General features: G+C 35.2%; 1 protein-coding gene and 1 long non-coding RNA gene across 5 annotated transcripts; both read right to left on the bottom strand.

Annotated features, from left to right (window-relative positions):
• Positions 1 to 10,611: 10,611 nt before the first annotated feature.
• ATSRL1 (PRP38 family protein) lies at positions 10,612 to 51,655 on the bottom strand. Of its 4 annotated transcripts, none has more exons than XM_089791502.1 (6): positions 51,570 to 51,655; positions 51,248 to 51,299; positions 50,792 to 51,101; positions 25,328 to 25,408; positions 16,288 to 16,359; positions 10,612 to 11,883 (listed from the first exon to the last, which is right to left on the bottom strand). In XM_089791502.1, the coding sequence occupies exons 3-6, from the start codon at positions 51,077 to 51,079 to the stop codon at positions 10,879 to 10,881; spliced, it is 1,446 nt and encodes a 481-aa protein (XP_089647628.1). In that variant the 5' UTR covers positions 51,080 to 51,101; positions 51,248 to 51,299; positions 51,570 to 51,655; the 3' UTR covers positions 10,612 to 10,878. The 4 variants fall into 4 exon arrangements, with proteins under 4 accessions (XP_089647628.1, XP_089647627.1, XP_089647629.1 ...); XM_089791501.1 differs by having other exon boundaries at positions 51,215 to 51,299; positions 51,570 to 51,621; XM_089791503.1 differs by lacking the exon at positions 51,570 to 51,655 and having other exon boundaries at positions 51,260 to 51,299.
• On the bottom strand, positions 51,592 to 70,190 carry LOC149547089 (uncharacterized). The gene is made up of 2 exons (XR_016353832.1): positions 69,973 to 70,190; positions 51,592 to 51,673 (listed from the first exon to the last, which is right to left on the bottom strand). It is a non-coding gene; the product is annotated as an uncharacterized LOC149547089 (long non-coding RNA).
• Between the last annotated feature and the right edge of the window lie 73,989 nt (positions 70,191 to 144,179).

Below are 144,179 nucleotides of genomic sequence, written 5' to 3' on the forward strand. Positions count from 1 at the left end.
ATCTCATAATACAAGTTATTGTAAGATCGTCACCTTACAATAACTTCTACAAATACAAGTGACATCATTTGGAAGTCATCACTTCCTCATGATGTACACAAGGTTAGGCCCATTAAGATCACATAGTAACGAGGTATATTCACGAATCATAGTCCTCTTGACTACTACAATTTATTGATCATGGAGAATTCATCTCAACATGGTTTACTCGCTTTGAATCAATATGGTTGAGATCATTAAAAATTTGATGAAACAATATCCTTTACCTGCTCCCTTTATTTTAAGGGTTGCCCATAATGAAATGCAAGACTCCCTCTAAATATTGATCTCCCTACGCTTGCAATAACATTCTTAGATAAGATAAGATAAATTTATTAATGTCCAACAAGAGACCACAAGGCTCTATGGGACTGAAAAAACATACAAGATAAAAGACTACTAGTTGCAAGAGCACCAAATGGTGCCGAGGAAAGAAGCAAACAGGAAAAGCAAGAGAAACAAAAAGAAGCAAAGAGCACAAGAATGAGGCAAGGACTAGGGGTCCTTCCTTGGTAAAAACAAAGCCAAGCATTGAAGGGTACTAACTAGGGCAAGCAGGTGCCCTAAACAACTGCCGAGAAAAGTTGGGAGGGTGTTGCTGATGAGTATAACAACAACAAGGTCTCACAGATCAGGAGTGGCTAGTGATATTGGCACTAGAAGGTCATTTTGTCCCACGAGAAGGAGATGCAGGAGAGAAGAAAGTAGTGATAAGTTGAACCGAGGTCACTCTTTGGGGGAATAAGAGCTACAAGGTGTGGTCACGAAGCTACATAGTATCTCTGAGGTGTAGTGCAAGGCATCTCTAGTCCATGTAGCTGAAAAACACAATGAAGGAGCTACACTCCCTAAATAAGCAATAGAATCTCCCACAAATCTCATAGTAGGTAGGATAGTGAAAAATTAAATGGATCTCCACCTTAGTCGTGCCCAAGGTACATAAGTGACAAATCTGGTTCTCTCTATCCATGTATTGATCTATTTGAATCCAAAACCAATGGGAGCCAACCCTAAAGGAGTTGTCGAGACAAATAGCTGGAGGGCATAATAATATTGTTTCAAATGACTAGAAAGTTCTCATCGTAAAAGGCCATCTTCGGGTGTACCCTGCCTGCAGGTTTACACCAAGTTGTGGTGATATACTATCTATAAGTGTCAAGTCTGACATGTTGGTTCAACTCCTGCTGAGACTAGAGGAGATAGGCAGGAGCATCGAGAGAGAACTAGAAGGGAGGGAGGTGGTCAATATCAATCTTGCTCGAGCTCAACAAAGATGAAGCCTACATGCACCAACAACGGGCCCAAGGGGACAGATCGAAATCCACCACAATAACAGAGGAGCAATAAGCCAAGTAAGAGTATCTCAACCGATCACCCCCAGAGTTAGCAAAACTACGAAGATGGTGAAGAAACCAAATTAGGTCAAAAATAGAAGCCAACCTACAAGGATAGGCCCCAAAATCGGCTACCATAATAATATTGTGGGGGGTGAACCAATGACATATGATAATACACCAAAGAAAAAGGGTCTAGACATGCGCAATGGAAGCCCAATAAGAATCAAGGAGAGAGTGCACCCAAAACACTAAACCATAAAGAATTGTCAGTCTAACCAAGGAGTCCAAGAGGGACAACTTTGATGAAGTTTCTTGGAAGTGATGTCTAAGACATTGTCTCTTGAGCATGGCAAGGGAGCCCATACCCTTGCAAACCCTAGGCTAGATGGTGGGTCTCAAACTGAAGTGAGGTCCAAAGAACTTGACCCCAAGGTATGGATATGATGTAGTAATCTCAATCTCATGACCTTGGAAGTCGAAGTGCAGATGAGAGGTCTTACAGCAATTGAAGACCATAACTCGAGTCTTTCTCAAGTTTGCAAAGAACTGACGAAGGTCACAAAAGGAGGTCAAGCTAGCAAGGAGTCTCTGAAGACTCTCAAGAGAGGAGGCTAGAAGAATTATGGCATCGACGAAAAAGAGAAAGGAGATCAAGACATGATATAGGTAGCAACCATCCACAAGGAGAGAGGAGTCTCTGAGGAAGGTCTCCAACTCATCAATATAAATACCAAACAAAGTGGGGGAAAGAGAGCAGCCCTGTTTCACCCCAATGGTGCTCTGAATAGGGGTTGAGAAACCCCTCTGACATCTTGAATCTACTTGTAACACTCTCATATAATCTCATAATGGCAATCAACAAAATTTGTGAAATACCAATGTCTCTCAATCTATAGAAGAGGGCAACCAGCGGGATGGTATCAAAGGCCTTATGGAAGTCCATGAAGCAACAGTAGACTTTTGTCGAGCGATGACAAGCCTCCTCAATGATGGCCCGTAATGTCAAAATATGGTCCATGGTCTGGTAATCAACCCAAAAACTAGCTTGATCCTTAGCTCTACACGCTCCCTTTTCAAGTTCACTAGAAAGAATAATCTTCAAAGTCATAGCATAGAGCTTAGAAAAGGTGTGTCCAATCATGATAGTTCTATAGCTACCTAGATCCGAAGCCGAGTTGATTTTGAGAATCAGATAAATGATGTGCCTTGACCATGAGTGGGGGAAGCTGGTGCAAACCACACTATTGAAGAGTAGAGGAAAAACAAGATAGGGACGTCAAGATTGAGGACCTCAAGTTGAAAACCCTCCTTGTCCACAACTCTACTAGAGCTCATGAATCTGATCACCTCATGAATAATGGACGGGGTGAAGAGGTGGCAACTAGGAGGTGGGGTAAAGAGGAGAGGAGACTGACCAGGGATATCATAGAGAGTGGAGGCATGGGCAGTGAAGGAGTGGAGGTTGAGGGTGGAGGGTGGAGGGCAAGGAGGAGTAGCGGGGAGCAAAGTATGTCAGAAGAGCTTCGGGTTGCGGGATAAAGTGTCACAAAGGGAACAACACTAGGAAGAAATGAACAAACACTTCTTATAGACAAGGAAACAACTATAGGAGCAGTGAATACTAATGAAATCATCGGAGTGTGACAAGAACGCAAAGCATAGACGGCGGTGGAAGGATTTATAGACATCATTGAACCAGCAATTCATGGGGCAAGTGCTACAATAGAAAGCATGACAACGGGGGCCATGGGGGATGGAGAGGAGAGCAAACTCCCATATCACAGTAGCCATAACGTCAAACATGGAGGAGACCTCACAAGATAAGAGGGAACCAACCGGGGGAAGGAGTCATTGGAGATGGAAGAGGAAAAGGTCACCATCACTCTCAAGGAAGCGAATGTGGATAGGGGTGCAAATAGGTACCTATTGGGCACAAGAGGGGGGGTAGATGAAGAAAGGAGGCAAATGACGGTGGGAGAAGCAAAGCGCGAGACTGAGAAGAGCATGGTTTGTCAAGGGAAGGTGGGTGACGGTGAAGCGACGAATGAAGGAAATGAAGGGGCCACAATCGAGGGCATAATCCACAACAATGACACCTCCATCGTGGGGCCTACAAGTGAACAACTCGGAACCGTGAAAGCAAGGGAGGCCATTCAGAATTACCAAGTCGGAGGACTCGCAGAGATGGAGAAGGTGACAACCGTGAATAGAGAGTGGCCCTTGACAATCCTCTAAGGTGTGGTGAAGACCCAGGAAAGCATGATCTATCTCATAAGTGCAAGTCCAATCAGAGTAGTGGTCGTGCATAGGAATCTGTAAATCTTTGGTTTGGGCATTAAAATCCCCTAGTAACATGATGTCGCCCATAACCGCAAACTTGGAGATGCACTCCTACAAGTCAAGGAATGGGTCCTTGTCCTCCACATTGTGAATGGAATATAGGGAAGTAGCAAGCTACGATAAATATGTCCCTCTGAAGCAGACTAGTAGGACTAATATGGATCCACATGAATCTAGCATGGATGTCGATATGGACTAAAGAGGTAGCACTAAAGAGATCATCTCTAACCAAACAACCCACACCACCTGATCCCTGAACACCACCAGAGGCCCGCACCTCCTTCCTACAAGTAGATAGGCACTAATACCCAACAAAACTCAAAGAGGATGAACGAGACTCGCATGCGTCTCGATGATGACCAGGATATCCACAAAACCAACATCATGGAGACCCAAGAGGGACCACAAAGAGTCATTACCATTCTAGCAGTTGACAAGAAGAGAGTCAGAGTAGGATCCACCCTTGACCAACTACTAGCGAGAATGTCATGTGGCCTTGGGGGTCTGTCTCGAAACCCACCACTAGAAGGAGAATCGCAAATAACTACCCTAAGATTATAGATAATTGCCCACTTACCATTACGCCTAGCCTCATCTACGAGGATCTTGGAATGCTTCACATAGTTCTTATAATATATATTGAAATACAAATAAGAGAGACACTAATATAATTCTCAAAATGAGATCTTTCCAATAAAATATAGATAAAATCTATACTTTGAACATATATACATATATTTCATTTATATAGATTATTAAAATCATCTTTTCAATAATAATTCTAAATTTTCCTGTTATACCAATTATCCTAGAAAGATATGTAACCATAATAAGAAATAATCTTATTAATTATTGATCATTGATCATTTTAAATTAATACATATCTCAAATATATATATAAATGTATAACTATACCGCAATATCTTCAAATTTAGTTATATATCATACTTTACCTTACTAATCTCATTGCCCAACATTCTACCTCTTTAATAAGTGGCTTCATCACCAATCTCTATTGGAGTCCATCCAAGTTGTTCATACTTACCCCTCATCAATATGTTTACCCATTACTCTTGTCCAATTTAATAATCGTGTCATCTTAGGATGAATTTTGCCATCTTAGTATAAATTTTGCAGGTTTAATCACCCCTGGCTTAAAGCACATTGAGAGATAATTTCATCTACCATTGAAGGTGGACAGTACGTAATATTTCATCTCCTCCTTATTTGGGTTTCCTACCTTTTCTTTTTATTACCCCTTTGTCACCCTTCTAATGGAGTTTGACTTTGATGTTAGTGTCACTCAAGTGGGATGTCAATCCATTTTAGGTGTTATTCGGTTTTCCAACTACCATCTTTAACATGTCTTCCACTCGTCTTCTACCATTTTTTACTGAGATTAATAATGTTTTAATTCCTTACGTATGTCATTTGGGGTCACAATGTATTGGGTCTGATCAGACCACCCACTCGGTGCTATCCAAGTAGGCCTCCTAATAAAAATTCTAACTTGTTTGCTACCTATCGATGACAACGTAAGCATGTCTTCTATTGCATGTAGCAAAGGGCCAATCCAATAGTTTGTCACTTTATTTTTCAAATGCCTTTTGTTTCTAATACTCTTCTCCATTATCATTCTCCACGTCTCTGTATCTTCCCTGTTTATTATTATTTATTAGTCCCTGCCTATATAGGTAGGGAACTAATGTTTCCACTAGCGTGCTGCAATTAATTTTTAATTTTTTCAGAGATCGATATGTAGTATTCAAAAGGTTTCAAGTGAATTATTTTTTAAATATTTTTATGTGTATTAAATACAAAATTCTTATTGGTCACAGGGCATTTTCCTCAGAGTTAAAATGATTTCCTTACTCGAAAAATAGCTAAAAAATGTCAGCGTCGTTCTAGAAGCCTCTCGTAAGTTCTACATCCATGGAAGTCTCGAGAGTGCTCGGCAGCAGCACCCCAGTTCCTCCATGCCACTGCTACTCTTGTCACAAATAAACTTTTCCAGCATTATTTTAACCCGGTTATGGTCTGAACCAGAGATTCCTCCATCTGCACAAAAAAAAAAAAAAAACTCACCAGAATTACAGTCAGCTCAAGGTACTTATATCTAATATTAACTTAATAATTATTTACAATCTCCCCAAAACATAGCTACCTCAAATTTAGACGGTAAAGCGGCCAGTATAAGCCCACTTAACATCTGCTTAACATCTGAATGGGACGATTTTATTTTAATTCTAAAAAAATAAAAAATAAAAAATTACAATAAAATTGTGAAGTATATAAATTAATAAATTAAATTATACATTGTAATAGTAAATTGTGAAAGATAACAAATTAATAGAATTATAAAATAAAAAATAGAGTATTAAAAATAATTATTTAATAAAATAATCAAATTAAAATATATAAAAATTAAATAAATTGTAAGAATATAAGTTATCAATAATAATAATTCAAAAATGATTTTATGTTTGTTTGAGTTTGTATTATTTTTAATTTTCTAATTCTTAAGTTAACTTGAATCTCAGAGTAAATTTGATAGAATAAGACTATAGCCTTATAGTTGGTAATCTATGTTTTATGGGATGTCAAGTCAATAAATAACCAGCAACACTTTTCAATAGTAGATATTAATGTTGTGATTTGAATTCAAAATATTCTAGATGTTAAACAACAATATTTTTCAAAGTTGGGAAGCTTAATGAATGTTAAACAACAATATTTTTTTAAAGTTAGGAAGCACTTGTTGAAAGTAAATTTCTTGTTAGGTTATAGTTGTCGTCCTTTTTCCTACTAAATATGTAGGACATTATACAACTAATATACAATATTATAACATATCCTACTTTTGAATTTTTGAAAATTAATAGAATATATCTATTAATATTATTTTCTAATTGTTCAATTCAATTTGAAAAAATACATTTAACCATTTTAAATTTCTTAAGTTTTTAGAATACTAAATTGAATTAAAAATTACTAAATAAAATTATGTGAGGTAAATTTTTTGAACAATGAAAATATATAATATAATTTTAACAATAGATGTTTATATACTTACAAATTGTATTACAATTTTCTTAATAGATCATTTAAAAAGTTTTTATTTATAATTTATTTTTTTTAATAGATTATTTATAAACTTCAGCAAATGGAGCCAATTTATAGTATTAGTAGTGTTATTGATATTTTTTATACATCAAGGCAAATTACAGTCCTATAGAGATTTGTCATCAAGATAAATTGGGCTCCTTTTTGCTTAACCCATAGTCACCAAGGAACATATATGTTGAATGATTTTCACTTTTGTCCATTATTTCTCTCCAAAATCATTAAAATATATCATATTATATTTAAAATTTTATATGATTTATTTTAATTTTACTTATTAATATATTTAATATGGAAATTAAACTTAAAATTTTACAAAAATATATTATTTTTAGAAATAGTATTTCTCAATTATTATTTTTATTATTATATTTACTATATAAATTAAAATTTAAAAAAAAATATACTCATCGTATAAATTAATATGCATTACAAAATTATATATTATGCAATATATGATTTTACTTATCTTCAAATTGATTTGATTCATTTTAAATTAATGAATATGACACATTCACTTCATACACTTAATTTACATGTCAATCCATATTTAAAATTTTAAATTGAAGTGTATTATTTTTTTCCATGGACTCTAGCTCTACGAGAGCTCTTGTTTCTTTTATGTCCATTTGTCAATGCATTGATGATCTGACGGGTCAATGAAGACGTGTTCCACTTTTACTTTTGGTCACTCTTAAACCTAGACGATGACTTGGATTTGGTTCATTTTTTCCTATTCGCTCGTCTTTCAACACCCGTCCTCTCCAATTAGTGTCGCCTATCCTCTTGAATGGTGATTGGACTTATTCGCCAGCCGGGTATATGTCTGCAATTCAAGATGTTGATGATCTCATATATAACTGGAATAATTGTTTTGTCATGTATTGATTATATTTTTTCTTTGTGCAATGCTCGCAAATGCTATATGTGCTCATATGGATTTAACAAAATTAAATAATCTATATATCTGTCATCGTAGCCAATTATTAGCCTCTTATTATAGTTCCTTACAAAATACTCCACGATTTACATATGCTCAGATCAAATTTTACTTTTAGATTAAATGATCTGTCCCCTATCGACAACTTCCTCCAACGTAACAGATACAAAATTGGTGCATATTCTTATTTTTCTTGTTCGATGTATGACCCATCTTTGAAAAGTTGCTTCATCTTTGATATTCATGTTCCTTTCTCATTAAAGCTTTCGCTGCTGCTCTGATATATTCTCCAATATAAAATGATAAAAGGACTTCGGTCTGACTATAGTCTTTAGAAAATAAATGATATGATATGATATAATGCCAGACATTATTAATTCTCCTGCTATAGAATTTCAAATCCCTTTTTGACATCAGCAATAACAAGAGTGTTTGCAGTAAGTATATGAACCAATCACAAACTTCCAACCTGACTCTAATACCATGTTGATTTTTTTAGACCATTACAAATGTACTAAGCACTGCCTATTTGGTATGTGTTTGCTAAGTGCAGAAAAGACATGCCATGTATATTGGTTATTCTAAGTTAATTGTCATTGGACAATGGTATATACATGTATATGTCTGTAATGCGCACACACACACATACATACATATATACACATGCATATATATACACATACATATACATATATACACATACACACACATTTATATTTGACAATTAATCAATTGCAATAATGTTTAACCAATAACCGTAGAGGCATCATCTCTAAATCAATTCAATCTGACTGAAGCTAAAACATCAACAGTTTCTTACCATGATTTCTTCTTCTAGCTCATATCATATTTCTTCTGGAGTTGTCGTCTTAAGAGTGAAGAAAATGTAATTCATAATGTGATGAGTATATGCATATTATAACGTACACAACACAATATTAGGGTTTGAACATTGAAAACTCATCAGGGTTATAACGTTGATGTTCTTATCATAGCTCACGACTATTACGTTGCATCCTCTTATTTCACTCTAACTAACTTACAATAGACATATTAGCTGTATAAAAAAACAAAGCAATGAAAAACAAATGCCAAGAATTAGTCTGAAAAACAAAACTGGGGCCAACATGTAGAAGTTTCATGATTTCAAAAACGCATAATAAATGTTTTGTGCTTGCTTCTGACATACGTAAACAGCACGATGATAATTCATTAGAACTTATTCTTTCTTATGAAACCATTCCCGCCCAAAACTTCAAAATTGAACCATTCTTGTTCTTTCTTCAAAACCGCATGGTGTAACCGTTTCTTTTCCAGCAGTTGACTATTATTCTTTTCCGACAACCCCAACCTCCTCAGTTAATGAATGTCATTTGTGTCCTTTAAGATCTCTTTGACCGAAAATTGAAGTCGTTATCATTGGACCCAACCCCAATGGATGCCCATGTGTGTCAAGGCATGTCTATTTTCCCCATGTACCATGTATTATTTTGTGTCAGGACAGTTGCCTCCCTTATATTTCCTCCCCTCCACTGAGCATGTTTAATTGGTAAACTTTGATAATAAAAAATAGATTCAATTGTCTGTCTACTTAGTTTCAACAAGCATTTACCTTTCAAATATGATCAAAACCAGGGATAGATTTAAGCTCCAACCCTTCGACCAGGGGAAAGCTAGAGAAATCATGCTTGCTATTAATAAGAACTGTCCTTACAGCCTAAAATTGCAGATAAATTTCAAGCCTACTTAAGAATATGGGTCTGAAAGCTCCTCCCCTGCCACTCTTAATAGAAACAATACTATGCTTTGACAACAAAGAGTATATGCTTCAGAGCTTAAAAATCTTTTAAGTGAATTTGTTTTGTGCTTTCATTAAGGGGTGCAATAAGAAAAAAATTGAATCTGCAGAAACTGAAGATTATAAAAACATCATTGCTCTTGGTTTCCATATGTTAACAACTATGCAAATCTTCAAAGAGAATTCTCAGCAAATCTATATTAATATACACCAAAATCCAGCTTACTGGAAAGGCTGGGACATTATGGTTATCCTTACCAAGAAAAAGCATCCCGAAAATATTGATTAATGGTTACCTACTGTCTGGGCTGCATGAACACCTTTCTGGTATTAGCATTGAAGTACTACCAAGCAGCCCTTAATGCAATTTGACATCAGTAGGACATCGATGTCTTGATGGTTTGGCACACTTTCTGCTACTTTGGCCTTTTCAGGATGAGGCCCTTTTGATTTGCAGAAGCATTACCACTCTTGGTTTTGCTGGTTTTCTTTGACTCTCCCTTCCTACTCCCAACTAAAATATATACCTTTCACTTCCTCGTAATCTTCTATTCTCATTCATAATGCACAATTTCCAATCTTCAGAGTTGGGTTAAAATTTCATTGTTCGTTAGCCAAATTTCTTATGTCATTTTGTCCTAACTAAGATTATTTATAGGAGATGCATATCACAGAGGACACATGTAAGCTTTGGTAGTAGTTATAACTAAAAAAGCAGTGATCAACAATGGATCTCTTTATTCATCTCTTGCTCAAAAATGACACAGTACTCCAAAAATGCCATAAACCCTACATTACAGTGAATGCATTTGAAATAAAGTCAGTGTGTAGACATTTTACCAAGTCCTATTATTAGACCATATTACAACATTTTACTTGCCAGTACTCGACCATTATGAGTCAATCCTTCCACAAGCCAGAATTTTACCATAAATTAATTTGTTCTTTGAAAAAAAAATGCAATAATAATTTGATGCAGATAGAGAACCTAGGCAGTTAATTTTTTAGCCTGGAATTGTCGAGTCAATTTCAAATTTTGGAATTAAAAAATTTGAGCAATTTATTCAAGTTGACCCATAATTAAATTGAATCAAATAAGGCAAGTGTACCTAAAGATTTAGATCAAATACTTCATCGAACAGTAATCTCCACAAGTGTATTACTTAGGTTCATCAAGCAATGAAAACAAATTTGCTGGCATTCAGACCCTTCAATTTTTACAAAACGAAATACAGCTACCAGAGAAACTCATTAAATTTCTTGATAAGTAGTGTCTAGAAACATCATCCAATTGCTCCTAGCTACCTCCATGTGCTACCACCAAGGCGGATCACATCTTCACTGTTGGAATCCTTTGGCGGGTACATATTGTCAGTATTGCCTTTTTTAGCACTTGAATCCCCATATAAATCACGGAGCTTGGCAAGATTATTGGGTAATGCAGTCTTCTCTTTGGTTGTTTCCTTGACAGGACTTAGCTGCCGATCAGCACTGATACTTCTGTGTCCTCTCCATGGACTTCGACTTCGGCTCCTGTGAGAATCCCTCTCACGAGATGTCCTGTCAATCCTTGGTCTATCACTATCCCTACCCTCATGGTCCCTGTCTCTAACTCTGTCTCTGCCATTTCGATCATAATCCCTACTTCTCTCTCTGCTATGACGTTCATGCTCCTTGCTCCTGTCCCTATCACGCTCTCTATCATGATCTCTGCTCTTATCCCTATCATACTCCCTATCCCTGCTTCTTCTGTTTCTTTCATCCCTGTCATGATCTCTGTTCCTTTCCCTATCGTGTTCCCTATCCCTGCTCCTTTCCCTATCATGGTCCCTTCTATCCCTGTCACGTTCCTTTTCCCTGCTCTTTTCTGCATCATGATCCCTATCATAATCCCTGCTCCTTTCCCTGTCACGCTCCCTATCTCTGATTCTTATTTGTTCATCTCTATCCCTTTCTCTTTTTCTTTCTCTTTCTCTCTCTCTATCTCTCTCCCTGTCTGCATCCCGATATCTATCACCATTTACAGATTTTGAAATATCATCACTTTCATTTCTGTCACGAGGCAATGTTCGACGGACAGGTGAGGAATCTCGAGTAGAAGCACGATGTGGTGCACGCTGGCCAAAGGATACAGATAAAGCTGCTTTCACTGAAGGTGGTCTCCGGGCAGTATCATCTGAACCATGGCGTGTTGCCTCACCAGTCACTCCTGAAAGCCGAGTGGGAAGGTTCATACTTTCCAATTTAGCAGTAATTTGTCGCATGATAGGTACTGGTATACGGGGGAAGAGTGTATCAAAATAGTACTGCACACAAAATGTTCAGAGGCTTAGAAAAGTGATTAAAATGTATTGAGTGCAACATCATTGCAAAAGTAATTTTTAACATCATATTAATACTATAAAAACAATTTCAGACAGAACAGGCAAGCAATTGATATCAAGTGAACAGCACAAGCTATCTAATGAACATAAATAATCAGTCGGTGGTTATCTAATTTTATAGGACAGTAAACTAGTGACAGATCAAGGCGTAAATGAAAGACTTTGGAAGGAGGCTACTGTACATTTTGTTTAAACGAAGCATACCTTCTTCACAAATAGACATCTACAATGTTCAGGGACATAAAAAAGTGATTAAAATATATGCAACGTCGTTGCCAAGGTAAATTTTAACATCAATTGCCTCCAGGATTTGAAGAAAAAGAGGCATTTATTGCACTTGAAATTTGACAGGGAAATATTAATCATATTATCCTTGAAATATCAGATAATTACTATAAGAACAATCTCAGACAGAACAGGCCAACAATTGATATCAAGTGAACAGCAGCGGCTATCTAAGCAACATAAGTAATCAGTTGATTATCTAATCTTATCAATAATAAGACAGTAGACTAGTGTCAGGTAAGGAGTAAATAACAGAGTTTGGAAAAGGCTAGTGTACATTTCCTTTAAATGTGGCATGTCTTCCTTACAAATAGGTATCTACAATCCTACCGCTGAGTTTGGATTCCTTTGATATAAATCTTGATAAAACTTGAAACATTTCAGTACATTTAACTCGGTTTGAATTGCAAATGCAATGGAAGTATGACATACTAGAGTAAACAGGACGGATCACCATTAAAAATCATCAAGAAGAGTGCTATGTTGAAACTTGAAACAATATTTTAAAGGAACGCTCAAGGCATCTTCATCTAATGATGCATTCAGTAATACTGTTGAAGAGTGTGTTATGTAAACAGTTATCTTATACTAACATGCATTCATAATGTATATAAATCTTAATTATATCAGAGGACTTTAGTTAGGGGGAAGAATGAAGGACTTTAAGGCTTTGAATCTTTTATTGATATATACGAACATTTTAACAAATTGTTAGTTGAAAAGCAACAAGATAGGGATTGGCTTAAGTGTCATGTTGGATGCTTTCCAATATTCCTAATCCTTTGCCTAAAAAGCTCCATTGATGACTGGATTCCCGGGAAATATGAAAATTGTGTTCAGATATTATCAAGAATTGTTATGTCCAAAAAGATTCTGAGAAAGATGAATTTTTTAATTAATGAATCGATTCTTAAGAAATTAATGAATTGATTTTCACGTAATCAAATTTGTAATTAATGAATCGATTTTTAAGTACTACTGTCATTTGTAAATTCATTTTTATATAGATTCTGAATAAGTATCTTAATGTTTTCTCTCTTCAGCATACAATCTTTTCCAAACACATTTTGCAAGCACCTGCACCAATATTTTGAAAAAATTGAACACAATAGGTCATGCAAGAAAGAAAGAAAGTTTATAACCATACAATGCTGATTTCTTATCGATTTTAAATATGTCGGAAAACATATCACAGAGCTAGAAGCAACTGTTCTGTACCAAAAGTTAGCCCCAAGTCAAGGAAACTAAGCAGCCCACTGTGATAGGTGATTCTGAAAACGTTATTGGTTCCAATTCTATCATTTTTTATTTTTAGGAAAATATATTAAAAAGCTAGAGCTAACTGTCCTAGATTAGAGAAAATAATCCCAAATCAAGAAATCGAAAATGCCCAATGCTATACCTCGGAGAAATGTAATGTATATTACACATCGTAAACTTGTAGAAACTGAAATCTTGGAAAACTAGCATTTGTAAAACATTCTTAAACTGAGACCTTTTGAATCACCTTTCCCTTGAAAAAATGACGGCCAATAACATGAATAGCTCTCACAAAAGCATATGGTGCACAGTGAATTAACTTCTCACAAGTTTTCAAAGGGATTCAGGTATAAGTCCGCAATAAATTGAAGAGATGCATTCTAGTACAAAAATTGTTACTCTCAAAGCCAATTCATGACTAGAGAAGGAAAAAGGGCAAAAAATGCATACACAACCTCAAGCAAGATTCCAAGTGCAACTCCAGGAAACTCATATTTAATGAAAGAGATGAAAACGCCAGAAGATAACAGAACATCAATTTAGGGGATTGCCATATAGGTCAACAGGTATTGTTTTAAATTAGATAATGGTCCAAAACGGATCTGGCATCCATTCATGACTCTCTGGCAAGACGATTGTTGCAAGACCAAAACAGTTCTTTGATGGTACCAAAATTGGAATAATCTCCACATATTTGGATTCCTCTCCAAAAATTATGCAATTTTAAGAAATAGAATCTTATCGCAAGTCTACGCATAAGTAATGGATTAGAAAAAATGGAGGAAAAAAATTATTCTGGAGTAGTAATTTTGTCTTTGTAACCAGAAGTAGATGTACACAACTGACCCATGCTGGAAAGCAAAAGTTTTGCTCTGCAGCAAAACATGCATCCTATGGCAATCCAGAGTCTTCTGTTCTCCAACTTTTGGGAACCTCTGGATGCCAGTGAAGCATACATATGCTCTTGTAAATGAAAAATGCATCAAATTAGAGAGAATAAAAGAATTTTATAAGAGAATTAAGTCCTTCAAGTTTTAAGTTCCTAGTGAACATTATATAATTGCATGCTGGACTTGTAAGAGATTTGCATCAGATTTTAGAAACTGAATTCTCTGACATCCAGGCATGCAATCTGCACAAGCAGCCTATGATTGCGATTGCCACTTACTTTGTGGAATTGAAGTCAGTAATAGCTCACATATATCTGGAGTTTTCTCCCACGTGGATTTTTCCAACGCAAATTGTGAGTCTTCTCAATATTGCATGGTGTTAGCTCTCATTTATAATCCTTTGGTTCAGTTTACTAATTGGAAAGTTTACAACACTTCATTCTTTCATAAATATGCATAGTGTTGGAGATAAGCTAAAAAAGATTGCAGGTATGTGACTATATATACTCAAAACATACTACCCAACACTGTGAGCCTAAATCATAAAGATGCCTTGAGAGGTATGTGCAAACAGCCTTTATCACACTAGGTTGTCAAAAACAGATTACTCAAATAAAAAAAACGTACTTGTTAAAATCAATTACGAGAAGCTACCCAGAAACAACAATACAAAGAGGATAATTTACTTTCAAGTGTATTGTATATAGTATCTGGTCTCTAGCAGGACTTGATCATCTGTATAGGCTATGAGAAACCCATTTATGTGATACAGCAAAATGCTTTTATTCAAAGCTGCATCCGCAATGTAGGTGATTAAAATGAAAAATCCTTTTATTTCACATAAAAATGATATCAGCAATAATAAGATGACAACAGTCTGTAACCCTACTGATCACAAACAATTCAGTTAAAATCTTTAAAACTTGGTGAGCAATATCATATATGTATATATTAATTATAATTGTTGTACAAAATAAATTGAATCTCTTAATCATTTACACGATATATTCATTGCCAACAAGACAAATAATCAATAAAACATATATTAGCAAACTATGAACTGATAAAATTACAAAACATCAGATGGAGCATACCAACTGCAGTAAAAAATGCATGGATCACAGTTAACCAAAACACTGCAAGCACCCATTATAAGACCACATCCACATTTAGAGCTCTTTGTGGAAATTCAAATGTTTGTGCAACTAGTTAGACTTCCAGAAACGAATTCAACAAGAATATCAAGCAACATTTTCGGAATCATCTGCATCTAACAGAACAAAAACATGTACAAAAAAAGAGTGCCATATTTGAAAGGAGTTTAACAGTCATAATGTAAATTAATTTTTTGATACAAAAGAAAGAAATGCAACTTTAGGGACACTAATAACTAGTGACAGAAACTATTAGTTTTGGTATTTATATGTATAGACAACCAACAGATCAGACTGGTTCACATAACATGCTGGGACCAGGTATCACTTCTTCAAAATCAACATTACAAACCTTTTACAGCGATGGTGATAAAGATCTGCTCCACCTCTCTTTCAATAACCTCCAGAAGGTGATCCCATGCTCAAGGCTCGCATGAACAACCATGAGTGATCAACATATATAAAGCCAAAAAATGATAAACATTCAAATATTTTTGACAGATTTTCATTTTTTAGTGATTAACTGTATCCTCCCAGGTTTTATTCTTGAAAAGGCTTCCCAAATTACAAGACCGAAAAAAGGACTTATTACAGAACCTGATAATCTACAACTGCACAGAGAAGCACAATTTGAGCTACGTTTCTACAGACTTACATCGATAAAGATAACTTTTAAGTAATAATGGTCCACACGGTGAATCAAAGATCTTCGAAACTGCAAAAGTTATGGTACTAACCTGGCCTAGAAGCAGATCACGGGTATAAACACCCATTGTGGTCATTCGTCCATTTGATCCTGGAGAAAACTCCTGATGCATATATGATAAGAAAAATGATTTACTAAAATTATTAACGTAACACATTTACTGAAGAATATTTAATAAAACTTTACAACATAACACATAAACAGGCGTGAAGAAACGCATAAGACAGTGCACAAAGTGTACTGCTGATTAACAGATAAAAACATCTACTAGTAACTTGACTTGTTACTTCTAGTCTCTAGAATATCTAAACTTGTCATTTCTAAAAGATATACAATCACCTGACAGCAATGCACAATTCTATATCTTTTCACTCAACTTTTCTACTGCCTTATTTTCACCTTCATTGCCAATCGGGTCAATCCCATTTAGCAAATCCAGTCAACAAAAAATGTACACAGTAAAGTTTTATTGCCTATTGAGAGAAATTTTTGAGCATCAGCATAGTTGTTAAACAGTTAGCTTAAAGCTAAATTGGAATGACGTGTTTTTATCATTAAAGAAGCTATCATTGATAGGGCAGAAAGCTGCACAAACCATGAAATGGGGCAGAAAGCGGCAAAAACAATTGCAATTCATTAAGTTTAGAAGTACAATACCATTTTCTCTGAAGATGTAAGTCCTCCAATTTATAGGAAGAAAAGACCATAAATTACTTTTTTAACATAATATACAGGATGGCCAATATTGTCACATACATATATAGATAATGGAAAACAACACAATTTTAATTTGTACCCCATTTTGAATGTACTATTACCGTAAATTTAATATACATATAATATAAATCTCATCTAGAAAAACTATATGTAGCTCAACAATTGGCATATGTGTTTATATCAGACACAAATATGTGATACATGAAGTCAGCAATCGTTGTGAGAATCATATGACCACCTAAGTGCTAGAGAGCCAAAGTATGGCTATGTTGCAGGGCAGGCCCGCCCATTCCAGCACATCCAGACTAGGTTTGTTCAAGATGCCCAGGCCATGCTCGGGTGAACCCCAGGTGGACCATCTTGTGTGTGTGCGCCCTCATATACCCACAACATACCAAAGGCACCTAGGGCATAAGTGGGGAGAAAACACAAGGTACCCAAAAGCACTCACTTAAAAAGGTGTCAGCAATCATTATGAGAATCATATGACCACCTAAGTGCTAGAGAGCCTAAGTATGGCTATGTTGCAGAGCAGGCCCGCCCATTCCAACACATCCAGACTAGGTCTGTTCAAACACAAGGGGAGAAAACACAAAGTAGAAACACAAGGTACCCACAAGCACTCGCTTAAAAATGTGCTCAAATACTTGACAAAAAACCCTAAAACTGCCCATATACCATCATTTTGCTCTAAAGCAAAACACTTGAACTCAACTTTGACCTCTACTCTCTCGTCTCATTTTGGCATTATGAAAGGCAGTATTTTTTCCCAAGGGGATTGAGTGAGTACTACCAAATAGCTTGCACAAAGGTGTGTAATTTCTTATAATAGCAAAATCAAATTGCAAGAATGGCCACTAGTTCAAGTTCAATGGGTGTAGGGATAAACCAGAAATATAAAATTAATAAAGTATGTCCTTTATGGAGACATGCTACAATGCTTGAACAACTTCCAAGAGGTGGGGGGGTATCAATGGATGCATTATAAGCATATTGAGCATTGAATTTGATTATTGAAATGATGTATGTTAAGGTTCTATGATGTTTTAATGGCATGGTTTTTCCATGTCTTCATATGAATGTAATGTATATATGCAAATTTCCCTATGTATTTTAAATTTTTGGATTTTCCCTATATATAACCGTCCACTACAAATCTACGTGATGCTCCTGCTTTTTAAATTGGGTCGTACATGAGAATACCACTCTTACTCCTATTGGTGCTGCCCCCATTGGACCTAATGATCCTTCTTCGACAGTGCATAGCTTTCTCAGCACTCTGACCCTTCTGTTGACATTTGTCCAAAGAGAGTTTCATTAGTTGCTCCTTGAGGTGAGATCTTAAGGACAGTATCACCTGGACGGTCGGCCAACGACACAGAAAAATAGTTCCTTAAACTCACACTTTTCTCCATGAATGTGAGTTGCCCTCCCACTCTTAAGGAGGGCTACTAGCCTTTATGCTAGTGTGTTGCTTGTGTTTTGTATTATTGTATCTGTCAGCACCTTTACTGTTAGTATGTTGATAGTGAGCTGTTGACTGCCTCTACTTGTAAAAGCCAGCACCCCTGCTAATGTGTTTTTTTCTTTGACAGCTTCAGGATGTGGTTGTGTAAGGGTCGGACCCCTTCTTAGGCTGCTGATTTTAATCAAATACAGAATCAAGCTACATCTATACAGCAACGAAAGTGGCTGCTGATTTTAATTAAATACAGAATCAAGCTACAACTATACAGCAACGAAAGAGAAAAGGAGATAAAGTCATTTTTTGAGACGAATGTGAGATGCATTACAAACAACCCTACAGTCTCATCGAAATATCAGAAATGTTTGCATGTGGAAGTTGACAATGTAGCAAACTTTTGACCAATTACTGGAAACAAAAAGCTGTGGAGCACAAGAGCATATCCAAGGAGATGGAATATATACTCTGAAAAAAATTACAATGGTCCAAGTACAACTGATGCAAGAGGATGCTTGGGAAAACAAATCAATTACCATGATTGAGCTCCTTCATGAGATTGTGCAATGCTGGCAGCATTGCCAAATGCTATTTGATTTCAATGTGGAAAACTACCAAGTTTGAGACCTTTTGTGGAGCATGTGGGAAATCATTTTTTATGTGTGGCTGCAACACCTTGAAAAAGGCTTAAATGTACACCTTCTAAGAGACTTAAATATTGCAGATATCACAAGTTTATCATGGAGACACGATAGATTGAGAACCCTTTTCTTTTGCATACTTTTCTAAAAGGATACAATGGTGCAATAAAAGTTTCAGTTGTTTGCATCTCCCATCAATTGCACTAGGAAGTCAACACTGACCGCTTGGGACTGTAAGGACAGTAACTTCGCCATACAATTTAATAACTTTGACATGGTCTGGAAACATGGTACCCAAGATAAGGCATTTCAGCAAAGGTACCATAAACCATGCAGAACATTTAAACACGGCACTTGGCAAGTCAATGGATGGAAGTTGGGTTGATCTATTCTGGGTTAATGTTTCTCAAGTTTCAAAAGGGGGAGGATGGGAGTCGAAGCAAAGGCATCAGTCATAGTTTTGGGGACAGTAAGTTATTTTGCCAGATATTGGGGGTGGTGAGAGGCAGATATTAAAATAAATTAACATACCTAAATCACCTCAATTTTTAAAAGCTATATGCATTTTTTTGAGTTTAGAAATGACAACCCTCCCTCCTTTTAGCCTTTTATGGGCTTAAATTTGGTCATGAAAAGGTGGACACTTTATCCAAGTCCCTGGAATATCCAGGACATTGGGAATGTCACCTCAAAACCCAGATAAACATCCCAAGAAACATTATGCTATACTTGACAAAAGAGTGACTATTGTAACATGCTGAAAATGGATTTGCTCCTTCACATCTTCAAGATCTGTAATCAGAGAGTTTTGAAGAGTTAGTACGCCAAGCAAGCCAAGTTTTATTATGTACTATAAATTTCTTACCTTCCCATCTTAGAGTACTGGTAATTGTTGAACGTCGAAGACAAAGTACACAAAGTGGGCCATATTTTTCTGACATAATACACTTGAATTGTATGGAACTGTGTCTCGCCATTTATTTTTGGCTTATTTACTTCAACACACACACCACACACACACACACACACAAATTGTATGGAACTGTATCCTGCCATTTATTTTTGGCTTATTGTTTACTTCAACACACACAAATTATATGGAACTGTGTCCTGCCATTTATTTTTGGCTTATTGTTTGCTTCAACACACGAATTATGTAGAACTGTGTCCTGCCATTTATTTTAGGCTTATTGTTTACTTCAACACACATGGGCAGGCACGAATTGTATGGATCTGTGTCATGTCATTTATTTTTGGCTTATTATTTACTACAACATAGACACACACAAATTGTATGGTAATGTGTCCTGCCATTTATTTTTGGCCTGTTGTTTACTTCAACACACACTACTCGAATTGTATTGAACTGCATCTTGCCATTTCTGTTTGGTTTATCGGGTCCTTCAACATGCATGCACAGGGACATGAATTGTATGGAACTGAGCAAGGATGACTTTAATGAAACCTTCCCAAAAAAAGATGCAAAATATTGGCAAATATTTCATTTTCCTATCAAAAACTTAAATTTATATTGATGAATCTCTAATTTTTTTTGAAAAAAGAAATTTATTCTCATTGACTATTATTTTTAAATCACAATTTTTTTGGAGTTTGGCAAATCTTCAAAAAGACAAGAAATTCATAAATCATGATGGAGAAAACTTCCATTAGAAAAACAATAGAATTCCTATAGGAAATTATTGTGCTAAATGTGGAAATCTTTGATAAGTTCAACAGATAGATACTATAATATTAAGTTGCTATCAATGTTTTGGAGTTTGGCGAATCTTCAAAAAAACAAGAAATTCATAAATCACCATGGAGAAAACTTCCATTAGAAAAACAATAGAAGTCCTATAGGAAACTATTGTGCTAAATGTGGAAATCTTTGATAAGTTCAACAGATAGATACTATAATATTAAGTTGCTATCATGTATCAGGTGTGATAAATGAACTGACAATTTTTTAAATTCTAATGGGACTTAAAATTTATTCAAGATCATTGATTTCCATTGAAATAAATAATCCAAAGGAAATTTTAGCCCAAGTATTACAAATCATAGAGGAACACTTTTACCCTATGTTACCGAGACCACACCCTAGACCCTCAGACTGGGCCAGGGTGCAAACCAGATTCGGGTTCCTAACATGGTTTTTGTTTGGTCCTTGCAGGATCTACTTTTGGACCTGTGGGTTGTCTGGTCTGAACCACCATGGACCCAAGGGTACCCAATGTAGACCCAAGACTGCCTAGGACCCGCAGCTATAAAGTGAAAACTTGGGCCCAAAATGTACTAAAAAACATTTATTTATTATTATTTTTCCTCCAAAACCTAAAATGACCCTATTAAGGAGCCTCCAAACACATTTAATTTCACATTTGCTCTTTCATTCGGCTCTCTCCATCTTGCAAGTTTGAAGTGAGGTGATTGTATTCAAAGGAGATCGATTGTGGAGTGCAAATATCTTCCAAAGAGCAGATTTAACTGTTTAAGGTATGCATTTCAACCATATTCTTTAATTTTTGATAGATCATTTCAAGTTTTTGAACAGTTTTAAGTTTTTTTCAAGTTCTTGTAGAAGTTTTCAAATTTATTTTTTTCCATTTTTGTTATAGATTGCAACAATGAGTAATCAAAGCTCAAACGGTGGTTCTCAAAAATTAAAAAAATGATTAAGGGTCTCCTCTATGGAAATACACTACAATAATTTCTCAATGTCGTAGAAGTGGGGGGTTTGTATGTAAATGTAATTTTTACAACTCATAATATAGATGCTCCTACTACCAAATAAAACTTCATTTTATGGGCCCTGGAAGTAAAGGGATTAATATGTCTAAAGGTCCACCATGGGGAGATAAGAAGGGGCTGCCACTTGTACAAATAGTAGAATTCATTAAAGAAAAGAAGATGCAGATAAATTAGTTGCAAAAGGAAAACAAAGTCGTTAGAGTTCTAGGAAAGAAAACCAACATCACCATGACCCACTCAACCAGCCTCTAGACATCCCTTCTTGTCCATGCCTTCTAGGGAGGATGAAGATGTAAATGAACCACAAGTCACCACCCGCAAGGGACACCCACTAGATCAAAGCATTTTAAAATGAGGCAAGAAATATTACTGATGAAAAGATTGCATGGTGTCTCTATATGGTCTTCCATTCAACTCAGTGTGGTCACCCTATTGAAGGGAGATGGTGACAACAATAAATAATGCATCTTTTAGTTAACAAGGTCCTGCATTTGAAATGGTGTGCAACACCTTATTGCATAAAAAGAGGAAAAAATATAGAGGCCCAATTAAAACCAATTAGAGATTATTGGGTTCAAGCAAGTGTATCTATTGTCTCTGATGGATGGAAAGATTGCAAAAACTGTCCCTTGATTAATGTTATTGTTGTGTCCCCCAAGGGGACAATGTTTTTGAAGGCGGTCGACTATGAGGGGGAGTAAAAGATGCAGAGTTTATTTTCCGGATTCTCATTGATTCCTTAGAAGCAGTGGGTAGTGATGATTTTGTCCAGGTTATTATGGATAATGCAAAAGTTTGTAGAGTTGTAGGTTCTTTGGTAGAAGATAGATGTGATCACATCTTTTGGACACCATGCATTGTACATTCGCTTAATTTGGTGATGCAAGCAATCGGCACCCAAGTAGACTGGGTGAAACAAATTTATGGGGAGGGCGGGAGATTCAGATGTTTTTGACAAATCACCATATGTCACAAGCAATTTGTGACATATCACCATTTATTTTTGGCTAACTGTTTACTTCAACACACACACTACTTTCCATGGAAGCATTATAACTGGATAATTGACACCTAAACTTGTCAACAAAGTGCACCCACAGTGAAGAAGACGCACCAAAAACGTGGCCTCGCTTAAGAAAGACGCAAACTAATATCTAGAAAAACAGTTTCTGAATCTGCATCTTCCCAAAGCAGGTATTATGGCGCACAAAAGACTAAAAAATCATAAAGGAGCTTGCAAGAGGTGCAGGCACCCGAACAAATTGAGTTCCAACAACCAATCTCTAATAATTTTGATCATCTCTTTCATTCTCATACAGGGATCGAATCAAATAAAAATTAATGAATTAGAGATTTGAATGGTGCAAATACAATATGTTTGCCAATGAACAAGCTTTACAGGCTATGTAGTATATAGCTAGCTATATTATAGGTTCTACAAAACATTAATGACTGCTCAGCATTAAATCCTGTTAAGGGTACTCAAGGTGATAAGATGCGGACACCCAAGCCCTAAACCACTAAGTAAGACATGACTTAAAGATCAAGGGCCAACCTACCTTATCTTTCCAGTCCTCTTGCCGCATTTACATGTAGCAGTTGGCTCTTATATGTTAACACAAAATTGACAGAAAAGGATTTTGTTCTCATTAAAAGAATCGAATCAAATAAAAATTATTGAATTAGAGATTTGAATGGTGCAAATATAATATTTTTGCCAGTGAACAAGCTTTACAGGCTATGTAGTATATAGCTATATTGTAGGTTCTACAAACCATTAATGGCTTCTCAGCATTAAATCCTGTTAAGGGTTCTCAAGGTGATAAGATGCAGATACCCAAGCCCTAAACCACTAAGTGAGACATGACTTAAAGATCAAGGACCAACCTACCTTGTCTTTCCAGTCCTCTTGCTGCATTTACATGTAGCAGTTGGCTCTTATATGTTAACAAGAAACTAACAGAAAAGGATATCTAAGAGGATATCATATAACAGTTCACATAAAAACTACAGCATGTCCTGGATTTGAAAAGGTGTGCACCACCTTATTGCATAAAGAGTGGAAAAATATAGAGGCCCGCTTAAAACCAATTAGAGATTCTTGGGTCCAAGCAAGTGTATCTCTTGTCTCTGATGGTTGGAAAGATTGCAAAAACTGTCACTTGATCAAAGTTCTTGTTGTGTCCCCCAAGGGGAGAGTGTTTTTGAAGGCAGTTGACTGTAAGGGGAAAGTAAAAGATGCAGAGATTATTTCCCGGATTGTCATTAATTCCTTAGAGGCGGTGGGTAGTGAAAATGTTGTCCAAGTAATTACGGATAATGCAAAGTTTGCAGGGCTGTAGGTGTTTTGGTAGAAGCTAGATGTGATCACATCTTTTGGGAACCATGATCGTGTATTCACTAAATTCGGTGATGCACGCAATTGGCACCCAAGTAAATTGTGTGGAACAAATTTAGGGAGAGGGTGAGGAGACTTGGATGTTTGTGACAAATCACCATTTATTTTTGGCTTATTGTTTACTTCAACACACACACTACTTTGTACAGAGGCGTTATAGCTTTATAATTGACACCTGAACTTGTCAACAAAGTGCAAGCACAGTGAGTAAGACACAGCAAAGACCTGGCCTCACTTAAGAAAGACACAAACTCATATCTAGAAAGACAGTTTCTGAATCTGCATCTTCCCAAAGCAGGTATTATGGAGCTCGGAAGACTAGAAAATCATAAAGGAGCTTGCAAGAGGTGCAAGCATTCAAACAAATTGAGTTCCAACAACAAAGCTCTAATAATTTTGACCAACTCTTTCATTCTCATAAAGGGGTTGAATCAGATAATCATAAAAATTAATGAATTGGATATTTGAGCTGTGCAAATACAATATGTTTGCCAATGAACAAGCTTTACAGGCTCATATATATAGTATATAGATATACTGTAGGTTCTACAAACAATATATGACTGCTCAGCATTAAATCCTGTTAAGGGTCCTGAAGGTGATAAGATGCAGACACCCAAGCCCTAAACCACAAAGTGAGACATGACTAAAAAGATCAAGGGCCAACCTACCTTGTCTTTCCTCTTGCTACATTTACATGTATAAGTTGGCTCCTATATGTTAACACGAAATTAACAGAAAATGATATCTAAGGGAATTTCATATAACGTTCACAGAAAAACTACTAAGGGGGAGATCAATCAAAAGTTACACAGTTTGGAATAACTATTTTAAATTCATGTGTTGGGGAAAGTAACTAGGAGAAATATGGAAAGCACATGGTGTATGCCTTTCAAAATAAATTTTTGGGAACTTTCCAGTATAGCTAACAGAGAGAAAGCATGTAAGAAATGAGATGTATCTCTTTCCTGAAGATTGATATTGAATATCTGATCAAAAGTAAATTACTTACAAAACTGTCAGGCCATAGATTATCATTATATGCATCAGCATTTTATCATCTTCATGAGAAGGAAAACAAAAATGTGAAGAACAAACATACCTCCTCATCTTTAATGTATGGCTCAAACCAACTCCACAATGTCTTGGGATCTGCAACATAGCGCAGGTACAGAAAGCCAACCTACAGAAGAGTTGCAAATCATGTATCATTTAGATAAAAAACTTGAAAAATAATTTGATTGTACATAACAATAATTTGGAAAGTTCAAAATTAGAAAAAAATTATAAATACTTTGTTTTATTATATATTTGAAAATGTTACAAATACTTTCCCCGTCATTACAAAAAGGAAGAAAAATCCCAATTAGCTAAACAAAATCTATGATAACAAGCACATAGGATCTCCAAAAACAAAAGTTATGCATTGCAATAAAACCAATGGGACTGGGGCAGCACCCCTTGTGGGGTCTGGGGCAGCCCAAACTAAGACCTCTAAAACAACACAACCCTTAATGGAACATGCAATAACAGCAGTGGGGCTGAAGGGCAGCACCCCTCATGGGGTCTGGGGGCAACACCCCCAACAGGGTCCAAGGGCAGCACCAATTAGGGCCTCTGAAGCCAGACAAGCCTTCATGGAACATGTGATTTTCACAATTTTATCAAAAGGGAGAAATTATATATCTGATAAAGTAAAAATGTTTTTTCCTGTTTTTCATTTGGGCTGCCCTAAGGTCCCCCTAGGTTCACCCAAGAGCAGCACAGGTTGCTCCAGGGTCCCCCTGCATTCACCCAAGAGTGACCCAGGTCACTACTATCACAGGAGCACTAGGCGGACAAGGTCAATACAAGACCCTGTCCCCAAGGGTCCAGGTTCATCCAGGGTCTCCCCAGGCATCTCAGGTCCCTTGTGGGTCCTTTCAATAGTTCCTGGCCAAATCCAAGTCACTACAATCACAGGACTGAATCCAAACAATTTGAAGTTGCCCACACTTGTTGAATTTGATAAGCAAGTGGCAAGTAACACATTGACTTTGGTAGACTCTAAACGGTGGGGCAGAATAAATAGATCAATGCTGAAACAGGGATAAGGCAGGTGTCTGGTATACAGCTGTTACAAACTTGGCAAGTGACGTTATGAATGAGCATTTCCCAATACAGACTGGCACTGCACCTTGCTTTGATCGTTTTAACTTTCTGAAACTAGGCTGCAGCTGTCAAGCACTGCAGCTATTAAACCTATGTAGGAATGTCTCGGTAAGCAGAGAGAGCAGAACAAAGTGCAAGGTTGGAGTAATGGTCTGTAGTGTTGAGCAAGGACAGAGGCAATAGTTTCACAGGATTTCTGATAAACAGATAGCTGTAGGAGACCACCACTGTAAAATCTAACTCTAAACTAGTGTCTGAATACAGCCCATAATCATTTGTAATTTTCTGATTTCAGAGGATTCAAATAGACTATTCTTAGCAATTAAAATCATTATATTTCAGGTGTGTTGTTTCATTTCTATTCTACAATTAGTTACTATTATGGTTGGCTGAGAAATTTTGTTTCAGAATCCTCCACTTCCAAGATCCTACTTTTACATTTTCTTTCGGCTTGTATATTTCCCCTTATATGGAGTGAGAATTACTTGATAAACACAGGATTTGATTTTTACCAAGGTAGCAGGGAGATGCATCTCCAGCCCCCTGGGATGAGCCTCCCATACCCAGGACGTGGTGAGGGACGTCCCTCCAGTAGAAGCTCTGCCAAAGTCTGCAGCCATCTTCCAGCATCTTCAACAAAAAACACAAAACATATCGCAAAAAGAAAACACACTGGCAAAAGCCCAAAAAAGTGATGGAAGAATGGAAGACAACATAAGGAGGAAGAAAATGGCACATGAAGAAGAAAAGAAAGGATTTTCGGTACCATACAGAAAGCTTTGCATTAACTATGTGCAACTGAGAGGTTGGTCTTTAGGTTTTTAACCATCAAAATATGCGTTAGAAAATTGCAAGAGCAACAACAATGCTTGTAGCATTACAGGAGTATGTAAAATTTTATAAGTCTCTATTCTGTAGAATTGTAGAAGTATGTAAAAGCTCACTATAAAATTTTAGAAGTTTGTAGAATTCTACAAGACTATAAAATTTTAGAAGTCCGTAGAATTCTACAAGACTGTACAAATGAGGGAGAGCGATGTGATGCTTTTCAAGTAAGGGCTAGTGGTTAAGTTGCTAATGGGAGCTTTCATGCTTCAACAACAAGGGAAACTACTGCAGCTAAAGGTCAAAACAGAGAATTGGTGGTGGATGTGTATTCTAGAGATATAACAGTAGAATATTCTCGCAAGAGACCATGCATTAGCAACTCAAACACCGTTGAAAGATTGTTCGATGTGCAAGGTTGAGGAGGAGTTGCTGCAGGAATTGCATGATTCCTTTATGCAACTGGAATACCACATAATGATGCTCGCCCACCCTTCTACTTGGAGATGGTCCAAGCTATTAGCAATACACCAGGAGGCTATGAACCACATAGGTATGAAAAGCTTTGCATCACTCTAAATGATAAGAAGATACTCAATTAGTGGAACAATCAACAAAGTACACCAATGAGTGTACGAGAAAGGGAAGCAGTATTGCAATTGATGGGTGGACAGATGCTAGAAATCATCCACTACTTAATATCGTAGTAACATATAGAAAAAGGTCAGGTTTGTTAAGGCAATAAATTGTTCAAAGCAAAAAAATGCAGAATTTTTTAATGATAAACTGTGTGACAGAATTAAGGTGGTCCAAGTTGTTACTAATGCTTGCCCTGTTTGTAAAGAAATAAGCATGTTGTTGCAAAAAGGGTACAGCCATATATTTTTCACACCATGTTTTGTGCATTCATTGGATAATGCACTCAAAGATATTGACAAGTTCCAATTGATTTCAAATCTTATAGAGAAAGGTAGAAATATTCAAATTTTCATATGTAACCATCACCACACACAAAGACATTTATTAGAAGTTTGCCAAGGCGGAACTTCTCAACCCTGTTGATACATGTTTTGCTTCTTACCATATTCTTATTGACTGCCTTTGTCAAGTCAAAAGAGCTGTGTTCTACTATTATTAATGGTCCATTGGCAACCTGGAGACAATCTACATTAGATATCATAGTTGAAGGATATCATAGTTGAAGGGGTATGGTCCTTGATGAACGATTTTGGGCTGATGTTAAATTTGTCGCGGACATTAATAAACCAAATTGCCTGTTCGGATTCCAGTACAAATGCTGGTTCAAGATTAGGGTTCAACACTCGCTCAAAAAAAAATTGGTCTGGGTTTGTGTTCATCTTGGACTGGTCCATACAAGATTTTTTTTTTTTTTTTAAATTATATGTAAAAATATGCTGCAGCAAATACATTCATACAACACTATTCTTATATTGAAGCAACTTACAAAACAACCCATCACATATTTTAACTATTTAGCTCAAGTGACATAACAAAATGTCAAAATACACCACCATATCAATGTGTCAGTTCAAAAATATTAATGTCAACATTACTAATCAATATTGTGATAAAAAATCATTATTATGTTGTTGCAGATTGGAAGCACAGATAGTGCCACTAGCAGCCTCCGGCCCACCCTCGGGATCAGCTCCAAAAATCGCTAAGTATCTCGTAATGACCATCGTCCATTGCAAGGGCATCAAAATAGGCTTCCAACTCCGCAAACTCTAGTTCAACACCCCAATGCTTTGTCTCCCCATTTTGTAAGTGTTCTCTATGTGTTGTGCATCTCAAGTTTGAATGCACAAAAACTAAGTTCTCTGCCTTCTCAGAGTTTATTCGGTTGCATTTTATTGAGTGGATGGAGTATGTACTCTAGATCCTCCCAAATGATGATGAACTCGCAACTTATCAAGATTTACAATTTTGAAAATAGAGAGTTGGAGTTTTGAAAATTCATTAACAAGAATTTAGAAATTAGAATCTTAAGATTTAAGAACGAACTTGTGATAAAAATTTGATGGCAATTGGTTGCAAGCGTTGGTACATTTGTCGATGGAAGTCCACCATTTATGAGCATCAGCATTATTCTTGTCTTTGAGAGCTTCTCGACCACAACAATCCTAAATCCAAACATCACTGCAAGTCATAGGTGCTCAAGAAAGAGTTTTTGAAGGGCTGCCTTGTACCCTTGAGCAACTTCAGGATCTTTGTATGGGGCAACTCTAGTGGTACTCCTCTCGAGGACCGCTTGGATATAGAACCTCAGGCTCAATGCAAAGGCAAGTAGATGCAAAGGGGTAGTAACTTTGTTCCATCTCTCTACTATGACTTAGCTCCTTGAAGGACTTTTCATCAAGAACTTCCTATTTCTCATTTATGATATTTCTAATATCCTTAATCATGGAGTCAATGCCATCATATACCTCACCCAAGCAAGGCCTATCCATATTAGTGACTCAAATCATGCTCAATATAGGCTCAATGAACTTCAAAAGGTGCACGATCCCACAAAGAGTCATCTAGTATCAATGCCTTAATAAAAGTTGCTTTAGTACTATTAAATTGTCTTGATATGCTCCAATTAGCACTAATCACCATTCTAGACAATGCCTCCTTAACCTTGACAAGGCATCTCAAAACAATAGCATTCAAGGCAAAGTAGGTCTTGGCAACCTATTTTTAGATAAAAAATAATAATAACTTAAAATTTTGAAATTAAAATTTAAATACATAGAACGTTTACTAAACTAAAGTGACTAGATTTCTAAAATAAGTTTAAATTGTAAACAATAGAACTTACCTTCAAGAGCTCCAATTTCGAGAATTGTCTAAATATGGCGCACAAGCCAAATGGCAGTTTGTGACAAACATTTGGGTCTCCTATGCCTCTTCATACATTTTTTGGAACCACTCTGTCATATCCCCATTTTGACATATAAATTAAATAATAAGTAAGTATTATACATAAAGTTCATAATATTAAAATAATCGATAATGTATAAAAATATTATAATTATACTAGATGCAAATATAAATTGTTATATATCATAATAATATAATTATAAAGATTAACTATACATATATATATATATATAATTAGATATTTAAATGCCATGCTATAGATAATTAATAATACTTGTACAATAGTATATGACAATTATATCTTTTTTATGTATTAAAATAATATGTTTGAATGATTCATATATAATATATAATCATATATAATTAATATAATAATATATAATATAATTACCTTATTAAATATAATTAATATTAATGAAAGGACATGTCTCTATGAAATACCATATATATATATACATATATATATATATATATATAAAACGTTGAGAAGGATATGATATTGATTATTATCAAAACTTATACAAATAAGAAGGTGAATAAGTAAATGCCCTAAACGAGACATTATAAGTGGTATCAAAGCATCTTTCCTACCATCTTATGGAGAGTATTCAGTGGAAAGCCGTCAAAAATGTTCCTACCAACCTAAGGAGATGAAGAAAGTAAATAATAAAAGATTTTAGATCATAATCTACAAAGCAAATTTGACGGAGAGTTGCAAGTTCATTCCCTTAAGAATCACATGATATTTGGATATTACATATTATTTTCCTGTGCAAACTATTTCAAATCAGAGCCCTTTATTTGTTTGAAATTGGTACAGTAGGAATCATGCATGAGAGATCATTGCCCTACTCACATACGCTAATTTTTCCATCCATCAGTACCTCTAATCGGACTCATGCAACTCCACCATACAACCTCCAGCTAGATCAAGCGTACCAATGATCCCCATCTTTCTCTTTTGCAAGCATGATAGAGAATTTTGAGAACCCTAAATTTCCCTGGTAGGAGATCATCACGGAATCACATTGGCCAAAGTACATTCAAATAAGGAGGTACGAATAGTAGCATCGAATATCCCATTTTGCAAATAAGACATGGAATGTGGAGAGTGTCAAGAACGGCATCGAAACGTGTATGAAGATCTTTTATGGGACCTGAATTGGCTTTAGCAAGGTATTGCAGCAGCACTCATGTAACGCGGATCCCATCAAAGTGGTGAGTATTTGTGCCGCATAAGTCATCGAGGGGTTTACAACCCTGACCTTTCAAATGCAACTAGAGCAAATTTGTTCTTCACAAAGGGCAAATATAATATTGATTTCATTGACTGATGATACTGTTTTTATTATTGATGTGAGCTTCTTCCTTATTGCCTATCGCACATATTGCTATGTGAATAATTAAATTGGGAACGACTAATAATTGGAGATCAATATTTTCCTCATTGGTATTAAGTTCCAAATAATATTTAACAGGGGAGAAAAGAATTTGCAATGTAAAAGCAATCAACGAACAATTAATGCGGAAAAAGCAATGTTGAAGGGGTTGGATTCCACACTCAACGTGGAAGAAACATTAAAGTCTAGTCAACAAGGAGGACAACAACATAAGCCAAATCTCATTCCATGAAGACTCTACGTTGTATTATAATGATGGAGACACACATTTCACATTTCAACAATATATCCATCCCCATATAAAATGTGACATTCTGTAGAGAATTAAATCCAATCACAGCGAGTAAGTAATAATATCACTTAACAACAAAGACAGGAATTTCGTTTTTACGCAAAAACATCAATAAGGTGTTGAGCATCATCGAAGACAAAGTATCTATACGGAAGGCTTGATAGTTTTAAAAGACCAATCATCCTATGTTTATTGGCAATTCTTTCTTTTGTTGGATAAGTCAACAGCTTGAGGATATTCTCAATAGAGGTTAATGCCATGGTGTTCCATATTCCAATATTTGAAGCATGAGTTCATCGATTGACTCAAGCTTCGAGGAGGAGAATAAGTAATAAAACAATAAAGTCTGCAATGACCTACATGATTTTCAAGCGCATTTCTCTAAATAAAGTAAGTTCTATTTCCTAAATTATTTTACATTGAATATATATATCTTTACTTAGTTTGAAGATATTGTAATTTCTATTTTAAGTTGAGTTACTTCAAATTTTATTTGACAACATTATATAACCTATCACTAATATAAATTTTGCAAATAATATTGTGTTATTAAGCAGATCTTGATTGGAAAGAGTCATCTTGCCCTTGAAACTAAAGGATGACAAGATCCAATCTTAAGATATTTGATTCTTTGAGATAGTTGAGAAAAATGAGAACATGTTCATTAGAACAAACGAAAAAATGAAAAAGAGGAAGAATAAAATATCGAACTAGAGAAGATATAAAATAAAAAATATAAAAAATAATAAGATTGCATATGTTTACTACATTGGATCATTTCTTAACAAGATAAGGTAAGACCCTATTGCAACACTTGATAAGGAAGAAAAGGAAAAGATGAACAAGAGATCTAAACATAATCCTGAACACATCCAAGAGAGTAATGAAGATGCAAAGGACCAACAAGAACTAGATGAGCCACAATTTTAGTGGTAATTCAATGAGAAAAGGGTAAATTTCAAAAAAGGTAAAACTTTTTATGAATTTATATATATAATTTATGTACGCATTTTGTAAAGAAAAAAAAATTACAATAATTAGTGAATCAAATTACCTCCTAAGTAGACTCCCTTGATGGATGTCAAGTGTTGCCATCAAGGCCGAGAGGGCCAAAGTTCCGCTCTTGGGCTTAGGTAGGATATTTAAGAAGAAAAAAATCTCCCTCTAAGTAGCTCACATTGATGGATGCTGAAATGTTGTGTCAAGGCCAAGAGGACCAAAGTTTCACTCTTGGGCTTAGATTGGGAAAAGAATGTTAAGATGGACATCTAAGTAGACTACCTTGATGGAATGGTAGAATATTTTCATCAAGGACAGGAGAGCCAAAGTTTCACTCTTGAGCTTAGATTGGTCAAGTTAAGAAACATTTGACATCATATCAACTTAATTCAGTTAAGAATTTGCCAAGTAGACCACCTCATTGGATGACTGATGCCTTTCATTAAAGCCAAGGGGGCCAAAGTTTCGCCCTTGGGCTTGGTAGGATATTGGTTTAAAACTAATTTATCATGACTCATCTTTTCTTTGGAGATATTATACACATGTGCATGCTAATAATTACTTGTTCTTGCAAGATCCATGATTAAAAAAAAAAAGCACACTAAAGAAGTATATTCTGTAAATTATCTCCTTGACTCTACTTCATTGTGAGAAAATTGATTGTAGAGAGTTAATCAAGAATGTATAATGTGTCTGCATTGTGTATACTTTGTGTCTTCATACATTCATGTGACTAGCTTGTGTTTGCTTCGTGTTTTCATTCGTTAAAGATGTATATCTCATAAATCTTTTAGGTCTTTTATATGCAAATGTGTTTTGTATCTATGAAGGAGTTTGTTTATGAATGATTTTGCTTGAGGACAAGCAAATTCAAGAGGGGAGGCTTGTGATATCCCCATTTTGACATATAAATTAAATAATAAATAAGTATTATACATAAAGTTTATAATATTAAAATAATCAATAATGTATAAAAATATTATAATTATACTACGATGCAAATATTAATTGTTATATATCATAATAATATAATTATAAATATTAACTATACATATATATATATATATATATATATATATATATATATATATATATATATTATTATATATCTATATATATAATTAGATATTTAAATGCCATGCTATAGATAATTAATATATACTTGTATGACAATAGTATATAACAAGTATATCTTTGTTATATATTAAAATAATATTGTTTAAATGATTCGTATATAATATATAATCATATATAATTAATATAATAATATATAATATAATTACCTTATTAAATATAATTAATATTAATGAAAGGATGTCTCTATGAAATACCATATATATATAGAATATCAAATGTTGAGAAGGATATGATATTGATTATTACCAAAACTTATACAAATAAGAAGGTGAATAAGTAAATGCCCTTATACATTATACGCTCAATCTTAGTGCCAATTTGTTGCAGCATTAGGTTGAGAGAGTGTGCAACACAAAGTGTCCAAAAAATGTGTTTGAAGCGCTCCTCAACCAAAAGGCTAGCAGCCCTAAAGTTATTGGCATTGTCAGTCACTACTTAAACAAGATTCTACGGGCCAACTTGCTCAATGGCTTTGATGAGAATGTTTGCAATGAAAGGACCATCCTTCACAATCCACAGCTTTTAGAAACATCACACCTCTTATGGAAATTGCTAATTACATTCATCAAAGTACAATTTCTCGCATCTTTCCATCCATCAAATACTACTGCCACAAATTTTTCAATCAACGAATCTTTGATGGGCTATATGGAATCCTCTACATTAGACACCTCTCCATGCAATAAAGTTGTGTGTATTGTCTCATAATAAGCGCCCTTGAACCCCTTTGGAGCCTCGTTAATAGCTCTCAATATTTTTTGCCAGTACGGTGAGCGAGCAACATTAAATGACAAGCCATTGCATAGCATACATATTTGTTATAGATGAAAATTTGGTACTCTACAAAGTTTGCACTGTGCAAATGCAACTTCCAACTGTAGATGCAACTTTGGTACTCTGTTGTTTGCATCTTTGCAACTTCCAACTGTGAATCCCTGCAACTATGCAATTTCCAACTGTGTTTTTTTGTATCCCTGCAGTTGTGTTGTTCATTTCCAATGGTGCCATTATGCAAATATGAAATCTCATATAAACTGTCATTCGTTTCGAGCAAAACATGTAAATGGTTCTAAGTCTATCATGCAAACTTTAGATATTTGTTTTCATTTATAAGCTATAACTTTATAATATTATAAGTTTTTTACTTATTCCTTGTCACTTTAGGGCTACATGGCAAAGAGAAATAATTTTAAAAAATTATAAACACTACGTTACAATCGAAATTCATTTTCAATTGGCACAATGATAGTCAAAGTCGGTCTAGGCTCAATTATCAAAAACGAATTTCATTCACAGTCATGCCAAATTCATCCAAGGTCCTGCAATGCGAATTCGTCACAAATGTCTCAAACTAGCAGATTTTACATCTATTTCAAACCACATACAACAATTCGACTATCGACTTTCACCATTAGGCAATGAATATGGTAACATAGTTATTAAGCCCATATGTGAGGTTATCAAATTAACAGATTTAGGCAAGGCATGTTTAAGAGAAGTTTCTTTAGCAATAAATTCCATGACAAAGTGTCCATAACATAACCAATGCAAAAAAATCTCTATGTCATTTGATAGAGGGAAAGCTACATGGAAGACAAAATCAACTTAACACAGCGTTGCATGTGTTGTTTATGCCCTTAATCCCACAATAGGATGAAATATGAGTGACTAATAAGAGGGGCTCCACGTTAGGATAAGGAGGTTACAAAGGGATTTTAGGCTGTAATTACAAAGATTTATGGCCAAGATGAGGATGTTTCAATATTGAGGAGTCAAAGGGAATAAGTTTTCACATGGGCAAAGTGATTTTGCTTCCTATATATGATATGAAAAAAGAGAGTGATGGTGCAACCATGGAGGTGAAACCCCTCACTTCCAACCATTTGCAATAAGATTGCTCTCACAAATATCTAGTTCTTCATCTTGAGTGAAATTGGAGCACTTATGGTTCATTCATTCACTAAAGAGGAACCAATTAGGGTTAAAGATAGTAGAGAATCCAGTGTACATTCATAGCTCACTTCCTCTTTTCTCTTGTGTAGATCCTGGATACAATGAGTGTCCCTCACAACATGGGATCAAATTTAATGGTAGATGAAGTAGTTGAAGCAAATGGGTTTACTAATTTACACACTGTTATTCTACCAACAAATAGACCTAAGTTTAGGAGTGATGACTATTTGGAGAGTGTCATAGCTGAGTAACTTGATATGGATGAAGATAGCATAGAAGTGTAAATGATAGGTCTAAGATTTCTGACATTTTTTTGTTTGTGTATCTGCTTGCTGCTTATCAAGCTAATTTCAATATGTAATCACAATCAGTTTGAAACTTTGACACAACAATTATATGACATTCGCTTTGTGTGCTTAAACTTTACAGTTAATGTTGAACAGTAAACTTTATCACTGTTCTTGTTTTGAAAGTTTATGCCATTCTATTTTGAGAATTTCCATTAAATTATTAAAAAGTAAATCTAAAAATGATGTCTCCAAGTACCCCCATCTCAAGCAATGGTACCCCTATATCCGTATATGATACAGATACAGTACGATGGATACACATCAGATACTGTACTGACAAGTGCCAAAAAATCCTTGATTTTCCAATTCTGTCAAAATATTGTGCGATATGATTTTTTTAAAATTTGACATAAATCTTGATAAACAGAATTTTAAAGAATTCAATCATGCAATTTTAAATTGCTATAAACAAAAAATCCACCAAATGAAATGTTATTATTTTTCAGCAACCCACTTTTTCGGTATCTTCCAATGCAACTACACTATTTTTTGTGCATTGTAAATTATCAGATCAGCTTATAAATGTATGTAGCAATTATAAATCTATATTGTAGGAATGAAAGTCACCTCAACTAACTTAGAGAAGTGTGCTAATTATGTAAGTGTTTTTATAAGTGTCATATCCAAGGGGTCTTCAAAAGTGGCCATATTGGTATCCAATACCCTATCTGTATTTGTATCTGTGCCCATGTCCGTGCAACTTTGATTCTTAGGTTTTGACATGTATTCATTGCCCTGATGCCAGGTTCACTCAGTAAACTGGGCTGGAATAACCAGGGTCTGGAACAAACATTTGCATATTGTTGAATCTTTAGGCTCATGCCAATACCACAGGGCAAACCAGCAGGTTCCAAAAGTGTCAGCCCACTGCAAAATTGTCAGCCTGACACTTCAATTTTAATTGTGAAGATGATGACTTAGTTAAGCAACTTTAAGTGAGGAATTAATTTTACCACAGGCCAGGGGCTATTTTGCATACAAATTAAAGCAGATAACTAATAGTTAACCATTGCTGCTGAAGTGGACTTCAACCACAACTCCAATTCAACAACAGTTAACTATCACTGCGTATAATGGATTTCAACTGCAGATTTTAATGTTTTAAAAAATGAAAGGCTATAGATTGTTATGGTAAATCAATGTTATTGTTAATGAATAGAAGAGATGAAAGCTCCTTACATAGATTTTAAAAGACAATGTTTCTAAAACAAACAATCGTGAACTAAAGATAAAAATAGAAACTACCATATTTACTTTAAAATTACCTGAACTGACTAATTAAGGAGCATTAGAATATTCTAATAACTGCCCTTAATGGGCATTGTCTAACTACTATCTTTTGGTTACAAAATCTTCAAAACATTATGTTGTTGTTAAGACCCTCCCTGAAGAGCACACGATTGTACTTGGGGGAGGGGAGGGGAGGGGAGGGTGAATCAGTATAATAACAACTTTCTCAATTTAAAGCTTTTTATCCAAAAAAACTGCTTTAATAACTTTAAATGATGAAATCAATAATTATACACATGAACACAATGGCACAAGATTTGCATGGAAACCCAATGCTGGAGAAAATCATGGCAAATAATTGCTTCATATGTAAATTGGTTCTTTTACAATGTTTTGTAGGCTCCAACCCCTATGTTTATAATGACTGACTCACTGGAAGCTCCAACTCCCACACTTTGCAGGCTCCAACATAATGGAAGCACCAAACCCCCATTGCTATCTCATGAGCACCAATCTACTGTACACAAACTTCTTTTCCACCTTAGCAATGTTGCTTACTGAACTGGTGATGGACACTTTCTTGGCACAACTTCTTTTCTTTAAATCTGTACACATTATCTTCTTAACTCTTCCTTCTTATTTTATCATATATATATATATATATATATATATATATATATATATATATATATATATATATATACTCTTCCTTCTTATTTTATCACATATATGTGTGTGTGTGTGTGTGTGTATCTTTTATTTATTTAATTTCTTAATACATATATCAGATATAAATCTGCACCTTCTTTAAAGTTTACTCATTTTAATTCTTCTTTCCTCATACTTCTCAGCACTCCTTTTTTCTCTTTTTTTTCGAAAATAGAATAACTCTTATTTATAACCCTTTCATTTGAAGGTGTGACTTTTCAAAATCAATGGTTATATCTTTGTTTTAAATTAAACTTTCTATTCAATTATGATCACACCTCTTCATTAAATAGTTTCATTTGATAATTAATTTGAGGAAGCTAATTTCATTGATAATTAGCAATTTATTTTCATTGCAGTCTTTTTGAAGACATAAGGACGTGGTCAAAAAGAATGAATGCTGATATCTTAATTTGCAACACAACTTAAGGTTTTCCATCACTATTCCATCCCGACCTGTGTAAAGGTATTTGTTGTCACATATGGCATATAAATTTAAAAAAATCTCCAAAGCCATCACGTTTGTGGTCTTTCCTGTCAAAGTCTTCTAGTGCGGCAATTTCCAATGATGATGTAGTTAGACTGCACAATACCATCTTTGATGCTCATTCTCTGTGTTAGGTTGGCATGTCTCCTCAAAGTTATCGACAACTTCATTGAGGTCTGGTGCTCTGTTGGGCGTCATTTGTGTTTGGATGAACTCGTTTCTTTAATTCTTTGCAATTTATCTGAAACCATCATGTATCTATTGCTGCCACTGCCTTAATACTTGTTCCCACAAATTATTGATGTTGTAAACTGCAGTGTATGATTTGCCAAAATAAAGAAACTGAGATTTGTTTACTTCTACTGCTCCGGTTATATTGGTCTTCAAATATGGTCAACATCAAACCATCTGTCTGTGAATCCTGTAGACGTATGCATTCGAATAGTTCAAACTCCTGACCGGACCTCTGTGAGATCGTTATTTTATATTGCTGCACACGATGACTTTTATGTTCGGCATCATATTCAGCTCTTCTTAACACCTGGGCACATCGTATTCCCTACTGCTGTGAATGCATATGACTTTATCTTTCTATCTCATTATTCAATGCTAAGTCGCTATATTGTTTCATTAATATCCAAACCTCCTCCTTTCCTCTGTCGTTGTTCATTGACCCATTGATCTGTAAGTAAATATGATGGTTGTTGCATATGCTTTTGTATTACTGCTTCAAAATGAGTCATTACTACTATATATGCTGATACATTGTGAATATGAAATCATTGTTGTTATGACCAAGCACTTTCTAAACATTATCGCTGAAATACTCAATTAAAAAATGGCATCTATTGATTAATCTCCAATGCACATCTTTGTCACTGTGTATATGGATGATTGTTGCTTTATCACTATCCCTGAAATACCGATGACCCCTTTGCTGAATATTATTTTCACAAACTTATACTTTAATCACTTCTTCTATCACTGTTCAGTAATCACTACTTTGTGATTTCTTCTTCACAAAAATCATTTATATTCAAGCACTTGTAAAGAACATCAGTGTTTATCTTAGTACAGTCATACCATATCGTTAACCAGAACAGATTGTATCACTTTCAGTTGATACTATAGTTATTATTCTTTAACTGGAATACTGTTATTATAAAGTCGTAATTCTTTATATTTTGGTGGCTGCTCTGTAAATCTGAAACTTGTTACAAATTAAAGACCCTATAGCTTTGGCTTCTTGTAATTTTGACATTGTTGATGGTTATGCTTATGGCTTTGCTCTATTCTTGTACATACGCAAACAAGTATAGATAGGTGGTGGATGACACTAATGCACTAAGTAATAGTTCTTGGCAATAATTTATTTTCTATTTGAGCGGCCACAATTCTATATTGCTCTCATCGGACTTTTAAAACTTTATTATTTTTGAATTGGCCATATAATCATTTTTACTATCACTGCATGAGTCGATGACCAAAGAATCTTGTAACTCATGCCACTTGTATCTTGTTTGTAACTGAGCTATGTTTCACGCGATGGCTCTTGATTGTTTATACCATTCTCATCTTTGCAAATCGAGACATTATTATTTCCTTGTTACCAATCTTTATTATGCTCTCGATATTCTTTATGCAATTCGTTCATCATTTTCGGTGTTGCTTCCTTTCAAAAGTTCTTATATCAGTGTGTAGCCATTCATTGCAACTCAAAGACTCTTGGAGAAGGCCTTTCATACAAGCAGTTGGAGCTACACATATTTTGCAAATCCGACCAATACCAGGTCATTTTGTTAACTTTGCATATGTATCAATAAATATTCTGTAAATAGATCGTAGTGCTTGACAGAAGCAATAAACATTTTCCTATGCTACTTTATTGATTGAAAATGAAACGATGATTTTTTTTTTTTAAATAGTAAGATTGAGCCGAAATGCGTGATTTCTCTTTGTCAAAGTAATCCTGAAATATAAGCCAGCACAAGGCAGACTTATAATACAGAAACATCATGCCATATATTTCCTGCAATGAGAATTTTGTATCTTGGAGAATTACATTTGTAAGAGCTTACTTCTATACCATCGCGTTTTTAGCAAGCCAGAATGGTTGATCATTGGATAAGTTTAACGGACCTATTATTTGTGTTATGAATGTCAAATTGGCATATACTGGCTATTATATATGTATGCTTAAACATTTCCAGATGTCTTTTATTTGTGCCAAAGCCAAAAAGGCAGAAGAATTGGTCATGCATGGTAAGATATGATTTCACATTCTCTTTAATAAGCCAAGGCCAGTTAGGCAAATTTCTTTGGCTGTGATTACCATTACTCGTACAACCACCTCATGAATCATCCAAGAAAACCAGTAAGGTCAAGATGAAGGGTGTGGAACAAAGGATACTCTTACATGACAAAAGAAGGAATCATCGGTAACTCAAACAAGAAAGCAATATTAGTAAAAGAAAATGTGCTAGCTCACGATAGTCCTTAATGAAGGCTTGTTGTCAAGTCAAGCGATGGGTGCTTAGGTACACAGTGCCCTCACAAAATCCTTGGCCAAGGTAGGTTAGTGGCATGCTTGTTGTTATGATCACTAGTGAACACAATGCTAGTCATTAGAAGATAGGTTGATGGGAGATGTCCACAACCTCATTAGCTGACCAGCCGACACTCTTAACACCAGGATGCTCAGTGGTTGGACAGTGTTGCCCCAAGCCTGATTCCTAGGGTAGGGAGAGTCTTTCTTGGTAGAGATTGTGTGGGGATACTTAAAGGCCCATGGTTGGGAGGTTAAGCCCAATGGCAATGCTTCTCCTCTCCTCCGATAGCCAAGGCTTGTGCAAAACAAGGTCAATGAAAATTATGCAATCATCTAAAAGTTGGATACTTTATTTTATATTTATGTTCCACATTTTTAGTTAAGTATTATAGTTAGATGATATGGTTAGTTTATCTTTATTTGGATTAGAGTAGTTAATCTAGTTACTTTCTTTACTTGTTTATAAATAAAAAGGGAAATGATATTCATGCATAGGTAGTTATAACTGTCTTTCATGTTACATTGAAAAGAAATGTTATTTATCTTTCTACTTCTATTTCATTAATTTACAGTATAACACCACTACTAGGGTACGTCAAGACATTGAGACCTCATTTTCGAGACGGCAGGAGGACGGCAGCAAGGGGAGGACAAAGCAAGGAGTATTGTATAATATACATATAGACCTCTAAGTGCTAGTTATAAAATGATTAAAATAATTGAACATAGCAAAATTGCAACATGAACTAGAACCACTGAACATTCAATATAGTAACATATTGCATAACCAATAATAGCATTCAAAAATCAAAATTCATATAGAAATTCAAGTACCCAGCCCAAAAGCGGAATGGTTGCAAAATAGTGGAGGTGAGGGTACTCAAGTACTCGATGCGGGAACATCTCGAGGATAGGTACTTTGAGGGTTGGGAGAGGGGTACGAGTACCTACGTTACACTGTTAATTTAGTATGGCATTTTAGCATGTTACATGGAGACAGACAAACATTGAGAACAACTAGCACAATTTTGAAGAAAAATAAACTAACCCTCCAAACTTTGAAAATGAGCATAATGCACCGAAATAGACTACCAAAAGGCACTATTTTTTTAAAGACAAATTTCAGAAAAACTAACAATTTTTGAGGTGAAAAATCAATCAAAACTTGACAATAAATCTAAGACACATATCAGGTAAAAACCAATAGATAATTTTTAAAACTTGCTAAATAATTTTTTATGAAAAAATTATAAAACCCAAAAGAAAATTTTTTAAGGGAAAATTTATAAAAATCAATCAGATCTTTTTCATGGGAAAAATTTAAAAAAACTCATCAAATAATTTTTTAGGGGAAAAATATAAACCCAACAGAGAAACCTTTATGGGGCAAAACACGAGACTTTGCATGGTAAAACAGCACATGCAAGTACATACAACCCTCAAAAATCAAAGAAATTGTGATCAATCCAAGAGATCGCGCAATCAAACCCTTGACAATCTAATGAAAACCAAAAACAAATTATAAAAATACATCTAAAGATTTTTATTTTGAAAATCGAAAACAAATTTCTAGAAAATAATCCAGATTAGAAGAGGTTCAATTTTTTAAAGAAAAATTCCCCAAATTTTATAAAATCCCATCAACTTGCTTTGATACCGTGTTATGGTAAATTGAAGTTATTAAAAAAAGAAGGAGATCAAAGCTCCTTATATAGATTTACGAACACAACATTTCTAAAAGAAACAATTGTAAAGACGAAAATAAAAACTACCTAATAAACAAAGATTAGCTAAGATGACCATTCAAGAAACATCATAATATTCTACTATAGATAACTCCACATCCACTCAAACTTTGGGTTGTTTCCATTTTCATGCAGTGGTTTCATAATTTTATGGAATTGGCTCTAACAAAGGAAAAGTTCGATTGGTGGCAAGCTAGTGCACTCCTATATTAAATTGCAGATTTTTAATGTATTTTTTATTTCTTAAGGATTCTCTTTGTTTTATATCTTACTTCATCGTTCTACTACTTTTCATAGTATGTATCCTCTCTATTTTAACCATTTTCTTATCTCCACTACCTATACACTTATATTATACTTAATTTTTAACTTTACAAAATAATTTCTATATTTTTATTTTTTATTTTACATAAATATCTATATTTTTTATTACATTACAATTTATATTGCATATGTTATTGTCAGAAATATATATCACATATAATTTTACATTATTTATATTCTAGATACTTTATTATACAAATTAAAATTATATTGTTTTTTAATACAATAAATTCTTTGATTTATGTTGGAGTTTTATATTTTTGTTTCTATATCATACCAGCATCTGTTCTGTCTGCAGTACCTGATTCTGTTACTCTTATTTAATGTTTTTTCGCAAAAGAGGTGTGGAGGATATTTGGTTTTATTGTCCATGACAATATTACTTGTGGGATATCCTAAATAGTTGCATCTTTGCTCTCAAGAAAGATATTAATGCTTTTTTGTCTGTTATTTCTTGTGAGACTCTTTGGCTATTATGGAAATATCAGAATAGTGACTTGTTTAGTGGTAGAAAAAAAAAATCTTACTGAGCTACTGAGAATGATCCTCACTCATGATATTTATTGGCAGGTAACAGTCACAATGCAAACAGCCAAGGACAAATCTGAAACGTCCTGAAAGACAAAACTGCTGGAGTGTTCAAGACAAAACTGCTCGAGTGTTCAAGTAGGAAATAGATCATGGTATACATGGAAAAGGAGGACAAAGAATAGGACACCTTTTGAGGTAGGGCTGCCAATCTAGTGGTGGAATTGGAGGCAAAAACGAAGGCAGCACTGAAAGTTCCAAACATTGAGTAGCAATACATGTACCCATCAATGTGGTTACCCCTGGAATGTGTATTGCTGACCTCTTCACAGCAGCAGCACACAAGTACATAAAACAAGTTTGAAGGCAAGGCTCCATTTAATGGACTGTGTGGTTTGAAGAAGATGCGGATTATGTACATAATGTGCAGTTACCTTTTTGTTGCAGATTATGTAATTGTATGCATTATCACACTTATTCTTGATGATTTGTAATATCTGCTTGGTACTTATTAATAATCTCTTGGTCGTCATATGGCTGTATGCAGACTCCTTTCCAATTAATAAAAAATGTTCTGAAAAAATTAACCTTTGATTTAATATTTTCTAAAACTATTGAGCTTTATACAGGAGGTACTGTAGACTTTTTATTTAAGTCTATTTTATAGTTTTGGTTTAAGAATTAAAAGTGGGCCATATATTTTCTATTTTACATTAACTTTTACATTTTATGTTTTAATTTTATTCATTTGAAATTTTTTGTCCTTTTTTCCTAAATTAATCTTTTTTCCTAAATTAATCATGAATTAAAAAACATAATTTTGTCAAAATTATATATATCCTTTGTATTTAGCCAAAAAAAAAAAAAAACTCTATGTTTTGCATCATATATTATATTTTAAATCTTTACATTTTACATTCAAATTCAGATTGAATATTTTAGATCAAATTATAAATTTAATTTTTTATCTTTTATTACTAGTTTGTGTTTCATATTTTAAATTTATAAGGAGAATATGTAAAATAATAATTTATATAAATATTTGTTTTCAACAAAATAATATATTGTAGTGTATATATATATATTATAGATTAATGAAGTCAAGATATGAGAGGTGAGTGCTTTCGAATAGTAAAGGGGGGACCCTATTCTTGTATTATTCTAGTAAAGGCAGGTACTGTTGATTAAGTCTCAGCAGCAGCAGATCAAGAATGCATAACCAGTCCCAGATGGGTGGGATGCAATACGCTAGTTCCAGATCCTGTTTAAATTCCAGTTGTTGCACCACAACCATCCCAGATGGGTGGGATGCAATACGCTAGTTCCAGATCCTGTTCAAATTCCAGTTGTTGCACCACAACCATCATCCTGTTCACATGCAGGGAGAACCAGAAGCTTGGGTGTGAAGGTCACTTGGATGCTCAAGAGAAGAAATAGTGAACATACTTGCTTAATTAGAAATTAGGGACTGGAGAGGTTTTTCTGTTTGTTGGAGGAGTTTGGCCATGATTCATTACAGTAGCCCTATATTGAAAAGCCTAAAAATGGAACAAAGAATGAAGCAAAGGCACGTGAGGCTTAGCTCATCGTCGATTTGGTGAAAAATATAGCAATCGAGAAGCTCTACTTGGAAAGAGACTCAAATAATTATCAATGCAGGATAATTTCACATAAATGCTTACTACTAATTCAACAATTTAATTTACTAATTTATTGCATAATTGCACTATATCCTTCATCTTTATTTTTATTTATTATTGTATTATTTTACTGTGATATATAGTATATAACTAATTTAGTGTAATATATTTTATATGATATTTTTACTGATACTATTTATTTTTGTATAATATGTGGTATAAACAATTATTTTTTATATATGTTCGCATTATAATGGACTTTTGTGGGTTGATAAAAGTGTGGATTGATTATGTTAAAATAAATTATGATTGGACATCTAAAGGTAATCCAGGCCCATTAGGGCAAGATGCGTGGCTTAGGATAGGAACAGTTTATTAACTTTAGGAGGTCAAAAACCTAAGCAGGGAACAAACAATGAAGTGGAGGCACAAACGGCTTTCGCTTGTCATCATTTTGGTGAGCAATATGATAGTAGAGAAGCTCCACATGGAAGGAAATTCAAATAACTATCAATGCATCAATGGTGAATTGGAAGTTTGGAAAATTAACAAGTTTATAAAATTAACAAAAGCTAAATTGTGATAAATCAAAGATGTCAAATTTTCAGATATATACAGGGTTGGCAACATGGTGGTGGATTTGATATCAAAGTGGGTATTAGAATTAATACTAGCTAATCATGAAATTGTTTGGATGTGGCAGGACAGGAAAATAAAGTCCAATTGAGCTAAGATACCTTTTTCTCCATGGTTTGAAAATGTAAATAGTACATAGTGTTCAACAATGGCTAATCATAAGCCAGTACATAATTAAAATTTTGATGTACCTAGGGGTAGGGGATATTCACGAGTTCAATTCTTTGTCAAAATAGTGATATAAGGAGTAGATCTTCGGTGTGAATGTCAATGGAAAAAGCCACTCTTAATATATTTGTAAATCTCCTCCTTGAAAATCAATATAGAAAACTATTTTACAAATATTTATAAATATAAAACAGACCACCCCACATGCATGGGATCTACTATAGAAGAAGACACCCCCTACAACTATCTCCTCTCCCCCTCCCCTAATGCATGGTGGATATAGTGATAGTGCCACCCACCCATCCTACTTCAATAATAGAAAATAGGGGCATATTTCTTTTGCACTATTCCCTCCCACCTGCCTATAATTCCCCAGCCATGTCGACACAGCCATATCTCTTTGCTCAATCAAGATGAAAGACCATGAAGAGCATTGACGATAACATTATTGGTGTAGCTTTTGATGGTTATTAAACATGGAATAAATAACAAAGTGAAAGCTATTATACTCCTTTTAAACCTACAAAGTTGTTCGCACCTTGGCACAAAGAAGATGATTCTCGTATAAATGCAACAGGAAATAAGGGATTGAGAATTAAAAAATCAACAAAACTGAAAACTAATTTTGACCCTAACTAATCAAACATGTTTATAGAAAATGGAATTATCATGCACACAGTGGAAAATTTAGTATTGATCATGGCACATGACTTTTACCTAGAGATAATTTATGACTTTGGATGCTGCAACCCCCCTCTTTAGTCATGATGATTCGTGATCACTAAGAAAGATAACAAATGTGAAAAGTAGGGCTGAAGATTATGATTTAAATTGGAAAAGTGGGGCTGCAGATTATGATTTTGGAGTCGTCATTGATTCACTTCTATATAATTGGTTTTCAAGAGTGAATTTCATTGTGATATGACTAAGTCAATTTGCTTTTGCAGTCTTTACAAATTATAAGTGCCAATGCATATTACCTAAACTATTTGCCAATTTCATCCACTAAACAAAACAAAACCAACCAGCACTCCTTTGCATGAAAAAAGTGTACAACTGCTAGTTTATATATATATATATATATATATATATATATATATATATATATATATAACAATGTTACACAAGTGTTTGCTCCCAAGGTAACACCATGGCGCAACTGGTGTGCATACGCCCCGAGTGTGGGCACGTCGCACAATTGCACTCACCATTGTCGTCGGAGCGACACCGCACCGTTTGGCACATCTGACGGGTGCGCAGGTGCATCTCGAGTGCATGGGTGAGTGTAGGATGCTTCTAGGGAACATTTAGGGTACGTCTGACACCCATGTTGAAAAGTCAATTTTTTTTCAAGTTTTTTTATATTATCTTACCCATGACGATTCTAGTAGTTCTAGTGATGAGGACTTTGATTTAGGGGATGATTGGAGAGTTCCCACCCTTACATTCTCATTATTAACATTTTGTAGATTGTACTTTGATATGGCCATGGTACATTATTTCATTTCACTGTTTCATGCCACTCTACTCATTGTAGTCATGAGCATCTTGATCTTTATGATATATTTGATTTATAATTTGGACAATGAATTTTGAATATTTCATCTTTGTCATTTGATAGTCAATGGTCGACTTACATGGTACTATGTATGATTCATATTTTTATTTATCATTATCATTATGTTTACAACTTACTATGAGTATGTCACTAAGTCTAATGGTCATTGATTATGAAAGTTTCAGTTTGAAGTTCGAACTTATAGTTTGTGAATCGCATTTTAATTTTTTATATTCATTGTTCAACAATATTTGGTATGTTATATTGAATTATAATTTCATAATTATCATTTCAAGTCATATATGTATACCATGCAAACTCCCCCCTTTGCACCCCTGCCACTGCACCCCGTCGTCCCCCACCATCCCTGAACTAAGGCCCTTTTCTTCCCGCACTCGAAACTCGTCCCAACATCCCCCCACACTAGTATATCACTGGTTCTTGGCAAATATCAAAGATAAATCAGCAACTTCTCAAGAAAATATCAGGAATTTTACAAATAAGGAGATGCATCTAATGAGTCAATAAATGAGTAAACAAACCAAACAAGCTAATCTAGCATATATAAATGCAATATGAAACAAAATTGCATCCTCATGAGGAATGTCGATGGGTAGCAACCATATTCAGAGACTTTGAACTCTGAAGCAAACGAAAAATAGCAAATTGTCTTTGTAAAAAGATAAGCAAATACAAATGCCAAGTTCAATATGAAACTAATCTACATCTTCCTCTTCCCCTTCCCACTAAAAAGAAAAATAATTTAGAAAACTTATTTGTGAATCCAAATTTGCTTGAAAAATCTCTTTGAATCTGCTTCAAATCCACTTGCAATTGATCAACAAGGCTGCCAAAGACTATTTCTCTTTACCAAAACCCTTCTCCTCTTCTCCAAACACTCAAAATTGCAAAATAATAATTAAGGGGTAAATTGTTGGACGCCTCAATTTTATTGGTGCTGCTAGGGAGAACTAGTTAAGTTATCGCAAGAAGTTCCCAATTTATTGCAGAGAAGTGGCCAGCTTATCGGCAACAATTTAAGTTCTTCTCGAGTTTGAGGCTCACCCTTTCCGGCTTAAGCACCATCTTTGATTTGATCTGGTTCATTCACCACCTCAAAGGCTTTGCAGACTCAACAGACGGCGGCGGCAGACACTCCCACCTTGCTTACTACTCCTTAGTGGATATTGCCTGCTTCACGGGGGTGACCAAGGCTCACCGCTAGTATACCCAGGCCACTACCTTACTGAGCTCAATCGGGATTGACATTGATCATCTTTCGCCTTACCAATTCTCTCTAGATTCTTTCGCCCATCTCCTCCCCTCAAAGCAAGAGTTGAATGGGCACATCAGACTTGACATTTATAGATAGTACATCTCCACAACCTGGATTAGCCCACTCAAGGGTTTGCACCCGCGGATGGCCTTCTATTCTAAGCACTTTTTGGAGACCCATGACGGGATTATTGTGCATCCCTTCTACTTATGCCGACTTTGGTGCCAAGCCATTCACAGTCAACTCTCATCAGCTTCAATGCCAGAGAAATCATCACTTGACTAGACTGGACCGGACTTGCTGCTTTTGCACTTTATCCAAGATGGAGACTAAGATCCATTTCATCTTCAAGTGCCCCATCTACTACGAGATCAGAGGCAAGTTCCACTACTTATTCAGAGACTATAGATCCCTCTCAGCCTTTTTCAGCTTTTTTGACCAGCTATGTTTAGCTCTTTATCTTCAAGAGACTTCCCAGGTCCGGACCACACTTTACAGCTCATGTTTCCTCAGAGCCAAGCCTCCAATCAGCTCATCGCTGCCCAGAAGGTCAAGTATTAATTCAAGTTGAACTTATTTTTTATTATCTATTGACTCTGTTACAGCAAAAGCAAAATATCAGTAAGCATCCAGGACCAGCAGGCTTAAGATGTATTATTTATTCAGATAACGGATTATGCCTAACTAAATGTGTCAAAGCTTTAGGAGTAATGTCTAATAACTTAACCAAATTAGAGGCCCTTATAGAAGGCTTAACTCTAAGTAGAGAAATAGGTATTAACAAAATAGTTATCAAAGGAAATTTGCAAATTATCCTAAATGCGTTAAGAAAAAGAGAAACCCCTAATTTGATCCTTAATCCTAAACTTGAATATGCCCTAGCCATCGTTGATCAATTTGATGAAAAAGTCATAAAATATATTTATAGGAAAGGTAATAGAGAAGCAAATAATCTCCCTAACAAAGGAGTAGCTGGAGAAGAGATTCTAATAAGACAAACTAATATGATAAGTATAAGTTAGACACTTGTTCTAGGAGCGAAATTGGTTTAGAACTTTTACTGTTAAAATAAACATGTAAATTTCTTTTGATAAGGTTTTGTATGTCTATGTGCAAGCTGTATGATTGACCAATTTAACCAATAACATGGAAGTTTAATGTTAATAAGAGACATATCTTAGGTTATTCAAAACTTTTCCTTCTATACTATTTGATTTTAAAATTAAAGTTAAAAGGAGATAAGCTTCAACTTTGATTATGAAACATACTTCATTATGTTCTAACAACTTGATCATAGCCAGGTTTAATTTTCAGGTTATATTCACAAGGAACTATCAAGAGCAAAGCTATTAATTTGAAAATCAAAAACAGGTACTAAATTTGGTTAAGTTACTCTGAGATATTTATGTAAGGACTACACCAAGGATACCTATCCATCTCTGATCTCTGGTGCCCAATTGAGATGGTTTTTAGTCTAAACACAATCTTGGGCCTCATGGCCTCTTACCTATCAAAAAAAAATACCAATAAACATAATCCATGTCTTCTTCCCATTAAGGTATAACACAGAGTGGCAAAAAATCAATAACAAGCACATTATCTTTAACTAAGATCAGTAATTATGGGTTTAAGAAGCAAAAGAAAACTACAGCCAATTGTGGGATGCTACAATAACAGAATAAAGCAGCACAAATTAGGAAAAAGTAATTCAATCAAGAAACCTACAGCTCTGATATATGGAGAATCTTCATGTTTCAGTAGCCCATGCATTTGCTTCACTGTCAACTTCATTGTAAAAAATTTGTAAAGAAGGCAAAAGGCCGTTGAAGGGCCCCTACAATTCCCTGTCATCCATGGTTCTACATGATCAACTTGATTATAGATCTCATCAATAACTTCATGATAGGTCTTCAACCTATATAGCTCCTTGAAGTAATCTGAAGACAGGATATTGATGCGAAGAACACTTTCAAGCAGAGAATCAATAGATTTTCCGCTTGTTTGAACTTCCATATTTCTCTTCTATCAGTCTTCCCTGAAAATAAAACCCAAGATCTTTATTTATAACGTAAGAATGCTCAAGTACAAATAAAATAGCACTAGGAATTTTCGGAATTGAGGTAAATGTTGAGGGGATGTGAAATGAACCTCTCTTTTTTAACACTACTAGTCAACATTTACCGTAATCTTAACTGATTCAATTAAGCCTGTGTCCACAATGCCCTACAATTTCCTGCCAAATTCACCAATTCAAAATTAATAAATTGGAGTATAAGCTTTACCCAGCCGATTTGCTTCATAGTCCAAACAGCAAAAAACTTAAATAACAATTAGCAGAAAAAGTAGCTGGAAAATACTATTATTTTCTCGCTGAAGATTTTCAATTGGACAAAGGACCTTTCAAAACATTCACATTTTTTTCTATTCATGTTGATTCTATTCATATCAAAGATAGTTTTTGTAAATTGTCCAATAAAATGTCTTCAGAGCCAGTACAACTTACACTAATATCTAATCTAAGAATATTTGCATAATTTGTCAGAACCAGCTTAGGACATAAAAGTGATGCCACAATAGCCACTGCAACTTTTCCTTCAACTATTAAGCCTGCAAATAAAAGCATTAAGAATAGCACTTCAGTCTATGACTTTAAGAGTATAAGTAAGAACTTGAATTATAATTGTGTCACTCATTGAAACAATTATAGACAATTTAATCATATTTCTATCAGAAAATACATAGGTTAGAAATATACAGCAATAACAAATTAAACATTACAACACAAAACAAAGAATATAACTACACAAAAAAATGCAAACACAAAACATAATTGGCCTACTAACACACACGACAACTAGCGATGACAACAATTATTCCCGCATGTAATATATATGAGCAATTCTAGACATTTTAATGATAACTCCAACAAAAAACACAAAGCTTGGAAGAACAAAACAACAAAGTAAACATTACAACACAAAACAAGGAAGAAACTTCACAAAAACATGCAAACAAAAAGCATGTTTGCCCTACAAATACATACACAACAACTAATGAAAACAACTACAGTCACCTCATCTGATACACATGAGCAATACCTGTACCCAAAACACCAATTCTTTAAAATACCTATGACGGCATAAACTGGCCTAAAAAACCTTCCAACTGTTCAAGGCTCAGGACCTAATGCAGGAGCATCTCAGACAGTTTACAGATTGCCCCTTACGATACTACATACGATGCCAATGAATATTTCAAATGCTGACGGAACTTGGTCTTTCACATACTGTTCTATCTGGTGTGTTCATAGCTACGTGTCCAGTACATAGCCAATCTAACCGTGGGCTTGGTGAAAAGATCCTTGATTGCCAATTATTCATGAGACAGATTTGTTGAAACGGTTTCAGGAACTTCCTAGCTTAAACAGAAACCATGTGGTCAGTACTGGTGCACATGACAACAGCTCATTCTTGAAAGCAATAAGTAATGCCAAAACTGAAGAAAGAAAGGTCTGGCAATTAATAGTTGTTGAATTCAATTCTCTCTCTGTAGAGAAGTTAACATGAAGAAGTAATCAATAGAGAGGATGAATAGATTATAAGAGAAGGATTGGAGAAAAGGGAGGTATAAAAAGAGATTGGCATGTGGTTAGAAGGAGGCGCAGAGAATAATGTGCAAGCCTGTGAAGAGAAACAGCGAATAGAAGTAGGAGAGCAAGAGACCTGTGGGAAAAAGACACTGAGCCTAGGCTTGTTAGAGATCAGAGCGACCCAAGAGAAAGGGGTGAATGTAATGTGCAAAGAAAGGAAGGAAACAGGAAAGCACCTAAGGGTCGGAAGAAGAGGGCATAGTTACAACATCTGAGAAGTTTAGACGAATCAAGATAAATGGGATGAACGTAACTGAGAAGTTGTAATGCTACTCAAACTTTCAATTATAGATGCTCAACTCCCTTAGGTATCTTCCAGTAAAACAATTAATGAAATCTGGGACATCTTGAAGAATCTTAATGAGACACATGACGAGTCATGCTTTCTTTTCTGAAGAATTAGTTTTCTTTTCCATGATGGATGAGAAGACAACTATCTAGGCACATCTGTTGAAAATCAAGGTTTTGCCTAACCAATTAGAGGCTATTGGCCACAAGATGGAGGAAGATATGAAAGTGATTGCAGTGAGAAGTCTGCCCTGATCCTACAAGCACTTCATAGAGACACTCAATGTCATTTCTATTAGTGTTGCTCTAACATTCTCTGATCTCTACAATAAACTTCTGCAACAGCATAAATGGAAGCAACAATTTAAAAGTAGTGTAAGTTTCTTCTCTTTTGAACAAGTGGCCTTCTAGCACAAGCCACATACAATAACACAAGTACATCTCAAATCTGCCGGCAGAAAGAATCAGGTAAACCTCTAGCATCTTCAAAGAATTAGAGTGTTTAGTGCAATTATGGTTACTGTTTTTTCCCTTATAAAAAACAATTAGGTTTTACCGTTTTTCCCTCAAACGGAATTTCATATTCTTTGACCAATATCTCCACTTATGTTTGGTTCTAATTGATTTTTCATGTCAAAAATCATGTTTTTTTTGGTTGATTTTTCTCCGCAAAAATCATTTCTACTTTCTATAATATGTGACATTCGCATGAGATGTTATTTCAAGGTTTTTTACTGTTTTTCAAAAAACAATGCTTTGTTCACTTCAAATCATGGTATCTTGCAATCTGTTTTTGGGCATCCTGCTCATCAACAACAGTTCGGAGGATTGCCCATTTTCCATCAAAATTGTGGTAGTTGTTCTCAGTATGTGTCTCTGTCTACGGGAAAGGACAGTTTGGTTATCCATTATCAAGTTGAATGTTTTGTGATGATATACTCTCTTGTTGCACACCATTCTAAAGAACGGAACCACCTTCTTTGGTGCATTTTTCTAGACTACTCTTGGTCATTAACATTATATAGATCTAGGGAGGGTCTAAGCAACAACAGCATGTTCTTAAGTATTTGTGACTGTAAGACTTGTATTGTCTTTTGCAGGGTAGTTGATAGAATGACCACTATGGTGGAAAGGTATTAGAATTTTTTTGATACATTTAGTATCTCGCTATATTTAACTAGTTCTTCTAGAACCTTAGTTACCAATCATTTAGGCTTCCTTTTTAGTTTTTTTCAATTTTGTCTATCTTAAGACTATGTTATAATTAGTGTTTGTAAAGTCTATTTAAGAGTTAATTGTCAATGCAATATTATTCCCTTTTCAATGCAATATTATTCTCTTTTTCTATGCATTCAGTCTTTAACAATTTTAGTAAAAACTTGACAACTTAAACCATTACTTAAATTTTAGTAGAAACACTATTTCTTTTTGCAAAATTTAATTACAAGATTTATCCAATGAGTCCATAAATGAATACAAAAGTCTTTTCTATTAAATTTGATTGATTCGATTCTTGAATGACAAATTGAGTACAAAATTGCATCCTCATACAGAATCCTAATATAATAGTTCACTCTCAAAGATCACGAATTTATGATCATTGCCTTTGAATATCATCATAATTCAACATAATTCAGAAATTGCATATTACAAAATTTTGCATCTTCCTCTTCCCTATTCTAGTTCAAACCTTAGGACGGGTTCTAAATTTCTAATAATCAAAACTTGAAACTTGCAAATTGATATTATGATATTTCATCAATAATATTATGATAGTGATAAAAATTAATTATCTAAATTTCTCAAATTTGTGGTCCAATCCCAAACCCCTCATTGTAATTGAATTTCTTATACAACAAGAGATCCCACTAACTAGGTCGGGTTTGGAGTGGAGACCCTAATGGATTTGAGGGCAAAAATGATAAGTTGCACAAGGTATTAGATATGATAAAAAACCCAACGATTGAAGGGATATTTTAAACCTGAAAAAAATTAAGATTATTTTTGACACATCTTTGCCTTCTTTATGAAGCCAAGTTTTTACTACAAAATCGTTGAGTTTTCACCAAAAACTCAGCTAAATTTTTTTAGCGGACACTTGGTGATTAAACTCACCCAGCAATAAAACTTTCAAGTAGATACAAACTTACTAATTTTAAATTTGCTATGCATTATTGAAAATCACAATAACCTTGAGAATCACAATGACCTTAAAAGGTGATACCCCAATTGTATCAAATAGATTTTGCAGTTAGATGGCATTGTAATGTAAACACACACATCCCATTACAAATGGGGACCCCTCCTTTTTCCAGCTTGCTAGCTTTGTTTGTCATAGGCATCAATTAGTTTTGCTTAGCTTGGCAATTTTTTGGTCTCTTAGTCTCCTAAGCCCTTGGGAAGACTTGTGGTATCTTGTTAAGTCCACGTGGAATATTGATCAATTTATGAAAGAAGTATGAAGTTGATATGTTGTGATTGTGAAAGATTGAAATTGAGGATGAAATTGTAAAAATTTCGAAGTATAAAAATAGCAAAAGGATGTCAAGATTGCAAACAAAGTGTTGAATGTGAAAATAAGGTGAAAATATTGTAGAATAAAAATTCAAATTTTGCTAGATAAGGAGATATGAAATTTCAAATTAAAAACGGAACCAAGAAGAATTCAAAATAAATGATGAAAAACCCTTGGAATTTTGGCTTAAAATAAAGTTTTCACCATCATTTCCACCTTAAAAACAAATTGCCACTTCTATTCAACCTAAAACTTGATTTTTTTTCATATTTCCATCAAAAAGTCAATTTTGCTTCTCTATTTCTAGCTAAAAGTCTAAAGTTTGTTCAAGGATTTTCATTTCCACCAAAAAGGTGAATTTCTCCCCTTCTTGTATCTTGATTTCCACCTTAAACTTTGATCTCTAACCACGTTGTTCCATTTCCACTGAAAACTAGGAATCCCAACCTATAGATATTATGTCTAATGTGAAATTGAACAAAGAAAGGAAATGAAGCAAGTTGAAATCCAAGAGATATTCAAGTCTTTGAATGGGGAATTTCAAAGGAATTGTGACAAAATGATAAAGAACAATGGAATTTTGCAATGCAACATAGAATGAAAAAGGTGAAAATAAAGAATTTTAAGTCCAAATTGAAAATTCCTATTTATCAAAGTGATTTCCACCTAAACGATGAAATCCTGACCTTGAATTTGCTTCATTTCCACCTAATGTTAAAATTCAAAACTTGAGCAAATGTACTTCCACTTAAAAGTGGAATTTCCCCACTTGAATGAGAATCAAATTTGAAGTTTTAAAACATGCATGATGAGGTTTAAGTGATAAAAAATGAATGAAAACCCCAAGGCATGATGATAAGAAGTGGTGTTCAACACATAAAGTTGCAGAAGTGCTATCCTCTGTTGCATTTGCATGCCAAGGATGGTTGTGTCAGAATCAACGACTTTTGCAAGGTGCATTGTCAAGACTCTACAAAAGAGACTTCATATGAAATTATCAATCAAGACAATGAAATTGGTGGAGTATGGAGCTTGGTTCATCTAGTTCCCTACCTTCTTCTACATCAAATATCAAGAATTTTCCGCACGTCCATATAAACTCCTGGGTATCCCACTTATAAAATGGTCCTATTGGAAATCACTCAACAACTGATAGTTTATGATAAAACTCTAAACGGAAAGAGGAAGTTGTGGCTAGAAATCCCAATTTCCATAAGAGAAGATACGTTAAAATGTGCCCATGTTTGAAGGCAGCCAAGAGATCTCGAGCTGTATTTTTTTCCATCTGTTGCCTTTTTCGATAAGGCCAAATTATGATCCTTACAACAAAATCAAAGTGGTCACAAGTGCAAAATATAAACACAAATTGCACCTTGCAAATTTATGGGCTAATGTTCTAGATGAAAACGAAATTGAAACAGGAATGAGCTCCCAGTTCCAACTAAACATGATCCAAAAGGTATATGACCTAGAAGGAAAAGACCATACATCCTTACGATTGGCCAAAGAAGGAGAAATCATAATATCAATACATTATCTACACCAATTTTGGATTTCACAAAAAGGTGGGTTGACTGACAATTTGACAACTTGAAAGTGTCAAAGGAAAGTTCAACATATAAGTTAATGGGTCATCAGAAATTGCGAGAGGAGACTAGAAGATTGAAAAATCAAATCAGGAAGTGTTGAACAAAGAAAAGGGAAATATGTTGCTCAAGAAATGCAACTAAGAGGTAGGTTGGATCTTCATATTGAAAAAACTCAACAAAAGAGACATAGATTAGGGAATGCTTCATCCTCTCCTAGTTGGACAAGGGAAGTAGTGACAAGCAGAAGAGCACAAAAAGAGGATCAAATGGCCAAACCGATGCAGGTAGAGAAAGCATCAACGCCTATCAAAAGATTGTACAAGGAGGAAATGGAGAGCAAGTTGCTGCAACAAAGGAAGGTTTCAGCACAATTTTAACAAGTGAGATGATGGAAGAAGAGGTTCTTGAGGAAGAAGCAAAAAAGCCTACAATAGAGGCAAGAGCAGTTGACAACTTAAAATGCTCCAAATGTTGTTGTTCCAAAATGGTAAAGGCAAAAGAGATTGACCCGACAATTGAATTGCAAGAAATCCTGAGCTGGGTCAACCAATCAAAAGAGAAAGGAAAAGCTAAGAAATTTGCAAAAGTCGTTAGAAGGGAATCTAGAACCAAATTTTTGCAGTTTGCAACACCACTAGTCAATTAGACAAAGGATCAAATTTCTCTAAATGCGTACAATGTGACAAAAATTGATCTAGGCTATGACTTTTGAGAGCAAGTTATCAAAGATTTTGATGATTATACACATCCAATGAAAGACAAGATGAAGAAACTAAAAGAGATATATTAGAAGCAAGAAGGCAAGATGAAAGCCTTGTGTGAATACATAAATTGCCTACCTCATCTTATGAGAGAAGGTCCAACCTTTACCCCTCTTCCAGTTATTTCAGCTGAATCAGTAGATGCTATAGATAGGATTAGACATATTTCTCAAGCTGCAAAAGTTTGAATAGAGGACATTTAGAAGGAGGCATACGAGCATGCTAAGGACTTAGTGCAAATTCATGAAAGGGCACTAGTTGTTCTTTCTAGGATACATTACAGGGATGAGTTATAGAAGGACGAGCATATTTATCAAGATGAGGTCATCTTAGACTTGCAGGATTTGATGGAGACTCCCAAACAAATATTGATTGATGGAGTTGTTAGGGAAGAAGAGTACATGAATTTACTCAATGGTATAGCATAGTGATCATGCCAAGGAAATGTTTGAACATTTCAGTGGGGAATCCACTTGAGTAAACGGGGTAGCCAAAAATATCTAGTATGGTATCTCTAACACAGTTGAGTCCTTGTTATCAAAAAGATTGGTAAAGAATGAAATAATAGTAGACAGCATAATGAGGAAAGTGGAAGAGTTCTTACAAATGAATTACTTCACGAGGGATGATTTTGTGAACTCTATTTTCTCAAATGTCATGCACACAAATCGGGACTTGTTACCGAATTGGGAGGATAGCTTGAGCAAACCTGAACACACAATGGTGGTCCTGGAATTCAAACAGGAATCAGTGCCAAGTGGTAGTGTGGAGAACTTGGTGACACTAATGGGCGGATTCCAAGCATTCAAATGGCACAAGCAAACATAGGCTATTCTAGGCAGAGAGATGCATTTAATGCATAGTGGACATTCATGTCACCCCACTCTCTTCTAAATGTGTAGCGGCCATTTTTTACCCATTAAGATGGTGGTGTCTTCCTGATTAGTCCATGTGTTCCCGAGTATAACTCTAGGAATGAGGATTGGTAGCCGACCAAGAAAATACATGGGAATCTCCCTTTTTGAAGGTGCATGCAAATCTAAGTTATGGAAGCATATCATTTATAGTTTTTTAAGCAAATGGATGGTTGGAAAGGCAAATGGCTCAGTTCAGCAGGTAGAATCTTTTAGCTCAAATAGGTGATTTCAACAATTCCTATTTTTCTATTATGTACTTTAAGATTCCAAGAAAGGTTATTAAAATGATGAGTGAAGGAATGTGTAAATTCTTTTGAAACTGGGCTACTGAAGAAGATAAACTTCCTCTTCTTGCTTGGAATAAAATTTGTAATGCTAAGTAAAATGACAGGGCGGACATCAAAGATTGGCAATTGATGAATGAAGCTTTGGGAGAGAAGTTAGCTTGGAGCATATATTAGAATCCTGAATTATTGAGGATAGAGGTGATGAAGGCTATGTGTCTAGATAGTGACAAAGGCAACAGGATTTTGACAATTCTAAATCCGTGCAAAGAGTCTGTAATCTGGAATTGTATAATTGAATGAAAGTCTGTTATCATTAACCATTTTACTTGGCAAGTTGGAAACCGTCGTAATGCTATGTTCTGGGATGACTCCTGGAATGTACTCCAAACTTAGAAGAATACAACAAAGCTTCAAGATCTCAGGAACCTATATTTACAAAGGTGGGGAGATAAAGTAAGTGATTATTTAGAACTACAACAAAGTTTAATGATATCAGCGCTGCATTCCAAGCAAGAAGAGTTCCTTAATGCATTAGATGTCTTCCTTGGACTCATCAGAGGCAGCGACTACAAGTTTCAAGAGTAATACATCAATTGGTTTTTCAATGCCAGACTGAAGGTGCCAAATGAAAGTTATAAAACAAATAAAAGTGAGCACTAGAAAAAATGCAGCATCCACCAAACCAAAGAGTGCCACAGAGAACCATGACATGAAACTGGCAGGTTGTTTCTTCCCATTGTACTTTGCACAACAGATCAAAAGAAGCAGAATAAGCCTTACAGCAGCAACAAAAAAAGCCACCATCGCAGTCAAGGGTTTAGGACATGAATGGGGTTAGGAAAAAGTGAAGTTGGTCATGAATGGGTGTGGAAAAGTGTAGAGGGTTTAGGACACACAGATCAGCAAACAGATTTAATATTAACTTTGTTTCAGAATAGGAAAGTCTTGATTACTCAAAGGGAAGACAAGATTGAGTGGTGTGCAGCAAAAAGGAGTAGAAGATAGGCTTTCAGATTTTAGATGGGACTGTTGAGGATGAAAAATGGCCAATAAAATTCTTTTGCCGCAAAGATTATTTTTCAAAGGCAGGATCTTCCACATGGCTTGCAGTCGACGAAAGAATATTAACCGATGAGAGGAGAAAGAGATTTTGAATCTGTGAACCGACTAGATGTGTCGTGTGAAGAACATGAAGAAGATGCAGAATCCAGATCATTTATTTTTAAATTGTCAAGTAGACGCAGATTGCAAGAATAAGCTCAAGTCCAAATTAGGTTGGCATGGTCCTCTAAAAAACTCTTTAAGGACAGTATTAGATAGCTAAGTCATAAATCAGAAGAAATCAATGCTATAATGTGTTTGAGTTGTCAGCCCTTCAATCTTGTTTGAGAATTATGGAAAGAGCGCAATAGAAGAATTTTGGTACGCCCTTAATATTGGTGTATATAGGGTTATGAATTGTCAACTTGTGGCTATCTTTATCCTTAATTAAGTCATGTTATCATTATTATATTATTATTTAGGTAGGTAGGTCGGCCTAGGTGTTATATAGGGTTGTGTCTATTCAGCCTAAGCATAATTAGGTATATATAGGAGGTTGTGAGACTTATTTCAAGATCATATTGTAAAGTGTGTTCTCATTGGAGATACTTGGAACTTGCCCCCTCGAAGTGGCCTATTACTCTCAGTTATTATCAAGTATTTGTAGAATATTTCATATTATCTTTTCCATTGTGCAAGTTATTTCATTACAAGCGGTATCAGAGCATGATCTTGGCACCATAGAGGCAAGATTTTTTCTCAACATCGGAGGTGATTTTGGGAAGAGTGTAACTTTAAGATTTTAGCAAATTTTTTAAAGATTTTTAAAAGGTTTTTGAAGACCATATTAAAGAAGCTATAGTCCAAATTTCATAGGAATTGGAGCAAATTTGAGCAAATTATTGCAGAATTACTATTTCTAAACAATTTATTGAGATCTACATATCTCTCACATCCTACTGAATTGAAGTATAACTTGTATTGGATTTTTGAATACATAGTAATGGAGCCTACATTTCAAAGCTTGGAGAAATTGAAGCAAAAATAAGCAAGTTATTGCAAAATTAGGAAAATTCGCTCTCAAGGCAGTAAATTTGCTAATTTTTTGAATTTTTTTAAGTAAGGGTATCTTAGTCCTAGTAAATTATAGTAAAAAAAAAAAAAAATCAGAGAATTAACATTCCATTTGTGTGATTTATTTCAAAAATATTGGTTTCCATCATGACGGGGCCTCCAACAAGAGGCAAAAAGAATGCTACCACACTGGGAAATCCTCTTATAAAGATTGGGAAACAACAAAGGCTAGTAATCCCAATGAGGGAATAGGTAAGTTCAAAGAAGAGGTTAACAGGGATATGTGTGACCTACGAGGAGATATATTAGATATACGAAGCATGTTAAGCGCCTATACGAATGAACCAAGGAAAGAGTTCTTAAGCAATCAAGGTGTAACTTTTAAGTCCACTAATAATGACACAAATTTTAATACTCCTATGGGATCTAGGAATTTTTTTCCAAAGGCGGATGCACAAGTTTGATGGTAAGGATCATCTAACATGGATAAACCAAATGGAGTATTCTTTAAGTACATCAAACCCCAAATGGACAAAAAGTCACAATGGCTTCCTTATATCTAGAACCAAATCAATTCATTTCGTATTATTGGCTTTGTACTTATCGGAGCAAAAAGGGTCTCACCGTATCATGGTCAATTTTTATGAAAGAACTCCAAGCACAATATAGCAATAGTGTGACAAACAACTTCTTTATCCAACTTGCTAAGCTTCAACAAACACGATTAGTTGAGGCGTATATTCAAAAATTCCAAAATATATCCTTAAGAGTGGATACAATTACAAAGGAGAACTTGAACGATTTATTCTTTGGTGGTCTCAAGGATCACATTCAACATGAGGTACGCATGTTTAGTCCTAGCTCAGCAAATGAGTCTTTTATATTGGCACGCAAGGTAGAGGAGAAGTTCTTGATTCCTGGAAAGCAAGGGGCTAATGTGACAAGAGAAAAAGGATATTCAACACCTTCTCTTCCTCAACCTACTAGGTTGACTCCACAACAAATCGAGGAGAAATGTGTTTCAATTGTGATAGCAAATACAGTCAAGGACATAAATGTAGTGAAAAGAAATTGTTCTATATTAAAGGTCCAAGTGAAGAAGAAGAGGATGAACCCATATTAAAGGAGTATAGAGAGTCAAGTGAGGAATCACATGATTCTCAACCAATCATTTCTTGTCATGCACTTTCAAGTTTTAGTACACCACAAACTCAGAAGGTAGTGGGTTTCTTAAAGAAGCAAAAAGTAACAGTGTTGATCAACTCAGTTAGTACTCATAATTTCATCAACAAAAAGTTGGCAACTCTTCTAAATTGTTTTTTATATCCAACCCCAGAGTTTCAAGTTTTGATTGCATATGAGGGTACAATTAGTTGTTCAAGGAAGTGTCATAGCATCAAATTATCCATGGGAGATTATCAACTTGATACCCCAATGTATGTCATATCCATGGTGCAGCATATATTGTTTTGGGAGTACAATGGCTTATTATATTGGGAACAATTGAGATGCACTTCCAAGAACTATTCATGAGATTTCAATCAAAAGGAAAGGCAGTGAAGCTAAGGGGGTTGAAGGCAAAATCCCCACAGATGATAAGCTCTCATCAAATGCAAAAGTTGCTTAAGAAAGGAGTGGGCGGATTTGTAGCCCAACTATGTTCATTAGAAGTCTATAAAACAAGCAGTAAATGATCATCACTCAGTGATTCTTGGAGATATGCCTAAAGGACTTCCTCCTAAGAGGGATCATGACCATGCCATACAACTAGTTCCAAGGAGCCAGCCACCAAACATCAGGCCTTATAGGTACCCACACATACAAAAAATGAGATAGAAAAATTTGTTGAGGAAATGCTAGAGGCAGGAATTATCAGGCATAACCAAAGTTCTTAACTCCTCGCCTGTGGTGAAGGTGCGTAAGAAGGATGAAAGTTGGCGAATGTGTCTAGATTATAGAGTGCTCAACAAGTACACCATTAAAGATAACTTTCCTAATCCAATCATTGATGATTTGTTAAGATGAATCAAATGGAGCTATGTATTTTACCAAGTCAGATCTTAGATTGGGTTATCACCAAATTCCGATTAAGGGGGAAGATATTTGTAAGACAACACTGCAAACTCATGAGGGTCGTTATGAGTTTTTGGTGATGTCATTCGGTCTTACCAATGCACCATCTACATTCCAAAGTTTGATAAATTCCATTTTGAAGAAGTTCATGAGAAAGTTTATGTTAATGTTCGTTGATGATATATTGATTTATAGCAAGACTTGGGAAGAATATTTGCAACATGTAGATCAAGCATTACAATTACTCAAAGATCATCAACTCTATGCTAAGTCATCCAAAATGTGTTTTTGGTCTTAAGGAGGTGGAGTATTTGGGACACATAGTTTCATATGAAAGAGTAAAGGTGGACCCTAACAAAATTAAGGTTATCATGGAATGTACTATTCCAAAAACCATTAAGAAGTTGAGGGGTTTCTTCAGATTAACAGCGTACTATAGAAGATTTGTGAAGAATTATTGTCGTATAGCAGCACCTCTCACCACTCTATTGAAGAAGGATTATTTTCATTGGAATAAATCCGCTAATGTAGCATTTGAGCAATTGAAGGAGGCTATGTGTACAACTCCAATGCTTGCCACTCCGGAATTCACAAAGGAATTCATTGTGGAATGCGATGCTTCTGGAAATGGGATAAGAGCAATTCTCATACAAGAAGGTCGACCAATTGCTTTTGAGAATCGTCAATTAAACGGTAAAAATCAGCTCAAACCTATTTATGAGAAGTAATGCTAGCAATCCTTCACGCAGTTAAAAATTGGAGGCCTTATTAATGGGTTGACACTTCAAGGTTGAGACAAATCATGATAGCCTAAAATACTTTTTGGAACAAGACTATCTTCGGAATAGCAACAAAAATGGGTCACTAAGATGTTGGGATATGACTTTGAGACTGTAGATAAGAAAGGGAAGGAAAATACTATGGCCGATGCACTTTCCAAGAAGGATGAAAAAGTTGAAGCCTTATTGTGTGCCCTTTCAATATTACAAGCAAATTGGGTGGTAGAAGCCAAAGTAGAGTGACAAAATGATGTTGCAACAAGTAATCTCATCCAACAAGTGAAAAATGATCTTTGTAGTTCAGATAAGTTTTGTCTAAAGGGGGTTATTCTTTGGTATAAAGAGCACTTGTATCTCTACAAGAATTCCACTCTTAAATACAAGATTCTCACAGAGCTACATGAGTTCCTCATTAGTGGTCGTTCAGGATTTTTGAAGACATATCATCGAGTCAAGCAAGATTTTTTTTGGGAAGGGGTAAAAGGTGATGTTCAAAAATTTGTGGCCGAATGTTTGGTTTGTCAAAGAAATAAGGGGGAAACAATTAAGACACCAGGTCTCTTACAGCCCTTATCTATTCCTAGCTAGCATTGAGAAGACGTATCCATGGACTTTATCAGAAGGCTTCCCAAATCCAAAGGTCATAATGTCATCATGGTAGTAGTTGATCGCCTCACTAAATATGCACATTTCATTGCATTATCACATCCTTTTACAGCAAGTACAGTGGCAAAAGTTTTCTTTGAGAATATCAAAAGCTACATAGTACGCCTAAGGTTATTGTCAGTGATTGTGATCCTATCTTTACTAGTCTCTTTTGAAAAGATTTATTCTCATGCTTGGGTACTCAATTGGCTCATAGTTCTTCATACCATCCTCAATCAAATGAGCAAACTGAGGTTGTTAATAAATGTTTGTAAGGATATCTACGTTGTTTCAATTCAAAGAAACAATCTCAATGGGTAGATTGGCTACCTCTTGCAGAATGGTGATACAATTCTTCTTTTCATAGCTCATCAAAAATGTCTCCACTTTTGGCACTTTATGGATATCATCCTCCTTCCATCACATCATCATTAAAGGCGTCACCAAGAGTTCAAGTAGTAGAGGACCACTTGCTTCATCAACAACAGGCACTTTCAGGACTCAAGGAGAATTTAGCTATGGCAAAAAATAGAATGAAACAACAGGCAAACCAACATTGTAGTGAAAGAAATTTTGAAGTTGGGGATTGGGTCTTCTTGAGATTGCAGCTTTATAAACAAATCTCAATGAAGCAAAAAAAAAAAAGAATAATGAGTTGTCTCCAAGATAATATGGACCATACCAAGTCATGCAAAAGATTGTTAGTGTTGCCTACAAGCTAGAGTTGCCACCAGCAACGAAGATACATCCAGTTTTTCATGTTTCTTGTTTGAAGAAGGTAATTGAGCAGAAAATTCCTACTCAAACAGTACTACCAGAGCTTGATGAAGGAAGAATAATTTTGGAACCAGAGTGTATTCTTCAAACATGCATGAACAACCTAAGGAATAGAACCCTCACCTAGTATTTCATCCAATGGAAGAATTTACTAGTTGAAGAGGCCACATGGGAGGATGAGTTCATTCAAAAGAATCCACACTTGGTTAGCATTGTGGACAATGCTTCTTTGAAGAGAGGGGGCATGCTACACCCTTAATATTGGTGTATATAGGGTTATGAATAGTCAACTTGTGGCTATCTTAATCCTTAATTAAGTTATGTTATCATTATTATATTATTATTTAGGTAGGTAAGTCGGCCTAGGTGTTATATAGGGTTGTGTCTATTCAGCCTAAGCATAATTAGGTATATATAGAAGGTTGTGAGTCTTATTTCAAGTTCATATTGCGAAATGTGTTCTCATTGGAGGTATTTGGAGGTTGCCCCCTTGAAGTGGCCTATTACTCTTAAGGTCCATTTGGTTCGTGGAATTTAAAAAACCCGAATTTCTACAAACCTTGGTTTAGCCAAATCAAGGTTTTGCATATCTTCATTCCGATTTTTGGGATTTTACTGAAACTGTTTGTTTCCCTCAGAAGATGCGTGTGAAGTGTGTAAACTTGGAGTTGAAGGCAAATTTCAAAAAGTAGTCCAATCTATTGTTTTTACACTCCTTAAAAAACAAAACCAGGTTTTGATTTTCAATTCCTGCTTGCTAGTAGGAATTTGGAAAACTTGGTTTTGAGGCAACATTGGAAGTCGCGTATGCTAATTCCATTTTGCAAATTTTCAATCAAACGCACAAATTTTCAAATCTGGGTTTTGAAAAAGCCAATTCCTGTCATCTTCCACGAACCAAACGGACCCTCAGTTATCATAAAGTTTTTGTAGAATATTTCATATTATCTCTTCTATTGTGCAAGTTATTTGATTACAAAAAAATAAGACAAAAATGCATCTTCTGAGAGATTAAAATATAAGGATTAATCATATGATTGAGGAAGTTGTGGGGGCTGCAACTTCTCATCTACATAATCAAGTTCCTTAGACTTTAGGAGATAATCGAATTCAAGCAAGCTGCCGAGAAATAAAGATCAATGCAAGTTGTGGAGCTGTTGTTGAGAAGACTGTAAACAAGTGTATGAAGAAGGTAAGTTGGGAAAAGCCTAAAAAAGGGGTGCCATGAGATAAATTTTGATGGGGCCACTTACAACAACACAGGAATTCAATCAGTAGAGGTACAATTTTAGACAGCAAGCTTCACTGAAGCAATATAATTGTCACAATTTTGAAATATGATACAATAGAGAATGTAGATGATGTATTCACGCTCACTGGTATTATTATAACAATTGGCATGAGTTTTGGTTGGAAAGCATGAAGACGTGTTATTATCACAGAGTCAAAATATATGGCAGAGAGGGGATATTGTGGCTAAGGAATTGAATTGCCTTGTCAATTCAATTACTTGGCAATGTAGTGACAACATCATAGATGTTAACTCTCAGTTAGTAAGTTGTGACAATAAGTTTTGGATATGTCTACAAGTTTTGCTATCACATTGACTATATAGGATAAACAAGAGGGTATATAAGAAGGCATTTTGGACATGCGAAGATATACAATGCTATGATTATGTTACGTGAGCTTTATGTATGTTTTGCTAATCAGATGCAATCAGATGTTGTTGGGCATGATCAGATGCAAGGAACACAAAAGGACTAATCGGATATTGAAGATATCAGTCTAGTCAATTTTGGTACAGAATCAATCTCTTATATAGATTATAAACCATTGTATGAGCAGTGAACTCCTTTTATATTACAAGTCCTAACAGGGTTGAGGCCTCTAACAAGGATTGATGTACTAAATGTATGTAAAAGACTCCTAACAGAGTATTTTGGATTATTACATTATCTTGTACTACCATGCCCACTAGGGTTTTCCCTTGGCCAAAGTTTCCCTAGTTAACAAATGATGGTGTTATGGCTTTCATTGTGTTGTGTACTTTAATGTTCAGTTTACTCATTTATGCAAGTATATGGTAAATTGTTGAAACCTAATATTGGCCAAAAAAGTGTTGGAATACTGAATCAGCAGAATTCATATGCCAATTTTTTGTTGCTTTGAGAGTCAAAGTCTAATTTGTTCTAGAAGTCAAAGTCAAAGTCCCCTAGGTGTCCCCAAGACTCCAAGATGTTTTCGGGACAAAGGCAGCTGAAAATATACAGCGGACGTGTCCCAAGGTAACACTAGATTAAACAAATAATTTAGGGAATTTTTATTTTGCCACACTAGTTCTCCTAGTTCCTTGACAATAAAAGGATGTTCCCTGGGCCTATCCTCTCCATCCTCTCCAATTTCTTTGACTTTCTTCTTTTTTGTTAACTAAAAGTAAATTCTCTTACTCCACATTCTTAATGTCTCTAGTTCTTATCCAAATAAATCTGTCTTCACAAGACGGAAACTTGGAGAGCAAGCATGTTGGTTTTGCAACAGCACTAGAAATAGTTCATGAAGCCGTAATGTCACTTGATTTGCTGCCTTGCACAGCTCATCCATCAACCTTAACATATTATTTTTATTTACTTGGATCTACTCCTTTCTTCCTTCTCTTTTCTACTGTTATTTTATCACATAGTACCAGTAGCACAGTTCCTGTTTCTTGCATTGTACTATCCTGTATTACCTTGTCAAAACTGAATATCCCCTTATTAAAGGAAACCATATATCATGTAATTCAAGATTATGTTTATATTATATAACATAAGGGCTGAGAGAAGCTCACAGGGAGCGTTACAGCTCCCTATGGATGTGCTTGGACATGAATCCACAGGGAGCTGTAACGCTGCCTGTGAGCTTCACTATACATCTGTCTCCGCCCCCAACTCCAAATGCATCCACTTCCACATCCAGGCACTGGGCCGGAGAATCCTGTAACTGAGACTAATTTCCATTCAAACTTATCCAATTTTGCAAGTATTGCCTCTTCAAAGTGGTAACAGTGGAACAAACCTCTGAAGTACAAATTTAACTTGTACAAATTTAACTTGCCCCAAATGTTACTATAGGCAGAGCAATACAAGTGAGGTGTCACTCTACCTCAACAACCTCCAAAAAGAAAAATTGACACTCTCTTCAGCCCTCCTTAATTATTTTCATATAGTAGACCTTCTATCATTAATTTCCATTCAAACTTATCCAACTCTTGCCTATTCAAAGTGGGAAGGGGTAGAATCAACCTTTGAGGTATGATAGTACTTCACCCAGATATAATTATAGGCAGAGCAGTTCACAATAAAGAGCAATCTTGCCTCAACTGCCCCAGATTTAAATATAGGCAGAGCAGTACACAGTGAAGTGCAATCCTGTCTCACTTGGCCCAGATGTGATTATAGGCAGAGCAGTACACAATGAAGTGCAATCCTGCCTCAACCGCCTCCAAAGTACAAAATAGCCACTCTCTTCTCCAAGCCTTTCTCAGTTAATGCCAGTCAACCAATTGCATGTCTAAATTTATGTGATCAAGTTGTTGTTCAAGTTATGACCATCTTTGCCTCTATACAGTTTCTGCCTCTACGAAAGACTTTCTCTGGTGTTCATATGTGGTCTTATATATACTACAGTATTGTTGTCAATTACTTCCAATTTTCATCATGGCAGTCATGATTCTTTTTAAGTTTCTATGTCTATATTGTTAACATAGATTTGCCATTACAAATTATTACTTGGAGCCTGCATAAGAGGATGTCATTTGGAATCAGATAAAGGAACGAAGGAATAGGCATGAGGTTTTACTTTATACAGATATTGGAATCGTAAAATTTGCAATATTCTCATCCATTTACCCGAATTTTCAGATAATGATGCGCTTTCCTGAGAAATGTTAGATCAAGCATAGGCGAGTGTTTAAGCCATGATCCTCGGCAGCTCAAAAAAGAAAATGTTAACGAAGAGTTAAAATAGTGTTTAAATAAACTGTTCCATGTCGTCACTAAACACTGACACAGACATCGAAAAACACTATGCAGCATTCGAACCGGTGAAATAATAAAAAGCAAACCAACAACCTGACCGCGTCAAAACCTAACAAGAAAACCATAAAATCCATCAAAAATAGGACGAATATCATGAAAATAGACCTCGCTTCGAGAACGAAATCTGAACTACGATAATGCTGACAAAAACCATTGTGAAAACCAGCGCTAATCCTACTAAATAAATGGCTATACTGCATTCAACGAACAAAAACCTTTCCCATATCCATTGGCAAACCCTAGACGAAAAGATGGGTTTTAAGGAAAAAGATACTCCGAAAGTCTTTTACAATTATTACACTATTAATTGAGCTATAACAATTTTAAAACACACTTATGCCAACACTCTCTAGACAATTACAGAAAATCAATATTGAAAAATCGAGGCAACATTACCAAAACTGCACTGGATTGTGCAGCGAAAAAGCTGACCTGTGGGAAAATTAGCCGCACTTTCCTGAACAAACGCTGTCTGATGGAAAGAACGAAACTTGGAAGACGGTGGAAACAACTTGGGCGCAGCTGAGAGCGAAACCCTTGCAACGAGGGTATGAAAAGCCCGAGCATATCAGACCCAAATCCAAAAGAAGTTAGTTTCATGGGCTGCGCTCCAATCATATACGTTTTAATATTGTTTGTGCAATATAATTGGACCTTTTTAAATATTCCGAGGATATAATTTTATTTCATTTTCTTCTGATTGGGAAGATGATTTGGGAAGAGATATTAAGGGCACTCAAAGAATTCTGGCCAGGTCCCTCCCAATATTGCATTTGTTTGTCAGCAGAATTTCTACAAAGATTGTCAAATGCATTTGGGGTAGTGGTAGAAGTATATTGTAGGTATAGAGTTTAAATCTTCATAAATACAAATAATTAATATATAGAATATATATTTATATTTATAAAATTTCATTAAAATTAATGTATATTTTTTTTTCCTAATTGAATTTACAATGTAATTGTATTTATAAATGTAAAAAGAAAATATATAATTTATTTGAAGATGTTGATAATATAGTGTTCTTAATAATAAATATCATCAAGTCATATGTTAAAGAGTGTAAGATATTTTTATCATTCAAAAAAAATGAATTAATTAATAGTATAGTTGATTGAAAGCTAATAGGTACTTTCCATACACATAGCTAATAGAAATGAATTTAACTACAAACTATTATAAAACTGTAATGATGAAAATGTTATATATATCTACTATTCTCTCTTGTGTATCGGACCCACTATCATTAGAAAATCTTACATGCAATTACTAGTCTACAAGTGGGACAATTTTGTAAAAAAAAAAAAATTATGACATTAAATTATTGTAATTCATTATCATTGATCCTCCATGATTTGTTTTGAACCTTCAAATTCATCAATTGTCAATATAGATCAAGTCATGGGTACAAACTAGAGGTCTCTTTCATAGCATAGATCCAAACTACAAATTTAAAATACAAATTGGCACCTTGTTGACCTTTTTAGTTGTCATTTTGAGTTGGTCTAATGCACATCTTTAGCTGTTGTAGAAAGTCAAATAAGATGGGAAATGGAGAAATCCACACACCAAAGAATATTCTATGTTATTCTCTTATATTTTTTTTGTTCAATGCATATTATATATTTGTAGGAATGGAATCTCTTATTTCGTACAATAGATCCTATAAGAACTTCTAATATATATGAGTTAATTTTAAAAGCTCATAGTACAAACAAATGATTGTGCTAATAAACCTAACAAGTATAGCTCATAGTACAAACAAATAATTGTGCTAATAAACCTAACAAATAATGGAATATTCAATCACCCATAAATAGGTGAGTTGCTATTACAATTTACTTTACCTTACACACTACATTATTATGTTAATGGATGTGAGCACCAATTCTCAACACCCTTTTAGAGTGAACATGGGTGAAAGTACATTATAATACTTAACAATCGCTCATTAAAGCTCACCAAACACTATAAGAATGGGGATGTACACATATACTCATGTCAAGAAACACTATAACTAACTTTGTTATTCTTAGTACTTTCATACAAGGATGGGTACAAATACGTCTATGTATGGATCCAAGGTAGGAACTAGCACATCTATCCAAGGTATTACATCAAATTTGGATAGGGACAAACACATTTTTCCAACATCAGTCATGAATAGGGATACACACATCTTCTCACAAGTATAATGATCAGGGACAAGCACATCCAATCATTCTCACCAACTCGTGTGGTTGGGGATTTCTATCATTTCACTACCTTGTGAATGGGAATATACACATCCAAACAACCAAAAATAGTAATTGGGGACATACTCATCTAATTAATAACATAAAAAGATTGAACACCAAGGCCTTTTTTCTCACATATATAGCTACCATTATAGATCAGGGTCACTCTAACCATAAATGATATGAGACAAGTGTCATTGCCACATGGAAACTCATCTTCGCTTTAGTCATTTTGGTACAAGTTAGTTTTTCAGTAAAATGATTTTGTAACACTATATCTAGTAATTGACAATAGGTCATTGACTTCCTCTAGCCTTTAGTACTTACATCCTATAGTTAGTTCACTACTTAGCAAATTTTCCCTTTGAGGCTCATAGACTTTGAGTTATAATGCCCCCCACAAAAAGGATGTCATTTAAGAGAGAGTAGATCTAATTATAATTTTTTGTATTTTTAATTTTTAGTTTTTTAAATAAGGAAATGTATTGGAAAATAATTTTCCATTTAGTTAGTTCATATACTTTTTAGAATAATAATAACTGAGAGGGGGGTGAATTAGTTATTTTCAAGTCCATATGTACCAATTTAACTTTTAAAAACTTCAAATAACTTTAAAAAATACATAAATCCACTCAGTCCATATAGCTAATCATCAATAATCCAACTTATTCATCTCATCACTTAACTCTTTGTTTACTGTGTATATCGAATAACATAAACATATAATAGTAAATAGCATGAAACATGAAAAAAACATTCACATAAATATGACACCAAGATTTAACGTGGAAACCCAATTTGAGAAAAACCAACAACTGCTACCACTTTTCACTGTTTTGAAGTGAGCTCAGTTAAGAGTCAACCCTATTAAAGGTTACAAGATACATTGTTAAAGGATTTAATCACTCTGTTAGCGGTGGCCTTGTTAAAGGTCTTTGAAACATCCCATCAGAATGTCACATTAATTAAAGGATTTACAATATGATTGTTAGGTCAACCTTGATTAAAGGATTTTTACTGCCATAATGGTTAGAAAGTAATAGCTAGGTTGATCTAGGCAAAAGCCTACAACGCATGGTGACTTGCGAGCCTCTCATGTGGGAGGTCTTGGGTTGGAATCTACCTTCAATTAACATATAATAATAATTAATTCCAACAAATAATAATTATCAATCTAGGCTTCGGTCGTTTATCGAAAGAAAAAGAAAAAAAGCTAGGTTGATCTGATAAAATAAAACTCGCTTTGCATGTTGAGATCTCCATTCGACTTGTTCCTAGTTCATTGGTTAACCTTCACCACATTCTCCATCTCTAATTTTCTTGGCCACACTTAAAGAAATCTTAGTCTCACCAACTTCTCACTTTTCCTCTCAAACCTTTTGTTCTTCCACTTGTTCACAAATCCACCATTTCAACAACCATCTCATCTAAAACATATCATATGCCTCCTTAAATAGGCATGTTTAATCTTTTGTCACTTAAACATAATCATAGATCTTAGGAACATGTTCAAATGTTGTGTATATGTTCGCATATAATAGTAAATAGCATGAAACATGAAAAAAATATTCACACAAATATGACACCAAGATTTAACATGGAAATCCAATTCAAGAAAAACCGCCAAGTAACATGCTAATACTTTTCACTCTTTTGAAGTGAGCTCAATTAAGAGTCAACCCTGTTAAAGGTTACAAAACACATTGTTAAAGGATTTAATCACCCTGTTAGGGGTGGCCTTGTTAAAGGTCTTTCAAACATCCCATCAAAATGTCACCTTTACTAAAGGATTTACAATATGATTGTTAGGTCACCTTGATTAAAGGATTTTTACTGCCACTATGGTTAGAAAGTAATAACTAGGTTGATCTAGGCAAAGCCTACAACACAATGGTAACTTGCAAGCCTCTCATGTGGGAGGTCTTGGGTTGAAATCTTCCTTTACTTAACATATAATAATAATTAATTCCAACAAATAATAATAATTAATCTAGGCTTCGGTCGTTTATCGATATAAAAAAGAAGAAGAAAAAGCTAGGTTGATCTGATAAAATAAAACTCACTTTGCATGTGTGAGATCTCCATTTGACTTGTTCTTGGTTCATTGGTTGACCTTCATCACATTCTCCATCTCTGATTTTACTGGCCACACTTAAAGAAATCATGCTCTCACCAACTTCTCACTTTTCCTCTGAAACCTTTTGTTCTTCCACTTGTTCACAAATTCACCATTTTAACAACCATCTCATCTGAAACATATCATATGCCTCCTTACATAGACATGTTTAATCTTTTGTCACTTAAACATAACTGTAGATCTGAGGGTTTGATCAGATTCATTGAATCTATCCATCATTTTGTCATTTCTCTTCTTTTCTTGAAACTTTTGGAAACTTCTCATTAAATCCTTGCCTTAGATCGCTTTAAAAACTTGATTCATGCATTGAATATGGTAGCTCATCAATCCTCATCTTTAATATGGTTTGACTAATTTGTAGATTTAACTATGTTAGCCTCAAATCTTGATTCTTTCTTGAACAATTAATGTGCTAACACTCGATCATCACTATGTTCTTTAGCTTGGTTATCACTTGGTAGTTTTCTCACTATTGATCTATCTCAGTCAGCTTACATTGTCTTGCTCGATCATTACTTCAATTTTCTTCATCTTTCTCGGTCATTAGCATCACTCAGCTAACATTGTTTTGCTCTGGAATGCTTAAGTTCCTTAATCTTCTACTCTACAAATTAACTTCTTCGTTGACCTACTAACCTGTTACTCGGTCAAGCTTAGTGTTTTACTCATCTTCTTGACTCACATCAATCAAACTTTTTCATTGATCAAACAACATATTATCTTGTCAAATATCAACTTATCAAGTGCCCTTTGTAATTCTATCATACTTACTCTTCTTTACTTAACCACTTTACTAGTTCATCTTTCTTTTCAAATCCTCTTCATCAATCAAAAGATATAACACTTGACACTACTAGCAAATGTCTTACCAATAAAGTTTGACATCAATGACAACATAAAAATTGTTCCAATTGTAGTTCCAACAATCTCCCTCTTTGGCATTGATGGCAACACCTCAGTTGCCATATAATTGAAAATTCTTTGTCGTGATTTTCATTGTCGACTCCCTCTGTGATTTGTATTAGACCTTCATTAAACCTTCATTAATATCCTTAGTTTCATTCTAATTCTCATCCATGTATATCTCTGACATGCTCCCTCTTTGATATATCTCTCATTACTAATAGCTTCTCATTCTCTTGACACACATTTCCCTTTACTTGAATTAGATGGTAACTTTGTACACGTCTCCCTCATTGACAACAATGCCAAAGACATCATCCACATCAATCTACAAGATATATTGATCATAGTGATTGATGCAATGTTGCATCCCTTCTTAGTTTTCTTTAGATAGGGGAATGACACCTAACTTACCTCTTAGATATACACAAATGAATCCTTGGGTAATACCTTGGTGAATATATTAGTTATCTATTCCTTTGTATTCACATAATCTAGTCTTACTTCTTTGTCTTGTACTAATTCCCTTAAATAATGCTACTTAATTGAAATATGCTTGGTCTTTGTGTACATCACAAGGTTATTAGATGTATTTATAGAACTCGTGTTATCACAATATATCACCACAAGTTCAGTAATCTCTTCCTTCATACCTTTCAATAATTGCTTGATCCACACTATGTTTGAGTACTTAACTGGTGTTGCAACATATTCGATTTCTACTTTAGATTAATAAATATGTTTTTTCTTCTTACTTGTCCGTGAAATAAATCTCTTTCCTAGAAAGAAATCACATCCACTTGTACTCTTTCTACCATCAATGTTTCCAACCCAATCAACATGTGTGCAAACTTTCAGCTCTACCTTGTCATTCTTCTTGTACCATAAACCATAGTCTTATATTCCTTTCAGATGTCTTAGTATCCTTTTCACAACCATCATTTGATTCTACTTAGCATTAGCATAAAATCTTGCAATAATTGCAATAGTTAATGCAATTTCAATTCTACTATGAATAACAAATTGCAATTTGACAATCATTGACCTATACAATGTCTGATTTACTTTAGCAGAATCATCATTCTTTGAAAGTTTATGTCTTGTAGCAACAAGAGTTCCTATTGGTCTTTAATATTCTATTACAAAGGTCATTAGTATCTCCTTGATATACTTTGATTGTGTAATGTATATACTTCCTTTCATTTGATTAACTTGCAAACCAACAAATAATTTTATCTCTCCAAACATTGACATCTCAAATTCTTTCTTCATCTCATTAGAAAATGATTTGCACATTGAATCATGTCCTCCAAATATGATATCATCAACAAATATTTCAGCAAAAAATATCCTATCCTCATATTCACTTTTCAAGTACATATTGCTATTATCACTAGTTCTTGCAAAACCAATTCTCACCAAATATGTATGTAACCTGCCGTACCATTACCTAGGGGCTTGTTTCAAACCACACAATTCTTTGTGCAACTTATATACCATACTCTTCTTTCTAGGTTCAAAAAAATCTTTAGGTTGTTCAATGTAGACTTCCTCTTCCAAGATTCCATTTGAAATTGCAGATTTGACATCCATTTGATATATCTTGAAACCTTTGTAAGTAGCATATGCAAGTATCGTTCTTACTCCTTCCAACCTTGCAACTAGAGAAAATGTCTCTCCATAGTAAATTTCTTACTCTTGTCCATATTCCTTGTAAACCAATCTTTCTTTGTTCCTCGTGACTTCACCTTTCTCATTCAACTTGTTTCTGAATACCCACTTTACTCCAATCACAATCTTTTCCTTTGGCCCTATTATCAATGTCCATGTTTTATTCTTCTCTATTGATCAATTTCCTCATTCATTGCTCTAATCTAATTTTCATTCTCCAAAGCATCTTTTACTATTCTTGGTTCAAACTCACATAGTAAACATGTATCATTCTTCAACCTTTTTTTTTTGTCGTGACTCCTAAATCTTTATCTCCAATGATTTGATCAGGTGTATGGTGTCTTTTCACATATCTTGCTAAAAAAATTTTAGGTCTTCTTTCTTCTTGTTGTAGTTCACTTGGTCTAGCTTACTCATTTTCAATATGTGTTCCCTGTTGTAACTCAACTTCCTCTATTTGGTGTTTGATCTCCTCTCTCAGTGACTTAGCTCCTATAGCCTGATGCTCAACAACTTCTCGAGGCTTAGCAGAGCTTCTCTATTATAAATTAGTAGTGCTTGTTTGCTGATGCTCAACAAACTCTTTGTCTTGTTCAGGTAAGGTACTTGGTTCTCCTTTATAGATGTATGTTGAGTGGTTGTTTTGCACGATGCCAATGACAAAAAACTCAAAAATTTCTCTCTTGAAAAGTTGATCAAATTGGCCATGTCGAAGGTTCTGGACAGTTGATTTTCAACCTACTAGGTAGTTCAATCAAAGATAAGTATGAATATGTTAGAAATAGATAATACTTGGTGGTGGGGGGGTTTTGCTAGAGTAAATAATTAATAAATTGTTAATTATTTATTCTATTTACTTAAGCTTACTTAGGTTAATGCATGTAGTTGAGGTTAGCTGTTGACAACACGAGAGTTTGTTCCCTTTAGCATACTTATCTTTTCCACCTCTTGTGGATGTGTGCTTAGTTGTCAACCTTATCTCCTACCTCATTCCAACTTGTTCTACAAGCTTCCATGAGGCCTTTTTATTTGGTCTCTCATTCATTATAAATTCATACCATTCACATAGCAATTCTAATTTCCTATTGTGAAATATTTTCTTGCGCGATTTTTACTTCAAGCTCTTTGCTTTCTAGGTTTCTCTTCAGCAAGCTATTTGCATTGCAAGTGATCTTGGTGCACTTTCGGAGTTGAAATCTCAACTCCTACATGGTATCAAAGCCTCCCTGCTGCTTCTTGTTCAAAAGATTTTTGAAGCCATAATTTGGAGTTACAAACCCTAGTTTGTTTGTGCATATTTCTTCAAATCGAGAGTAGAGCAATTTTTTGGAGCACTCTGGGGTCAAACGAACGCTGCCATTGGATCCAGAAAGCCATTTACAGCCAAGATTCATATAAAACTTTTCATTTTTGGACACAGGGCATTTTTGAAATTTTTTTGAGGCCCCCTAGATGCTGTTGTATGGACTATACAAACGAGAAAAGAAAAAAAATAAAAATCCCACCACTGTAGTAGCACCGAAACGCCACCTGGCGACCATCGGGTTGCCTCCCACAAGTCGCTTGGCCAGCGGCTTCTCAGCTCAATCCTCTCCATAGGGCCACTCTACTAGAGCTTTGCCTAGTAGCCACCGAAAAAAGCCACCTCTGCCCAGTCTCCTTCGACTGCTCCGCTCTGATAGGGTACCAATCGGCAACTGACATGTGGATACCTGCACCAGACTTGCTAACATCATTTTATGACGTGTAGACGTCATTTTTTGGCTAGTTGACATCATTTCCCAACTAGTTGACATCATCATCCCATCTACTGATGTCATCAATCTGACGACTGATTTATTTTCGATGACATTCGTTTGACGTTCGTATGGCCATCAAAGTTAGGATAGTCTCTGTAATTTTCCAGCAAGGTGCATTTTTTGAGTAGCAGTTAGTTTTTTGGCCATAACTTGAGCATACAGGGATCTCTTTCCGATCTGAAAGAAACGTTGGAAAGCTAACTCAAAGACAAAGACAATGGTGCTAATTTCATTAGATTTTGAGTTTTTCTGAGCTCCCATTTTTGGTGTCAAAGTAGAGGATTGTGTTTCCTCCTATTCTGCATCAACAAATCTAGGTTCTTTTCCAATTTTTTGCTTTTCATAGTTGTTTTTTGTGGTATTTGAGGGATATTATTGTACGTTTGTGGGATGAGGGGTGTCTTTCTTTTCTATACTTTACATTAGTTAAGACCCTTCTACTTCCATCTTCTTCTTTCTCTCAATGGCAGATCCATCTGTGACCCGTCTCAAACCACACAACTACCACACCTGGAAGGCACAAATGACTAGGCTTCTCATGTCAAGAGGTCTATGGTCTTGTCTGGATGAGAATCAGCCTGTTCTTATGCGATCTTTTGAGGTTCTATAACACAGGAACAAAATGGATGAAGCCATGGGATTGATTGCACTTAACATTTTAGATAGTCTACTATTTCATTTGGATGGTTTGACTACTCCACGGGCTTATTGGCAAAAATTCCAGACTTTGTTTGATCAGGTGAATGAGTTTCGGGCACTTCAGTTGGATGCAAAGTTGACTTCTTTATCACCAAGAAACTTTCCCACCATTGAGGACTTTCTGATGAAGTTCAAATCCCTACATGCAGTTTAACAGGGATGTGGGAAGAACAAAACTAATGATGAGTGCATATTCTTGATACTCTCAAAACTGAAGGGGCAGTATTAGATTTTTTCTTCTACTTTATACTCCACCATGGATACCCTTGGAGACAGACATAGGATGCCTACATTGGAGATATTTTGTGATAGGTTGACTAGGGAATAGGCAAAGATCCAACAGGTGGATGCCTCTAGCTCTTCCAACCAAGCATTGGTTGCTCAAAATTATAAGGGGAAATCAAAGAAGAAAGGTAAATCAAAGAAAGACACATCAAAATCTAATCCTAAGCCTCCAACAAACCCTCCCAAGGGTAAATATTCTTCAAAGTCGAGTGAGTCTACCTCCAAGACCAAGAAGAAATCGAGTGAGAACTGTAGTTTTTGTGGGAAAGATGGACATTCAGTTTCTAGGTGTTGGAAATTATTGGAGGCTTTAGAGAAAGCCATGAAGGAGCATCAGATTTTAGCTCCTCAGTCTTCATCTCCGCTTGTAGGGAAAGGTCATGCTCTTTCTACGTGAGCTACAACTTTAGCACCTTCATGGATTCTTGATTCCGGGGCTTCTCACCACATCACAAACACTCCTAAGTTGCTTACCTCAATTGCTCCTTGTGCCACCACATAGATTGTAGTTGGGAACTCTTCACAACTTTCAATTTTGGGTTCTGGCACTATTGCTTTGGCTGAGGGCTCTCTATAGGATGTACTTGTGTTCCTGATATTTCAATGAACCTTCTGTCTATCTATCAGATTTGCCACTCTGGCTCTGGAAAGATAGTTGAGCTCTCACCACATGATGTGGTTATTCAAGACTTGCATGATCTAGAGATGATTATGGCCACTGGGAGTGTTGACTTTGCATCTCGCCTCTACAAATTTGATGGATTTGAGTCTTTTGATGACACAGATTCATGCTTAGTTGCACATGCAAATTTAATAAGCAGACTTTGGCATGAACATTTTGGGCATGTCAATTACAGATATCTTCAGCAGATGAGCACACAGGCACTTGTTCTTAGGCTTCCCCAGATTTCCTATCCATTTGGTGTTTGTTAGGGATGTGCACTTGGCAAGCAACATAGGGATTCTTTTCCACATGGATGAGCCACTTGTGCTTTAGCACCTTTGGAGTTGATTCATAGTGACCTCATGTCATTTCCTACTCCTTCTTTTTCAGGTGCTCGATATGTGCTTACATTTATTGATCATGACTTCTCCAAATGCACATGGGTGTACTTTCTTAAGTACAAGTCTGATGCCTTCGACTCATTTCAAGTTTTTAAGGCATTTGTAGAGAAGTAGTTTGGGCTTTCTATTCGGCAGATACGCACGGACAATGGGAGGGAGTATGTGAACTAGGATTTTAGAGATTTCTATTATGGGCATGGTCTTCTGCATCAGCTTTCAGTGCACTACACTCCTCAGCAAAATGGTGTGGACGAGAGGAAGAACAGAACCCTTCGAGAGATGGCAAATTGCATGATTCAGTCTAGGTCCATGGATTCATGTTTTTGGGCAGAGGCAGTCAATTGTGCCAACTACATTTAGAATCAGATGCCTCACAAGGTACTTTGACATATGACTCCTGAGGAGGCTTGGTCCCATGTCAAGCCTGATGTATCATCATTTAGAGTGGTTGGGAGTACAACCTATACTTTTATGCCAGATGCTCAGAGGAAAGCTATGGAACGGAAGAGTCGACCACTGATTTTTGTTGGCTACTACGAGAATATAAAGGCTTATAGGTTATTTGATCCTAATTCTAGAGAGGTTCTATTTCGACGAGATGTCCAGTTTGATTAGAGCCCTCCTGTAGTACATTCCTCGCTTCCAATGACACCTTTAGCTCCCACTACTCCCTCTTCATTTCCAAATGGTTTCACAGATGATGAGGATGATGATCATGGTGATCCCGATATACCTCCACCACAGGATCCTCCCTAGATGCCTAAATGGGCTCGAGCTACTGTTGAGGCTGCAGGATCTCTAACTAGTGACCCATCCACATCCTATCGCACCCGTTCTCACACTGTGGGTTCCAATCTACTCAGTCATGCTGTCAGTACTAATCCTCAGACATTTGCGGAGGTGATAAGACATTCAGAATGTGATAGTGCAATAGAGGAGGAATATTCTTCTTTGATGAAGAATCACACATGGGATCCTTGTCCTCTTCCCAAGGGGAGAAAGCTAGTGCGATGTAAGTGGATTTATCGTACTAAGTATGTTGCTGATGGTTCTATTGATAAACATAAGGCTCGTCTTGTTACAAAGGGTTTTTCGCAGGTTGAGGGTGTTGATTATTTCGAGACATTTGCCCCTATCGCCAAGATGAATTCTATTCGCCTTGTCTTATCCCTTGCAGCTTCACAGGGATGGTTAGTTTATCAGATGGATATGAAAAGTGCCTTCCTGCATGGTGATATTACTGAGGAGATTTGTATGGAGCAACCTCCAGGTTTTATGCATGATCCCACCTTAGTTTGTAGGCTTTAACGTTCATTGTATGGTCTCAAACAAGCCCCCAGGGCTTGGTATGAGAAGATGGACTCATTTCTGTTGTCTACAAGCTTCATTCACTGCCATTCGAATCCCACAGTGTACATTCAATGTCTTGGTGATGACATTCTGATTCTTGTTTTGTATGTTGATGATCTTATCCTTACAGGTAGTTCGTCATCCATGCTCCAGGATGTTAAGCGTGCACTGATGAACCAATTCGAGATGACTAATCTTGGTTTGCTACACTACTTTCTTGGTCTTCAAATTCATCAGTCTCCTCCTAGCATTTTTGTGTATCAGCAGAAGTATGCTCTTGACATGCTTCGTCGCTTTCACATGTTTGATTGTAAGGCTGCTCCTACACCATTTCAGTCGGGTGTTACTTTGTCTACCTCCTGCTCCTCATCTACAGTGGATGCTACTTTGTATCGGCAATTGGTTGGTAGCCTATTGTACTTGACACACCTCACGCCTTGATCTTTCTTTTGCAATTGGCCTAGTCTCTTGGTTCTCTCAGGACCCTCATGAGAGTCATTGGCAAGCTACCAAGTGTATTTTGCACTGCATTTAGGGCATACTCATGTATGGCATTCACTACACTTCGGAGACTCCACACATTGTTGGCTACATTGACTCATATTGGGTCGATGATGTTGATGATTGAAAGTCTACTTATGGCTTTGTGTTTTGCCTTGGCTCCGGTCCCATCACATGGTCATGCAAGAAGTAGCATGCTTGAGCACTTTCATCTACAGAGGTTGAGTACAAGGTTGCAGTTCTTTCTAGTCAGGAGGCTTTATGGCTTCATCAGTTGATGACTGAGTTTGAATTTCCTCCCGATCATCCCACTATTTTGTGGTGCGATAATCAGAGTGCCATCCACATCTCTCGCAACCTAGGGGAACATCATCGTACTAAGCACATTGAGTTGTACATGCATTTCATCTGTCAGCTAATCCAGGATGGTGTTATTGCATTGGAGTACATTCCTACCGCTGGACAGGTTGAGGACATCTTCACGAAGCCTTTTGCATTGCCTCGCTTTCTTCAACTACGGTCAATGCTTGGGGTTACAAAAGTTGTCCTTGGGGGGATTGGTTGAGGCCTTCCTTCCTTCACTTCATGCTTTTTTCAGCATGCTATTTTTCACCTCTTTTTGGGGGAGAGTTTTTCCCATGTGGTTTTCTCTCTTTCTCCGTTTTACAAAGGTTGCATTTAGTTGCATTGTACTTGGGTACCTAAAATGGCCTCGTTGCCAAGACCCATTTTGCATTTTTTCCTTTGTTTTGTGAGCTTAAGGCATTCCCCTAAGTTGCAATTAAGGGGGGGTGTTAGAGTAAATAATTAATAAATTGTTAATTATTTATTCTATTTACTTAAGCTTACTTAGGTTAATGCATGTAGTTGGGGTTAGTTGTTGACAATACGGGAGTTTGTTCCCTTTAGCATACTTATCTTTTCCACCTCTTGTGGATGTGTGCTTAGTTGTCAACCTTATCTCCTACCCCATTCCAACTTGTTCTACAAGCTTCCATGAGGCCTTTTTTATTTGGCCTCTCATTTATTGTAAATTCATACCATTCACATAGCAATTCTAATTTCCTATCGTGAAATATTTTCTTGTGCAGATTTTGCTTCAAGCTCTTTGCTTTCTAGGTTTCTCTCCAGCAAGCTATTTGCATTGCAAGTGATCTTGGTGCACTTTCGGAGTTGAATTCTCAACTCCTACAGGGGGGTAGTTTGAATAAGTATTCTACAGACTTTTGCACACAATTGGATATTATTAATTACTTTGCAACATGCATGTGAAAGTAAACCAATAATATTGAATAGTAAATAAAACCATACACAAAGAGAACTCTTAACACCATATTTTGTTAACTAGGGAAACCCTAGCCAAGGGACAACCCCATTGGGGATAGTTCCCAAAAAATGATCCACCAAACAAAAGAACCATGTGAAGGATATTGACCATGTTAAGAGTCTATTTATTACATATAGTGTGTCGATCCTTGTTAGAGGACTAGGCCTTGTTAAAAGCCTCAACCCTATTAGGAGTTGCTTCAACCTAGTTAGGAGTTGGTATTACAATTACATATGTATGCAAGGAGAGCCCATTGCCCAAACATGCAATTATACAATTCAATGAGTTAAACAAATAAGGATAGACACAATAAACTCTTATTTCTTAATTGTTGTACTTTTCATATCTTTGATCTTACATCGAAATTTGCATCATAGATCTCTCATACAAATTTTCATATCACATACTCAATTTGCGTATACATAATATGCTTTGCATTCACATTACCTCACACATATTTACTTCGCAAGTAGTGACTCTTTACTTATACCCTTTTCTTTCACAAAACACTTGTGCAATCAACTTGATGCTTACACACATTATGCTAACTTGGGGTAAACATCTAGGATGTTGTCCCTATATTATTAAGTAATTATTTTGTGACTAAAATAATTCCTTGGCATTTTATTCCTATGTTTTTGTTGTGCTTTTTTCTATTGAGTTTACTACCTTTACTGGTGTTTTATCTATAACTTTGTCTGTACTGACCATACTGATTTTCATACTTAGGTACGTCATTATGAAACTTTGTTCTACCTCTCCTTAACTATGCACATGTTGATTATCACTATAAGCTTCACAATATTGAAGTTGCCTCTGAATTGATATCAAAATTGTCTAACACTTAAACAATTTTCTGTCTTTAATCATGGATTCTTCAGCAGAAAGTCTTGCCTTCTATTCCAGAATGATATGTTGCCATAAACGATAACCCTTAACCTACCTTATCCATATTTCCAACAAACTCCCCCTTTGGAATTGATGGCAACATATGGGAAAATTGGCTAAGTTTCCAAAATGTTACTTACAATTTTTTTTCTCAAACTTAGGCTTTTACAAATTTTTCAAAATTACAAAATTGTGGATCATTACACATTACCATCTTTACCTTATACCTCCTAATACTTTATAAAAATTTCTTGTATGCTTCTTCCCCTTTGACAACAATGACAAAGGTGTCAAAAACTTTTTTACATGTCAAAATTTGGTTCATTACCTCCCTACTAGGCTGATAAGCAAGAAACATAATCTCCAAATCTGACTATCATACTCTTCATGATCTTCTCCCATGAATCCTTTACCCCTTCTAAGATGCTGAGGAGAGTGCATAATCCATAGGATGCAATCTCCACAACATTCAAATCTGATTAAACAAAACTGTCAAAGGATGTCTTAATTGACAAACATTCCTCCAACTGACATTCAATTATGCTTAATTTCATAGATAGGTGTTCTCTTAGAAGAGAGAACCTATTTGTCATCCTCGTCTTTCTATCTTCCAATAGACTTATTTCATCATATGCCTTGCTAACCTGCGCTTCAATTGATTAAATCATTACACCAGGTTGACATACCTAATCTGCTAGTGCTTTTACTTTTGCATTCTTCTTCTTGAGTTCATCATCAATGTCTTTTGTGAAAAAGAAAGATTACAGACTTCACATATAGGGTTTTTCCTTCAAGCTTGCATTTCCTTAATGTCTTGATACAAGTATCAAGAGTCAATAAATCATTTATGGTGTTCTAATAGACAGTGTCAAACATCTGCACATCATGCTTGGCTTGAGCTTGTGCTGCTACAATCTCTAACAAACTTGTGAATTCAACATCAAATGCTTGAATCACAACTTTTGCCCTATCTTCAGGGTCATAATCAAGTGACTTCACAGTCAAAGCTCCTTGTATCTTCTTAGTCACTTTCATGAGAGTTTTCTAAAAACTCTTTACCTGTATGTTCTTGCTAATAATTTTGCTAAGTGATGATATCAATTTTGATTCATCATCATCATCTGAGCCTATGAGTGTTGCAAGAGTAAGAGAACTTGCTTCTCCCTTCTTTATTTGTTCTTCTTCTTTTACCTTATTTGCTTCTTCTATCTTATCTTCTTCCTCTTTTCTTTTATTCTCTACTTCTTTCTTATTTCTTCTTTCTCTCCTCTTCTTCTTCTTTATTCTTATTTTCTTCTTCTTCTCTTTGCTTCTTTTCCACCTCATCTTTACGTTTCTCTTCTCTATTATTTTCCTCTTCTTCTGCTTTCTTCCTCCTCTTTTCCTCTTCTCTCCTCTTCTTTTCTTCCTCCTCTTTTTGCTTCTTTTCCAACCTCTTCCTTGCTTTTCTTTTCTTCCTCTTGTTTTCTCTTTTTCTCTTCTTCTTTCTTCTTTCTTTCCTTTTCTCTTTCTTTCTTTTCAATTTCTACTTTTTCCTTCTTCCTCCTTTCCTATTTTTTTCTTCTCTTTTCTTCAACTTCACTTTTTTATTTTTTCCTTTTCTTCATCAAGTTGGTGTAATCAATAATATTGCCAACAATGTTTAGCCCAAGATCCTTGAAAGGATCCTCTATGATGTTCACTATTACTTTTGTTTGACCAATCCTTATGGTAGCTCACCTAATTGAGATTTGCGAAGATGGATCTGGCATCTTAGTGTCCTTAACTTCTACTTCTGCTACTGTTGAAGTAGTCTATTTAATAGTCATAAGGATTTCTCCCCCTTTCTTTGTGCTCTGTTATGAGATCTTAGGCTGATGTCATATACTTAATGATGGCTACCTTAATTTCTTTGTTGGTCTCTTTATAGTTGCCTCCCATTAAAAAAATTGCTCTTCTTTTGTTTCTTAACAAAGGTTCAATACTTTTCATCATACTTACAAAATCATCAACTGTGTTGACTTTGCAAAGTTTTCTGATCATGTTCTCCCTTATTTTCTTTTCCTCATCTATAACCCTTCTTCTTCTATTTATCAATCTATTATACAAGTCCTCTGGTATATGTCTTTGTATATCTTCAAATATTTTAATCTTCAAAATCATATTTCTTACCACTGCATTCTCTAACTGTATTCTATTAATTTTGCTATACAAACTATAAAACTTATTCAACTGAATGAAATTACTACTATCTATAATTTGTACATCTAGGTTTTCTACCTTTGGTTTCCATGCCTTCTTCCCTGTCAAAGTTCTGGCTTCATCTACTACCTTCTCTGTAAGCTTGTCCTCAATCTCTTCTTCTTCCTCTTATTCTTCTGATTCTAATTCAACAATCTTAAGAGACTTCCTTCCCTTTTCGGGTCCTTTGGCCTATTGCTTGACTCTTTTCCTGCTTGTGGACTTTGTAGGTTCAACTTTAACCTTGGTGAGTCTTTATGACTTTTTGGTGCTCAGAGGAGTAGTGTATTTCTCTTCATCAATATGTACTTCTTCAATCTTCTGACTTTTGACTTGAGTAGGTTGCTTTTGTGTAACTACGACATAGGGCACAATAGATATTTGCAAAGATGATTGTAATACGATGACTCCTTTAGAAGGTCCTACTACTGCTAGAGGTGTGTCCATAAACACCTCATTTTGTCCACTAGCCTTCGTTTCCAAGGCTATTCCTTTTACTTCTTCATAATTCTGTCTAGTCATTATAGATTCCTTGAGAATTGATTCAATTTTCTTATCAACATTCTTTTTAATCTATTTGTTGTAGAGCTTGCTCTCTACTTCTTTAATCTTCTTTGCATAGGTTACTTGTCTAAGAGTGTCTTTGTCCTTCTCAGACTTGAGTATGATCTTTGCATACCCTTCTATTACATCTTCACTCAACTCATAGCCCATAGGGTCTATGAACTTAACCTTGACACAACTGCCTCTATACATGTTACATTTGTTTCAACAATGAAACATATGTCTTTTTTATACTTTTCCACCAGTGAGGGTGGTATTTTGAATCTCTGCTTCATTGCAATTTGAAAGCTTTTCATCATTTTGTTTATGTCTTCAACAATCTCTCCTCAAACTGTTTCTTGTAGTGATATGTCACCAAGTTCATGGTGCACTAGTTGTTTTTATCCCATTCCCTATCAGGCATACCAGGGAATTGCCTAATAACTTGGAAGAATATGTGTATCAATAGTGACTCAAACTTGGACACTGAACTTCTTGTCTTCTTTAGTTTCCCTATGTTGTCCAATAGTTGATGCCTCAGAATGTCACACATATTAGCCTTCTCTTTCTCAGTTGTCATCAAATATGTTGTATGTAAGAATCCAATAGGTACTAATTTTTGAGTTCAATCTTGAACTATGATTCATTTTATAACCAAAGATCTTGTTGGTTACTCTCACATCTATTGGCTTTATAAGGTCAATCCTCATATTCCTACCATATGATTTGGTCTTCAAATTGGTTTCCACCATCTTCTTCACATTTTTCTTATTGACTAGGTTTTTGCCTTCATTTCTTAAACCAATTAATCTATGAATCATGTCATTATCAGTCTTGACAGGCACATTTCCATCCCAAAACATTCCTTCATGAATACAACTCAGAACAATTTTGCTTCACTCATGGTTTTCAAAATCCCTATAGAACGTATGATTTACTATGGTCAGTTCTTCTAGGTGTGTGAATTCTTGTTTCAATGACAAGTCTCTATGGCATACTAGGTCTAAATCCTTATGAATGTCATTGTCTCCAATACTCTCAAATTTGCAATGAATGTATGACTTGATATCTTCTACGTGTAGAACATTTTCTAAAACTTGTAAAAATGCTCCCAAGGGATCATCTACTTGAGACATGAAAGGGTGCTTCTTAAACACATACCTTGACCTCTCACTAACATCACTAATAGTAGGATTCTCCCTTTCAACAGATTCAAACACTTCAAAAGCTTCGTAAAATACCTAAATTTTGTGTAACTAGGGCTTTTCTCACTTCACACTGTGAATGCTTCAAATTTGCCTTTACTTCTTGTGAAATCACTTTGAATTAGTACTTAACTCTTCACACTATCAAATGGTACTCAAAATATTATTCACATCCCTTAAATATTTTGAATTAAACTTCGCATTAATTATGCATCCACCAAAAATTGTAAAATTGTTACTCTTTTAACTAGTAAACTTATTTGTCTTCTTTCTTCTTCATGTAGTTACCAAATGACTTGCGCACTTAACTAGAGCTTCCTTATAATCTTTACTATCTTGTGCTAATTTCACAACTCTCAACTCGACTTCTAACTTTTGTACCATCTTTCTGATGCTCTGTCTTTGATAAAAAATGCTTAATTCAAATAAGATGAATCACACACTATGGTTGAGTTCATTCCTTGTTCTGGTGCATCAAGAAACTATTCTTCTAAAAATGTATGTGAACTTTTTGGATTGTTTGCTTTCAGAAATACTTTCTTAAATTCTTCAACATTCTCTTTATGTGCTTCCTTCTGGTTGTTATTACCACTATTATCATTTCTTTTGTCATTTATGTTATTATCCTTTTGTAGTTTGGATTCTTGTTGAAATTCCTTCTATCTATTCTATGAAATCTTGCTACGTGTCCGAATTTATTACACAACTGGCATACAAGTGTATTCCTTCTCTAGTTGGTTCCATTCTGATTATTTGGTGCTCTGTAATTCCTTGCGATGTTTCCATAGTTGTTACATTTATAACATACAATCTAGTTTCCTGCTCCATTAGGTCCTTCTCCATCATTGGATCTACTTTGTGATCTCCTTCTTTCATTACCTATAGGGTTAGTATCCATAAACATTCTACTATTTCCATTATTACTATCAAACTTAGTTTTCTTACAATCTACTACTTTATGTCTAAAACCATGACAATTATAACAATAGAAATTAGTAATAGGTTTAAAAAACTTGTGCAATCTCTCTCCATATGACCGACTTCATTACATATAAAACATCTACCTTTGAATTCATATCTAGCCTCCTTAGGTGGTTCAACTTGCTCTATGTGTTTTGGTTCATCATATTTCTTAGGTTGATTTACTCACTCAACTTCTTTAGATGCTTTTGTAGATTTGCTTGGTTCAATCCTATTCTCGTCATTTTCTTTAGGTTTAGGGATTTCAATAACTAGATCTAGTTCCTTCCTAACTTCGGTTTTCTTGTATGATTTTTCTCCAATAAGATATCCAAGACCTATCTTATCACGAGAAGATCTCTAATAGAATAGTTGTTCATCAATTTTCTCACTACTGGAATAAAGTTTCTCTAACTATTGTTTTTCCTAAGTTAACTCTCCTCTCACAATGGTGTTGTACTTCTCTAATTATTCATGCTCTATTTTGATAGAATGTAATTTAGATGTTACTTGAGTTAGATGGGATCTTAGATATGCATTCTTAGATTTCATATCTAGTTCAATCTTACTATCATCTTTCTTCAGACTCAACTTTAGTTCAACAATTTTCAACTCATGTTTCAAGATCTCATTTTCTTTCTTAGGGGTTGCTACTTCATCACTCTCACTAGTATGCTCTTTTGATTCTTTTCTAGATTTTAGATAACCAAACTTATATTTCATTTCGTCAATATAATCTTTTACATCTTCATACCTTTCTTTTGTAAGAAGATGAATTTGCTCAAGGGCTTCTTCAAGATTCTGTTTTAACTGTTCCATATCTATAGGGATCTTACTCAATTTGTTAAGCCTCTTATGAGTAATTGTGCTCTAATGCCAATTGTTAGAAATAGATAATAAAGGGGCGAGGGGGGGAGGGGAGGTGGGGGGTGAATCAATATTCTTCAAAAAATTTCCCACAACTAGATATTATTAATTACTCTACACCATGCATATGAAAATACACCAGTAATGTTGAATAGTAAATAAAATCATACACAAAGAGAACTCATAACACCATATTTTGTTAACTAGGGAAACCTTGGCCAAGGGAAAACCTCGATGGGGATGACAACCCATAAAATGATCCACTAAACAAAAGAATCTTGTTAAGGATATTGACCATGTTAGGAGTTCACTAATTACATCTAGTGTCTTGGTCCTTGTTAGAGGACTAGGCCCTATTAAGAGTTGGTCTTACAATTACATATGTATGCAAGGACAAACCACTGCCGAAACATGATATTATACACTTTAATGTTTAAAAAAAAAATAGGACATATACAATAAACTCTTATTTGCTAACTGTTGTACTTCACATATCTCTAATCTTATATTAGAATTCACATAATAGATCTCTCATACAAGTTTGCATATCACATACTTAGTTCACATATACATAATATACTTCACAATCACATTACCTCACACATATTTACTTCGCAAGTAGTGACTCTTTAAGTTTATACCCTTTTCTTTCACAAAATACTTGTGCAGTCAACTTGATGCTTAAGCATGTTATGCTAACTTAGGGTAAACATCTAGGATGTCATCCCTACATTATTAAGTAATTATTTCATGACCAAAATAATTTGTCGACACTTTATTCCTTTGTTTCTATTGTGCTTTGTTCTGTTGAGTTTACTGCATTTACTAGTATTTTATCTATAACTTCCTCTATACTGACCGTACTAATTTTCACACTTAGGTACATCATTATGACACTCTATTCTACCTATCCTTAACTGTGCATTTTTTGATTACCACTATAGACTTCACAATACTGAAGTTGCCTCTGAATTGATATCAAAACTCTCTATCACTCTGACAATTTTTTGTCTCTAATCATGGATTCTTCAGTTGTAAGTCTCGCCTTCCATTCTAGAATGATATGATGCCATAAATGACAACCCTTAAACCTTACATCTTATTTATATTTGTCAACATAATGTTCATGAGGAGGCCTTTGTTGGTACTTTAATTTGTAAAACTTTTGAAGAGATACAACCACAAACCAATGCATTTTTTTTTGTATTTTTAAATTTTATATGATGAATGTGAATTTAAAAAATGAAAGTATATGAATTCCTTTTTTAACTACATTTTCAAAAGAAAATAATCGAGTTAGGGTAACAAGAAATCCAAGGAAATAGCTAAAAATGAAATTCCTAATGAACATAAGTCAAAGCCACAACGGGTTTGTCAATTAAATCTTTGAAAGGAGTCAAGAATAAAACCAATAAAATTAGGAACAACACGTCCTCAAGTCCACCGATGCAATCATTGAAGGGAACAATGAAAACTATAGGATGTTTCACAACACATCAAATCATATAGCCATGAAAATAAAACTTACACAAGATAAATTTCTATGCAAGAACTTGAAGGTGATCATTTCTCCAGTTCACCATGATAGAGAAATTTGTTAGCAAATGAAAAACCCTAGAACTAATAGATTCTACTAGCATTAACATACAATAAAAATGTCTCCATCACTATTCATGAACATAAAATTCATAAAGGATATGCATATTCCAACAAGAAACACCACACACAGAATAAGAGCACCAATAACATACTTTTTTTCATCAAAATAACAGCCTTCAATACATATTATAGCAAATAATGTATAAACAGACTCCTAACTAGGTGCTTGTAGTGCCTGCCCCTAGTCTACATTTTTCTAGTTATATTTCTGATATCATTGCCAAACTCTTTTAGGCCAAGTTTTATGTTTGATAATCAGTAGCATTATCTTGAGATTATTAGATATTGTTTCAGACTCAGTTGATATGTGATGAGATTACTTGGTACTCTATACTTCATGTGTGCATGATGATTATTACAATGCTGTTAGATTGTTGATGATGTTTAGTTAGATGGATTATCCTATGTCTTTTATGATGGATACTTACCCCATACTGCATGTGTATGGTGTGCGTGTTTGTTTTCTTTATGTATGATGTTTATGATATGGTTAAGGAAGGGAGTCGTAGTCACCTGCTAGTCGAGATCTACACAATGCACCACTTCCTGCCATTACCTGTTTAGCTTAGTATATATTGTGTATGTACATGCGTGGGTTTAATGCAGGTTGTAGGTACTGGGTATCGACTTCCTTGAATTGCCAGGATGAGCGTACCTTATTGCATTATCTCAATGGTAAGAGAGGGGAGATCAATTCTTAATTCCAAATCCTAAACCTTTGAGCCATTCGTCCTAATTGACAATTATGACAAGTATCTGAGTCATGTACCTTTCGAATGCGTCGGATGACGTTAATTCATGATTTTGAACCATTAGTTGAATTTTGTATGTGTTTAACTATGATGGGTTTTCGTATTTTTACTTTATGAGTTTTGGTGAATTTTCGGTTAATTAAGTCTAATTAAAAAGATTTAATTAATAATATAATTTAAGGGAAAATTATATGTTATTTTAATAGTTTATTTAATTAATTGAGAAATTAATTATATAAAAGAGTCATATAAAAGAATTAAATTTGAGAATAAATCTATAAGTTTAAATTTGAACATGATAATATTTAATTAATTTAATAATAATATATATTTATATATTTGGAGTGCATTTTTAAATAAATGCTAAATAATAATATTATTTAAATTAATAGATAGTTATCAAAATTATTGTTCAAAAATAAATGTAGAAGTGGGAAAAGAAAATTAAATTATTAAAAGTTTTATGATTGCATAATACGTTCATGAGATTAAATAAAATAAATTAATTTAAAAGAGGTCAAGTAAAGATTAAATAAATTAATTTAATGGATTATTGTATGTGCATGGAAAAGATAAAAGAAAGATAAATAAAAGTTAATAAGGAGTTAAAAAGGTGTGAGCAAAGAGTTCTCGGAGGTGAATGCACAATTAGTGCCCCAATTTTAGGAAGAGAACTCCTTTATCACAAATTAGGGGTTCATTTTTCAAGGGAGCTGGAAATTTTGGAGGAGAAGAAGGAAAAATTTCAGAAAAGGAGAAAGTTTTGAAAGGGGAATTGTTTTCTACAGATTTATGGAGCGTAGCAAATTAGCATCAGTGTCCAGGTAGACACTTGTGAAGATTTGCATAATTCAAATACGTTCTTTTAATTCCTGTCTTCTTCGTGTTTGCTAAATAATTATCTGTATAATTATGGTAAAGAAAATATATATATATATATATATATATATATATATATATATATATATATATATATATATATATATATATATATATATATATATATATATATATATATATATATATATATATATATATATATATATATATCATGCTTGTGAATTCTGGATATTGGAAAATTATTCTGTATATGAGAGGTTTTAATTGATCAATATAATTTCTTCCCAATAGATTGAAAATTGTGAAAACTTATCAAAAAGGGTAGAAATCTTATTGGAAAATCTTCTAAAAATATTGATAAGAAAATAAGAAATGGGGATCTAGATTTTTGTCTATCAGATTTAATTTTGAACTTTCCGTAAAAGAATAAATAAATAAATATATATATATATATATATATATATATATATATATATATATATAATATATATATCAGATTTAATTCTGAACTTTCCGTAAAAGAATATATATATATATATATATATATATATATATATAATATATATATCAGATTTAATTCTGAACTTTCCGTAAAAGAATATATATATATATATATATATATATATATATATATATATATATATATATATATATATATATATATATACACAGTAAATATATATTCATTTTAAAATAGGTCTGATTATAATCGAATTCATTATTTACAAAGTTCTGTTGTTAAAATGTTTTCTTTATTAAAAAATGCGTTTTTCATAAAAACGTCATTTTTTTCCTTGGAAATTCGTTTGATATATATTTAAAAAAAAAAATGAATTGACCCCACCTCGTCCCCACTTTCTGCCTGCGGCACTGCTGCCACTGACCACAGTACAGACTGCAGCAGCAGCAATAGTACGTAGTACTGTTGCTGCGGCCGGCAGACTTTTTGTTAAAGCCACACGGGCTATAAGCCTTTGAAAATAAAACATTTTCAATTAATCATTTTTAAATTATTAAAATTTGTTAATAGTTTTTTTTAATATGTATAAATTTTTAATTATTGATTTTATTAATAATAATTATTGATTTTATTAATAATTATTATTAATAAGATTAATGTTAGTAGTATATATATTTTTTAATATAAATAAAATATTACTAAATAATATTTTGTTTATAAGATATATATTGTGAACGATTAATTAAAGACATTAATTCATTATTTTAAATTAGGTGATCATTTAATTTAAGTCTAGATTAATGAAAATCAACGAAAATCTTACCATCATCAGCTTAAGTCAATATAATAATATTTACCTTAGTAAATTTAGGAAATTGATCATGGGGTAAATATTTGTTTTATACTTAAGCTATTATTTAAATTTACTATAAGAAAAACAATGGAAATATTCCATCACTTGTTAGTAAAATCTAAAATGGAAACTGAAACTCCACAATCAACTTAAAACTGAAAACATGTGCTTGTACCTTGTTTTCCTTATGCTATTTATGTTTGGAATTTTTTTGGGTTGACTAGAGTGTTGACCAGTTATAGGATGTCTACCAGAGGCTTGGGGGTTTTGTTAGTGTGGTATCATGTTGACTCGATCTTGATCATTATTGCTCAACCATGTATGTGATGGTATGTTTATGATGAGTATATTTGTTTTGTTGATTATTATGTTTTCAGTGTCTTGGTGAAATAGCAGAATGTATGCTATGAGATACCTGAATAACCATTATGAGTCATTGATCAATATTGTTGAATTACTTCCGGTTGCTTGTTGAGAACCGATGGATATTTTGATTTATCTTGTTGCTTTCCAGTTGCTCGTAGAGAACTGATGTGATTACTATGATTATCTTTATGATGCTTTCCAGTTGCTCGTAGAGAACCGATGTGATTACTATGATTATCTTTATGATGCTTTCCAGTCACTTGTATAGGAATGAGGTGATTTTGCTATGATTATGTGATTTGTGATTTCATGAGCTTAGGGTAGGTTATCTTTATGCAGTGTTGGGAAGTGGCTTGCAATGGGGGCCGGGGACCCTAAGTGGTCTTGGGGGTAACCCATTGTAAGTTGTTTAATAAGTGATAACTTTACACTTAATACTAACTTAAATGAGCCTAATAAGAGATAATTGTATGTTCTCGCCCATGCCATGAGTGCTATTACAGACTAGGATGGGAGTAGAGAGAACGCTTGGTTATGACCTTGCATTCCGTAGTATGCCTTGTCAGTGCGAGACGATACTAGTGGCCGTAGGGATCACTAGGGACCCAGGAGTCCTAAGGGACTCCGAACGTGATTTGTGCGATGACACTTTCCTGCTTACATAGTAGATACCTACGTGTCCTTGTGGTGCCTCTGGGTTTAGATGTCAATCTATTTTAGGAACCTTTGAGTTAGCATACTTATAGGATTTCCTGGACTTAGAGAGTATTTATGTTATATGTTTTTTTATCCTATTTGGGACTTGAGATTATCTCCTCAGCGCGGTGGGAGTGGACCATTTAGGTTCCACGTGGTCGGGTGGTAGTGCTCTTTACTCTTACCATTGAGATCCGTCCGAGACACCGTGGCTGGAGTATTCCTGTTGGCATATACCTTCATTCTGTTCATGGATCATTATGATAGATGGTTATATTATATGTTGGATGTTGTATCATTTTATGATGGATGTATATCTCTTGATGTATGGATTTATTATGTATGATGGAGGTTTCATTTATTTTATTGCACGTATATCATGGATCCGAAGAGGATGATGTATATTTATCTTGCTTATGTATATTCTTTTAAGCCTTTCATACCCTGTGACATGTACAGTGGATGAATGAGCATTCCAAATTAATTTTCCAAGAGACATTCAGAACAATTGTATATTTTACAAACATTGGACTTTTCATTATTCTTTCATATGGATGTTTTAAATGATGGACTTAGTTTTAGATTAGATTTTAAATGTGATTCAACGTCATGGGATCTTTAAGGAATGCAACCTGTTATGTATGTTATTGCTTCCGCTACTTTTTGTTTGATGTGTATGTTATTCTTTCTTAAAAAAAAAATGCTATCAAACTTAGTCAAACTTTAGGTTATTTCTTTTGGATCCCTTGGCGGGGCGTTACAGTGCTAAGTATGCCTGCACTCTTTATTTTATTAATTACATGGTGCATGGACCTTTACATGACCCCAAAAAATCATAAAGAAAGAGAAGTTAAGAAAAGAGAAGCTTGTAGACAATTTGGGAGTCTTTGGTACTTCTTTAGATGCAAACTTAGGCTCCACTGTGTGTCACTATTAGTTAAATAACTACCAAAATGTGTTTTCAATGTGTGAAACACTTAGTAAATAGAAATGGTAGTTAATTGTCTATGCCACTGTAACTGATCTAAAATTGTCGACACACTTGTATACTTAAAAAAATAGTGCACCTTCGCACTAATGCACCTATGCACCTTCAAAGATGACATGACAAAAACTAGAAAATTTGTCTAAGTGTCAAAATCTCTGTTTTCAACATCTTGCTTTTGCGACGCCTCCACCAAAATGATGTCTAGATGTGCCTCTTTGAATTTTTGAATGGTGGTGGTGCACTCTTGAAAATCTAGCAAATGTAATGATTTGTACCTTGTCCTTACTTCTTGATGATACTCATTGACCTCTTGCCTAATCTCTGCAAAATATTCTCGCTTAGAGTCCATATCTTTAGGTGTATCCTTAACCTTGAAACATGCCTTAGGTCATATTTGAAAGACACTGCTTCAAATAAAGCTTGAAATTTTTTGTACAACTACTTCTACTAAGCATAGTTGTGTCCTAGGGTTGTCATCAAAAATATCCAAGCTAACAACACTATGGTGCTTGTCTACTTCCCAAAACTTATCCTTGGTCCTTTTCTTCAGATATTGGATGTCTTAATATACTTCAATCACAACCCTATTGTTAGGGTTTGACAAATCCAAAATAATATAAGAATAAATAGTTATATGCGAAAACAATCGAAGGAAACACAAAGAACATAGATAACACACAGATTTAATGTGGTTCACCTAAAAACCTAGGCTATGTCCACCTAAATAGCCTCCAATCTTTCTATTATCCAACAAAAATGTTCAACAACATCAACCCCCACTACATGATCAGTTGCCACAATATCAACAATCTCCCACTTGGAGACTAGTCAGGCTCCACACCAAACAATCTCCAGTTGGAGACTAAAACTAGATGACAATGCAGTACATGCAACTCCCACTAGATAAAAGAATTTTTTGTGTAATATATCCACAGTCATCAGCCAAGAAGCCTAATAGAAGCTAAGCAAGAAACCAACTCTCCTTGGGGACTTCCTTTGTGAATGTGTCTACAAGATTTTCACTTGTGTGAATCTTTTCAAGCCATAATTGGTCATCCTCCAAAACAAAACCTTATAAAATGGTACCTGAGCTGTATGTGCTTTGTCCTTGAATGAAAAGCATAATTCTTTGCAAGATGAATGACACTCTGGCTATCACTATACAATGGGTGATCTTCCTACTTCTAACCGAATTCCTCTAGAAAACATTATAACCAAATCATCTCCTTGCTAGCTTTCATTGTAGCTACATACTCAGCTTCAGTGGTTGAAAGGGCATTAACCTTCTGCAATCTAGAAATCCAACTAACTGCAGTACCCCCTACTGTGAAAACACACCCTGCAATACTCCTCCTTGTATCAATAGCTCCTGCCAAATTAGAGTCAACAAATTCACTCAGACCAGAACTGGATCCTATAAAACATAATGCCTTGAAGTAGTACCTTTCAAATATTAAAGAATCAATTTGATAGCATTCCAATGTTTCATACCTAGATTGCCATTATACCTACTGACAACTCCCATTGCATGAGCAATATTTGGCCATGCACATACCATTACATACATTAGACTGCCAACTTTTGATGAATATAGGGTGTTAGACATTTTATCTACCTCTTCATGTGCCTTTGGGAACATTTCCTTAGTCAATTTGAAATAATTAGCCAAAGGTGAACTGACTACTTTTGCATCCTGCATATCAAATATTTTCAACACCTTCTTCATATACTCACTTTGGGACAAATTCAAGGTTCTATTTTTCCCGTCCCGTGTAATCCTCGTACCAAGGATTTTCTTAGTAGCACCCAAATCCTTCATAGCAAATGACTTTGCTAATTTCTATTTAAGTTTAATTATATGTTTCAAATTTGACCTAGCAATAAGCATGTCATCAACATAGAGTAATAGGATAATGTAACTCCCATTATCCAATCTCTTAAAATATACAAAGTGATCAAAATGACATCTATGGTACCCTTGTTCAACCATAAACTATCAAATTCTAAATACCATTATCGAGGTGCCTACTTTAGGCCATATAGACTTTTCTTTAAACTGCACAACAAATTCTCCTTACCCTTGACCTCATATCCCTCTAGTTGTTGCATGTAAATTTCTTCCTCCAAATCTCCATGGAGAAAAGTTGTCTTAACATCTAGTTGTTCAAGATGCAAATCATCTATAGCCACAAGACTTAGTGCAATTACAATTGAACTTATTTTTACAACAAGGGAGAATGTTTCATCAAAATCTATACCCTTTTTTTGTGCAAAACCCTTTACCACAAGTCTGGCCTTATACCTTTTCTTTCCTTCATCTTCCTCCTTTAGCTTATAAACCCATTTGCTAGGAAAGGCTCTTTTTCCTTCAAGTAAAGGGACCAAGTCCTAGGTTTTATTCTACAACAAGGAGTCCATCTCTTCTTTCATGCCTAGCTTCCACTATTGTCTGGTATCTACCTCCATTGCTTCTTTATATTCTTCTAGTTCACCAGAATCAATCAATAAAATGGAATACAAAGAAGGAGAAAACCTTTTAGGAGGTCTGCTTGACCTTTTAGAATGTCTAACACTTACAGGAGTTTGTGGGATAACCTATTCTTGCTGAGCATCAGGTACCATTGGCTTTTCAGTTGTAGGAGTCTCATCCAACAGCACATATTCTTTTTTGACCTGTTCATGCTTCTTTTCCTACAACTATTCTTTATACAATACCTTCTCATTGAATATAACATCTATACTTCTAATTGTATCACCTAGTTTAGTAGTGTAACGTGAATACTAGCTATTAAATGAAAGCTTTAACCATACTAAACATGGAAGACACTTATGATAGGACCAAAGAAGACATAATTGAGGAAAGTAGACCAAGAATGGTAAACTCCTCAAATGCTTCTCATGATGACGAAGCTATGTCCCTGATGGGAGGGGATGTATGCTCACTTTGTGCTCAAGCTTCCAATGGATAGGGGTTTTTACCAAGTGTGTGTATGGGTGAGGGTTTCAAACAAGGGAGTCCTAGAGGTATTTCAACATTATAATGGTATTTTGGTAGTTTTATAAGCTCTCAAAATAGCATATAACTTTGCATGAAAAGGTGGATGATTTTAGTGAAGGTGGGAGGTTCAATTTATAGACCAAGGGTTGGAAGAATGGAGGGCCAAGATGTCAAGATGATGAGATGGTGAGGGAGGGCTAAGATACACTCAAAGGGGAGCACATGGATTGTGCTAGTTTAGCACCAATGGGGAGGTGACACTTGTCGCAAGGAGGATGAGTGTGAGAGGATAGGATAAGGGTTGGTCAAAGGCTTGATGGGGTGGTTGGGTATGCAAGACTCATGAATGAAGGTGTAAGAGCCATTAAGAGGAGTGTAAGAGATATTTGAGGGTCATTTATGTTGGAGGGTGAGGGGAAGATATTTGTTGACTTTAGCTTGGGTTAGCAAGTCTTAACCCATGTTTATGATTGTGCACATGATTAGAAGAGGATTAGGATTAGCTTAGAAGGGGGGTTAGGTGTTGAGTGATTTGGCTTTGATGGGATGGGTTAGTTAGGTGGCTAAGTGAGTTTAGTACGGGTGAATGGGTTGGATTAGGGGTTAGGATAGGGTTTAGGAAGGCTTTTAGATTTTAGAAATTTTATTAAATGTTTTATTTAATAAAATGGGGAGCATGGAGTTAAATTGAATAGATTTAATGATTTATTCAATTTAATAGGGGAAGAGGGATTTAATTGATAAATCGATTTTGGGTGATCATTTGATTTTATCAATTGGACTATAGTTAATTAAATTAATTAATTAACTAGGGGATGATGATCAATTAATTAAATAGTAAATATTTAATCAATAATGTCTTAGGAGATGACTAAATATGATTACTTATTGATGTAATTAGATTTAGGTGTCTACATTTTGCCCCTCTTTGACATAGTGTTGAAACAACACTATTTCAAAGAAGTTCAAACATAAACGACACGAAAAAAACTTTTTTAAAGCAACATAGTTGCCCCAGTTTTGAGTAGAGGAGGAGAGAATGGACTGCATGATGCCCCCTCAAGAAGGTGGCAGGAAGAGAAGGCAAGGCCTAACAGCTTCTTGAAAAGTACAAGAATCAAGGACGAGCAGGAGGACAGAGAGTGGCTAAGAGAGGGGTTTGAGAAAGCGCATACTCTCCCTAGGGGAGAATGATCCAAAGGAAAACCTTGTGCACAAGGATAAGCAAGGGTTAAGAACATGGTTTAAGGGAGAGGAGGGAGGGTGATTGAAAATAAACCCACAGAAGTGATTTAGAAGATGGTAAGGTTGGGGAAATTATGATGCTACAATTAGGATTGGTGATGACCAAGGTTATGATTGATGCAAGAGCTATGATTATGATGGATGCAAGAGCTATGATAATGATTGATGCAAGAGCTATGATTATGATGGATAAAGGAGATATGATTATGATTGATGTAGGAGCTATGATTATGATTGATGCAAGAGCTATGATTATGATTGATGCAAGATTGGATATGATGGGATTGAGAGATTGGTTGGATCATCATGGCAGGATTCATTGGACAGGATGCTTGGAAAGGATATGATTCTTGGATAGGGTGAGATTCTTGGGTGCGATGGGAAGCTTGGATAAGGATGGGATGCTTGGATAGAATGGGTTGCACTTAATAGGATGGGATAGGATATAAGGCTTTGATAGGATGGAAGTGTGAAGTACTCCAGTGAAGCTTGAGCGTGGGGGTGTTCAAAAGGGAAACACCACCATGCAATTGAGCATTTATTTTGATATAGGAATATTGGGTATATGCCAAGGTTACCAAGAACATCAAGGCCTTTGTACCACTATTACATAGGACTGACGCGAAACAAACACGCAAGGATTGCCGCAGCATCACACATGAATCCTGGAAGAATCAGAGTGGAAATGATACTGGGTAACCCACAAGCAAAAGAAAAAAAAGAAAACATGAAAGACCTGATCAAGACCTTGCATTCGAATTGCCCCATTCGTAGCACACCATGATATAAAAGATCATGGTGACCTTAAGGAGGGAACAACTCAAATCACTTGAAAGAGATACTTTAAGAATCATGCTTGAAATCTCAAAAAGAAAATAAATCGAAAGAAAATGTAAATCCATAAAAAAGTTAACTTTTTTCCAAAGAGATCGATAGGACTGGATACTGACAGACCAAGATCAGATGAGAGGAAGGATGCATCCTGCAAGGATCTATTGGTAATATCAAGGACTAGGGTGAGCTAGGCAAGCATAACTCTTTAGGACAACATTTTGATGACAAGGGATCTCGTACAAGGATTCGCTAAAGCACTTAACCAAGAGAATTGCAATTTGTGATCAAGCAAGAATTGACGCGAAGAAATGAGAGGTATACAATGGGGCCAAGATAAGGACTAATGGGCAAGGAATATATAGCTGACAGATCCAAAAATGTACAAGGGATTACTGGACAAAAGCGCAACATGATAAGATAGTGACAGGAAAGATAAAGGTGAAGAGATAACGGATGAAAGGTTTGGGATGAGAAGATAGCAAGAATAGCTCAAGATTAGGAGATAGCAGATGAAAAACTCAAGATGAGAAGATAGTTTGGGAAAAGCTTAAGATAGTGGGAGTAAGAAGCTTAGGATGAGGAGATAGCAAGAGAAAAGCTTAGGATGGGAGGATAGCGAATGGAAGCTCAAGATGAGGAGATAGTGGATGAAAAGCTTAGGATGAGAGGATAGCGAATGGAAGCTCAGGATGAGGGATAGATGAGGGCTAGATACCAATGACAAGGGATGTAACAAGTGATGGAAAGATGGAGGTAATGCTGGGAGACGCAAGGATAGATGAAAAAGGGAACAGTGGATAGAGGGGTTTGGGTAGAGGAATGCAAAAAGATAAGAATTGATGGAAAGATGGACACGGCATGGTCTCCAAGGAATAGAGTGCCCCCAGTTATAATATGCTATTCAAGAGGATTTTTTATGAGGGATGCGGTAGGATTGAATATTGGTCAACAAGAGGATTAAGGAGATAGATGGAAGCTAGGATGTGAAAGGTTAATGAGGTAGAGGATAAGGAGGATGGGTGGATGAGGCCAATGGAGGGATTGGATGGATGAAAGAATGGGTAGATAAAGGATAGGTGGATACAAATTTTGATGGAAAATGGATGTCAAAAGGATGACCAAAAGCATGTATCTATTGGTGGACTTTATTTCTATCAAGATCCGAAGGAGGATGGAGAGTGAAATGGATAGGATGTGGTTGGTATGGTGGGATGAGATGGGTATTATGGGTGATGGAATGTGCCCCCAAGTGTACAGAGCATTTGGATGGAGGGATTACGCATGACACTTGTTTGCCAAGTTTTCACCATTGTACTTGTCCAAGGCACTTGAATTGCCAAGTTTTCACCATTGGACAATTTTTTTGTTTATTTATTTATTTTTTTGATGCATTTTTACTCATAGATGTTGGTAGGATGGATGGAAAAGGATTGGATTGAACAAGTGGAATGGTGGGTGGGAGTTTGATAGATAATGGATGCGAAGACACAAGGCTTGTGGGTAAATGGATGAGGAATTTGGAAAGATCATCATTGGCACACACCTTGAGAGGTAATAAAGTAGTGGGAAATATGGTAATGGTATTGAGCGAGGTTGAGGAAAAAAATGGAGGAAGAGAAAGATAAGGACTAAAGGTAGAGTTGGAAGATGGAGGATGGGAAATTTAGGATGAGAAGCATATGGACTAAGAGTGGGTTGGGGGAATGAAGGATGAATATATGAGGATTTGGATAAAGGATGGATGGATGGGGCTTTTTGAGTAGCATGAATGGATGCCAATTGAGATTTTTGTTTGAGATGCATATCTTTTATGAGCATCTTGGGTATCCACATGATTTTTGACTTTTTCAGTTTGGGCCTTTGTGGCCTCTTGACTTTTTCTTTGATTTGGATCAAATGTTTCTCTTCTTGAAAATGTATTTTAGAAGGGACATGTTGAGGCTTGGATTTTTGTGGATTTGTGGATTTATACTTTTTTATTTTGGCATCCAATATGCTTTTATTAGCCATGGGATGGGAACAAGAGCATGGATGAGATGGAGGGATTGTGGATGGAAAGATAGAGGTTAAAGGTTGGAAGGGATTCAAGGATGAGTGCCTTTGATGATATAGTTGGTGGATTTGAGGGGATGGAAGGATAGATTGGAACATAGGATATGGATGGATATAATTGCCCAAAATGGATGGAGGGAATGAAGGATATGGGCCTAAAATAGATGGAAACAGGGAAGGTGTAGGTCCCAAAATAGATGGGGGAGATAAAGGATTCATATTAGGTATGTAAGGACCCAAAATGGATGGAAAGGGTGGGGGATTTGGATAAGGGCTATATGGACCCAAAATGGAGGGTTGAAAAGAAGTAGGATAAAGGCCCAAAATAGATATAGGATAAGATGGATGGGAACTTTGGGGTGGAGATGGAAGGACTTGGGACCATGCAGGGATAGAGGGGATACCAACATCTAGAGATACACTTTTATTATTTCTTCAATATGATGTTCATTATTTAGAACACAAGATGTGAGTCCATTACTATCTGAAGGAGTCGAAGCTTTAGATATGATAGTTAGTTCTTTTTCGATGGATCTATCATTATGGATTATGGGAGATGTATGATCATGGAGCAAAGGGGATGGAAGGAGAGGATCTTGATAGGGATGGGTTGATGGAAATGGATCTTGAGATGGAGCAGGTGTAATGGTGGGATTCAGATATGGAGGGGATGGCAAAAGTGGATCATGTAGGGGAATAAGTGGGATGGCGGGATCTTCTATTGTGTTGGGGGATATTTCAACATGCTTTTGGACAAAATCTTGACAGGAATGGATGGGAGTGGATGATGTGATAAGAGAAGTATGGATGGTTTCTTTAAGTGAGGTAGATAGATGGGTAGGAGTTTCTTCAATGGGAATGAGCTGATGGGGGAGGGACTCATTAGGTTCATTATATAGGATTTGGGTAATGCTAGGAGGAGGAGATGTGGATGGGATTTGGAGGGATTTAATGGATGGGAGGTAGGAGATGGAAGGGGTTCGATAAGTGGGGTAGATGCAATGGGGATGGTAGCGATAGGACGATGTAAGAGGAGTGATGGGGTTGGGAGAGGGAGTTGCTTTGGGCTTCCTTGTAAAATTCCTTGGAGACGCGTGTGTTGGACTAGGAGGAGTAAGGGGATTGAGGTGATGTATTGTATGACTAGGATTGGTTGGAGGATTTGGAAGGATGGTGGATTTGGACTAGGGATGTAGCTACTAGAATTGTTTTGGAATGGTGGAGGCTAGGAGATGAAGGTAGAGGAAGATGGAGATATGACTAATGTATAAGAGGAATATGTGGGCACAATATAGGAATTAGGTAAGGATGAGGATAATAATGGATTTCCCTTGTCAAAGGTAGGGTAGGGAGTACTAGTGGATATGCAAGGAGGAATGATGGAGCAGTTTGGAGGAATGTTTGGATTTTGGGGGATGTTTGGAGGAATATCTCTAAGGATTTCAATATACTCGTCATAGTCGACAAGATCATCATCATCATTAGAATAGGATGAGGTGGGAGAAAAAGTGGGATGACAAAATTCATCGTAATAGGATTGTGACATGATGTTTTTGGGATGAAGGATGAATAGAGAAATGTAGATTAGGATAAGTTGGGAAGCTCATATTTGGATTTGGATGATGAGTTGGGTAGGGATGGGATGCTGCATAGTTAAGACATGGAGAGAAAAAGGAAGATTCTATGGAAGACCTCAGGAATGATGACACTAGAGAAAATCTTGGAAGCTTGGATGAATCTTGGATGAGGCAGTGACTACGCTAAGTATGCCCTTCATTTGGGTTGAATGATTGACTAATAGTTGGGTTGTTGCGGATGGACTTGCTAACAACCATTTCAAAGGATAGACAAGTGATCTCTTTAGCAAAATGATTTTATTTTTTCTAAAACATGGGGAGGATGTTGAACATGCAGGCACGTCAAACACACCAATAGCCCTATAAGGTTTTTGCTAGGATATACAAGCTTAGCTAGGGGTGTCCTTGATATACGCAAGGTATGTGAGGCCCAAATCTATAGATGAAAGAGAATAATGCCACTCAGCCAGGAGGAGACGGTAACCCAAATCTCCACCTTCACTTCCAAAAGGTATAAAGTTCTTTGGGGCTTATCCAAAAGTGACAAGATTATGCTTCCAAGAGAGGTGTCTTTCAATTCACCTCCCAATGTTTATACTCTGCTAGAACACTAGAGTTGAGGTCGTCCCAAGGGGTAATGAAATCCCCAAGTAGGCCTCCTAAAAAGTGTTAAAACAAGACCACATATGTGATCTTGGGTTCAAAAGACACGTGTTCATTCCAATTGATGATTTAGATTTTGTAAGCTATGATTGAAGACACTTGTGATTATGTCATATAATGTTCATTCCAACTTGATAACGTCATCAACATAATGGAAATCGAGAGTTCGTCAACATAAAAAATTTAAGCATCATTGAAGTGTGTCAAAATCATGCAATGTTCATTGATTGTTAGGCATTCAAGATTGTGTTTAAGTATTTTATGCCCAAATTGGAAGTGTGAGATATTGCAATGATTATTTGATCCTTGGCATTCAAGATTGTGTTTGTTTTTTTAAGCATGCATTCCAATAAAAAGTTGATTTTAGTCCATGGCATTCAAGATTAATTTAAACGATATTCATTCAATGAGAGATGTGTTTAAACATGCAAGTTCATTCTAAAAAAAACCTACAAAAAACATGATTAGGTTTGTAGATGCTCCAACCTACAATGCTAAAAAAAAGTGATTTGATTAGTCACCCAAAATCTTCCGAAATGAAAGCTTAACTATGGTGAATTTTTTTAAAACTTTTTTTGTTATTTTTGATATGCATAAATCAACTCAGAATAGTCCATATCCTGCAAAACCATTAAAAGTCAAATTTTGATTTATACTCTTTTTTTTTTTTGAAATTTAGATATGATTATGAGCTTAAAGATATGATTACGATTATGAGCTTAAAGATATGATGATAAAACCTGCAGAAAACATGTTAGCATGAAATCTGTAATGAAAAACTATTAGAATTTTGAGCAAAGCACTTAGCACAGCAAACCCGCGGGTTTAAGCAATGATCCTGAAGGCGCGGGAACGTGGTAAAAAGTCACGGGGATGTGACACAGGATTGGTTAAAAAAGTGTAGGAAATGAGGCCGCAGGTTAAATGTTGCAGAGCGATCCTGTGAAATAGTGATCCTACGGGTTTAGATAGCATTCCCGTGAAACAGAGAACTGGTAAAAAAATGCAAAAAGATGGGCCACGGGATAAATGACACAAAGTGATTCTACAGGTAGATTTTTAGCGTTCCCGCAGGAGAATTTATCGGTGAGTTTGAGAGGTCAACGATAGGTATAGGTTTGAAAAGTTTGACAAGTCAATGATCGCATTCCTACGAGCAAAAAAATGGTGGGTTCGTAGTTTTGCCAGAGAATAGCAACGTTCCCGCAGTTGCAAGATCACGAGATCACAAAAATAACGCTTTTTGAAGTCTCAAAAATGAAAACCGATTATATAGCTGGGGGCGCGATTTTGAAAGGGGAACTTGCGTACCTGCAAAAATATTAGCAAAATTTTTGCAAAAACACACAAGCAAACCACGTTAAATTTGGTTAAATATCACAAAAAAACTTTAAAATTGATTAGATTGACCCAAATGTAGGGTCCCATTGGGCGTGCCAAAACGTAACACCTAGTTTAGTAGTGTAACATGAATACTAGCTATTAAATGAAAGCTTTAACCATACTAAACATGAAAGACACTTATGATAGGACCAAAGAAGACATAATTGAGGAAAGTAGACCAAGAATGGTAAACTCCTCAAATGCTTCTCATGATGACGAAGCTATGTCCCTGATGGGAGGGGATGTATGCTCACTTTGTGCTCAAGCTTCTAATGGATGGGGGTTTTTACCAAGTGTGTGTATAGGTGAGGGTTTCAAACAAAGGAGTCATGGAGGTATTTCAGCATTATAATGGTATTTTGGTAGTTTCTAAGCTCTCAAAATAGCATTATAACTTTGCATGAAAAGGTGGATGATTTTAGTGAAGGTGGGAGGTTCAATTTATAGGCCAAGGGTTGGAGGAATGGAGGGCCAAGATGTCAAGATGATGAGATGGTGAGGGAGGGCTAAGATGCACTCAAAGGGGAGCACATGGATTGTGCTAGTTTAGCACCAATGGGGAGTTGACACTTGTCACAAGGAGGATGAGTGTGAGAGGATAGGATAAGGGTTGGTCAAAGGCTTGATGAGGGTATACAAGACTCATGAATGAAGGTGTAAGAGCCATTAAGAGGAGTGTAAGAGATATTTGAGGGTCATTTATGTTGGAGGGTGAGGGGAAGATATTTGTTGATTTTAGCTTAGGTTAGCAAGTCTTAACCCATGTTTATGATTGTGCACATGATTAGAAGAGGATTAGGATTAGCTTAGAAGGGGGGTTAGGTGTTGAGTGATTTGGCTTTGATGGGATGGGTTAGTTAGGTGGCTAATTGAGTTTAGTATGGGTGAATGGGTTGGATTAGGGGTTAGGATAGGGTTTATGAAGGCTTTTGGATTTTAGATATTTTATTAAATGTTTTATTTAATAAAATGGGGAGTATGGAATTAAATTGAATAGATTTAATGATTTATTCAATTTAATAGGGGAAGAGGGATTTAATTGATAAATTGATTTTGGGTGATCATTTGGTTTTATCAATTGGACTATAGTTAATTAAATTAATTAATTCACTAGGGGATGACGATCAATTAATTAAATAGTAAATATTTAATCAATAATGTCCTAGGAAATGACTAAATATGACTACTTATTGATGTAATCAGATTTAGGTGTCTGCACTAATTATTTTAAGATTTCAAAAATCCCATAAGTGATAAACATAGTCATCTACTCCATAACCAATGAAGGTACATTTTAGAGATTTAGCATCAAGCTTGGTTCAATTTTCTTTATCAACATGGACAAAAGCTTCACAACCAAAAAAATTTAGAAATAAATAATTTACCTTTTTTCTAGTCCATGCTTCCTCTAGAATACCACCATACAAAGGGGCTAAAGGTCCTTTATTTATCAAATAAACAACAGTGTTTACAACATCTGCCCAAAAATGAAGAGACAAACCAACATGCAATCTCATGCTCCTTGCATTTTTCATGATTGTCCTATTCATTCTTTCTGACACACCATTTTCTTGTGGGGTTCCTAGAATTGTCTTTAGCCTTTGAATTCCATTAATAGAACAATAATCTTCAAAGGTTGTGCTACAATACTCACCTCCATTATCAGATCTGAGACTCTTCAACTTCTATCCTATCTTATTCTCAATGAAAGCTTTCCATTTCTTAAATGTTTCAGAAACATTAAACTTCTATTTCAAGAAATACACCCATGTTCTCTTAATTGAATCATCTATAAAAATAACATTATAATGAGAGCCACCAAGAGATGATATTTGAGTTGGTCTCCATACATCTGAATGCATTAGCTCTAACTTGTCACTCTTCTTTTCTTTCCCAACTCTAAGAAATTTGACTCTTTTCTATCTTCCATAAACATAATTTTCACAGAAATCTAAATTAATATTTTTTTGTCCTAGTAATAGATTTTTAGAGTGAAAGATTTTCATCCCTTTCTCACTCATGTGCCAAGCCTATGGTGCCACATTTTTGAATCTATTCTTGCAACATCTATGGTAGATTTCCTTGCATTAACATTATTAGAAGAAACTAGGGTAGAATAAGTGTTATTGGTACACAGATATAATGTGCCTACCTTTACACCTTTAGCTACTACTAATGGACTTTTAGTGACCTTCTGGATATTGTCTAAAAACATGACTATGCATCCTTCACTACCCAGTTGTCCACCTGAAATTAAATTTATTCTTAAATTAGGGACATACCTTACCTCTTGTAGTATCCAGTCATTTCCATTTGGTGACTTGATCTTTATTTTTCCTTTTCCCAACAATGGGACAAGGCTCATCATCACCCAAATATACCTGTCCAAAATCACCTTGAACATAATCTTGAAAATATTTTCTACGGGGTGTAGCATGGAATGAAGCCCCATAATCTATTACCTAGGAATCATTAACATTATCCAAACATAAGGTTAAAGCATCTTGTAAAGTATTACTTGCAACATTAGCTTCTTTACTGTCATCTTCATTTTTGTCTCCTTATTTTTTTTTTGAGACCAACAATCTTTCTTTAGGTGATCGAGCTTTCCACAATACCAACAATCTTTCTTTCCTTTAGATTGAGAATGCCCTTTCTTTGACTTCCCTCGTGACTTGTCATGCAAAGGCCCTTTTCCTTTTTCCCTTGTTCTCTCTTTGTACTCCACATTTAAAGCGAAACCTGACAAGGTCAAAGTTTGACCTGTGCTTTTCTGTTGCATTTCCTTGCTTAGGAAAACACCGACAACTTCATCAAATTTCAAATTATTTGAACCAGAGATAAAGTTACTTACAACCATAACCAAGCTATTCCAACTTTCTGGCAAAGAACATAAGATTAAGAGAGCCCTAACCTCATCATCAAATGAAATTTGTACAGATGACAATTGACTAGTAATTGTGTTAAATTCATTTAAATGATTCTCTGTAGATCCTCCCTCACCCATTTTCATATTAAACAAATGCTTCATAAGAAATACCTTATTCAAAGTTGAGGGTTTCTCATATAATGTAGCCAATGTCTCCATCATCTCTATTGTCATTTTTGCTTTTGGTATGTTGAATGTTACAGATTGGGCAAGGCATAGTTGAATAGATCCCAGTGCCTTCCTATACAAGATCTCCCAATCTTTGTCTATGATGGTTCCTTGTTTCTTCGCTTTTCCTTCTAATGGCTTCCACAAATGCTTTTGATACAGGTAATATTCCATCTGCATTTTCCATAACTAGAAATTTTGGCCATTGAATTTTTCAATCTTGAATTTGGAATCCTCCATTTCTCCCACTCAAATATGAAAGTCTATCAATCTACAACAACAAAACTTGCTTTGATACCAATTGTTAGGGTTTGATAGATATAAAACAATATAATAATAAATAGTTCTATGTATAAATAATAGAAGAAAACACAAAGAACATAGATAACACATAGATTTAACGTGGTTCACCCAAAAACTTGGGCTACGTCCACCTACACAACCTTCAACCTTTCTATTATCTAGCAAAAACGTTCACCAATAATACAATGCATTATGCATTTTAGTAGCATATAACAACATTTTAGGGAAACCTCTAAAATCAACCATTTTAGGGTTTTTACAAATTTAGTTTTATGTTATTGAAAAATAACTAATTTTTTTTGGTGTTGCGTGCCAGCCAGAGGTGCGGGGCTACCACCTCTCACCTCTAGCAACTACCAGAGAAGGTGCCACAACATCAACCCCCACTACATGATCAATCACCACAATATCAACACTTGTTACTAGCCACTATCTTCTCTATCCAATCATCTATTTTATCTAAGTCTTTTGTTGAATATACATTTAATAACATCTGATACTTTTGACTCTTGATAGTCCACAATGCTTCCAAGTCATTCGTCCAAGTAGCTACTTCATCCATCATCCCAAAATCTTGGTCAAATATTGTAATCAACCTATCAACATTCTTATGATGTGGAGTAAGTTCATATTGGCCTCAATTATCTATACCCCTCTTTCTTCAAAATAATGACACCATCTTTTGCATGCATCCAAAAATGAGTCACATTGTTCAGTGGTCAGAGCTCATTTGCCAAGGGCAGTGACTAAAGTGACCTCAAGATGATTAGGGTCCAATGGACCCATTATCTCCTTCACATACTCCTATAATAGGACATTATGTTTCCTCAGTTCCAAAATTTCTACATCATCTTGGTCCAAATGTTTGAACACTTGTATGAGGCCAGTTATAGTCAACTGGTCTTCCCCAGTACTACTTCTTTTATCTGAGAGTCTTTGGGGGAAGTACCTTGACATATGTGTTAGGAGGGGGAATAACTATAAACACTATCAAATCATTTCTTTGGTTCCTCATGATGAAGGCCAACTACTTGGGATTGCCTTGAATGGGTGCTAGTATTCTCACTACCTTCATCAATGCCTCCAATCCCTCCACCTCTATATATTCTACATATGTCCTTTGGCAAGTCAATACCTCTCATTTCAACCACGTGGAAGTGGTTTCCACAAGAGACATGTATTGACCTAAAGATGAGGTCATTGATAAATTTGTCATTTTCCCCTTGTCACTCCTCTCTGGGGTTTCCTCTATTTTAGATGGCTTTGCTACTATGGTAGTCATTATAGTCCTTGGGGGAGAGGATCCTGATTCCTACACATGTGGGGTTAGCTCTCTTCCTTCGCCAATTTGTCCCTCCTCCAAAACCTCATCTATGTGCAGTTGCATAAAGTCATCCCCTCCTACCGTATGACTTGTAGACTTTGTGATTGGAAGTGGTAATGGGGAAACTTCTTATTTTGATGGAGTAGGAGGTGATGATGGGTTCTCAAGTGGTGGAGGTGGTATGACCATCGCCCTTGCAGAAATATCTAGGCAGTTGGTTCCAATCCTCACCCAATGATTCTTTATGTGGAGTATCCCTTATCACTTTTCCCTCCAGTTGAGTTCTAGTAGGCATAAAATTGAATTCTAAGAGATCAAAGACATCAGAGCCATCTTCCTCCATAGACTTGGTCCATCCCTCCTTAACTAGGTCATAGATTCTTCAAGTTGAATTGGTTGTTCTTGAATATATGGGGCGTCTAAATTACACTTCTCTATCTCTCCTCTTTTGTGGCCCTTGTTGATCAGATCCTCTTATTCAGTGGGAGATAATCAATATCTTCTCTTTGCTCTTCTTCTTCCCCTTCGAGTATGGTTTCTAGAATTGGAGGAGATAGGGTGGTATTTTTCTTCAGTTTCTTCCTTTTCACTCCTACCACCACCATTTTAGTTCTAGCCTTCTTCAATACTCACAAGGAGGCTTCTACTTGAGCTAGGACTTCTTTAGGTTGAGCCTAGGATTCCTTGGACTAGGCATCTTCTGGCTAGGTTCTTCTTCTTGCATAGCCTTCTTTCTCTTCTTCCCCTTGACGCTATCATTGTGGAAGTATGCTACTTCCTGCTCATGCTTATACATAGTCTCAAATCTCACAGGGGACTTTTCCTAGTATGTCAAAATTGTAACTTTAGTTTATTTCCCCATCTTGGGCCTCACGGTTGCTTGCAAAATTGGTGCATTAGGGACCAACTCCAAGTAAAAAGGCTTCCTAACCTAATCTTTTGTCAATTGAATGACATGCCTTCCGTGATGTTGTACATCATCATTTTCTTCTTGGCCAATCTTTGTATTCATTATTGAATGCATGAAGATCTTGTCCCCATTGTAGATAGAATCCAACACACTGAGACTATCTTTATTCCATTATTTCAAGGGTATGGTCAAATTGAGTGCATTCTCTATGAGTTGTAGACTCATCCTACAATAGCTCTTTATTTGAACATCATAGTCATGTACACAATTCATCCAACGATCTTTGATTACATTATTAGGTATGAACTCTAGTCCCACTTGGTGTTGGATCATCCTAATATTTTCCAAATAGGGGTGAGCTACTGGATAGTCATCCAAAGGATATTGATCCCATTCTATTTTGTAGGTGGAAATATCCTATTTTTTCTTTACCTTGAAAGATCCTATAGTGATTGGCCACACCCATGTTTCCTTGTGTTACTTTCTCACTCTGTCATAAGCCAAGGCCAACTGCCTAGCAATCTCCAAGAGTATAAGTCTATCCAAGGGATAGCACAAAAGCTTCTTGGGACATAGGAGAGTTCCAACCATCTAGATATAAGTGAATGTGTTAAACTAGATGAAGTGAGTATCCACTTGTGCTACTCTAGCAACAACTTTTGTGGACAAGCTCTTTGCACAATCCCCTTCAAGGAATTAAATTATGACAAAGACAAAACCATCATTGACCAATCTATATTTTGGGCTCTTGAACATGAGCTTCTTCTACACCAATTGGGGTATACATGTATGACCAGACATTATCATCTTCCATGTTCCCTCTCTTCATCAACCCTAGATAGTTTGTTGGCCTCACTGCCAGAAGATATACAATGTATGAAGTCATGTAGAATAAAGGGTTTGACTTTGTTGAGGTGAGTTGTTGATCTAGGTTGTTGTTGATGATTATAGCCCAATCAATGGGAAGATTCTCTTCTTGATGGTTTCTATAAATTTATCCATCCATGTCTCAAGATGATTTGCTAATGGGAGTTCCATGACTCTACTCAGAATGACTATACTATAGCATCTATCATATACCCTAGTCATGCCTATTTCTAGGTCTTCTGTTAGGAGGGGGCCTAGCAAGAAGGTATTTCTCTTGCACCAATCTTTTCACCTCCTATTCATGTTATTTGTGTTGGCAGTGGGCCAACGTCCCTCGCAGAATTTGCAACATGGCTTAACCGCCTCCTATGGTTCTATAAGACTATTGGTTGTATGGGGTATTAACATGTCGATCTTTTGGTGCAACGATGATCCTTTCCTTTCTAACAATTGGTATCAGAGCTTGATCACAAGTTTGAATTCTCCTAGCCATGACAAGTGACACTAGGAGGGAGATTATTGACAATGGGCCAGCGTTCCTCGTAGGATTTGTGACATGGCTTAACTGCCTCTTATGGTTCTATAAGACTATTGGTTGTATTGGGCATTAACATGTCAATCTTTTGGTGCAATGACAATCCTTTCCTTTCTAACACTTTGTATCACCGATTAGCTATATTGCAAATTATTTTTTGGAATTGATTTGTAGGAGGTAGGTGGAAGACCTTCTTAATGTTATCCAGGTGTAGATCCAAGACCATCTCCCCAGTGATGCTTTTCACTAGCTTCTCCTCTAGCATGTAATGGTGGACTAGTGCCATGATCAATTTTGAGTATTGTATAGACACTAGATGTGAGGCTTCATTCACTAACCCACTCAGAATCAATGATGAGATCATCTTTGATATCTCCCTCAATTGGTTGCACAAGACCAAGAACATGTTCTAGTCAATGTGTCCAACTCCATCTCATAAACTTCTGAATAATTGTCCACATATTGAGATTTCTTTGGTGTGCCTTGAAGCTTAAACTTTACTAGCTTTGGTGTTATCTTTGCCATCATGGATGATGAAGAGGATTCCATTTTAACTTGTACAAGAGATGGATGTCAGTATACGCATGTTAGGAGACCAAAATGATGCAAAACAATTCGATCAGACTAGCCAAAAACTGACAAAGACTAACAACAATGCCCATATGGCCCAAAAGGTACACATGTGCACATAGTGCACATTGCATACCAATGAAAGTGTGCTATGTGTGTTGGAGTACATAAAGAGGGACCTTCACTTGTGTCCCTTAAGCACATGAGTGCACCTTTGCAGGTGCACACTCAAGCTAGTGCACACATGTAAATGAGTCTTGCTTGTGTAGTGCTTCAACAAAGTTTGATCTTTTAAATACATAGGTGCACTTAGCTCATACAATGCACCTTAGGAAGGTGTGCTAGCATGCTGGAGGTTACCTTGGTGAGTTGTGTAGGCTAAAGTTTTAGGCATGATGCAAATGATGTGCGACAATGCAGTGTCGAGAGAGAGCAACTGAACAAGTGAGCTCAATGGAGGGGGAGGATGTTCATGTTTATTGGCCATGGGATATGCACACCCTTTGCACCTTTCAGGGGTGTGAATTTTGCAAGGATTTAATTAGAGAAAAATAACATTTCATGCAAATATAACCAATATTAGAAAATAATAATTCTCATAGAAGAGAACACAAGACATAAAGATTAACATGTTCATCCAATCCCTAGGCTACGTCCACCGACATCGAGTCAAATATTTAATTATCAGTGATTACAAGCTAATTATAATCTATAATCCCTTACAACTCAATACCATCACAAGAAGCTATTATCGCATCATGCCTTGTGAAATTTCTAACCCTAAGCCATTTTATATAGGTATTTTTGTCTCTTTAGGGTTAAAATTAGTTACAACATGTAGACCCAAAAATGCCGATAAAATAGCCCAAATTTTTTTTTTGGCCTGAAGAAATATGGGTTATGTACAATAGTTCCTTGATTAGTCACCACAAACTAATAATCTCCCACTTGGGGACTAATCAGGCTCCATGCTAGAAAATAATCTCCCACTTGGAGAATGATCCTGTAGCAATGTCACTACTCCACGAGGTTCCCACTAGAATCAAACCATCCTAGAATTAGTTGTACCTTTATTCTATTCAGTCAAGAAGGCCAATTAAAGTTGAAGAGGAGTTTAGCTTCTCCCTTGTCACTACCTTTGTAAACATATATGTTGTATTATGATATGTATGTATCTTGTCTAGCTTTAACTGTCCATCATCCAAAATAGACCGAATGAAATGGTACCGAAATTGAATGTGTTTTATCTTTGAATGAAGAGCAAAATTCTTGGCAAGATGAATGACACTCTAACTATTAGTAAACAAATAATTATCCCTCTGCGGATGCTCCAATTCTTCCAAGAAAAATTGAAGCCATATTATCTCCTTAGCTGCCTCTATAGCAGCAACATACTCTTCCTTTGTAGTGGATAACACATTCACCTTTTGTAACTAAGAAACCTAGCTCATTGTTACTCTACCAATAGTAAATACATAACCTATAGTACTCTACCTGGTATCAAGACCCCTTTCCAATTATGAGTCAACATAGCATTGTAATTTAGTAGTAGATCCCCCAAAATGTAAACATTTATTGGATGTTTCTTTCAAATATCTAAGAATCCATTTGGCTACATTCCAATGATCAATTCCAGGATGACTCATATACCTATTAGCAACTCCCACTGTATGTGCAATATCTAGCCTAGTACATACCATGACATACATCAAACTTCCTATAGCTAAAGCATAGGGTACCTTGGATATTTTGCCCTCCTCTTCTCGTGTCTTGGGACACATTTCCTTAGTCAATTTTAAATGACCAAGTAAAGGTGTGTTGACAACTTTAACATTTTCCATAGAGAAATGTTGCAACACCTTCTCAATATAATTAGCCTAAGATAAAGTCAATTTTCTATTTTTCCTATCTCTGCAAATCTTCATACCAAGGATCTATTTTGGTGCCCCCAAATCCTTTATAGAAAATGAATGTGCTAACTGTCATTTGAACCCCTTAATGTGATACATGTTAGACCTAGCAACAAGCATATCATCAATATATAAAATAAAATAATGTAGCTATCATCATCCAACCTCTTGAAATAAATACAATGGTCTGAATGACACCGAGTGTAACCACGCTGATGCATAAAACTGTCAAATTTTAGATACCATTGCCGAGGTGCTTGCTTCAAGCCATATAAAATTTTCTATACATATATATATATATATATATATATATATATATATATATATATATATATATATATATATATATATATATATATATATATATATATATATATATATATTGTAATGCTTTGGTAGGGAACCCAAAAGAAGCTAACATAAGTTTTACTAAGTTTGACAAACTTTTTTTTTAAAGATAACATACACAATAATAATAGAATAGCGGAAGCAATAACATACACTCATACATCAACAACACATAAATAGGTTACAACTCTTAAGGGTCCCATGACGATGAATCACATTCAAGTTTAATTAACACTAAATCCAATATAATATAAATTCACATCAAATAATAATATACAAGTATGATTCCATTGAAATAATATACAGTTATCTCGAATGCCACTTGGCAATAATCATAATGCACCTTCATCCATTGTATAGGTCACAGGGTATGAAGGACTAAAATAATATACATCATAAAAATAGATTACAACAACCTCTCATAAGATCCACAAAATCAAATATAATACAAGTATAACCATTAATCATAGTACACAAGAATAGAATGAAAGAGATGCAGAAAAGGGAACTCCGGCTATGTCAATCGAACTGTTGAACCTCAATGGTAAAAGTAAATAGCACTACCACCTGACCTTGTGTTAACCCAAAAAGGCCCACTCCCACCGCGCTAAGGAGATAGTCTCAAGTCCCAAATAGGATAACAAACTCAAAATTCAAATCCAACATCTAAGTCAAGGAAAACCTAAAAACCATCTAACTCAAAGGTAACAAGATATAAATGACATCTAAACCCAGAGGAACAATAACACGTAGGGAATCTATTATGCTAGTGGGCAAGTGTCATCGCACAAGTCAACTCTAAGGTTACCTGACTAGTCTTTTAATCCTCTGACCCCCTAATGACTCTATGTGACACTTGTATCCTTTTGTATTGATAAGACATACTAACAATGCATGGTCACAACCAAGCATCCTCTCTACTCCCATCCTAGCCTATACTAGCACTTGAGGCATGAGAAAGGAAAAAATGACTCTTATTAATTCATTTACTCTTGTTTAATGTAGTGTTATCACTTATTAAAAATAACCTACAACGGGTTACTCGTTAGCCTCTTTAGGGCCTCAACCTCCATTGCAAGCCACTTCCCGACATAACATATAGATAACCTACCCTAAACTCAGTAAGGCAAAATGAACTCAAAATATTGACCACATACCATACATTAGTTCTTTAAAGAAGCAACTAACAACTATCGAAATCATTGGTCAAAATACAAGCATCACTAATACAATCATCCTAACAGGACTAATCCAAGAAAGTACACATAAACCAAATCATGACATCATATGTAATCACCAAAAACATTAACTCTCGGCCTTTGGTAGACATCTTGAAACTGGTCAATACTCTAAGTCAACCCCAAACCCGACATACAAGAAAGCATACAATAGACAATATGGTTTCATAGTTTTGTTTGATTTTGAAAACACACAATTTGAGTTAATAGTAAGGTTTGCATCTTATATTTTGTTGCCAGTTTTCAGTTTTCTGAAGTTTACAATTTTTGAATTTACTTTTCACATACAATATCATAATCCATTAATTAAATACTAGCACTTGCACCAGAAAGAGGTGCAAGGGGTACGCCGATAGGTTTTATTAGTAAAGAAATATTTAAGAGATGTAAAATTAAAGAGAAGATTTCAAATTGGTAGCATAGAAGTATTTTTTTAATAGAGTAAAGACATATACACATCACTAACCTCTTTGGAGTTTTAGACATTGTACAACTTTAATATTTTCTTTTTTGTTACCTTTAGAATCTTAGATGTGATTAATCATGATTTAAGTAAAAAAATCTATAAGTCCAATACTCTTCCTAGTTTAGAGTTAATTTTCTAATTCAAAGTTTGTTTAGTCCTTAGTCCTTACTAGATTGAGGATGATCTGTGAATCTCTTAATTTTTTAAATTTCCTAGTTCCTAGATCTTTCAGATCATCATTCCTTCAATTGATGCATCTATTTCTGCGATATTTTTATAGCTTTACCTATGGGCTTTGAGATCCTTGCACACACATTGTCATCCCAATTATGTACTATGTTTCATATTCTTGCAACACCATAGACTACCTCTAGAAGTCACTTCAAAGTTTAATTTATACAAACCCTACCAAAGGTGTTTCAAACTGATCCGTTTTTTTCCTACTCTTTGACCTACTGGGAAGGATTTGTAATCCATGTCATTCCTTCCTAATTTTATAAATTGTTTTCTATTTACTTTTTGTTTCCAAGGCTATTATTTATTGCGTCCACTGAGTTGCTTCTATTGTATTGAGAAGGGAAATTGTTTCCATGTTCTTTCCTTGAAATAACATTTTGTTCCTTTCTTTCAAGATCTCTTAAAGATTAGAGGTAGTTATGTGATTCAACTTATTTTCTACTCTTTATTTAATATTATTATTACAATATCATACTAAGTGTGTTAAAATAATAAAATGGTTCTTAAATTTTAAAACTTCTTAATAAAGATAATACAAAGAAAAATAAATAAAAGCTTTTAAATATTTTTGAATTGGTAGATTTTTTACTATCTAATTTTAAAAATATACTATTTATAAATTAATACAATACATTAAAAATAATTGATTTGTTTTATGAACTCTTCACATTAAGACTCAAAGCAGAACTTAACATTTAAATCTTAATCTTTCCAAATCCAAATATTTCAATAAACACTTTTGAGATCTCTTTCTTCCATGAAAAGAGTGCTATTATTATTATAAATGCATCCTTTGTAAGAAACGTAAGTGCAAAAATTAGAATATTTGTATTACTCAAATAAAAAATTAAATTAGATGATAAGATTTTTATTTCAAATATTGAAAAGTGTTAAAAATTTCTCTTGGCTAATAGTCATTGTTTTTTATTCTAGATTTTAATTTTATATGTAAAGTTAAGAATTTAAATTTTGTATAATTTCTTTAAAATTTTATTATAATTTAATCAAATTCTAAATAAATTCATTTTTACACATTATTGATAGAATTGATTAAAATTAAAATTTATTTGAATTTAATATTATAATATTATCAATATCCCCAAAAAATTCTGTTTTGGAAATAGAGAACCCAAATTCTAGCTTTCTCGTGTTTCACTAAGTGGATGCAAAATTGAGGGGGAAATTCCTAATTAGTTAGCCGCCCAAATTGATCGGAATTATTGATCTGAGCATAATAAGTTGATCGAGTGAATTCCTTTATGGCTTCTGAGATTGATCAATATGCACAATCTCAATACGCCGAATTCCATTATGGCTTCGGGGTAACAATCTAAGCGGTCTCCTACTTCTGACCATGTTCCATTCTCATGGACTTAGCATATGAAGGAATTTATAGCTTATCTACGAAGAGAGCTTTTGGTGAAGCTCAATTAGAATGAGATCCAAGTATAAAGAAGCTTGGGTAACCATCTAAGAGGAAAATGCTTCCCAATTATGGATCGCCAACAAACACTCATTCAAGAGTTAAAAGAAGCGGCTTGGAAAGGAGGAAGAAGGAGGCAAATTGTGCAATGAATTAATAGCATTTCTTATCGATAAATCTTCCTGAGGTTTCAGCGACCAAATATATTTGGATCCTGGACTTTCCATCAGATTGGAAGTAGAGTCAGAATTGAATATCAATCAGCAGTCTTCCAAAGCAGTCTCACTGCTAAGTCTTATTTTAGAGATTTCCACATCTATCCATAACGAGGGTGAGCGTAAAAATATGACAGGCAAAGCTATAAAAGAATGCTCACAGGCATGGTATATTGTGGATGTGGTTGAAAATGCTGCTAGTGAAGCAATCATCCTTACCAAAGTTGCCAACGAATTACTGCATTGTATAGGTGAATCTTTGAAATTTGACTTTTTTCTTAATTATATATATAAAAAAATGACTTTAATTACTTTGATTGAAAATTTTAAAGTGTTTCTACAACATTTCATTATGTTGTGTCGTTAAAAATGTATATATTTAAAAAAAAATTAACATCTAAAAGAATTTTTATAGAAATGGGTCTTTCTTAATAAGAAGCTGAACTGGAGATGGAAAATCAAACCATAACAACAAATAGACAACACGACATGAGTTAGCTAGAAAGACAAAACACATGGTAAAAAGGATAGAAGCCCTTAAAAGGAAAGATTAAACTCACAACTCAAGAGAGGAATAATAAGAGTTTGAAGAACAAATTTTCTTAGACCATCTCAATTAGGACACCTACTAACTTGGGTTTTTCTTTTATTCTTATATCATATGTTTTAATGATCATTGGAAAAGTAATTTTCTATTAATAGACACACTACATTTTATTTATATTAGTAAAATAAATCTTTCATTTATATATGAATATTAATCTTTTCCTATGCAAATACCACCTTATAGTATGAATTTTACAAAGAGCTCCGTAAATGGGGAAAAATTGATAGTTTAGCTTTAAGCTCTTCACTCACTCATAGAAGTCGACAAATTTTGACTTACAGATTAGGAAATTAGCGTGGGTCATTTTCCCTATATCATTACTCTCTGAGCACAATAAAAAATATTGTTTAGTAGGCTCCTTTAGTCCTTAAAACATATATAATCACATAAAATTGAAAAAATTGATGTGAAATTGGGAAAGAAAGAATCAATGCTGGAAATAGTATTTATGATCACTCTTTGTTACCATTATGTGCACAAATGAAAGTTGTCTCTGGCACCATGGAAAGAGAATGAAGAAGAGGAAATTGTACAATTAACTCGGCGTCTATATCCAGTTTACCATAAGTGGGGTCGGTCATTGCAGTCCTCCATTTGGGTGCTCTACAACATACACTTTTCCATTTTCAGCATCTTGCTCTACATATGTTTTAGTGCCCGGCTGGAGGAAGACTTCATCAGACGAGATTGCCAAAGTGATTTTGGAAATTTTAGTAGTAGTGTCCTAAATCCATGACTTTCTTCCCCTTCTCGCATTTCTATTCTTCATAAAACGGTAGAAGTGAATGAAAGAGTTGCACCATACCTAGACAGACAACACTAGTCTACGACTCATAGAGCTTCAATATTTGTTGTTGTGTCTACCTCCATCACAATCAGTTTTCTCCTGGGCATTGTGATATTACTTCACAAATACCTTGGCAAACCATTCACAAGCAATGTCTTCCATAACACAATTGTTGCAATATCTGTGTTTCTGAATGGTGCCCAGCCTGTTCTTTCAGGTTCCTCTCTACTATCTTCATGTCCAAAGCAATTATATTCTCCATGACTGATATGGCCACTATATTCTAATATGGACATTTAATGACTATTATGGCCACTATATTCTATTTGAGTCCTACGGTTGGGAAAAGAGTCTTAAAAAAATAATTGTTCTTTTAACAACTAAATTTTAAATTTTTGTTCAGCTTAAAAATGAACAAATTGGTTGACGCAACAGGTGTGGCAATTGGATGTGGGTAGCAAAAAATTGTGGCATATGTCAATCTTATCTCTTATTACATGGTGGGTCTGCCAGCTGAAATATTGTTGGGTTTTGTAACAACATCAGAAGCAAAAGTGTCAAACACGTTTTCCTTCTTGTACAAGATATAAAATTGATCAGCTGAAGGAGACTTTGCTACTGCTGATTGCATGAGCGCACTCCAACCACCCTGTGGATTAATTTCTAGACTGTTTAAAAAATCTGTGTTTTTCGTCTGGTATGCACCTTGAAGTGCATACTGTCCATCACTCATGCTCTGGTTTCTATCATCAGGATTAGGTGCAACCTGAGTAGCAGGCAAAGAAGGCCATGCACCTGGCTAAAATTTGTTAAAGCCACTTTCAGATGGTGCATCCGAATCACCCAATGCTTGGGAAGACACCCCTTGAAAACTCTCTTTTGATCACAGGTCTTCATTCGAGCTCCTTTGCTTTAAATTAAAATCTTGCACTTCTTGAGTTCTTGACATGGTAGTTACTTGCAGCAAGTTAACCATTCCTTGATTTTGTGGAATCAACTATCCAAATGCAGATTTGTCAAGTGTACCTCATTTCCCATCAGTCTTAGTTGATGTTGGATCAAATAAATTTGTGCGGTGATCACCAGGAACAGAGACCACCGCCCCTAAAGAATGGGCTACTGGTTTTCCTACCAGATGATTACTAGCTGAAGCCATATTATTTGGTGCATCTGTAAGTTGCTGAACTGCTCCCTGCAAACTCGGATAAGAGTTTAGCAGCTGTTTAGCTGCATCCCTCATGTTAGCCACAGAACCATAAATAGATGGATCAATGGGCGCACCCATCAAAGCCATAGCCTGAAATGCTATATTTGGATCTTGGGATAATAATACTTCAGGGGGGAAACCTTATGGTGATGGTGAGCCATTTGGCATACGGTTGACATACCATTACTAAAACAATGGAGATTACCTGGTAAAATTGTTGGAGTGTGGCTCTCAACCCCCATATGAGACATCAAACTACTTGAGCGCACAAAAGCAGATGCATCATGCATGGAAGAACTATAAAGTGATGGAGCAAGCTGATTCCCCGTATTTTGATTACCACCAGCAAGAAGCTGTTGTAGCTGCTTTTGCCACCGAGCATGCTACTCTAACTGCTGAGCTTGCTGTTGCCGAGCATTTTGATCTAACTGCTGGGCTTGCTGCTCGAACGCTTGTTGCTGTTGAACCTGTTGTTCCAATAATCGAGGCCGTTGCTATCGAGCCTGTTGTTCTAATTGCTGGGCTTGCTGCTGTCGAGCTTGCTGCTCTAATTGTTGGGCTTGCTACTGTCGGGCTTGCTATGCTAATTGCAGGGCTTGTAGCTGTCAGGCCTGATGTTCTAACTGTTGGGCTTGCAGCTGTCGAGCCTGTTGCTCTAATTGCTGAGCTTGTTGCTGCTGAGGTTGTAGAGCCAGTTGCTAGGCTTGCTGATGTCGAGCTTGTTGCTCTAACTATTGGGCTTGTTGCTCTAATTGTTGAGCTTAAAATGTTTAACATTATTTACAACAAATATGGTGGGGTATGATTGGCGGAGTCGTACTGCAGGCATTGACTGGAATAAAGAGGTACCCAACTTTATGCATACGGGAAATCCAGTCCTACCTTAATTAGAATTTATAGCCCAAATAAAAATTATTCAAACAGAGCCATTCATAACTAAATGTAGATCTAACAAAATCCAAAACAAATGCCCCCCTCCATATATATATATATGTATGAACAATACTTTGATAGGGAAACCCCGAAAAAGCATTTGAATTTACATTCTAAAATTCGATTTGTAATCCAAAAATCATCTAATTAGAGTTTAAAAGAATGAGGGTTTCAAAAGAATTAATTCTTCAAACACAAATATCTTCAATATGAAATTAAACCAAGATTCACAATAGAAATTTATCAATGATATCAAACAAATCTACAATTTTTGAGAATTGATTTATCCAAACACGAAGTAGATAGAAGATTGGAAAATGGAAATCTTTTGCATAAATTAATCACAAAATTCTACCTGAATATGATGCTAATATGTAAACTCGCAAACACGCAAATGCACGAAGCAAGCGAGAAAATCCCTTCATTTTAAAAAGCTTCTCTGAAAATCCATTCTTCAAAATTCCAATCCTTGCGAAATGAGCTCTAGATCTTGATAAAGTTCTCCCCTAAATTTGGGGCTCTGATTGTGCAATCACGCAAGCGAACTTGATGATTATAAATTATTATTATTTTATTATCTTTTTACATTTTCATGCACCAACTTTTAGATATTTAATTACAAAAATCTTTATTTAAATAATTAGCTTTATCTCTTTAATTAATTTTTGAAGCGTTTTTAATAATAATATTTAGCATTTATAAAAAAATGATTTCCTATATTTATTATTATTAAATTAAATAAATATTATTTCTCTCCAATATTAGACTTATAACTTTAAATTTAATTCCTTTATTTGATTAATTTCTTAATTAATTAAATATACTTAAATATTGAATTCCATTAAATTAAATCCTAATTACTCTTTTAAATACATTTAATATAAGGGAAAATAATCACAAACCCACAAGACTGAAAGCAAACCCATAACAAAGTATAGAAAACTTTATCAAATTCAAGGGTTGTAATCACAAATTTATGTCAATTGATGAATTCAGAAGGTAGACAACTCAAATTCTTGCCCTACTTTTTGTTAGAAATGCTTTAAAATAACTGAGGGGGAGGGGGGGGGGTGTGTGGTGGGGGGCGGTGAATCAGTTATTCAAGGTCCAACATGTCCAATTCAAACTTATACTAAGTGTAGTAAGCCCATTCAACCTATTCATTAATCCAAGCTTTCATTTTCCTATTCAACAAGTTACTGTAAATCAACATGCAAGCATAACACATGAAAAGATCAACACATAACACAGTGATTTATGTGAAAACCCAATTTGAGAAAGATCACTAGTAACATGCTACTCAATTCTCACTCTTCTGAAGTGATGCCCTATGAAAGGCCTGCCCTGTTAAAGGCTTACAATATACTGTTAAATGTGACTTGGTTAAAAGATTTAACCACCCTGTTAAAAGTGGGCTTGGTTAGAGGAATTTAGAACATTCACTTTGAATGCCACCCTGTTAAAAGTGGGCTTGGTTAGAGGACTTTAGAACATTCACTTTGACTGCCACCCTGTTAAAAGATTTACAAATGGCTATTAAACCAACCTAAGTCCATAGGATTTTCTTCTACCATAACTGATACAATTACTAGAGAATAACAATAATGGGTTTTGAGCTGATTACAACTTACAACTCAACTTGCAGATCTCAGATCACTTCTTAGCTCATGACATTGCCTAGCTTTCAATCTCTGCAACTCTGACAGCTTGCCCTCCTTTCAAGCGTAGTCTCCATGAGTCTTCATGCTCACTGTACTAGTGCATTCCTCTCTTCTTGACCACTTGTCAAAGCAGAGTCTTTGTACTTTGTTCCTCTTTCTCCTAGATGTCTTCTCCTTGACACCCTTCTAACCACTTTGCAATTTGGCACTCCAGCAACTCTTGCTTCTTGGTCTATGACTCCTTAAATAGAAGTCTTGGAGTTCCTTTTTCCCACTCTATTCTTCCCTCCTTAATTTAATTCATATGGATTAGGTAGGATTCATTGAATCTAACCCATATTATGTGTCATCTAGAAACATCATGAAGAATCCTCTTGAATTCGCTAAAAAATGATTTACATAGAATTCTGTGCCACCAACTCATCATCCTTATCCTCCAAATGGTTCACAAAATTTAAGGTAACAACTTTGTTGGCTTAGATTCGGTGAATCTTTGTCATTTTAAATAATGTAGCAGCTCGACACTATTGAAATTCTGATGCTCGGCACATATTGCATTACTCGACATGAACTGGGTTTTACTGATGCTCGACACCTGAAGTTCACTCAGCACCAATTGAAATTTTCTGATGCTCAGCACCTATTACTTTACTCAACAAACACTAGATTGTTTGATGCTCGGCTCCAACTGAAAATTTGCTCGGCTTAAACTAGCTTACTTGGCACCCACTGATGAACTTAGTTTAAGCTTGGCATTCAACCTTGTTACAACTTATACTTCTAATGTTTCTAAGTGTGGCCAACCTTTGTATCTTTTAGTATGTTATCAATACATCATTTAACTATTGTCTCAATTGATCCTTGCACTTCATTACAATATCATAACTCAACCTTTCCCTTAGGTACTCTTGTTACATCTTATTGATTGAATCCTCTTCATCAATCAACTAAGTCATAGTACTTGGATCTTATAACCAATTGTCATTCTTACAAATAGTAGATTTGACATCAATGACAAAACAATGATTGAAAACATTCTTTATCAACCAATCTCCCTCTTTGAGTTTCAACAATGATCTTTTCAATTAGATTTCCAACACTTTTTAGGACAAATGGTTTAAGGATAGGATTCAGACTCAAGAGTTATTTTCCCTCTCTTATAATTGAGATATTATGATAGGGTACACTCATCCTAGCAATTCATAGAAATCGATACCCACTACCTATATTCTGCATAAAAATCACACATGTACAAACACATATTCTAAACTAAACATGCAATGGTAGGAAGTGGTGCATCATGTAGATCTCGACTAGCAAGTGACTACGACTCCCTTCCTCAACCACATCAGATTTGTCAAACATAAATAAAACATACATGTACACCATACACATGCAAGTATGGGGTAACTATCCATGGAAAACACATATAAATAATCCATATATTATTGTGGAATAACTAGAATCACTATAAACAATCATCATCAAAGTATAATTATGCATACATGAAATAACTAGTACCAAAGTATTCTCATCATATAGTCAACTGAGTATGAAACAATATCAAATAATCTAAAAATCAAAGACCACTAACCATCAAACATAACACAAGCTGGCCTAAAAGAGTTTGGTAATAATAACTAAAAAGTAAACTAGGGGTAGACACTATATATATCTTCATCCAAATCACCACGAAGAAAGGTTGTTTTAACATCAAACTACTCCAAATGCAAGTTTTCCTTAGCCACGGTACTTAAAATTGTGAAAATAGTAGTCATTTTAACAACAGGAGAAAATATCTCATTGAAATAAATGCCCTTTTTCTATGCAAATTTTTTGACAACCAACCATATTTTAAATCTTTTCTTACTTCCATCCTCTTCTTTCAACCTGTAAACCCATTTATTCTGTGATGCCCTTTTACCTGCAGGCAAGTTACATAAATCTCAAGTCTTTCTTTTCAACAAGGAGTCCATTTCTTTTGTCATTGTTGTCTCCTATTAAATCTTTGTATCTACCTACACATCTTCATCATAACATTTAGTTTTACTAGCATTTGTTAATAAAAAAGAATACAAAGAGGGAGAAAATTTGTTTAGAGGTCTACTTAGCCTTGTTGACCATCTAACATTCACTAGGGTGTGAGGTATTTGTTGTTGCAGAGCATGAGGGTGTCGAAACCCAAATCTGATTACACCATTAGGTGATCTTATTTAGTCATCTTCCAAGACATTATTGATTAAATATTTTATATTTAATTTATTAATCATCATCCCATAGTTAATTAAGTTATTTAATTAACTATAGTCCAATTGATAAATTAAATGATAACTCAAAATCAATTTATCAATTAAATCCCTATTCCTCTATTAAATTGAATAAATAAAAATATATTTAATTTAATCCCACATCCCCCTTTTATTAAGTAAATAATTTAATAAATCATCCTAAACCCCTAAACTATCCCTAAACCCTACCATTACCCCTAATCCAACCCATTCACCCATACTAACCTCACTTAGCCAACTAACTACCCCATCCCATCAAAGCTAAGTCACTTACCTCCTAATCCCCTTTCTAAGCTAAACCTAATCCCCCTCCTAAGCATGTGCACAACATTGAGCAAGGGTTAAGACTTGCTAGCTCAAGCCAAAGTCAATGGTCTCCCTTATCCTCTTCCATTCCTATCCAACAACATTAATGGATCTTACATGCCATAAATTCCCTTAAATGTCTCTTACATCCCTCTTATACACTCCTCCTCCCTCATAACTCCCTTTGACCATCCATTTTGTCCATCCCCTCACCTTCATCCTCCTTTTGACAAGTGTTACTCCCTAATTGACTCTAAACAAGCACAATCCATGTGTTTCCCTTTCAAAGCATCCTAGCCCTCCCTCGCCATTCTTCCATTCTTACATCTTAACCCTCCATCTCACTACCCCTTGGCCTATAAATAAAACCCTCTCCTCTCACAATCCATATCAACTTTCATGCAAACTTATAATACCCCACTAACCACTACAACATATCCATTTACACCCTTACCATGTTAAAATTCATCTTCACTTCCATTGTTGAATCCTTTATCCATATCCACATTTGATCACCTACCATTGAAGCTTGAATACATTGTGAGCACACATCCATCCATATCAGCACATATAGACGTCATCATAAGCTACACACTTGAGGAGCTTACCATTTTTGGTCTGCTCTCCTCCTTCATTTTTTTCGTTTGTTCTATCATAAGTGTTGCTTCAATTTAGTTTGTGAATGTTAAAATTACTCTTAATGTTTGTAGCATACTAGGGTTTTAGTATTACATTTTGGCATGCCTATTGGGATCCCTCATTTGGGTCATTTTAATCAGTTTTGCACCTACTTTATCAACTGATTGAAACTAACATATTATGCTTGTTTCATATGTGTTAGGTGTTCTAACATTTTTTTGTGGGACCCTACATTCAGGTCATTTTGATCAGTTTTGCACCTACTTTATCAATTAACTAAAACTAACATATTGTGCTCATTTCATATGTGTTAGGTGTTCTAACATTTTTTGGAGGTGCCAAAATCTCAAACCAGGAAGCACACTCCTAGCCACCTAATTAGTTTCCCGCTAAACAATCTATAAGACACAATATTCATGAACCCATGGCTACAAATTCGTGAAAACAAATAGACGAGATTGCAAACTTTCTTAGGCAGGAATGCGTTCACCATGAACCCATAGTACTACATGGCATCAAAAACTTCCCCAACATTCCCACAAATCAATCCTCTTGCAGGAACACAAGTTTTTACTAGCGAGATCACTGTAAAAACTTGCAAGAATGCTTCACCAAAATAGCCAAGCCCAAAAATCTTATTTTATCTTCCGTCTTCAAATCTGCGGATACACCTATCAGTGAGAACACACTCCTAAAAACTGTGGGATCATGTTGTAACTATTTTTCTCGCGATCCACTTTTCCTTCTTTTTCACTAGTCTATGCACTGCAATCCCGCACCTTTTGCCTGCTTTTCCATGCTATGGGATCACAGGCTGACACCTGTGGGTTCGCTTTTTTAACTAGCGAGCTCTATTTTCTAACTTTTCTTTTGATAGGAGTAGCTTGTCAGAATCCTAACAGTTCTGTTTTTTGCAAGATTAATTAGTATACTTGTTAAAACTCAATCTTGAATGCTTAAGGGTAAAACTTTCAATATTTCAATACAATGAATGTTTGTATCTTTACACATATTTTTTATTGGGATGATTGCTTAGATAATTAAAAAAACAAAATCTCAAATGCTGGACACTAAAAATGAACCAATGCGATAAACATTTAGTTTCCAGTGCAAATGAACATTATGTTGTAAACACTTCAACTTGGGGCTTAAAATGAGTGAAACTCAATCTTGAATGCACTAAGGATTATCTATTCTTATTCCCATCTTTCTCCATGCTTTCACTCACTCAATTTCCTTTTGTTGATGCAATTTCTTATGTTGATCATCACTATAAGTTGGAAATGAACAATATATATTAATAACATGTGTTTTCAAAATAGCTATTAAGATACACTAAGTGTCCAAATTAGAAATGAATCGAGTACCTTTTGTGTCTTGAGATTGTGCCCTTTAACACATCTCCATCTTCTCTTATTTTACAAATTAGGACCATTAAATACGTGATGCATGTACCGAAGTTGTTAGTGAGATCATTCACAACAACCTAGGAGTGCTTTTAGTGAGTTCATCCACCTCTGGGAAGCATGTCCCCTTTGGTGAGAAGATCAAATTGGTAAGTAATTTGGCTAGTATATAAATGAGGGAAAGGGTAAACTTTCTCGCTCCATCAGGCAAGTTTGGGCGGTGTGTTTCTAGGGTAGCCCGAGGTGGGGAAACTTTCCCACGATTTTAACATGTTTGGAATAGATCCTTAAGTGGATCACATATGTAACAATCAATTTTATGACTCCATATACCCAATTACAAGCCAATTTAGTAGCTACTCTTTTACCTTGGTGTATTACTCATGGTGCAAGAGAATATAAGGCTTCTTTGAAGTTACTTGACATATGTGTTTTCCTTGGTAGAGGCATAAGGCTACTTGGGTGTCATCTCCAAGATTCATTGTCCCTATAGAAGGGGGGCTTCTATTTGTCATACCTTGAAGGATATCTAATGTGTAATTTTTTTGATTGACTCTTGTATCAATTCACCTCTTCAATCAGAGGGAAATATCATACTAGATCCCCAAAAACATCAAGATGGGCACCTCCCGACAGGCCTAATGAGTAATACATTGAAACCAAAGTGACCTTAGGGATAAAAAGTGTGTTTGAATTGTCTTATTTTTGCAAAAGACCTGTGAATTTTTTTTTTTTGAACATACACGTTCTTATGGTTATTATCAAATCCTTTTGCTAACGAGATCATTTGTTTGTCTCTCTCAAAGTTGCTTTGTCCTTTGAGGGACTTTTTTCTCACAATACAAAATATCCAAAAGAGTCTTATCCTTTTTGTTTCAAAAATAGTTGTTAGCAAGTCTATTCACAAAAACTTCATTCTAGTCAGTTTTACTTCACCCTTTTCACAAGTAAGTGATTCTTGTCTCAAAAATAGCTTTTAGCAGGTCTATTTGCAACAACTTTAGGCTACTGGTTTTTTACTAAACCCATTTCAAAGCAAACGTCATTACTCCATCTTTTCGTTGAAAAAAATCTCTTTTGAATACACTCAAAACCATCCATCTTCAAATTTTCCCTTACTATCCCAAAAGAATTGTTAGCAAGCCTATTCACAATAATCTTAGGCCTAGTCTATCCCACTTTATTCCATATAGCTAAACTCGAGCCACTTTGTCCTTTTTATAATACACCATTTCTTAGACCTATTTACCCAAGTACATCTATATTATCCAACCTAAAGTGAAAGGTATACTTAGCACAATCACTACCTTATCCCATGATTGCAATAAACCTAGTTGAGATATCTCATGTCAGATCCGCCAAAGCCTAAGTTCAAAAAGGTTAAACTTCCCCAAACAACAATTTGTAGGGAAATAGAAGTAGAATGCAAAAAGTATGCACCTAATCCAAGACTCGCTAAATTAGATCAAATTGAAAAGGGAGGTGTGGAAGTCACTTTACAAACTAAGTGGGATCATAAAATTCAGAACTTGACCTTAAGATGTAGAGTTAACACAAGCCTTATTGAGTACACTAGCTATACCCACTTTGATTAAGTTCTTCTTCTTCCACACACACTTTGCACTTACCATCTCATAGAGTTAGGTCTTCATCTAGACTCTCATCTTACCTTAGGCATTTTGTAGATTCATTATCTTTTAGGTCATATACTTTAGGTATCCAAATTCACTCAAACCAAATATAGGTCAAAACATCCTCCATCACCCCCATTCTACTTGAAGCATTTGGTGTTAGTTTGTTGAGAATTGTCTACCCTCAATCTTACATCCATCACACTATCTCAGTTATCCCTCAAACTAAGCATTGTTTAAGGTAATCACTTTTAGTCATTTATGTCCCTCATCACTTTTAGCAAAAGGTTGGGCTCCATACTCATCTTTGTCTTTCATAAGGTCACAAGTTTACCTTAGGGTTGATATCAATACCATATCTCAGCCTTACATGTAGGGAAAACATCCTCTATTTTACATTAACACCATGCCACTAAGCTTTAGGTCTCCTAGATTTCACATTACTCAATCACTTCCACTTGTCTTCCATAGATTTCATATCTTAGAAACCCTTCCATCATAGTCTTTTTCCTTAGGCGCATTAGAAACAACATCCATAAACATATATATTTGCACTCATTGTCCCAAGCATCTTTCACTTCATCCTTAGAAGAATGATGCTTTCATGCCACCTACCACATGTCTCACTGAGAACCAAAGGAAGAAGAAAGACATGGATCCTAATCTTAGTGGCAGTTTAGCTAGTGCACAACCTTACCCTCCAGTGTCTTCAGTCACACATAACCCATCACCACAAAATTTAGAAGAATCAAGCCCCTCATTAAATATAGATGCATTTATGAACCAACCAGGGCATGCAACTATCATAAACGCCATCATAGACCGAAATAGAGAAACCATTACGAAAAACTTCCTAAGGGATAATGTCGGTGTTTTTAGTTTTGGGAGACCACCACCCATTGGTTTGTCAAATCCAAATGACCCCTTTTTCATCCCACAAGGGGGATATCAAACAACCCAACCAGAACTTATGGACCCTAATATCCCATCAACCCAACTTGGTGCTCCTATCCCACCAAAAAATCAACCCACCATTGCTCAATAATTAGTCCATACAACACCTGAACAACATGTTGTTTCCATCAATATTGCTACCACTACTTCACCATTTACATTCATTCTATTCAATATTATAGGATCTTCTACTTCCCAAAGTGTTGTTTCCATTCCTAGTATACCCACTAATAGTGCATCTGGCACATCTCAGTCAAACATTTAACCCATATTATAGTCCATTTTGGGAATTCCATCAGTTAGGCCTACCAATCCACCTTTCACTTCTTCAAATCTATTTGCATCTATGCCAAATACCACTACTCTATTTCCACTTGCTCCTTGGGGTTTTGAACAAGCACAAGGGGTTACCACAAGCTTTCCATTTAGTACTCCTTTCATGCCAAATTTCCAAACACATCAACCCATGCCACCACCAATCAACCCATTACCCTCTATCACTAACTACTTCGCTATGCCACCCTTAGGAAGTAGCCAAACAATCCCACAACAACAACCAAAACCAGTGGGGATGATTCTCTCCACCAACTATTTGGCACCCATCACCACTCAGTTGCCTTCTCATATTATAGCACAACCATCATATGTTAGGCCAAATTTCCCCTCTCATAGTATAACCTCACTATTTCCACCACCACTTCTCCAGCAACAACCACCCCAATAACCATATGTCCAAGCACTAATACAAAATTATCTATTTGGGCAACAATCCTATATCTACCCACCTCAGAAACAATCCTCTTAGCAGATTCAACAATATGTCCAACTACTATCCTAGTATACCATAAATCCTACTCAAAACACTATTCAATCCACACTTAACCCACCATAATGCATCCAACAAAACCATCCATATTCACCTGCACAATCTAAGACATACCGTACACTAGGGGCACTAGGGCTAGGGGCACCAATATCAATACCAGTCAACTCTGAATGGGAAGAGATGAAAAATGGTCTCAAGGCACTTAGAGATGGGACAAATTCCAAAACTTTCAAATTTGAAACGGCCTACTCATATCCATTTGACAAGGCAATCACGATGACACCATTTCCCAAACATTTTGAGGTTCTTAAGTTTGATAAATTTAGGGGGAAAGGAGATCCAGTTATGCACGTCAAGGAATTTTATATGCATTTCCAAGAAGTGGCTTACAATGACATATTTTTCATGCATCTATTTCCCAAAAGATTAGGAGTGCCTGCTCATGAGTGGTTCTATTAGATCCCTCATGGCACCATCAAAATTTTCCTTGAAATGTCAGAGGTCTTTGTAGCCCAGTACGTTCACCTAGTTGAAACTAAATTATTCGTAGTTGACTTAGTTCATGCCAAAAAAATGGGGAGAAAGCCTTGCAGACTACTTGCAAAGATGGAAAACCCTCACAACACAGATTTTTTGTAATATCCTAGAGTGCCACCTAGTTAAAATGTTCATTAATAATGCCTATCCTAGTCTTGCACATCATATGGTCATGAATTGTCTCCAAACCTACAATGGCATCAAGGAAAAGGGAATGGGCCTCAAATAGGGACTTATTAAAGATGGTTTCATTAAGATCTACAAGGAAAACACCCAAGATCAAGGCCAATACAATGACAAACCACAGTATTGGAATTTAGAAAAAAACATAATTATCGATGGAGCCATGGACACTCAACATGTTCATGTGGTGGAGATAACATCTAACACACCCAACACATTTTATCAACAAGAATCTTATCAACAATAACAATCAATTTATCAATAACCACCTGCATAGAACAATCAACATCCTCAAAATTGGACCAATGCTATCACACTCTCACCTAGACCAAAACCATGCATTCAAAGGAAACCTTGGGTATACACCTCGTTGGGTGAACCCTTTGATGTTTTTTTTGAGAAATTGGCCAAGGATAAACTTATTTAGCACCCCCAGACACAACCATTAGAATACAATCAGTTTAGAGCATCCTAGTATAAAGAAAATGAGTTCTACAAATTCCATCGTGTTAAGGGGCATGCCACCCTTAAATGCATGTAGCTCAAGGACTGTGTCCAAGATCTTATTAACCAAAAAGAGATCACAGTGGGTGCACAAGCCTCGCCCAATGTAGGATTATTGATATATCAAAATACTTTTCCTCCACACAACAAAAAGCATGAGTAAATCCCCTGCGAACAATCCTATCACCAACAAACCAAACAATGCTCAAAACAAACAAGGTGATAACCGAGACAAGTCTCAAAACTATACATCAGCCTACTTGGACTATGGAAACCTAATTAGATGCATATCACAGGTTGAGCCTTCTATAAATGTTATAAATATCAAAGGCCTAGAAGCCCAATGCACAGTTACCACTAGAAGAGCTCGACTCAACATAGCTGGACCATCTGTATCTACCCCATCAAGACCACCTCCATCAAGACCACCCCATCAGTGTAGTGCCTGCCCCTAGTTCACATTTCTGTTATCATTGCCAAACTCTTTTAGGCCAGTTTTGTGTTTGATGATTAGTATAATTGTTCTGAGATTATTAGATATTGTTTCAGATTCAGTTAATTTATATGATGAGATTACTTAGTACTCTATACTTCATGTATGCATGATGATTATTACAGTATTTTCAACTATTGATGTTGATTAGTTAGATGGTTTATTATCATATGTGTTTTCTTATGAATACTTACCCCATACTGCATGTGTATGGTGTGCATGTTTGTTTACTTTATGTATGACATTTCTGATGTGGTTAAGGAAGGGAGTCGTAGTCACTTGCTAGTTGAGATCTACACGACGCACCACTTCTTACCATTGCCTATTTAGCTTAGAATATTGTGTTTTTACATGCATGGATTTTATGCAGGTTGTAGGTATCGGGTATCGACTTCCTTGAATTGCTAGGATGAGTGTACCCTATCGCATTATCTCAATGGTTAGAGAGGGGAGATAAATTCTTAAGTCCAAATCCTAAACCTTTTGTCCTAATTGAAAATTAGGATAAGTATCTGAGTTGTGTACCCTCTGAATGCATCAGATGGCGTTAATTCATGATTATAACCCTTTGGTTTGATTTTGTATGTGTTCTGCTATGATGGGTTTTCATATTTTACTTTATGAGTCTTTGGTATATTTTCTATTAATTAAGTCAAATTAAAAGATTAAATTAATGATTTAATTTAGTGGAAAATTATTATGATATTTTAACATTTAATTATATTTAATTAATTGGAAAATTAATTAAATAAAAAAATTAAATTTGAAGATAAATGTTATAAGAATAAATTTAGAACATGATAATATTAATTTAATTTAATAATAATATTCAGAGTTTATTTTTAAATAAATGCTAAATATTATTATTATTTAAGTTAATAAATATTTTATCAATTAAGTTTCTAAGATAAATTTAAAAGTGAAAATAAATAAATAAATTAAAGTTTCAAGTTCACATGATGTGTGCATGAGATTAAAATATAAGAAATTAATTAAAAAGATAAAACATGTGAATTTAATAAAGATAATTCAAATTGCATAAAGTGTGCATGGGATTTAATTAAATTAATTAATTAAAAAATGAAGTCAAGTGAAAATTAAACGAAGTAATTTAATAATACATTTGACGAGCATGGAAAAGATTAATGCAAGATAAAGGAAAGTTAATTTAGAGTTTGAGTCTGGTGAGCACAAAGTTCTCTTGGGTGAACGCACAATTAGTGCTCCGATTTAAGGAGAGAACTCTTTATCACAATTAGAGGGTTCATTTATGGGGGAGACGAATTCAAACACAAATTTTGGGAGCAAATTTGGAAGTGAATTTTGGAAGGAAAAGTTTGGGAAATTGTTAGAGAAAAGTTCTTGGATAGAAGTAAATTCTCTCGCAACTCTTCTAGGTGTTGCAATGTTAGCATCATAACTAGGTAGGTTCTTGAGTTTTATTCACCCAACTAGAATTATGTTATTTAGATAATTATGTCTGCTTCATGATTGTAAATTGATTGATTGCATTTCATTTCAAATGAATCTTTCAATCTTGTAGTTTTTGAAAATTCTATTATTCATGTCTATTTCATCTATAATCGGGAAGGTTGAAAGTATCATTACAATACGCCTTCAATAGTTTTAAAATTTGAATATTAAATAGGGAGGGTTGGAAATGAAATGGAAATTTTAGATTAAAATTAGAATGGTTTGTTGAAATTTTACTATCAGAGTATTAAGAAATTTTGTATATATATATAAAATAAAATTTAAAAAATTATTTAATTATTTATATAAAATTTTATGAGTGAGGAAGAGGAATTAGTTTGGAAAAATAATTTTTATATTAAATAATAGTAATAATAAAATTTAAAAATAAAATATAAATCACACTTTGATATACATTGGAAAAAAAATAGTTTTATTAAAAAATAAATTAAATAAAAAAAACTTTGGAAGGGGGGGTTTTACCCCACCCCATCCCCTTACCTTTATTGCAGCGCAGCCTACATGTGCAAGCATACTGCTACACGCAGGCACTGCCTACAGTAGCAGTCCGCTTGCCGCACGACAACCATCATTATTGTTATGGTCGGTGGGCCTTAAACATGTATACATTTAAAAAATAAAATTAATATTAAAGTTTTTAAGTTATGTTTTAAATTTATTTATTAATATATTTATTAATTAATATTAGTTTTATAATATATATATATATATATATATATATATATATATATATATAATATTAATAATTTATAAATTGTTAATAAATAATTACTAGTTATTATATTATTAATAAACAAAAAATCATTTAGATATAATTAAAATTATAATTAAATAAACAATTGATATTAATAACTTAATTAGGTGACTTAAATTTTAATAACATTTAATTAAGTCTTAATTAAGTTATTATTATAATGATTTGGGATTGTAAAATTGTGAATTATGTACTTCATTAGTTAACTTAATTAAATATGATTTAATTAGGATTAATTTATAAGGCAAGTTATTTAATTAAGTCTTAAATTTATTAAATTATTATAATACTAATTTTAATGAAAACGTAGATTATTATATTTAAAGATCAACAAGTATTATTAATAATTTAATTAAATAATTACCCTTGGATTGTTATAGGACATTGACTTGAAATCAACAAGGGGTAACTATGTGTTTCATTTGGATATATATAGGAACGTGATAATAGTAAAGGTGAACTATGGGTTTTATCTGTTTAAAACATACATTCAATTGGAAATGGAATCTTATGTATTCAAAACATACAATGGACCAAATGCACGGGTTAGCCTATAGGGTAAATAGAGAATCTTATACACTTCAAATATACATTGAAAATGAAAACTGAAAATCTTACTTTTAATTCTATAGTGTGTTTCTAAATCAAACCAAACTATAAGACTGCTCTATTTTCTATGTCTTGTCTATGTTTGGGGTTTGGGTGGTCCTAGAGTGTTGACCAGTTTAGGACATTTACCAGAGGCTTGGGAGTTATGCGATTGTGATGTTATGATGTTTTGATCTCGATCTTGATTACTTTTACCCAACCATGGTAATGTGATGGTATGCTCTATGATATGTTTGTATTTACTGTTTGTTATTGCTTTCTAGTTTCCTTGTGTGAAGTTGAGGTGTATGTTTATGAGATTCTTGACTTAACCATTTTTGAGTTTTTGATCAGTTATGCTTGGGTTACTTTCCAGTCACCTTGATGGGACTAAAGTGTTTGCTTTGATCTTGGTGATGTCATGTTGTGACATGTTTGACTTGACCATTTTGAGTCTTCGATTAGTATTGTTTTGGGATACTTTCCAGTTGCTCGTTCAGAACCGATGGGTATTGTGATTTATTTTGGGATACTTTTCGATTGCTCATTAAGAACTGATTATTATTATGATTTTTCATTTGATGCTTTCTAGTTGCTCATGGAGAACTAATGTGAATATTGTGGATTATCTTTTGATGCTTTCCACTTGCTTGTATAGGGCTGAGGTGACTTTTTTTATATGATTATTGATTTGGGATGTTATGAGCCTAGGGTAGGTTATCTACATGTAGTGTCGGGAAGTGGCTTGCAATGGGGGTCGGGGGCCCTAAGTGGCTCCAGGGGTAACCCATTGTAAGTTGTTTAATAAGTGATAACATTACACTAAATGGGGATTAAAATGAACCTAATAAGAGTTAATTGTATGTTCTCACCCATGCCTCAAGTGCTAGTATAGACTAGGACGGGAGTAGAGAGAATGCATGGTTGCAACCTTGCATTTCGTAGTATGCCTTGTCAGTATGAGAGGATACTAGTGGCCGCAATGGGATCACTAGGGACCCGAGAGTCCTAAGGGACTACTCAGGTAACTCTGAGCGTGATTCATGCGATGACACTTGCTCGCTTACATAGTAGGTTTCCTACGTGTCTTGTGTGCCTCTGGGATTAGATGTCATCCTTTATTAGAACACTTGAGTTAAAATACTTTTAGGATTTTTTGGACTTAGAGAGTACTTGTGTTATGTGATTTGATATCCTATTTGGGACTTGAGACTATTTCCTCAACGCAGTGGGAGTGGGCCATTTAGGTTCCACACGATTGAGTGGTAGTGTTTTTTCACTCTTACCATTGAGATTTATCTATAGTCACCATGGTTGGAGCTTCTTGGGATGCTTGTTTATCATGTTTAGATGATGTTATTTACTAACACATTTCCTTATATTGATGATTAGCATGTGACAAGTGATGTTATCTACTTTATAGGATCATCTTCTGTTTTATTCTAGCATGTTAGATTTTCTTATGCATATGTTGTAGTATGTTTAGTAGTGACACCCCTATTACTATAGTATCAAAAATTTTATTAGTTGCTTGGGATGTTACACGTGGGGGATGGCTAGGGTCCACGATGGTCTAATGATGCTATTGATGGTTGGGAGGAACCACACACTTAGTTAGTTGTGTTTTATGATGGATGGTTATATCTTATGATGGATGTTTATATCTTTCATAGTGGATGCTTTCATTTATTTTATTATACTTTGTATCATGGATTTGAGGAGGATGATGTATCTTTATTTCTACACATGTATATTCTTTTAACCTTTCATACCCTGTGACATGTACAGTGGATGATTGAGCTTTCTAAATTTAATTTTCTAAGAGGCATTTGGAACAAATGTATACTATGGACTTTGGACTTTTAGTTATTCTTTCATATGGACATGGTAGTTTTTAGAGTTAGTATTAGTTAAATTTAAATGTTACACAATGTCATGCGATCCTTACAGAATCTAACTTGTTATGTATGTTCTGGTTGATTGTATGTAATTGCTTCCACTACTATGTGTTTGATGTGTATGTTATCTTTCTTGTTCAAAAAAAAAATGCTAGCAAACTTAGTAAAACTTTAGGTCATTTCTTCTAGGTCCCTTGGTAGGGCATTACAATCAGGACTACAATATAACATCTTGGAACACCTTAGAAATATGCTAGCTCAAATCTCCATTTTGGATACCTTATGCACAAGCCCACTTTCTCAAGAGATCCTTGATAGTTTCCTTCATGAGTCACGCGTCCCTACTGACATCAACGCCATTGAATTTTGCAACCTCATAGGTCATCTATCTACCTTCTATGCGTTATATTTCAAAACTTCAGACATCCCAGCTATTGAGCTCGATCATATACTCCGACTTTGCATAACTACCATGGTTTCTAACTTTGTTTTCAAAAGGATCATGATAGATAATGGACCAGCCTTGAATCTATGTACTTTAAAGTTCATCAAACAAGTGGGATACACCAAGGTAGATATTCTAAATGAGGTCATCACTATAAAAGCATATGACAATTTGGAATGAACCAATGAAAGCACTATCTTGCTACCTATCAGAGTTGGCCCAATCACTCAAGAAATAATTTGTCACATAGTTGATCTTAACCTTCCATACAACAGCCTCCTCAATCGACCATGGATTCACACCATGAAGGCTGTTCCATCCACATATCATTAGTGCATCAAATTTTTGAATAATGACATTGAGATAACCATCCACACTGATCCTAAGCCCTTTGCTTATTGCAATGTGGTGGAAGCTTCATATACCAACCATTGTCTTGGAATTGAGATCGAAAACACTGTGGCTAGCTCCTTTGGCACTTGCCACAATCTAGATAACATTTTAGCCTCCACTCTTTCACATTAAGATCAACTACCAAGGTTGTGGAGAATACAATCTTTTAGATGCCTTTGTTGTCGGTGTTTTACCACTTGATTGACATACTAGAGGGTGCCCAATCTACTAGGGACCAAAGCTAGACACAACCCTCTAGCTCATGAAACTTGGGAACATCACATTTGTTGCTAATGGGATCCTTGATAGAGAGGAAACAACTCTTGATATTAGCACATGGTTATATAAAGATCCACCACCCAAAAATGAAGAACTCCTTAACTATTTCAAAAAGAAGTATCCACAATCACATTGCCTTGGTATCGAGAAATGGGATTATCAAGGAGGTGGCTTAGGTCATGAAGAGTCAAGCATTAGACAACCTGTAGAAGCATACAAGGAAGAAAAGAAGACATGCCTAGGTTATGGACTCCCTGCAACTGGGGGCACCACAAAAAATGGTCATGCCTTTATGAACATCCAAAAAAATCCTGTTAAGGTTGAGGACATTCCTAAGGAAGTAAAAAAGAAAGCCTACGATGATATTTTCCTTGATGAACTTATCTTAGGAGCCTCTATGCTTTGTGAACTTTCCATTAACCTCATAGACTTACTACTTGCACATCTTGAACTAATTGATTGGGACCAACCAAGTGTTATCTATGTTGATGAATTCTCCATAGAGCATGTACTCCTTAGATTTATGGGAGCTGAAACACCATAGAAGAAACAACCTCCATAGTTAGCTTATGTTTACAAGTTGGATCCAAAAGGTTACTTCAGGGAGGAGGAAATCTCCAGTCACAAAAATGAACAAAGAAAAGAAAAGAAATAGCAAAAAAGTAAAGAAAATGTATTCCTTGGTGAAAACTCTCTTAGAGCACCATCGAATCACTCAAAAAATGAAAAAGAAATAAAGGATGCATTCAACGGTGAAAACCTTTCTAAGGCACCTAAGGATGGAGATTTCATCCTTCCTCCACAAGATCACAAGCCTACAATATCATTAGTCCTGACAGAGGAAACTAGGCCGATTAATATCAGTCTAACAAAGATACCAAAGATCACATACATTGCTGCATCTCTGCCACTTAAACAAGTAGAACTCCTTGTTGAGGTCCTTTTTGAAAATATTGGTTTTCTTTGCATGGTCCTACCAAGACATGCCAGGGTTGGACCCCAAGTTAGTGGTACACTACTTGTTTGTAGATCCAAAGGCTAAACCGATAAAGCAAAAACTCTATAAAATGCATCCTAAGGTTTCTTTATTGGTTAAAGCAGAGTTAGAAAAACTATTAGATGCAAAGATCATTCACCCAATTGACTATTTAGATTGGATTTCCAACATGGTACTTGTCACAAAGCCTTCTAGTGATATAAGGACTTGTATAGATTTCAGGGATCTTAACAAGCCTTATCCAAAGGATGATTTCCCATTACCAAATATAGACATGATTGTTGATCTTGCCATAGGCCATGAGGTATTATCACTCATGGATGGCTTCTTCGGGTACAATAAGATTCAGATAATAGAAGCAAATCAAAATAAGACAACATTTACCACCCCTTGGGGAACCTTCTGTTATAACATGATGCCATTTGGGTTAAAAAATGCCAGGGCAACCTATTAGAAAGAAATGACGGTCATCTTCCATGATCTCATCTACAAAACTCTTGAAGATTATATGGATGATATTCTAGTTAAGTCTCTTAATGCCCTTGATCACTTATCTCACCTTTAGAAAGTGTTTGATCGACTGGCTAAGTACCGTCTCATGCTCAACCCCAAGAAATGTGTCTTTGGTGTCACATCTGGAAAACTCCTAGGATTCATTATATCATGGTGTGGTATTTAGATTGACCTTAAAAAGATCAAGGCTATCATGGACATGGATCCTTCTAAGATACTCAGAAAACTTCACTCTCTCTAGGGGAAACTACAATTAGTCAGAAGATTCATCTCCCACCTAGCTGATAAGTGTCAACCATTTACACATTTGCTCAAAAAGGATCAAAATTTTAGGTGGGATCCTATTTGCCAATGTAACTTTGAACTGGTCAAGCAATACTTGGCTAATCCACCTATCTTGGTTCCACTAGTTGTAGGAAGACCACTCATATTATACATCACAAGTACTCCAACAACACCAGGTGCTCTTCTAGCACAACTTGATGATGAAGGAAAAGAGAGGGTTATTTACTACATCAACTATACATTGGTCAGCTATGATCTTAATTACACACCAATGGAAAAGGCTTTCTTAGTTATGGTTTTTGCCACTCAAAAGCTACATCATTATATGTTGAGTCACAATGTGCAACTAATATCCAAGATTGATCCATTAAAATATATGTTGTCATGCACAATACTCACAGGGTGCCTAACCAAGTGAGTCAAGCTTCTAAGTGAATTTGACATCCAATATTTTGATAGAAAAGTTATCAAAGGTCAAGCTATGATAGATCACTTGGCTAATGCACCCTTGGTTTCTAATCACCCTCTCATTATGGAGTTCCCAGATGAACATCTATGCCTAATA

The sequence above is a fragment of the Cupressus sempervirens genome, chromosome 7 (assembly GCF_028749045.1).
Source record: "Cupressus sempervirens isolate cs-2001-9-10 chromosome 7, ASM2874904v1, whole genome shotgun sequence".
In the NCBI taxonomy this organism is placed as follows: domain Eukaryota; kingdom Viridiplantae; phylum Streptophyta; class Pinopsida; order Cupressales; family Cupressaceae; genus Cupressus; species Cupressus sempervirens.

Coding starts and splice junctions, on each gene's coding strand:
- ATSRL1 (XM_089791502.1), bottom strand. CDS start 51,079: ATGGAAGTTCAAACAAGCGGAAAATCTATTGATTCTCTGCTTGAAAGT. Junction 25,409..50,791: donor ATTCTCCATATATCAGAGCT/GTAGGTTTCTTG, acceptor ACTCTTCTGTAG/GTTGGCTTTCTGTACCTGCG. Junction 16,360..25,327: donor CATACATTAAAGATGAGGAG/GTATGTTTGTTC, acceptor TATATGCATCAG/GAGTTTTCTCCAGGATCAAA.